The sequence below is a fragment of the Gossypium hirsutum genome, chromosome A05 (genome assembly GCF_007990345.1).
Source record: "Gossypium hirsutum isolate 1008001.06 chromosome A05, Gossypium_hirsutum_v2.1, whole genome shotgun sequence".
In the NCBI taxonomy this organism is placed as follows: Eukaryota; Viridiplantae; Streptophyta; class Magnoliopsida; order Malvales; family Malvaceae; genus Gossypium; species Gossypium hirsutum.
This window is the reverse complement of record NC_053428.1, coordinates 464,549-608,727: the sequence shown is the minus strand read 5'-3', so window position 1 is coordinate 608,727 and position 144,179 is coordinate 464,549. Positions and strand designations below refer to the sequence as shown.

Sequence of the window (144,179 nt, the reverse complement as noted above, 5' to 3'; positions counted from 1 at the left end):
CAACATTAGGATGATTTGAAGCACTGAAAGTCTAATGCAACCAAGATGAAGTAAAAAAACAGCACATATACAAATCAACAAGCAGCATGCCCACTTGATATAAGCTTCCAATCCCTAATCTCAATATTAATATCACAGTGATAGGCCATCAAAAAAATATATCACGCTTCTAAAGGTATAAACTAGTTAAATACCAAAAATGATACATGGGTTGAACTGTTGAAGGTTCTCCTTCTAGTGTAAATCCTGTTCTACTGGAACCACAGAACATCTCAGAACATTCAATCTCAAAGTTCACACCAAATCTCCCCCAGATCAGTTACTTCCTAGTTAATGTATACTTTGTAATACATTCTGACCAAACATTTTATTTAAGGAAATCAATACCATCAGTGCTAATTTTAAGTTGGTTCCAGACAGATAATATGAGGCACTGCCACACACCTGATATGATGTGCATGTTACACTGCCTGAACAATCAATGAGGGTAGCATCTTTAAAAAAAAAAACCCTTACATAGAAACTTCAAAAGGGCACTTCCCAGATCTATATTCATTAAACTGCAAACGAATTTTGGGTTTCTCAGTAGAATAGATAACATGTCACAAGCTAAGTAATATTACATATCTTGGAATATTTTCAACAATCTTTAGCCATAAACACAATAACCCCCACCAAGTGCCAAATAACCATTAGGGAAAAAAAGGTGGATAAAAAAAACCCAATAGGGGTTTTAATTAATCAATAAATTCTACCGCAGAGAACTAAAACAATAGTATATTTTATATTATATCTGCACCCATTTCATACACTACAGAAAAGCAACCTAAGAATCTAAAAAAAGAGCTCCACCCAAGTGATATACGGAAAACAGAAACAAAAAATATAAGAGATAAATTAATAACAATTCTCAAACAACATAAAGGAAGCAGAAAACGTAAAAGGGACTAACCAATTGCGGCCAAGAACTTCCTCGGCGCGATAACCGGTAACCATCTCAAAGACGGTATTGACATAAATGATGGGATGGTCGGACTCGAGAGCATCGGTGACGACAAAGCCACAAGGAGCTGTTTGCAGAGAGGTGGGAATAGGGAAAGGAACAGGGGCGCCATCGTTGAGCAAGAAGCCCTCGTCTTCATCTCCACTCAGATCAGAATTACTATCCCACTCCATATATTTCTAGAAAAAAAGGGGAAAAAGAGGCAATCGAGGCGGCGGGGTGTTGTTCTTCAACCCATGGAGAAGAAGAGGGAGATAGCAGAAGAAGAAGGGGATGGAGCTGGGATTCAGTGCGAGAGAAGGGAAGGGGGAGAGATAATGATGAGTGGTGTGCAATGTTTCGGCAAATTAAGCTAAGGCCTATGGTGAAGGAAAGGGAGAGATAGACAGTTGTACACATTACATTTCAATTGTGCCTTTCTCCTTGTTCGGTCCAACTATCTTCGCTTTTGGGCTTTTCTCATTAAATTTTGGGTCAACTAAATGTGACTAAACTATTAATAAATTTGTGACTAAACTATTAATAAATTTACGTTTCAGTCATTCAACTTTAAAAAGTTATAAAAATGGTCATTAAACTATTTTAAAGTTTTCATTTTAAGTCACTAGACTGTTAAAATCGTTGTTGTATAGCCTTCTTTGTTCACACCGCCTGCACCAACCGAAGGCTCTCATTCCCTTTCTTTTTTACAATTTTTTTATGAAACAATTTTGAACATCATAAATCTACAAATTAAAATCCAAACAGTTTTCTTCTCCAATCTTCGACATTGACTGCCAAATTGACTTGTATCTAATATATGTTATTCTACTCGTTGATGAGTACTAATCCACCATACTGATCATTGAATCCACACTTGCAACTCGCTAGCCGGATTTTTAAGAAAAAATAGAACAACTCAATTACTTGAATAAAAACTTTTTACTAGTTTAGTGACTTAAATAAAAATTATAGAATAATTCAATAATTATTTTGTAACTTTTTAAAGTTAAATGACCAAAACAGAAATTAATAATTTAATGACCTTAACTATAATTTTCAACATAATTTAGGCCAACAATAATGTAAAATAATTTAGATTATTAGGGAAAGAACTAATAAAATATTTAACATCATTTATGGTTTTTTATTTTATTTTAATAAGCAACAGGATAATTATCCAAATAATTTAATATGTGATTTCCAACATGCGATTAGGCAAGGATAGCTTTAGCTTTCTAATGTGAGGTAGAAATTATTTCATAATAACTTATTTCAATCTTTAACTTAAAAAAAATTATTTTAACTTTTTATTCAATTTTTGCTTTTATTAACCTTTTAATTTATTATGTTTGTCAAATTATTCAAACTTTGATAGATTAGTAATTTTATTAACATGACATTAAAAAATTAATAATATTTCAAAATTTATATTTTTTATTTTTAAAAATTTAATTAATCGTTGGCATGACAATCTACGTATATGCCATATTAATAATGTTAATAAACTCTATCTTTTTGATCAATTTTGAATTGATTTGACAAATAGCATAAGTTTACTAACTAAAAATGGCAAAAATTAAAATGGAAGATTGAAATACTTTTTTTATAAAATTAAATGATCAAATAAGTCATTATACCTAAACTATTCTCAGTGTAATTATTTTTAGGGAGATTAAAAGATAATTTATGTGGGTTGTGTTGGTTTAACTTGGAAAATAAATTCTCAAATTTCTTGTATCTAATTTAACTTCTACGTATATTTAATATGTCATATATATTATAGCAATTTAAAGAAGTATTTTGGGAAACTAATATGATGGGTCACAATTACATATTTACCATTTCTCAGCTTAAAAATCAAATACGTGTAAATATGTAATAATATAAAATATTAAAAATTATGAAATCAATATTCACCAAAATTCTTATTTAATAAAAATAAAGTTTAAAATTTTCAAATAAGATTAGTAGAAAGTAACAAATTTTAAAAGTAACTTTTGGAATCTTATCTACCATATTAATTTCTTCAAACCTAATTAAAAATTTTCAAGCAAGAATCAAATATTTATAATAAAAAATGGTAAAATATCAAAATAGTCACTTCTGTTTATCTCATATTACATTTTAGTCACTTATATTTGAAATGTTACGCTTCAATCACTTATGTTAATGTGTTATAACATTTTAGTCATTGAGCTGTTAATTGCCATTAACGGTGTGACGATAAGTTGACGTGGCACGTTAAATCATCATTTCAAACAAAAATTTTAGGTTAAATTATACAATTGGTCTCCATATTTTCTCGTTTTGAGCAATTTAATTTTTTTCTTTCTTTCATGTTCTTTTAGCTCCTTTTTTTTCCATTCTCTTATGCTTCTTCTTTTGTTTTCATCCATTTTCCATCTCTTTTAACGTAGTTTTTCTATATTATCTATTTGTTAAAATTAGTCCCTATACTTTTTTTTTGAACAATTTATTTTTTTATTTTTTTATTTTCTTTATTTTCCTCCCCTTTGGTTTTAACAAATGGAAAATATAAAAAAACTACATTAAAAGAGATAGAGTGTAACACCCCCTACCCGTATTCGTCACCGAAACAGGGTACGAGGCATTATCGGAGTTACAAATTTATTTATCAGACATTTTATTTCATCTAGCATTCATATTTGGGACCAATCAAAATCAAATATATTGCCCCCTAAACAAACTTATTTTCCTTGTATCAATGTATCAAAGATAATCACATATTTACATGTCATGATAAATATCATTCTTTTACCGTTTCTTCATAAACATAAATCTGTTAATTTATTATATCAATATTTCATGTACCATCAATTCATATTTCCTTATATCACATAATTAAGTTTCACGAACTTATCTGGATAAATTGCAAAAATACCAAGATTCAGGGGTATTTCGGTAATTTTCTATTCTCCTTGATTTTTCAACCAATCTTGATCTAAATTAATAATTTCATTCAATTTATTAATTTAGGCAATAAAATAATACATTTAACTCAATTTGGTATTTTTTATATTTTTACAAAATTACCCCTAAAGTTTTACTTTTATTCAATTTAGTCTCCGAGCCTAAAACATGCAAATTAACCACTTTAATGTAACCCATGCTAACTAAATATTCATATATCATAGTCTCATGTCTCCATATATCAAATATATAACCATCATTTTCTTGTGTTTCAGATAAATATATATAACCATACATAAGCATGCCATTCTCTATTTCTTCTTGTCTATCACAATTTCAAATGACAGATTCATGTGAATGAGCTCAATAATAACTGTAATACCCTTAACCCCTAACCCATATCATAGTCTCGTGTCTCCATCTATCAAATATATAACCATCATTTTCTTGTGTTTTAGATAAATACATATAACCATGCATAAGCATGCCATTCACTATTTCTTATTGTCTATCACAATTTCAAATGACAGATTCATGTGAATGAGCTCAATAATAATTGTAACACCCCTAACCCATATCTGTCACCAGAATAGGGTTACGAGGCATTACTAGACTTATACATTAGCATTTATACAAAACCGGGTAATAAATTTGCATTCGAAATAAAAAAAAATTCAAAATTTTCCAAAGTTATTGGTTTAGTTCCAAATCACTTCTAAAGCATGTAATGGACCCCATAGGCCCATATTAGAGACTTTCAACCCTAATTTCAATCTCTTTTACGATTAGGTCCCAAAATATTCACTTTCTATATAATTCTTTCAATAAAATCAACATATAAACAAATTAAAGCTTTAATTCCATGCTAAATCATCATAAACTTCCAGCACTTATTCATGGCAACTTTCAAAATCAACCATGAAATCAAAAACTAATGAATTAGATGATAGGACCTAGTTGTAAAATCCCCAAAAACATAAAAATTCTAAATTTCAATGGTTTTGAAGTAACTTAAAATGTCTAAGGAAAGTGTTAATTGAGAATAAAAGTTTCTATTGATAATTTAATTAGTTAGGGACCAAATTGTAAAAATTGTGAAATTTGGGGTAAAAGTGTAATTTCGAGAATTAAATGGTATAAATTGTGAGATAAAATAAAATTGAAATAAATCTAATTAATGAATGATTTTGCAATTATAGATCAAGAAATTGAAGTGAATCGTGGAAAGGAGAAAATAGTCGAATAATTTTCTCGAACTTCTACAACTATTGCAAATTAGTCCAAGTAAGTTCACATGGCTAAATTTTAGTGATCATTGTTATTCTTATGAATTTTATAATGAGTTATACTATATGATTATGATAAAACCATGAACAATGTAAAAATATAAAATTGAAGAAATAATCAAATTGAATGAAACGTCGGATTGAGTACTTCTGTCTAGTGACAAACGATGAATTGACGGAAAAAGACCATGGTTGGACCATGGCAACAGGTGATAAGCAATATCCGTATAAGACCATAGTTGGGCTATGACATCAGAAAACAAGTGATAAGTGATTCCCGTATAAGACCATAGCTGGGCTATGGCTTCGGATTAAAGTGATACAAGTGATTCGTATAAGACCATAGCTGGGCTATGGCATCGGAGAAAAGTGATAAGTGCTCCCGTGTAAGACTGTAACGGCCCAAATTTCAGTGATATCGGAATAGTGATTTGAGATCACTAAATTTGACATGTGAGTTTAGATATTAGTAAGTAAAAGTTAAATGTGGTTTTAGAAATATTTTTTGAGTTTGTGATATTATGAATTAAAGGAAATTTATAGATTAAATGAGATAAAAACGAGGTATTGAGACCTCAAATTTATAAACCGAGCCATAAATATTTCTAAAAATATTTATGGAGTGTTAATAAGTTAGTATTAAAGTTTTGTTAAGAAATTTTACCATTTTGATAGTTAATTGAAGAAAAAGGACTAAATTGAATAAAGTACAAAATTATAAAATATGATTAAATAGCTTAAGAGATTATCAAAAAAGGATTTAAAAGGTAAATAGACTCAAATTAGATGGGTTGACAGCATGAGTGTGCAGGAAAAATAAAAATCAAGTGTGAACAAGGGGCAAAATTGGAAATAGGGTAAAAATTTAATTGTAAAATATGATATATTAGGTAAATCTAGAGTTTTCTTCATTTTTCTTCATCCTCTCATGAAAAAACACCATTGAAGGGTTCTTTTAAGCTGGTCTCTCATATTTTTACTACATGTAAGCTCAATTCTTGATTATTTCTTGTAATTTTTATGTTTTTGAGACTTTTACAACTAGGTCCATTTGTTTAATTCATTAGTTTTTGATTTCATGGGTAATTTTGAAAGTTTCCATGAATAAGTGTTGAAAGTTTATGATTATTTATCATGGAATAGAGGTTTTAATTTTATTATATGATGATTTTATGAAGAGATTTTTATAGAAATCAATTTTTAGGATCTAATTTGAAAGTTGTTGGAATTAGGGTTTTGTGATGAAATTTTGAGTGTTAAAGGCTTTGAAGTAGTTTATAATGTCTTGATAAAGTGTTATTTGAGATGAATTAGCTCAATCAATGAATAAATTAAGCAGTGACTAAATTGTAAAAATTGAAAAGTTTGGGATATGTAATTTTGAAAATTTAGGGGCATAAATTGTGAAGTAGAATAGAATTGAAATAGATGCTAATGAAGGAATGATTTTATAATTATAGATTAAGAAAACGAATTGAATCGTAAAAGGAAAATTTACAAGAATAGTCCCTAAATTTCTACGACTTTTGTAAATTAGCCCAAGTAAGTTCATATGGTAAAGTTCAATGTTTTATTGTTGAAAATCTTATGATTGCTAAGGCACCTTATTGTATATGAATACTATCAAATTGTATTAATTACTAAATAATGTTTAACTAAAAGTACAAATTAGTTGGAACAATGGTTTTGAGTGCTTTCATTTTATGACCATGATGAATTGACGGAAATGATATGATATGTTCTTTCGTATAAGACCGTAGCTGGGCTATGGTGTAACACCCCCTAACCCCAAACCGTAGCCGGAACGAGGTTATGAGGCATTACCGGACATATCAGACAACTTACGAATAATTTACAATTAATATAACTTTCATGGTATAATATAATAATTAAGTCCCTATATTAGACTCTCGAAGTTCAAACACGTATTAAAAGTAAAACGGGACTTGTTCGAGTGTTCCAGAATTTTTTTTTATAAAAATTTCAGCAGCATCTCTGCTTATTTTTACCTAAAACCCCCTGCAAATTCAAACCAAAACAACCAACACCAATATTTCACATTCATATAACTAATATTTATATCATTAACATGATTTTTTTAACTTAATGTATACATATAATTTATATGTAACTACCTAGTACATGCCACTTAACCAAAGAAAGAAATACATCACCAAAATCTTTTTGTTGGAGTCGGGTTTGTTTTGGATGCTAGACCGGATCCGAAACTCTAATAACCTGCGCACGGAAACAACCGTACGCTGAGTATTTCATACTCAGTGGTATTACTATAAATCAAGACTATTTAGCATTAATAAATTACAAACATCAACCATAAATTTATAATTATTTAAACTAATTTATATATAATTATTTTACTTCATAAATCTTAAATTCATAATTCATTTTTCTCATACCAACTCAATTCATATTTTAGTTCATACATTCTTTCTCATACTTTTCATTAGTGCCAAAACAAATAATCTTATTTTCAAAATTTCATTTCAATTATTTACCTTATTAACAAGGCTCGGACTCTGACAGATACGCGGATTCCACCCAAACACACCAGAATGTCCAACCCAAACACACCCAGAATATTATAAATCCTTCATAACACACCAGTAAGGCATTAAGTGCCTCTTCGGATAAACCGAAGTATATAATAACAGAAACATCTTCTCGGCCGAACTACAATCTCCTCATCACATTACAAATCCAATGGCATGCCATTTGTATCAAATCTAATCCGACAAGTTAATAGGGTATTATTTTACTTTTTCTAATTTCAATTTCATTTACACAAAAATTTTCAATACTCAATCAATCCAAATATCTATTATCTTAATTCATATACAAATTAATTTTCACACATACTTATATTTAAATTTAAATATAATACTTACTTTATATTAATTATTCCATAACTATAAATTCAATATACATTTAATAAATAGTTTGAGTTATAGTAATACAAACCCGAAACACGAGTTTACTCCTCAACGATCTTTTCTTTTCTTTTGGATGCCGATGCCTTGTTTTCCTTGTTAGCTACGAAAAAAATAATAATAATTTACATTATTAATTACAATATTAATTTAATAATTAATTGAATTTTTATTCAATTTATTCCCTAATTCTCATTTAATCCTAATTAACTCTTTTATTTGTTTAACTTAATTTATACTTCATTTCTACTCAATTTCCTTCCATGTTCACCCTAACAATCTAATGTTCATAATAAAACCCCAATTTAAATTTTATTTCAATTTAATTTCCTAAAACACAAAACATATAGCTTCTTTTACAATTTAATCCCTTTTTCAATTTCTAACTTAAAATTCATTAAATCCCTAATTCTTCTTTTTCTTCAACATGAACTTTGTTTAAAAGCTTTTAAACTTTCAAACTATCAAATTAATTTCATCAAAACCTTGTTTTAAGACTTCTAAAACATCAAATTTAAGAGAAAATGACTAAATTTAGCTTACCAAACAAGTTTGAAGCTTCAAACTCCCAATTTTCCCCTTTTCTTTTCTTTCCCTTTTCTTCCCCTGTTTTTCAAATGGTCTCTGTTTCTTATTCTTTTTGTTTTTTTTTTATTTCTTTCTTTTTTATTCTTTTATTTACTTTATTTTTTTAATTAACATATATTATAATATATTTATTTTAAATATCTATTAAGCATTTAATTATATACACACAAGTGTACACCATCAATACCATACATTTGTCACCATTTATTTTATTTTATTTTATTTTCACACAATTATTTAATAATTTAATAATTTAATTAACAAATATTTTTTACTTTAATATTAAGTAACTTAATTATTTTATTACAAGTGTACATGTATCTATTTATTACAAATGTACCAATATTTTTATTACAATTGTCATTATTCAATTTGTTTGTCAAACAAAAATTTCATAAATTAATAAATTAATTATTTAATTAACAAATATTTTTTACTTAAATTATAAGTAATTTAGTATTTAAATTACAAATGTACCAATATAATTTTTTTTACACATGTATATTTTACTACCATATTTTTATCAGCTATTTAATTTATTTAAAATATAATATTCATTAAATAATCATAATAATTATTAAATCATAATAATAATTTTAATATATATAATACATACATTCAATAAAAATCTTAATTTTTCTTCCATTTGCCGCCTCAATTTATGTAAATGGCTTAATTGCCATTTTGATCCTTTTTATTTTCTATTACTTTAGAATTAAACTTTTACCCCTTTTTCAATTTAGTTCTTTTTGCTAATTATTCTAAATTAAGATAATTTCACCTAATTAAATCCTAATTAGACACACCACTAGGCTCATAAATATTTTTAATAATTATTTTCGAACTTATTTCACTAAGACGGAGGCCCTATAACTCACTTTTCCGGTGCTCGTGAATTTTGGGTCATTACATTTCTCCCCCCTTAATAAATTTCGTCCTCGAAATTTACCTGAGAAAAGATGAGGATATTGTACTCTCATAGTTTCCTCTAGTTCCCAAGTCGCTTCTTCAACATTATGACTTCTCCATAGGACTTTCACCAAAGGAACCTTTTTATTTCGTAATTCTTTCACTTCCCGTGCTAAAATTTGAACCGGCTCTTCTTCATATGATAAATCAGGTCGAACTTCAATATCTTCTGTGGAAATTATATGAGAAGGATCTGATCTATATTTCCGTAGCATCGAAACATGAAAAACATCATGAATCCTTTGTAATTCAGAAGGTAAAGTCAATCGATATGCAACTGGTCCAATTCTTTCCACTATTTCATATGGCCCAACAAAACGTGAGGTCAATTTACCTTTCCGACCAAATCTCAAAACTTTTTTCCAAGGAGAAACCTTAAGAAATACTTTGTCTCCAACTGAATACTCAATGTCTCGACGTTTCAAGTCGGCATAAGACTTTTGTCTGTCAAAAGTTACCTTTAATCTACTTTGATCTTTTTGACTGTTTCTTCTGTTTCTTGAATTAATTCCAGCCCAATTACTTTTCTTTCATTCAACTCCGTCCAACATACTGGTGATCTACATTTTCGACCATATAACGCTTCATGCGGAGCCATCTGAATACTAGATTGAAAACTATAATTATAGACAAACTCAGCTAGTGGCAAATATCGCTCCCAACCTGCTTCAAAATCAATAATACAAGCTCGAAGCATATCTTCTAGTACCTGAATTTCCCGTTCGGACTGTCCGTCAGTTTGGGGATGAAAAGCTGTACTGAAACTAAGTCTAGTACCTAACGACTCATGTAACTGTCTCCAAAATCTCGATGTGAACCGAGGATCTCGATCTGAAATTATTGATATCGGAATGCCATGTAATCTAACAATTTCTCGAATATAGACGTCTGCAAGCTTCTGCAACGACTAATCAGTCCTGACTGCTATAAAATGTGCTAACTTGGTAAGTCTATCAACTATCACCCAAATAGCATTCTTTTTGCTTGCTGACAATGGTAATCCCGTAATAAAATCCATCGTGATGCGATCCCATTTCCATTCAGGAATATTAATAGGCTGAAACAATCCAGTAGGAACCTGATGTTCTGCTTTTACCCGCTGACAAGTCAAACATTTACTTACAAATTCTACTATGTCTCTTTTCATCCCTGGCCACCAGTATAATTCTCTTAAATCTCGATACATTTTCGTGCCTCCGGGGTGCATAGCAAATGAACTATCATGAGCTTCCCGTAGAATCAACTTTTTAAGCTCAAAAGTATTTGAATACAATTCCGATTTCAAAACCTCAAGCATCCACAATCATCAATACTAAAATTTTATGCTGTGCCATTCTGTACCATCTCTCTTTTCTTCAATAATTTGTCATCTTCCAACTGAGCTGATCTAATCTGATCAAACATTACCGGTTTTACTCTTAATTCAGCCAAAATACTCCCATAATCACTGATACTAAGCTGTGCAAACATTGCTCTTAATTCAATTACAGCTTTTCTACTTAATGCATCAGCTACAAGATTAGCTCTTCCCGGATGATAGTCTATAACACAATCATAATCTTTCAGAAGCTCGATCCAACGCCTTTGTCTCAAATTTAATTCTTTCTGAGAAAGAAGATACTTCAAACTCTTATGATCAGTATAGATGTAGCATTTTTCACCATAAAGATAATGTCTCCAAATCTTCAATGCGAAAATCACAGCTGTTAACTCAAGATCATGAGTCGGATAATTCCTTTCATGTGGTTTCAATTGACGAGATGCATAGGCTATTACCTTCCTATCCTGCATCAATACACAACCCAAACCACTCAAAGAAGCATCATTATACACTACAAACTCTTTACCCGATTCTGGCAATGTCAGAACTGGTGCCTCGGTTAACATTTGCTTCAATGTTTCAAAACTTTTCTGACACTGATAATCCCAAATAAAATGAACATTCTTCTGCAGCAACTTGGTCATCGGCAAAGCTATATTCGAAAATCCATTTACAAATCTTCTGTAATACCTAGCTAAACCAAGAAAACTACGTACCTCAGATACATTCCTCGGTGCATTCCATTGAATAATTGCTTCAATCTTTTTCGGATCAACTCGGATTCCATCTGCAGATACTACATGTCCCAGAAATACCACTTCTGATAACCAGAACTTGCATTTACTGAGCTTTCCATATAGCTGTTTCTCTTGTAAAGTCTGTAGCACAATCCTCAGATGCCGATCATGTTCTGACTCTGACTTTGAATAAACCAATATATCATCAATAAAAACCACCACAAACTGATCTAAATACGGCTGAAAGATACGATTCAGGAGATCCATAAAAGTAGTTGGGGCATTTGTTAACCCAAATGGCATTACCAAGAACTCATAATGGCCATACCTCATACGAAAAGCTATTTTCGGTACATCACTTTCTTTTACCTTCAACTGATAGTAACCCCACCTTAAGTCAATCTTCGAAAACACAGAAGCTCCTCTCAACTGATCAAATAAATCATCAATGCGAGGCAACGGGTACTTATTTTTAATTGTCACATTGTTCAACTGTCGGTAATCAATGCATAACCGCATAAAACCATCTTTCTTTTTAACAAGCAACACGGGAGCTCCCCAGGGTGAAATGCTTGGTCTAATAAATCCACGATATAGTAAATCTTGTAACTGCACCTTCAATTCTTTCAACTCAGTGGGTGACATTCGGTACGGAGGTATAGAAATTGGTGTTGTACCTAGATACACTTCAATAGCAAATTCAACCTCTCTATCAGGTGGTAAGCCCGGTAATTCTGCTGGGAATACATCTAGAAACTTGCATACAGTCCTAATCTGACTGCACTGACTCCCAACTGAATCAGAATTAATAACGTATGCCAAGTATGCTGGACAACGCTGCTGCAGTAATTTATTAGCCTTCATTGCTAAAATAATGCGTGTCAAACCACTGGTACAGATGCCATTCACTTCAATTCTATCCCCATTTTCTGTCTGAATACTAAACCTCTTTTTATAGCAATCCAAAACTACCCCATGTTCATATAGCCAGTCCATACCCAAAATGATATCAAAATCACCAAAAGGCATGATTAACAAGTCCACAAGAAACATTTTATAATGTATTATTAACGGGCACCTTCGACATACTCTATCTACTGACACCGTTTGTCCCAAAGGGCTAGACACTTCTATAGAAACTCTAGACATTTCAGATTCTAACTTCCCCGATTCAACTAGTTTTGAATTTATATATGAGTGTGACGAACCCGGATCAATTAAAGCATAAATAGGCTCAGAATACAATAGAAATATACCTATAACAACATCATATGCATCGCCCTCCTCACGGATCCGGACTACGTACGCTCTGGCCGGCGCTCTGGCCTCTGACTGTTGTGTAACTATATCACTGTTTCTTCTGACACCTCCACTTCTAGACACAGAACCCGAACCACCCCTACTAGATCCTCTGCCACGAACAGTAGGTACTGATCTTTGAGATGCTGCAGGTGTGGCACTTTCACCTTTCGGACAATCTCGGATGAAATGATCTGTGGACCTACATCGAAAACATCGTCGAGTTATCCTCCAACATTCACCTAAATGTTTCTTTCCGTAGTGCTCACAGTCTGGAATTTCTATACTTTGGGATGGACCTCTCACACTACCAGTAGATATTGTCATCTGTTTACCTCTGCTTCTACCACCTCTGTCTGAATTAAAACTGAATCTCCAGTCACTTTTTGATTCTTTGAATCTCTTCGGTAATGGATTAGAACTAGTAGTTCCCATACGTTTCCCAGCTGATTTACCAATTTCTGATTTTTTATCCAGGCCTAGTACTTGTTCTATCATTTTTGCTCGTTCAACCAGATCAACAAGTTCAGTAATTCTGAGACTTACCAATTGAATCTTGATTTCATCTCGCAGTCCCCGTAGAAATTGTTTACAACTATCAGCCTCTGTTGGAATATATTCTAAAGAATACCTGCTCAATCTAGAGAACTCTCGCTCATAATCTAGTACTGACATATTCCCCTGTTTCAACACTAAAAACTTTTGCTTTTTCTCTTCGATGTACAATTCCCCAATATACTTCTTTTGAAATTCTTTTTGAAAAAGTCCTAATTTACCTGATCATCCGGAAAATGTCTAACCACAGATTCCCACCAGAGATACGCTTTTCCTTGTAACAGTGATACAACACATATCAGACTCTCTCGGGGGTGTAGTCTAATTATTGTAAAACTCTTTTTGTTATTTCCATCCAATTTTCAGCAACGGACGGATCATCTCTTTTTAATCCTTGAAATTCTGTGGCACCATATTTTCGTAACTCTTTAATCGAGGCCTGTTTGATAGTAGGTACAGATGTAGTAGCATGTATAGTTCTCACTATATGCTGTAATGCATCAGCTATATCTCTTAACAGTTGTGAGGCATTTCTTTCTCTCTCTACGTTAGGAGATTGATTATCTAACGGATTCACACTAGGTGTAGCAGATTCAGTTTCTTCTAATTCTCGACTTCCAGTATACATTTCCTGTTCAAGATTATCCATTCTTTCATCTGACATTTTATCTATAAAACAAAATCAAATAAATATATTAGCATCTAAAAATCCCGACTCAATTTTGACTCGACAGTGGCATGTACTTCTAAACTCACTTCTGAGCCCAATTTAGCCCAAGAATCGACTAAACCTGATAGCTCTGATACTAACAACTTTAATACCCCCTAACCCCAAATCGTCGCCGGAACGAGGTTATGAGGCATTACCGGACATATCAGACAACTTACGAATAATTTACAATTAATATAACTTTCATGGTATAATATAATAATTAAGTCCCTATATTAGACTCTCAAAGTTCAAACACGTATTAAAAGTAAAACGGGACTTGTTCGAGTGTTCCAGAATTTTTTTTATAAAAATTTCGGCAGCATTTCTGCTTATTTTTACCTAAAACCCCCTGCAAATTCAAACCAAAACAACCAACACCAATATTTCACATTCATATAACTAATATTTATATCATTAACATGATTTTTTAACTTAATGTATACATATAATTTATATGTAACTACCTAGTACATGCCACTTAACCAAAGGAAGAAATACATCACCAAAATCTTTTTGTTGGAGTCGGGTTTGTTTTGGATGCTAGACCGGATCCGAAACTCTAATAACCTGTGCACGGAAACAACCGTACGCTGAGTATTTCATACTCAGTGGTATTACTATAAATCAAGACTATTTAACATTAATAAATTACAAACATCAACCATAAATTTTATAATTATTTAAACTAATTTATATATAATTATTTTACTTCATAAATCTTAAATTCATAATTTATTTTTCTCATACCAACTCAATTCATATTTTAGTTCATACATTCTTTCTCATACTTTTCAATAGTGCCAAAACAAATAATCTTATTTTCAAAATTTCTTTTCAATTATTTACCCTATTAACAAGGCTCGGACTCTGACAGATACGCGGATTCCACCCAAACACACCAGAATGTCCAACCCAAACACACCAGAATGTCCAACCCAAACACACCCAGAATATTATAAATCCTTCATAACACACCAGTAAGGCATTAAGTGCCTTTTCGGATAAACCGAAGTATATAATAACAGAAACATCTTCTCGGCCGAACTACAATCTCCTCATCACATTACAAATCCAATGGCATGCCATTTGTATCAAATCTAGTCCGACAAGTTAATAGGGTATTATTTTACTTTTTCTAATTTCAATTTCATTTACACAAAATTTTCAATACCCAATCAATCCAAATATCTATTATCTTAATTCATATACAAATTAATTTTCACACATACTTATATTTAAATTTAAATATAATACTTACTTTATCTTAATTATTCCATAACTATAAATTCAATATACATTGAATAAATAGTTTGAGTTATAGTAATACAAACCCGAAACACGAGTTTACTCCTCAACGATCTTTTCTTTTCTTTTGGATGCTGATGCCTCGTTTTCCTTGTTAGCTACGAAAAAAATAATAATAATAATTTACATTATTAATTACAACATTAATTTAATAATTAATTGAATTTTTATTCAATTTATTCCCTAATTCTCATTTAATCCTAATTAACTCTTTTATTTGTTTAACTTAATTTATACTTCATTTCTACTCAATTTCCTTCCATGTTCACCCTAACAATCTAATGTTCATAATAAAACCCCAATTTAAATTTTATTTCAATTTAATTTCCTAAAACACAAAACTTATAGCTTCTTTTACAATTTAATCCCTTTTTCAATTTCTAACTTAAAATTCATTAAATCCCTAATTCTTCTTTTTCTTCAACATGAACTTTGTTTAAAAGCTTTTAAACTTCCAAACTATCAAATTAATTTCATCAAAACCTTGTTTTAAGACTTCTAAAACATCAAATTTAAGAGAAAATGACTAAATTTAGCTTACCAAACAAGTTTGAAGCTTCAAACTCCCAATTTTCCCCTTTTCTTTTCTTTCCCTTTTCTTCCCCTGTTTTTCGAATGCTCTCTGTTTCTTATTCTTTTTGTTTTTTTTATTTCATTCTTTTTATTCTTTTATTTACTTTATTTTTTTAATTAACATATATTATAATATATTTATTTTAAATATCTATTAAGCATTTAATTATATACACACAAGTGTACACCATCAATACCATACATTTGTCACCATTTTTTTTATTTTATTTTTCACACAATTATTTAATAATTTAATTATTTAATTAACAAATATCTTTTACTTTAATATTAAGTAACTTAATTACTTTAAAGAATAAACTGTACTTATTGGCTAAACAAAAAATTCTGAAAATTTTATGGTAATAAGATAAGTAAGTCTAGTTTCAGGGAAAATTAGCGGATCTTAATTTCGAGTTCTGTAGCTTAAGATATAAATAATTTAGTGACTATGACGCAAATGGACAGTTTTGAATATACATAAGTAAATAGTGAAATTATTGATAATGTTACTTGTTGCATGTAATATAAATTAAGGATGTGGAATGGAGAGGAGGAGGAGGAAAATATGTATGAATATTCAGCTAGCATGGCTAATTTGTATGTTTTAGGCTCATTGACTAAATTGAATAAAAGTAAAATTTTATGGGCAATTTTGTAAAAAAATGTTAGAAATGACCAATTTGCATGAAATGGATTATTTTATTATTTAAATTACAGAATTGAATCAAATTATTAATTTAGCTCAAGATCAGGGAAAAACATGTTTTAAGGATTAAATTGAAAAGTGTTGAAATTATAGAAAATTCTGACATTTTATAGAATTCATAGGTTGTTATCAATTTGTGTGAGAATAACGGTTGGAAATAAGGATTAAATTACAATAATTTTATTTTATTTTAACCTAATGATGAAATCGTCATTAATTAAAAGTTTAGGGGTAAAATGATAATTTTGTTTAGAGCATTAGTTGAATGTATTATAACATGAAATAAATGAAAACGACGATCAAATTTCTTTATAAAGATTCGAATGACTTGAATACGAGACTTGAACGTGGAAAAGAAAAAATATCGGATTAATGAAATATCTGATAAATGAATTGGTAACTCCGGTAATGCTCCGTAACTCTATTCCGGTGACGGATTCGAGTTAGGGGCGTTACATTTATTGGTATCAGAGCTAAGGTTTAGTCGGTTCTCGGGCCGAACGTAGCATATGTGAAGTCTAGAAATACATGCCATTATATAACTTGTGATAAGATAATTTAATATTTTCCAGCTCTGATGAGATTTATTTTACTTAAAGATAGAGATACTTTCCCAACCGAGCTTGTAATGACCCAAAATTCACGGGCATCGAAAAAGTATAATATCGGGCCTCAGTCTTAGTAAATTGAGTCCGAAAATAATTATTAGAAATATTTACGAGACTAGTTGTGTGTTTAATTAAGTTTTAGATAGATGAATTTAATCTAATTAAGAATAATTAGGAAAAAGGATTAAATTGAATAAAGGGTAAATGTTTAATTATAGATCAAAAGAAAATAAGAGGGACCAAATGGGCAATTAAGCCACATTTGGAAGTTGAGGCGGCATAACATTGTAAAAATCTTAGATTTTTATATTATTTATTTATATAAATATATAAATTAATTATAAAGGATATTATTAAATTAATTATATTATAAATATTATATTAAGAAATAAATTAAATAAAGACAAATGTATGGTGATATTTAATACAAGTGTATTAATAAAATACATACATTTGTAATACTTATATTTAATTACTAAATAGATATTTGTTTTAATTATTATATTAAAGTAATTAAATAAAAGAAAACAAAAGAAATAAAATAAAGGAAATAAAGTAAAGTAAGTTAAAATAAAAGAATAAAAGAAACAAAAGAAGAAAGAAACAGAATAGCCAAAGACGAAACAGAGAAGAAACAGGGGAGAAAGAAGAAAAAAGAAAGAAAAAGGAAAAATTGAAGGTTTAAGGTTTAAAGCTTTGATTGGTAAGTCAAATTAGCCCTTTCTCTTAATTCTAATGTTTTAAAAGCTTTAAAACAAAGTTTTGATGGAATTAAGTTGATATTTTGTAAGTTCATAGGTTTTCAAGTATAGTTTATGTTGAACAAAAGAGATGAATTAGGGATTAACTTGAAGGAATTTTAAGTTAGAATTGAAAAAGGGATTAAATTGTAAAAGAAACTATAAGTTTTATGTTTTAGGGACTAAATTGAGGGAAATTCGAAATTAGCAAAATATGCTGAAATTTTGATAGTTAAATTTTAGTTTGGATGAAATTTGAATAGAAATAGAGTGTGAATTGAATTAGGAAAGTAAGTGAATTTAGTTAGGATTAAATTGAGAATTAGGAAGAAATTGAATAGAAATTCAATTATTTATTATAATTAGTGCTGTAATTAATATTACAAATTATTATTTTCGTAGCTAACAAAGAACCCGAGGCATCGGCGTCAAAAGGAAAGGAGAAAGTTATCGAGGACTAAAACGGGAGAATAACGGTTTGTATTACTATAATTCAAGTTATTTATTATTAAATGCTAAATTTTAATTTATGTGTCTAGTAAATGAAATGTGAGGTAAGTATAATATTAGTATTAATTTATTATTAGTATTATTATTATTATTATGAGTGGGAATTAAATTGAATAGTTTATATGAATTAATATTTGAATTGTTTGTTGATTGAAAGCGGGAAATGAATTTGAATCGAATTGTGAATGGTATTAAATTGTATGGAAATGTATTGAGTTGTGAAAATGTGTGAATTTGTGAAATAATTATTGATTGAAGGTGGAAAAATGATTGAATTGAAAGTGTGAGAAATTGTGATTGAATTGAGAATATATGTGATTTAAATACCCTATTAACTAGTCGGGCTGAGTCGGATATAGTTGGCATGCCATAGGATTGGAAGAGTTCAGGGATACTTCGACCTCGAGTCGATGAGACACTGGGTGTCACTATATTTCTTCGGATAGATTCGATGAGGTACTGGGTACCAACTTTCTTCGGCTTTGCCGATGAGACACTGGGTGTCAACTATTGCTTCGAACTATCCGATGAGGCACTAGGTGCCATTCTGGTGTGTTTGGTTGGATCCGTGTATCCGCCAAAGTCCGAGTTTTGTTAATAGGGTAAATGATGAAATGATAAACCGAACGAGTTGGTCAAACGAGCTATTGAAATGATATGAAAAAGTTGAATTGTGAATTGAAATGTGAAATGAGATTGAGAAATGAACCTAAGGTTCGTGATTTATTCAAACTCAAATTGTGGATATACGATATTGGTTGATGAATTGCTATTGTTGAAATATTGAATTTAAATTGTATATACGATTTATGCATTACATGTACAATATTGTTATAATTTGAATTATGGTAATACCACTGAGTATGAATTACTCAGCGTACGGTTGTTTCCGTGCGCAGGTCGATAGAAGTCAAAGGTCCCGGTTCAGCATCCAGATTAATCCCGGCTTCGGCAAAACTTGGTAATGTATTTTTCCTTTGGTAAAGGTGGCATGTACATAGATTGTGTATAAAGGTTATTATGTTTTAATATATAATGGTTAAAAATGTTAGTATTAAAAGTTTATGGATTTTAATGAAAGAAGTCTATCTATTTTATCTAATTAGTACATTGTTAAATTTTAAATTGATATTGTGTAGATTGAGTTTGATTAGAAGTATTTAGAATAGAAAATGTGAATGTGAAATGAATTGGTTGAATTGGTGATATTTGGGAACTATATGGTTTTAATTTGCAGGGGGTTTTATGTAAAAATAAGCAGAAATGCTGCCGAAATTTTTATAAAAAAAATGAAGTCATTTGGTAAACAAACTAATAAATTTTATGAATTATTTTAATATATTGGTTATTTATTTAAGAATTGTTGTAAATCGTTCGATACGTCCGGTAATGCCTCGTAATTCTGTTCCGGCGACGGTTCGGGGTTAAGGGGTGTTACAGAGCTAATTACGATAATGTTGAAAGCGATAGTCAAATATGTGAGAAAAAGTAGATTATGATGAGTCGGAACTCATAAAGGCATGAATAAATGTTATATTTAAATTTATGTGTATAGTAAGTAAAAATTTAAGGTAAGTATCAATATTGAATTAAATTTGTATGGATATATGTGATTGATGTGGAAATAGAATTTTGGATATATGTTATATTTGAAAATTTTATTGATTGGGAATATGATGAAATTGATATGAATATGTGATTAATTGAAATGTGTATTGATTGGAAACTGGAAAGTGAATTGAATACCCTATTAACTGTACCGGACTGAGTCGGGTATAGTTGGCATGCCATAGGATTTTGAGAAGGGATTTGGAGATGAGATTTGGATATGCTGATGTTTATATCCTTCGGATTTATCCGAATAGGCACTTTGTGCTATTCTGGTGTGTTTTGGATGGATTATATTATTCTGGTGTGTTTGGGAGGATTATATGATACTGGTGTGTTTTGGAGGATTATACTGGTGTGTTTTGGTTGGACATTTTGGTGTGTTTGGATGGAATCCGTGTATCCGCCAAAGTTCAAGTCTTGTTAATAGGGGTAAATATGAATATTAAGTGAAATTGAAATGAGAATTGAATTCCCTATTAACTTGTCGGACTAGTCGGATATAATTGGCATGCCATAGGAATTGGAAGTGTACGGGATTTGTCGGCTTTACTGATCAGGCACTTTATGTGTAGTATTTCAAGCACTTATGTGTCATATTCTGTAACACCCCTAACCCGTCTCCGTCGCCGAATCAGGGTTACGAGGCATTACGAAACCAAGCTCACATAAACATAACTTTAATATCTAATTCCAAATGCAAGTCAAATTCATGAACATATATAATCAAATTCAAGCATGGAAGTTAAACTCTTTTCGCATTGCTATTTACACAATAGGATTCAAAATTATCCAAAACATTATCAAGCCTATACATGCCATAAGATCGAGTTCAAATATTTAACAAAATACCAAAAGAAGTCGATAGTGTGATGGGCGGTGCTGATGATCCCCGAGCTCGTAACGCGTCTCCAAAAAAAATCTATAAAAACAAATGAACGAAAGCAAACAAAGTAAGCTTTTATAGCTTAGTAAGTCTACAGCATATCTATAATACATATAAAAGAATCATATAATTCTTTAAGTAAATTTATTGAAATTACAATCATCAAATATGATTACTAATCAAACACTACTTTATTGAGTCATTTTGTTTAAGTCTAAAAGGATGTATATTTATCTAATACACATAAACGGACAAATGTATATACATTATATGCATATAATCAAGTTACTAGCATAATCCTTAACAGCATATACTGATTTCTAGAGTACTTATTGTTCGCACTTCATCGAATCCATTTAAATACAACTATTCAACTACATATATCAAAAGCCAAATTTTTATGCTTATCATCCATAAATGCCGAATGCACATATGCACCTATACCCATCTATGCCGAATGCATAGATACATACACTTATTTTCACCTATGCCGAATGCATACACATAAATATATCCACCTATGCCGAATGCAACATATATATATATACATATCTATCAATTGCTTAGACCAAATATATGTATATATATATGCTCATCAAGTTAATATGACTAAAATCATGTGATTGAACATTTATGTATACATCGATTTCATATAATCAAAATCATAGAGGTATCAATTGTATATTATCACATGCTTTAAACGGATTCACCGGCATTTAGCCTGCTAGGTTTTAAAACCTGATTCAATACACCGGCTCTTAGCCTGCTAGACTTATAGTCTGAAATGTGTCACCGGCATTAAGCCTGCTAGACTTATAGTCTGAAATGTGTCACCGGCATTAAGCCTGCTAGACTTATAGTCTGAAATGTGTCACCGGCATTAAGCCTGCTAGACTTATAGTCTGAATAATTTCACCGGCATTAAGCCTGCTAGACGTAAAGTCTGAATTATGTCACTAACGATAAACCGAATGATACTGAGCTTTAACAAAAGAATCTCAATTCATAGGAGTTGTATATCATAATGGTATATAGAATTCACATAAAAATTCAGCTCAATAATTTATAAACTATATCCTTAACCCACATCGGTATAAAAAGTTCAGTCATCAAATTCAACTCAATATCTAAATTATACATCCGAATATATATATATATATAACTTAACACATTGAAGCATACTATTAATATCGTACTTTCGAACACATTAAGATAATCCAAGCTAATAATTTCATCTCTTCAACCCCGTTCAAGAACCTTTACAAGAACATACATACCTAATCGAATCTCCCTTTTTCATATATAAGTTTCATACTTAAATTTATCACAAGAACATATACATGCATAGTTGCATAGTCGAACCCCTTATAAACTTGTATAAATGGCATACCTAAGTTCAATACGAGAACATATAGATGTAGATTTGCATAATATATATATAATTCACTCATACTTTTAATTATTTCAACTATCATATTTTTAATTATAATTCATCCAAAAACAGCTCATATACTTATTTATATACTGATTTTATGACATTAAATAGCTAATAGACTTACCTCGGATATCAGCAAACACGATCGACTATTCGATTATCTTCGACTTTCCCCGATCCAAATTCGTTTTCTTCGTTCCTTGATCTAAACATAGTCAAATTTAACCTTTTTATTCATCAAAACATTCATTTGAGTCCAACAATACATAAATGGGAAAATTACCATTTTGCCCCTAACATTTTGCACTTTTTGCAATTTAGTCCTTTTTGCACAAAACACAAAATACACAAAATTTGCCCATAACACACAAGGGCCGAATATTCATGGTTCTCATACAAGTCCACACATTGCATTTATTTCACATTTTAGTCCCTCAAAAATTTATTTTCACAATTTAGCCCTAAATACTCAAATTCATCAAAAATACCAATACAAAACATGTTAATCTAAGACATATCTTCCATTATTCATCATCAAACATCCCAAAACACAAATATTCATCAATGGCATAATTCAAAATATTCATCAATTCACAAAATTAAGACATGGGTTTTGAAGTATTCAAAGCAACGATCTCAAAAACGTAAAAATCATCAAAAACCGAACAAAAACTAACCTTGAATTAAGCTTCAAAAGATGGCCGAACCTAGCTTAGGTTTCTTTCTTTTTCTTTTCTCTAGTTTCGGTCAAAATAAGATGAAAAATGTGGCTTTTAATTTGTTTGTCTTTTAATATATTAACTTTATAATATAATATATTATTATAACCTTTATACATAATATAAAAACTATAATTTATAAGCATAATGCGATCCACTATCTTGAATAATGGCCTAATTTCCTATTAAGGACTTCACATTATAAAGACATTAGCAAGTTAGCACTTTACACATTAATTAGTCAATTTCACATTTTATGCGATTAAGTCCTTTTATTAAATTAAGCACACAAACAATAAAATTAATTCACGAAATTTTCACACATGTAAATTAACATATAATAAACACATGAAATAATATTAAAATATTTTTTTAACTCGGACTTGTGGTCCCGAAACCACTATGTCCAATTAGAGTCAAAATCGGGCTGTTACAACTCTCCCCCCTTTAGGGATTTTCGTCCCCGAAAATCTTACCGGTGAATAGGTTTGGATAACGCTCCTTCATTGTATCCTCTGACTCCCAAGTTGCTTCTTCAACTCCGTGTTTATGCCACAATACTTTAACTAACGGAATTTTCTTATTTCGTAATTCCTTGATCTCACGAGCCAGAATGCTAATCGGTTCTTCTTCATATGACATATCAGGGTTAATTTCAATCTCCGTCGATTTTCTGTTCATCCGGGTGAACAGCAATTCGATCTGAGGCCCGTGCACCTGCCAGAGCTTATGCCATCCGTGCTCGAGAGGAGGCTTCTTCTCCAGATGTTATTACTGGTACTTTCACTCTTTATGATACTAATGTTATTGCATTGATTGATTCTGGTTCGACTCATTCTTATGTGTGTGAGACTTTAGTATTCAGTAAGACTTTGCCTGTTGAGTCTACTGAGTTTGTAATTAAAGTATCGAACCCCCTGGGCCGGTGTGTTTTGGTTGACAAAGTGTGCAAGAATTGTCCGTTGATGATTCGAGATTTATGTTTTCCAGCTGATTTGATGTTGTTACCATTCGACGAGTTCGATATAATTCTGGGTATGGATTGGTTAACTCTGCATGATGCTATTGTAAACTGCAAACGGAAAACTATTGATCTACGGTGTCAGAATGATGAGATTATTCGGATCGAATCTAATGATCTGAATGGTTTATCAGCAATAATATCCTCGATGTCGGCTCAGAAGTATATGAGAAGGGGTTGTGAAGCTTACCTTGCATTTGTTCTTGATAGTAAAGTGACCGAAAAGAAGATTGAATCTGTACCAGTAGTGTGTGAGTATTCAGACGTGTTTCCCGAAGAATTACCGGGTTTGCCACCTATTCGAGAGGTAGAGTTTGGTATTGAGTTAGTACCAGGGACGACTCCCATATCGATAGCTCCGTACCGTATGGCACCGACCGAATTAAAAGAATTGAAAGTACAGTTGCAAGAGCTGTCTGATAAAGGTTTTGCACGACCGAGTTTCTCTCATTGGGGTGCACCAGTTCTATTTGTGAGAAAGAAAGACGGAACGATGAGAATGTGCATTGATTACCGGTAACTCAATAAAGTGACTATAAAGAATAAGTATCCGTTACCACGGATTGATGATTTGTTCGATCAGTTGAAAGGGGCTACTGTGTTTTCAAAGATAGATCTGAGATCAGGCTACTATCAGTTGCGAGTTAAAGACTCTGATGTGCCAAAGACTGCTTTCCGAACGAGGTACGGACATTATGAGTTTCTTGTTATGCCTTTCGGACTTACTAATGCACCTGCTATTTTCATGGATTTGATGAATCGGATCTTTAGGAAGTATCTGGATCGGTTTGTGGTAGTATTTATTGATGACATTTTGATCTACTCTCGAGACGAAAATGAGCATGCTGAACATCTGAGACTTGTGTTACAAACTTTGCGAGATAAGCAGTTGTATGCAAAGTTTAGTAAATGTGAGTTCTGGTTACGTGAAGTCAGTTTTCTGGGCCATGTTGTATCAGCATCGGGTATTTGGGTTGATCCGAGTAAAATTTCAGCTATACTTGATTGGAAACCTCCGAGGAATGTTTCGGAAGTTCGAAGCTTTCTGGGGCTCGCTGGCTATTATAGACGTTTTGTGAAAGGGTTCTCTATGATTGCGACCCCGATGACAAGGCTACTACAAAAAGACGTTAAGTTTGAGTGGTCAGAAAAGTGCCAGAAAAGTTTCGATCAGTTGAAAGCTCTTTTAACCAAAGCTCCAGTCCTAGTTCAACCCGAATCGGGTAAAGAGTTTGTTATCTATAGTGATGCATCTTTAAATGGTTTGGGCTGTGTATTGATGCAGGAAGGCAAAGTTGTAGCCTATGCCTCGAGACAGTTAAAGCCGCATGAAAAGAACTATCCAACGCATGATCTGGAATTGGCCGCTATTGTATTTGCGTTAAAAATATGGCGTCACTATCTGTTTGGCGAAAGATGCCATGTTTATTCCGATCATAAAAGCTTGAAATATTTGATGACTCAGAAAGATCTGAATTTGAGACAGCGTCGATGGTTGGAATTGTTGAAAGATTACGAGCTTGTGATTGACTATCATCCGGGAAAGGCTAATGTTGTTGCTGATGCCCTAAGTCGAAAATCATTGTTTGCTTTGCGTGCAATGAACGCGCATATGGCTATGTCTGACGATGGTGTGATAGTAGCTGAGTTGAAAGTAAAATCGTTATTTATTCAATAGATTTGTGAAGCCCAGAAAGTCGATGATGATTTAATTGCAAAACGAGCTCAGTGTGACTTAAATGTTGATTCAGAGTTTCTAGTTGATGCTGAGAATTGTTTGAGATTTAGAAACCGATTATGTGTTCTGAAAAATCCAGAGTTAATTCAGATGATTTTGAATGAAGCCCACAATAGTCGATTTTCTGTTCATCCGGGTAGCACAAAAATGTATAATGATCTGAAACAACACTATTGGTGGCATGGGATGAAACGGGACATTTCTGACTTTGTTTCGAAATGTTTAATATGTCAGCAAGTAAAGGCCGAACATCAGGTACCTTCTGGATTGCTGCAGCCGATCATGATACCTGAATGGAAATGGGACAGAGTTACGATGGATTTTGTATCCGGTTTACCGTTGACACCGAGCAAGAAAGATGCAATCTGGGTTATTGTTGATAGGTGGACAAAATCGGCGCACTTTATTCCGATTCGCACGGATTTCCCACTCGATAAACTTGCTGAATTGTATGTTTTTCAAATTGTGAGATTGCATGGTGTGCCTATTTCTATCGTTTCAGATAGAGACCCGAGATTCACATCGCGATTTTGGAAGAAATTACAAGATGCTTTAGGTACGAAGCTACATTTTAGCACAGCTTTCCATCCGCAAACAGATGGTCAATCCGAGCGAATCATTCAGATACTTGAGGATATGTTGAGATGTTGCATTCTTGAGTTTGAAGGTACGTGGGAACGATATTTACCTTTGATTGAATTTGCTTATAATAACAGCTTTCAATCTAGTATCAAAATGGCACCTTATGAGGCTTTGTACGGTCGTAAATGTCGTACACCACTGTATTGGACCGAGCTCAGTGAAAATAAGATACACGGGGTTGATTTGATTAAAGAGACCGAACAGAAAGTGAAAGTGATTCGGGACAGTCTGAAATCAGCATCGGATCGTCAGAAATCTTATGCGGATTTGAAAAGAAAAGATATAGAATTTCAGACCGGCGATAAAGTGTTTTTGAAAGTCTCACCATGGAAGAAAGTACTCAGATTCGGTCGTAAAGGCAAATTGAGTCCAAGATTCATTGGACCGTATGAGATTATAGAGCGTGTCGGACCGGTTGCTTATAGATTGATGTTACCACCTGAGCTAGAAAAGATTCACAATGTATTTCATGTTTCGATGCTCCGTAGATACCGATCTGATCCTTCACATGTGATTTGTCCGACGGAGATTGAAATTAACCCTGATATGTCATATGAAGAAGAACCGATTAGCATTCTGGCTCGTGAGATCAAAGAATTACGAAATAAGAAAATTCCGTTAGTTAAAGTGTTGTGGCATAAACATGGAGTTGAAGAAGCAACTTGGGAGTCAGAAGATACAATGAAAGAGCGTTATCCAAACCTATTCACCGGTAAGATTTTCGGGGACGAAAATTCCAAAGGGGGGGAGAGTTGTAACAACCCGGTTTTGACTCTAATCGGACATAGTGGTTTCGGGACCACAAGTCCGAGTCAAAAAAATATTTTAATATTATTTTGTGTGTTTATTATGTGTGAATTTAATTGTGTGAAATTTTCGTGTTTTAATTTTGTCATTTGAGTGTCCGATTAAATAAAAGGATTAAATCGCTTAAAATAAAAATTTAGGGGTTAAATCTAAAAGTACCTAATTGTTGTTGTCTTTTTAAAATGGGGGATTAATGATGCAATTAGACTAAAACATAGATAGTGGGTGGCAAAGGACTAATATGACCTTATTATATATGTTTTGTTTATTAATTATTAAAGGTTAAATAAGTAAATTAATAAATAATGTATAGTATAATAAAACAAAACATAAAACAAGCCATTATCATCTCTTTTGTTGGCCGAATGTTGCAAAGAAAGAAAACATCCATGGCATTTAGGGTTTCGGCACTTTACTAGCTTGATTAAGGTATGAAATTGTTTCGGTTTTTGATGATTTTTACGTTTTTGAGATCGTTGCTTTGAATACTTCAAAACCCATGTCTTAATTTTGTGAATTGATGAATATTTTGAATTATGCCATTGATGAATATTTGTGTTTTGGGATGTTTGATGATGAATAATGGAAGATATGTCTTAGATTAACATGTTTTGTCTTGGGATTTTTGATGAATTTGAGTATTTAGGGCTAGATTGTGAAAATAAATTTTTGAGGGACTAAAATGTGAAATAAATGAAATGTATGGACTTGTATGAATACAAGGAAGATTCGGCCTAACTATAGTGTTGTGAGATTTTGTGTATTTTGTGTTTTATGCAATAGGGACTAAATTGCAAAAAGTGTAAAATGTCTGGGGCAAAATGGTAATTTGCCCATTTAAGTGTTTTTGGATAAAATTGAATGATTTGATGAATAAAAGGGTTAAATTTGACTATGTTTAGATCAAGGAACGAAGAAAACGAATTTGGATCGGGGGAAATCGAAGGTAATCGAATAGTCGATCGTGTTTACTGATATCCGAGGTAAGTCTATTAGCAACTAAAAGTTATTAAGTTAATATTTATACATGCATACTAATTTTATCTTATGATTGAGCTATAATTTAAAGTATAATAGTTGAATAAACTTTGGACTATAGATATTGTATATAACATGTTCGAATATACAAGTATGATCTTGTATAAATTATTGGATTAATCAAAGGTATGTATAAGATATAGGTATATATATATATGGTTTGAATGATTATATAAGTATGCATATATATATATAAAGTCGAATAAGCATGCAAATATACATGTATGCGTTGTGTATTGAATTTAGTTATGTCATTATATAAGTATGCGAGGATTGATTGTGCATTTATATATGTACAAGTTTTTGTTTTGAAATTGAGTATGAAATTATACATTCATATGGTAGATTCGAATATGTATAAATGCACATGTATAAATTCTTGAATCGAAATTTGGTATGGAATTATATATGTATGTGAAAGTTTCGATTTTGTATGTATATTCACGTAAAAGTTTTTGAATGGTAGTGAAGATATGAAATTGTTAGTTTGAATTATTATAAAGTGATTGAATATAATACAGACGTTACGTCTAGCAGGCTTAATGCCGGTGAAGTAATTCAGACTTTAAGTCTAGCAGGCTAAATGCCGGTGATACATTTCAGACTTTAAGTCTAGCAGGCTTAATGCCGGTGATACATTTCAGACTATATGTCTAGCAGGCTTAATGCCGGTGATACATTTCAGACTATATGTCTAGCAGGCTAAGTGCCGGTGTACTGAATCAGGCTTTAAGCCTAGCAGGCAAAATGCCGGTGAATCTGTTTAAATTGTGTTAGAATATGCAATGGATATATCTATGATTTGTGATTATATGAAATCGATGAATACATATGTACATTAGATATATGTGATTGCTGAATTTATAAATGCATATGGTGATATGTGGTAGTTAAACATATATATGTTGAGCCTATGTGTTTGATAATTAATCATGTATGCATTTGAGATATATATATATGTGTGTGTATTTCGAATGTATGTGTTACCTAGGTATTCAGGTATAAATTCATAATGAGTATATTTATATACAAACAAATATAAGATGTGATTGATGTATATATATTTGTGTTAGATTTGAATTGATTTAGAACATACCATGAGTGTACATATACAATCGGTTTGATATGTATATAATATGTATATATATGCTCGGTGGTATACATTCAATTGTAATGTTGTTTTGTATAATATATATATTAAACTGAATTCATCCGACAGGTATACATATCTGACTATAAATGAAATGGTTTGAGTAGAATAATGTATGAATGTTAGTTGGTTGTGTTAGTTGAAATTTCAGTAGAATAGATTAAAAAGGTTATAATAATTATGTGTTTATAATTATACATTTAGTTATGCTGGAGACTTACTAAGCTATAAAAGCTTACTTCGTTTGCTTTCGTTCATTCGTTTTTATAGATTTGGAGACGCGTTACGAGCTAGGGGATCATCAGCACAGTCCATCACACTATCGACTTCTTTTGGTATTTTGTTAAATATTTGAACTCGATCTTATGGCATGTATAGGCTTGATAATGTTTTGGTTAGTTTTGAATCCTATATTATAAATAGCAATGGGAAAAGAGTTTAGTTTCCATGCTTGAATTTGATTATATATGTTCATGAATTAGACTTGCATTTGGAATTAGATATTAAAGTTATGTTTATGTGAGCTTGGTTTCGTAATGCCTCGTAACCCTGATTCGGCGACGGAGACGGGTTAGGGGTGTTACAAAATTAATTCACGAAATTTTCACACATGTAAATTAACATATAATAAACACATGAAATAATATTAAAATATTTTTTTAACTCGGACTTGTGGTCCCGAAACCACTATGTCCAATTAGAGTCAAAATCGGGCTGTTACATATTCTGATCAGGTACTATGTACCGTTTTAGGCACAATGTGCCTTACTGGTGTGTTTGGTTGGATTCGTGTATCCGTCTGAGTCCGAGTTATGTTAATAGGGTTGAGTAAATGAAATGAGAAAATCGAATGAATTTGATCGATTAAACTATAGAAAGTGTGAAAAAGTGAATTATGAAAAGAAATGTGAATTGTGAATTGAAATAGAGATATGATATTGAAAGCTTGAACCAAAGGTTCATGAATTGATTAAAGATAATATAGATAATATATAATGCCGTTTGATGAAAGACTGTTGCCGAGATATGAAATTAAAGCATAATTAACACATATGACTTATATTGTTACATGTTTGATGTCTATTATTTATTATAGTATTTATAATTTGAATTATGGTAATACCACTGAGTACAAACATACTCAACGTATGATTATATTACTATAATTCAAATTATTTATTATTAAATGTTAAATTTAAATTGTGTATATGGTAAAAGAAGTATGAGTTAGTGATATTGAGATATCTGAAATGTGCTTATGATGAGAAGAAACTTAGAAATGTAAGAATAGAAGTTCATGATATGCATGTGACAATGTACGAAATGAGATAATCAAAAGTTGAGAAATGATGAAACGTGAATGAAATGAAAGTTTATATTGTGATAAACTTATCTATGTTTGTGTGGCATTCATATGATATTATGTGTCTGACTTGTTTGGTTAAGTAAATGCTATGAGTAAATTTACTCAAAATTCATGGAATGTATGTTTAAGTACACTAGTTTGAAATGGATAATTGAAAAGTTAGTGTAACATAATCATGTATGTTAATTTGTTTGAAGTGAATTATGTAATTGTGATGATATAATGTTGATGATAAACGCTAAGTTATATGAGTGTATTTATGAGAACTCAGTTAGAGGCTTTACGACCTCACCCTCTTACCAATGTAGTATTTTATAATGAAAATTAAAAAAAATGTTGAATAAGTTCACAAATGTGAAACTAATGAGTACAGTAATGGAATAATTAATAATGCAGACGAAGTTGAAAATAGTTTGACAAGTGAATACAGTTAAAAAAAAAAGATATCAGATTATTCTAAAGATCATTCAGATTACGTAATGTCACGGTTAAAGAAAAAGTTAACCTCGGCTAGTCGACTTATTCAGATACAATGTCTGAAGTATGTGTTTGCTGAAATTTTTCCCGAATTGGTTTTCGTTAGTGAATGGAATGATGCGGGGTTCATGATGACAGAATTAGTAAAAAAAATGATAATTGAGTAGTAAAGATGTCTATGTGTGATAGTTACAGTTGAAACGAATATGATCATCTTTTCTGGGTATTCTATATATTCTTTTATCCTCAGAGATATGTGTGTGTGGTTGTTCAGTCTTTGGTGGAGTTCTAATGTTTTGAGAATGCTAGTTAATTATGATGTTAGATGAAAGCCCTATTGGTCTGGTCGGTTTATGATCGTCATTTCTTCATCTTCTTGGAATTCTATTTTAATATGTTGGAAATGAAGTTAATGGTAAAAATTTATGTGAGACTATTCTTATGTTTCTACTGATTATGATTTTTTTTATACATGCGGGAAACATATTATCTCTGTTATGATGGAAGTCTAGAGTCGGTAAGCAGTGTTTTTCTTCTGGCTTTCTTTAAGAAATTATCAAGATCTTTATTATCTTCTTGTGAGTTAGATGTACTAGTGATTGCACGAGCGTTACATAATATCTTTGAGTTCATGTTCAGATGTCTATTTGTTAGCAAGTAAGTCGAACATTAAGAACATTTAGGATTATTGCAGTCAATGATAATACTAGTGTGTTATGATTTAGAATGACTATAGATTTCGAATTGGGATAGTCATTAACATCGGAAAGGAAAATGTTATTTAGTTTATGGTTGTTCATTTGACAAAGAAAGATCTGTATGATCATTTCAGTAGGTACAGACTTTTCATTTGACAGATCAGCTGAGTATATGTATCCCTGAGAGGGTAATTTAGAATTTTGACAGTATGTTCCAACATTGTGTTCTAGAGTTCAAAGGTGAATGGAAAAAGATATTCGAGGTTAAATCAAATTGTGATTCTGAGAAGTTAGTAAAGGTGTTTTACGAGTGTTGAAAGCAACTTCTTCTGGTAAGATTTTCGGGGACGAAAATCCCTAAAGGGGGGAAGAGTTGTAACAGCCTAATTTTCAGTGGTGTCGGAACAGTGATTCGAGATCACTAAATCTGACAAATGAGTAGGAAATATTATTAATTTAGTGAGTATAAGTTAAATGTGAAGTTAGGAAAAATTTTGAAATAGTGAAATGTACAATATATATATTAAAATAATTAGAATTGAAAACGAGGTATCGAGACCTCAGGAATTTTAAATCAACCCATAAATATTTTTATAAATATTTATGGAGTGTTAATAAGTTAGTATTAAAGTTTCGTCAAGAAATTTTAAAGTACTGATAGCTAATTGAACAAAAAGGACTAAATTGTATCAAATGTAAAATTGTGGGAAATGATTAAATAGTTTAAATGATAAAAGAAAGAGGGTTTAAAAGGAAAATAGACCCAAGGTCTATTTGTGCTGGACGGCAAAAGAATGAAATCACCAAGAAAATAAGGGAAAAATTGGAAAATTGCAAAATTTACTTAATAAAGCTAGGACTAAAGTAGAATTATCTAGATTTCTCTTTATTTTTCTGCATTATCATCAGCAAAAACACCATGGAAGAGTTCCCTTAAGCTGGTTTTTCATATTTTTATTGCAAGTAAGTTCAATTCTTGATTATTTCTTGAAATTTTTGTGTTTTTGTGACTTTTACAACTAGGTCCATTTGTTGAATTCATTAGTTCTTGATTCTATGAAAGAAATTGAAAGTTTCTATGAATATGTGCTGGAAGTATATGATTATTTGATATATAATTAGAGCTTTAAATTGTTTATATGCTGATTTTATTGAAAGAATTGAATAGAAAGTGAATGTTTGGGACCTAAATTGTAAAAGAGTTTGAAGTTAGAGTTTTATGTGGAAATTCTGAATTTCAATAGTTATGAAATAACTTATAATGTCTAGGAAAAGTATTAATTGAGAAAATTAGTTTAATTGAAGGGTTAATTAAGTAAGGACTGAATTGTATGAACTGTGAAATTTGAGGCAAAATGAAAATCAACATTTTGCACTAAAACAGTTTTGGACAGCAGCAATAGTCTAACTTTGAAAAATCTCCAAAAAAATTGTATATATATATAAGTAGAGGATGAATAAAATATGAAATTAAAGCTTATTGAGTCTAGTTTCTTATAGAAGAAACGGTGTAAGCAATGGAATTGTAAATCATGAGATATAATAAGTTTTGTGAGACAATGTCAGAATGATTTTGGGTTCCCCTGTTCTGAGTTTGGAAAATCATAAAAAATTGGATAAAAATAATTAAGGGATTAAATTTATATGTTTAAAATCCTTAAAGAGTCTATTTTCAATAGAAATAAGCGGGAACATCATCCGAATCTCGTACGATGAGATAATTAATTCTTAATGAAGAAGGGTCAGAACTCTCGGACAGCAGAACAGGGGCAATTTTAAAGAATAAACTGTACTTATTAGCTAAACCAAAAATTTTGAAAATTTTATGGTAATAAGATAAGTAAGTCTAGTTTCAGGGAAAATTAGTGGATCTTAATTTCGAGTTCTGTAGCTTAAGATATAAATAATTTAGTGACTATGACGCAAATGGACAATTTTGAATATACATAAGTAAATAGTGAAATTATTGATAATGTTACTTGTTGCATGTAATATAAATTAAGGATGTGGAATGGAGAGGAGGAGGAGGAAAATATGTATGAATATTCAGCTAGCATGGCTAATTTGTATGTTTTAGGCTCATGGACTAAATTGAATAAAAGTAAAAATTTTATGGGCAATTTTGTAAAAAAAATGTTAGAAATGACCAATTTGCATGAAATGGATTATTTTATAATTTAAATTACAAAATTGAATCAAATTATTAATTTAGCTCAAGATTAGGGAAAAACATGTTTTAAGGATTAAATTGAAAAGTGTTGAAATTATGGAAAATTCTGACATTTTATAGAATTCATAGGTTGTTATCAATTTGTGTTAGAATAACGGCTGGAAATAAGGATTAAATAGCAATAATTTTATTTTATTTTAACCTAAGGATAAAATCGTCATTAATTAAAAGTTTAGGGGTAAAATGATAATTTTGTTTAGAGCATTAGTTGAATGTATTATAACATGAAATAAATGAAAACGACGATCAAATTTCTTTATAAAGATCCGGATGACTTGAATACGAGACTTGAACGTGGAAAAGAAAAGATATCGAATTAATGAAATATCTGATAAATGAATCGGTAACTCCGGTAATGCTCCGTAACTCTATTCCGGTGACGGATTCGGGTTAGGGGCGTTACAATTTTACTACCATATTTTTATCAGCTATTTAATTTATTTAAAATATAATATTCATTAAATAATCATAATAATTATAAAACCATAATAATAAATTTAATATATATAATCTGTAATACCCCATACCCATACCTGAGACCGGGATAGGATACGAGGCATTACCGAAATTTTCAGAATAATTTCAATTAATTTATATTATTTAGTATTCATTTTCATGTTTCATGTAACATCCTTTTCATATATTCAATTCAAAATATCATATAAAATACGATACAATACTTAAATTTTCATATTTACATGCTCATTCAGGGTATCCGAACCTACCTGACTAAATTGTAGAAATACCAAGATTTAGGGGCATACTGGTAATTTACCATTTTCCCAAATTTCACCCAATCTTAAATTGATAATTTCATTCAATTTATCAATTTAGATAATAAAACAATTTATTCCCTTCAATTTAGTCATTTTGACATTTTTACAAAATTACCCCCTAAAATTTTACTTTTATTCAATTCAGTCCATGAGCTTAAAACATGCAAATTAGCCATGCTAACTGAATATTCATATATATTTTTCCTCCTCCTCCTCTCCATTCCATATCCTTAATGTATATAACATTATATAACATTCTTGTAAGTACGATTTCACAATTTACTTATTAATGCTCACATCAATCTGTTCACACGAGTCATAGTCACTCAATTATTTATAATTCGAGCTACAGAGCTCAAAATTAAGATCCATGAATTTTTCCTAAAACTAGACTCACATATCATTCAACCATAAAATTTTAAGAATTTTTGGTTTAGCCAATTAGTACAGTTTATTCATTTAAGGTTCCCCTGTTTCACTATCCAACAGTTCTGACCTCTCTTCACTAAAAATTAATTATATCATAGTACAAAACTCGGATAATGTTCCCATTGATTTCTATTGAAAATAGACTCATTAAGGATTCTAAGCATATAAATTTTAGACTTTAATTAATTTTCTCCAAGTTTTGGTTATTTTCCAAAGTCAAAACAGGGGAACCCGAATTCATTCTAGTCTTGTCTCACAAACTTCATTATATCTCATAATTTACAAATCCATTGCTTACACTGTTTCTTCTATGAAAAACTAGACTCAATAAGCTTTAATTTTATATTTTATTCATCTTCTAATTCGATTTCTACAATTTATGGTGATTTTTCAAAGTTAGTCTACTTCTGCTGTCCAATATTGTTTTAGTTCAAGATTTTTATTACCATTTTTCCTCTAAATTTCAAAGGTCATATAATTCAGTCCTTGCTCAATTAGCCCATCTATTAAGCTAATTTTTCTCAATTAACATTTTATTCCATCATTATAAACTATTACACAACCTTTGAAAATCATCATTTTAACACTAAACCTTAAGTCACAACTTTTTCACAATTAGGTCCTAAAATCAATTTCTATTGAAATTACTTGATAAAATCATCAAACAACAAAATCAAAGCTTCAAATTCATTTTATTTCATCATAAACAGCCAGAACTTATCATTGATATCTTTTAATTTTGTTCATAAAATAAAAAACCAATGAATTAAACACTTGGACCTAATTGTAAAAGTCACAAAAACATAAAAATCTCAAAGAAAAGGGTAAGAATTGAACTCACATATGTCAAAGTATGAAAAACCAGCAGCTTTCAGACCTCCCATGGCGTTTTTGCTGAAGAAAAATGATGATATCTCTAGATTTTTCAAATTTGTCTTGTTTTATATGTTTAATTTGCAAAATTTCCCATTTTGCCCTCGTTTCTCCTTGTCTTTTTTGCTGATTTTCTTGCCCAACCGTCCAGCCCATACAATTTGGGTCCAATTCCCTTTTAAATCCCTCCTTTTTAATCACTTAAACTATTTAATCACAATTTAATAAATTTTACACTATTTTCAATTTAGTCCTTTTTAATTAATTGACTAACCAAACGTTAAAATTTTCTAACGAAACTTTAATACTAACTTAATAACACTCCATAAATATTTATAAAAAAATTTATGGCTCGGTTTATAAATCCGAGATCTCGATACCTCGTTTTCAACTAAATTTACCTGATTAATTTTTTTAAAATCGCAAAATTCACTAATTAAAAATAATTCTTTTAAGTTCGCGCTTGGCCTATAATTATTATTTGTTAAAATTTCTAAACTTACTCGTCGGATTTAGTGATCTCGAATCACTGTTTCCGACACCACTGAAAAATTTGGCTGTTACATAATCCATTTGCCGCCTCAATTTATGTAAATGGCTTAATTACCATTTTGATCCTTTTTATTTTCTATTACTTTAGAATTAAACTTTTACCCCTTTTTCAATTTAGTTCTTTTTGCTAATTATTCTAAATTAAGATAATTTCACCTAATTAAATCCTAATTAGACACACCACTAGGCTCATAAATGTTTTTAATAATTATTTTCGAACTTATTTCACTAAGACGGAGGCCCTATAACTCACTTTTTCGGTGCCCGTGAATTTTGGGTCATTACATATGGCATCGGTGCAATGTGATACGTGTTCCCGTATAAGACCATAGTTGGCTATGGCATCAGTGTGATGTGATAATGTGATTCCGTATAAGACCGTATCTGGAATAGGCATCGGTATGATATGTGATCCGTGTAAGGCCATGGCAGGGCTATGGATTCGGTGTGTGATATGTGACTATGTGCAAGTCCATGGTTTACCATGGCAATATGATAATGAAGTACTCAATTCCATTAGTGTTCTCTAATTTGACAATGGAAGTAAATGAGAAATGGGCCCAAAGAAGTTAAATCCGTGAATAGCAACATAGAAATTATTCAAATGAGCTTATTAATGAATTTGTTATTTACAGGATAAATGAGTTAAATTAAAAGATATATGATTCTATACAATGTTCGGTAAGATTTATATTTTATGCCTATAAGCTTATTAAGCTTCTATAAGCTTACTTGTGTATGTTATTTGTTTTGTAGATTGACTTATATACGTACGGAGGATCGGATCTAAATCAAGGATCACACTATCCAGATTTATTCTGGTAGATTTTGTTAAACAACTTTTTGATTTATATGGCATGTATAGGGGTTGATTTGATAATGTAATTGTAGGAACGATTAAGTATGCAAAGTAAGTTGAATGTGATGTTTTGTGTTTGAGAATGAAATATACGTGTTTTGGCTTAAAATAATTGATTGGTTGGATTCTACTAGTGTATAATTGTGTTTAAGTGCAGGAAATGGATGAAAGGGTGAGAAAAGTGGCCTAAAACGGCCCATTTTCGTCTACACGGGTAGACACTCAGGCGTGTGTCTAGGCCATGTGTGACACACGGTAAGCCCACGGGCATGTGATATGACCGTATGTCCCCTGCATCCTTAAATATGAAGTCAGGATAGTACACGGGCCAAAGACACGGCCGTGTGTCTTGGTCTTGTGAAGGACACAGGTTTCAAGCATGGTCGTGTGTCAAAATCATGTTAAAAATGGTGAAAAATCACTTTACCACACGGCCTAGCCACATCATTTGGCACCATCAACCAAATACCAAAACTATATGCAACATTTCATTTGCTAGCCATCTCTCATGGCAATATATATACACATATCAAAACTTAATACATAGACTTTCTAGCATATTCATGCCATACTTTAAAATATGTACACTTTCAAAAGTACCAAAACGAGTTCGATAGTGTGGTAACGGTCCCCTTCAGTAGCTACGGTAACTGTAAAACAGACAGTAAACACACAGAGTAAGCTACAAAGAGCTTAGTAAGCCAAATACAATTGGTTTAACTACTAAAGCATATAAATACAATTCACCCTTATAGATTCATAACCATTTCATAGAATAATTCATAAACTTAACGATGCTCCTTTGTAATGACCCGAATTTTATCGATACTGAAAAAGTGTAATTTCGGATCTCTGTTTATGAAAAATGGATTCGTAAATATTTTATTAAAAATATTTACGAAGTAAAATGAGTGGTTAATTAGAGTTTAATTAAGTGAATTTAGCTTAATTAAGAGTGATTAGGAAAAAGGATTAAGTTGAATGAAGTGTAAAAGTTTAATTACAGAATTAAAGAAGATAAGGGGGACTAAATAGGCAATTAAGCCTATTCTAAAGAATGAGGCGGCAAAACATAAAAATCTTTGATTTTTTATGTTGTTTAAATTATAAATATATTATTAATGTTATTATTTTATTATATTACAAATTAAATTAATTATATTATTATATTTTGAAATAAATTAAGCAAAGACAAATGTATGGTGCATATGGATATGGTGGCATGTGTAATATTAATATACATACAATTGTAAAATACATGTATATTTACTTATCATATAAGTATATTATTAAATTATATATTAGTATTAAGTAAAAGATATTTATATAATAAATAGATTAAAGAAAGACAAATGTAAGGATATAAGTGGATACAAATATTAAATAAATATTGGTTATTTAGTAGATTTTTATTGTTATTATATTATATATATAAAACAAATGGAATAAAAAAAAGAAGATAGAAAAGAAACAGAATGAAACGAAACAGAGAGCAGGGGAGAAAAAGAAAGAAAGAAAAGAAAGAAAAGGAGAAAAGGGAAAATTTAAGGTTTGAAGCTTTAAGCTTTAATAGGTAAGTCAATCAAGCCCCTTTTACTTAATTTTGATGTTTTAGAAGTTTCAGAACAAAGTTTTGATGAAATTAAGTTGATATTTTGAAAGTTATTAGATTTCTAGATATTATCCATGATAAATAAAATGATGAATTAAGGGCTAAATTGATAGAAATTCAAATTAGAAATGATATAAGGATTGAATTGTAAAGTGATTCATAAGTTTTATGCTTTAAGGACTAAATTGAAAGAATTTCGAAATTATGGTTTTATGATGAAAAATAGATAATTATGTCTAAGTTTCGTTAAAAATTTAGTGGAAGTAAAGTATGAATTAAGATAAAAAAAAAGTAAGTGAATTTAGTTAGGATTAAATTGAAATTAAAAGTAGAAAATCAACATTTTGCACTAAGACTATTTTGGACAGCAGCAGTAGTCTAAGTTTGAAAAATCACCAAAAATTTTAGAAATTGAATTAGAGGATGAATAAAATATGAAATTAAATCTTATTGAGTCTAGTTTCTTATAGAAGAAACGGTATAAGAAATTGAACTGTAAATTATGAGATATAATAAATTTTGTGAGACAATGTCAAAATGAATTTGGGTTCCCCTGTTCTGACTTTTAAAAATCACCAAAAATTGGAGAAAAATAATTAGAGGCTTAAAGTTATTTAGAATCCCTAATGAGTCTATTTTCAGGAAAAATCAACGGGAATATTATCCGAGTTTTGTACTGTGAGATAATTAATTTTTAGTGAAGAAGGGTCGAAACTGTTAGACAGCAGAACAGGGATAACTTTAAAGAATAAATTGTATTTATTGGCTAAACCAAAAATTCTGAAAATTTTATGGTAAGAAGATATATGAGTCTAGTTTTAGGAAAAATTATCGGATCTTAATTTAGATTTTATAGCTCCAGATATAAATAAGTTAGTGACTATGACACAGATGGACAGCTTAAATATCCATAAAAGTAAATAATAAAAATTATAGATAATGTTACTTACAAGTGTGTTATATACATTAAGGATGTGGAATGGAGAGGAGGAGGAGGAAAATATATATGAATATTCAGTTAGCATGGCTAATTTGCATGTTTTAAGCTCATGGACTAAATTGAATAAAAGTAAAACTTTAGGGGATAATTTTGTAAAAACGTAAAAAATGACTAAATTGAAGGGAATGAATTGTTTTATTATCTAAATTAATAAATTGAATGAAATTATCAATTTAAGATTGGGTGAAATTTGGGAAAATGGTAAATTACCAATATGCCCCTAAATCTTGGTATTTCTGTAATTTAGTCAGGTAGGTTCGTATATCCTGAATGAGCATGTAAATATGACAATTTAAGCATTGTATCGTATTTTATATGATATTTTGAATTGAATATATGAAAAGGATGTTACATGAAACATGAAAATGAATACTAAATAATATAAATTAATTAAAATTATTCTGAAAATCTCGGTAATGCCTCATATCCTATCCCGATCTCAGGAACGGGTATGGGGTATTACATTCTTTGTTTGCATATATGTCATGCTTCATTTCCATACATATTTCAGAGAGACAGAGTTTTTCATATTCAGAAATTTAGTATGACACAAACGTACCTGCATAGGTTATACATTTCATATACTCAATCTCAGATTTCGTACGCTATCATCAGACGGGTTAGAAACGATATAAATGCTCATAAACAACGTGATCTTACATGTAATTCAATATCGATACCTCTGTCCCAGACAGGGTCTTACACGAAATCAGATACGATGCCAATATCCCAGACATGGTCTTATACGTAAATCTCAATCGAGGCCTGTGTCCCAGACACGGTCTTACACGAAATCAGATACGATGCCGATGTCTCAGACATGGTCTTATATGTAAATCTTAATCGAGGCCTATGTCCCGAAACCACCATTCCGACTATGGTCAAAACCAGACTGTTACAGAATGTGAATTTTTGAATTGGTTTTATACGAATGCTAGTATATAAGTCCAATAATGCCTCGTAACCTTATTTCGGTAACGGATGCGGGTTAGGGGTGTTACAAAGACCATATCTGAGATATGGCATTGGTATGATATATGACTCGTGTAAAACCATGGCTGGGTCATGGCTTCGGAAAGTGAAACATGATCATGTGCAAGTCCATAGTTTTATTATGGCAAAGTGAAATGAAGTACTCAATTCTGTATAGTTTATTAATTTGAAACGAGATGGTAAGCGATAAATAGGCCCAAAAGAATGAAGTTTAAGGATGAATAATATTAAGTGAAATTGATTTCGTTTGTGAATGACATGAGAAATTAGTGAATTGTATAATATATGAATGCTTTACCATATTTGGTAAGTTTACGTTCTAAGCCTATGAACTTACTAAGCTTTCACAAGCTTACTTGAATGTGATTGACATGTCTTGTAGATTAAAGTGGAGTCGGAGGATCGGATCATCACCAGTTATCACACTATCCAGACGTTCTCCGGTAGTTTCTGGGTTATTATCTTTTGATTTATATGGCATGTATAAGTATTTGGTTGGATAAAGTTATATATGGTTAAAGTATGTAAAAGGGATGACATATGTGTATGAAACTTAGTTTAATGATTAAGTAGTAGTGTGTTAATATCAAATGCATATTATGGGCATAAATTGGTTGATTGGTTGGTTTTAATTTGTATATAATTGTATTTAAGTGCAGGTAATGGATGAAAGGGTGAGAAAAGTGGCCTAAAACGGCCTATTTTCATCTACATGGTTAGACACACGGGTATGTGTCTAGGCCGTGTGTGACACACGGTAAGTCCACGGGTGTGTGAAATGACCGTGTGTCCCCTACATCCTTAAATGTGAAGTCAAGATAGTACACGGGCAAAAGACACGGCCGTGTGTCTTGTTCGTGTGAAGGACACGGGTTTCAAGCATGGTCGTGTGTCAAAATCGTGTGAAAATGACTTAAAAATGGTGAAAATTCAGTTTACCAGACGGCCTAGCCACATGGATGTGCGCCCAGGCCATGTGCCCCTTTGATGCTTAAGAAATTGCAAGTTAGAATTGCCCACGGGCTGGCCACACAGCCATGGGAGCCACACGAGCTGGCCACAAGGACATGTGTCCCTAACTTCAAGAAATTTTTTTCAAAGTTTTCCAAAGTTACCGGTTTAGTTCTAAATCACTTCTAAAGCATGTAATAGCCCTCGGAGACCCATATTAGAAACTTTATAGTGAAATTTGAAAAGTTTTGATTTGGAATGCAAATTTATGACTCGATTTTGTATAAATGCTAGTGTATAAGTCCGGTAATGCCTCGTAACCCTATTTCAGTGACGGATACGGGTTAGGGGTGTTACTATAACCATGAAAATACTTACCACATTCCTTCACACATATTCCACTTATAACAATTTTTTTTATATTTGGCTTGACATTTACTAAGCAATATCGGATATTCATTTATCAGGCAATATCAAATATTCAAATTATTCTTTAACATATATAACATTTAATTCAAATATGAATTTATAACATTTTTCATTTTAACAAAGTTTAACATTTACCGAATATAATTGAGCATATGATCAATTTATGCATAAGTCACTCACATATTTTCCTCCTCCTCCTCTTCATTCCATATCCTAATGTATATAACACACTTGTAAGTAACATTATCTATAATTTTTACTATTTACTTATATGAATATTCAAACTGTCCATCTGTGTCATAGTCACTAAATTATTTTTATCTTGAGATACAGAACTTCAAATTAAGATCTGATAATTTTCCCTAAAACTAGACTTACATATCTTCTTACCATAAAATTTCAGAATTTTTGGTTAAGGCAATAAGTACAGTTTATTCTTTAAAGTCACCCCTATTTTGTTGTCTAATAGTTCCGACCCTTCTTCACTAAAAATTAATTATCTCATCACACGGGATTTGAATAATATTCTTGTTTGTTTCTCTTGAAAATAGACTCATTCATTATTCTAAAAATATAAATTTAAGCCCCTAAGTATTTTTATTAAATTTTTGATGATTTTCCAAAGTTAGAACAGGGGAACCCGAAATCATTCTAACCTTGTCTCATAAAATTTATTATATCTCATGATTTGCAATTCCATTGCTTACATAGTTTCTTCTATAAGAAACTAGACTCAATAAGCTTTAATTTCATATTTTATTCATCCTCTAATTCAATTTCTAAAATTTTTAGTAATTTTTCAAAGTTAGACTATTGCTGCTATCCAAAACAGTTTTAATGCAAAATGTTGATTTCCATTTTACCCTAAATTTCATAGTTCATACAATTCAGTCCTTACCCAATTAACCCATCAATTGAGCTAAATTTTCTCAATTAATACTTTAGTCTATGATTTTAAACTACTTCATAACCCTTAAAAATCAGAACTTTAGCACTTGACTTTAATTCCAAACTCTTTCATAATTAGGTCTTAAAATTAATTTCCATTAATTTTACTTGATAAAATCATCATACATCAAAATTAAAGCTTCAATTCTATATTTATTCATCATATGCTTTCAGCAATCATCCATAGAAACTTTAAAAATTAGCCATGGAATCAAAAACTAATGACATAGTAAGTTGGACCCAATTGTAAAAGTTCAAAATCTTAGAAATTTCAAGGAGAAAGCAAAAATTAAACTTACATGAAGCTAGAGTATGAAAACCAGCTTGAACCCTCTTCAATGGCTATTTTTCAGCTGATGAAAATGAAGAGAAATGAAGAGAATTCTAGATATCCCATTCTAGTCCCCTTTTTATTTAGTAAATTTTGTTATTTTCTCATTTTTCCCTTATTTCCTCAATTTTCCTTTTTTTTCTGCTTGTGCCACCCAAAATATCTCCTTTAGGCTAATTTTCACTTTAGTCCTTCCTCATTTGAAAATTGAGCTATTTAATCTTTCTAGCAACTTTTACATCTTTTTCAATTTAGTCATTTTTATTTAATCAATCACCCAAACGTCAAAATTTTTTAACGAAATTTTATACCTTATTGACACTCCGTAAATATTTATAAAAATATTTATGGATCGATATATAATACCGAGATCTCGATACTTTTTTTTCTTAATTTCTTGACCAAATAAATCTTTATAAAACACAATTTACTATTTCAAAAATCTTTTAAAAGTTACATTTGGCTCATAAATATTAAATAATATAATCTACGAGTTCATTTTTCGGATTTGGTGGTCTCGAACTACTATTTTCGACATCGTTAAAATTTGGGCTATTACATAGAGAATGGAAGAAAACAGAGGAAGAGATAGAAGAGAATGAAAAAAAGAAGCTAAAAGAACATAAATGGAAAAAAATAAATTGCTCAAAATGAAAAAAATATAGGACCAATTGTATAATTTAAACTAAAATTTTTGTTTGAAATGATGATTTAACGTGCCATGTTATCTTATTATTACACCGTTAATGGCAAATAATGGTTGAGTAACTAAAATATTACAACACGTTAACGTAAGTGGCTAAAATATAATATTTCAAACATAAGTGATTAAAATGTAACATGAAGTAAACAAAAATGACTACTTCATAATTTACCCAAAAAAATCAACCGGGAAGAGTATTGAATGCAAAAGAAAAAAAAACCGAAAAGAATATTTACAAAATTATTTCTTTAGTAGAATGGTTTGCATGTCAGGTTTAGAGTTAAAGAAAAAAATTGAGTTACACTTAAATCAATTTTTAGATAAATTTGAAAGATGATTTTTTTTTGGGTGAAAAATAAATAGAAATACAACTATAAAACCTCCTAAGAGGATCTAAAAGTTTTGTCTTGCTGAATAGCCTTAGCTACCAAATCAGGGGGTACTTCAAAAAGATGAAGAGGCGATTTCCAAGAGAGACTGATCTTTGCCAATTGATCTGCGATTAAATTACACTTCCTGTTGACATACTTAAATTCTCATTGCCCATCAGAGCGCGGAAGTCGTTTGATTCTCCTGAGAACTGTAGTGCCTGAATCCACTGATATCTCCGTGGACAAAGCCTTAACCACTTCAAGGTTATCAGAGTGAACTCGAACTTTTTTATAACCCTTACTCAATAAAATGAGAATTCCATCAAGGATGCCCGAGAATGCAGCTTCCAAACGTGAGCATCTACCCAAATAATGGGTGTATCCCAAAATCCAATTTCTATTCCGGTCTCGAACCACTCCACCTGCTGAGGCGTTTTCAGAATATCTAGCAACTGCTCCTACTGAAAATGTGGACCCAATTATCAGCCAAGTGAAGGGAAGTTTCAAAACAAGTTGCAGTGGATCTAGCTACACCGAGTACCGATTCAAAATGTTGAGCTCAAATGAGGGAGGTTTTGATGGTCTCATAAGCCGTCCAATTGATGTTTTGGAAGATGAAAAGGTTCCTGTTCTTCCAAAGTCTCCAAGCAATTATCCCAAAAAGACAGGATCAAGTAATTCCCTTATCCTGCAATTTATCATGACAACAAAGATTAGAGGAAAACCAAATTTGAAAAGGGTCAGAGAAAAACCTGTTAGATTTCTCAGTAGGAACAACGAGCATCCAAGCTTCCTTAGCTTTTGAGCAGTCATGGATAACATGTAGGATATCCTCGATATCATGCCCACAAAGAGGGCACGCACTCAGAATTAGTGAGAAGCCTCTGCTTAGCTACAAGCCAAAGAAAAAGACGAACTCTCTATGGACCTCGATATTTCCATACGGGCTTCCAAGCAGTATCATGAGGACTCCAGAAACTCTCTTTTAAAGCCCAATAAGCACTTCGAACAGAAAATGACCCTGACCCGAAATCTGGAAATATATTTAAAACAATGGAATTTTAAAATCGGGAAATTGTTGCCGGAATCTAAAAAATTATAAACATTTTGATTAAAATATCAAGTTTGATGAAACAATAACTATTTTGCGAAAAGGAAAAAAATGGAAAGTGTTATTTTAATTTTATATTTAAAAGAAAACTGAGGGGGCAAGCCAACACATGGGTCCGCCCTTCATTCTAACATTGATCCTTCATACTATGTAGGGCATGTGATTTACCTCCTCAATTTGTTCTTTACTGCTATATTTTGTTAATGATTTATAAATTATTCTTCATTTGTCTTAGTTTGGGAATTCCAAAATTATTAATTTCAATATGCCTTATATTGTTTTTAAATATAATCATTATGTTAACACTTTACATTTCTACAATAATATCAATAATTTTTTAAAACCTTAATATTATTTAATATTTTAAAAAATTATAAGATATTTTATTTTAAATATATATATGTAAAGCAATTGAAGTTATAATTTAGACAAATATTTTTATGTGGCATAATTTTATTGTCACCATTTGTTATAATAAAATTTCGACATAAAGCAGAATATTAATCGAAGGCATATGATAAAATGTTTGTAAATAGTTAAATTCAAAAAATTAAAAAATAGAATTGAGACAGTAATTATTATGGAATGTTAATAACCACTTAAATTATAATAATTTTTTTATTAAAACATAACAGTATAAAGAACAATTATCTATTAATTATAGTAATTAAATAATCAAATTACAATCTTTCCATATGAAAAAAAAATTTAATTTACGGTACTTTAGTGTTATAGATATTTCACATAATTAAAAATATAAATTTAATAAAAAAAATTAAGTTTTGATAGAGTGTTAATATATTTATATTTCTATTTAAAGATTAGAGAAGAATTATAAATAAATTTAAATAAAAATAAATGATAGTTTTAAAAAATAAGTACTAAAATCATTTAACCCTATTGTAACACATTTTGTATGGAAAAAAATTTTCTAAACATTGTTAATTGATATAATATCATAAGTCAATTCGATATTAACTTAAGATTGATAGCAACATAATGATATAAATTTGTAGTGTATTTAATATTCTTAATATGATATATTTATGTGTTTAAATTTCGTTTTACTCACAAATTAAAATTATTTTTTATTTTAAAATTGTACATATTTTACTTCTTGTTATCAATTAGTTTCAAACCATAAATTTCATTACTTATTGTATGTTATTCTAAATACATCTATGTGTTTTGCATACATAGTTTCATAGAATTTATAACATTAATAAAAAGAATTATTATTAGCTACACTAAAATTATAATTAAAGAATTGCATAAGTCTTTAACTTTATTTAAAAAAAAAAGGATAATTATTAAGATTATAGGAAATCCCTGGCAGGAAACTATAGCTTGGTCTTCCCCTTTCATAGCTAAAGGGAAATATAGTTGGTGAAGTTATGAATCCAGATTCTCTCGAACACGAAAAGCTAGCCGCTCTATGGACTGGTCTTCAAAAGAATCATCAATCTCCTTGATTTTGGACACAAAGTCCATGGCATCTTTGTACCTCCTTGCTTTACAGTAACCATCCACCACAATCTTGTAGGTCAGTTCATTGGGTTTGCAGTTGTGCTGAATCATATGGCTAATAACATCATCTATTTCGGTGAACATTCCCCGTGCAGCATAGCCTGCCACAAACGTATTGTAAGTGAAAATACATGGTCGAATCCCTTTAGTTGTCATCTCAGACAGAATCCTTATGGCCTCCTGCATTAACCCTTTCCTGCAGAACCCTTTAATCACCGTGTTGTAAGACACGATGTCTGGTTTTCCACCCGATTTTTGTAATCCTTTGAGGATTTCTTCAGCTTTCCAACACTCCCCTGCTCTGGCATACATATCCATCAAGCTGTTGTAGGTCACAAGATCAGGTGTCAACCCACTCTCGCGGATCAAGTGTAGCATCTCATGAGCCCTCTCATACATGCTGTTCTTTGAGAAAATGGAGAGCATCGAATTGAATAAAACCAAATCAAGTTTGTATCCGTTCTTTTGTAATTCCTGAAATGCTCTCTCCATACCCTCTACTGCTCTACATCTGCAGTTTGCCAGAACAAGTGTTCTTAACAGCATCCAGCTAGGATAGATATGACCATCGCTAATTTCTTTCTCAATCGTCTCTATCCCTTTCACATTCCCTCCCTTGGCATAACATTGAAGTATCAAAGAATACGAGGTTTCACTAGGCCTGAAACCCTTCTTCTTCATGTCTTGAATAACAGATTCTGCTGCTTTCCAGTCGCCTCTTCTAGCTAGAGCATTGAGAAGAGCATTGTAAGTTGTAACACATGGTGTGAACCCTACTCTAATCATCTCCTTGTACATTTTCGTAGCATCAATATCTGCCCCACACCGACCATAGGCACTTATCAAAGTGTTGAACGTGTCTCTATCAGGCTCAAAACCACAATTCTTCATTTCCCGAAAGACTAGATTGATATACTTGTGCATCCCCTTATTACCACACATGGCAAGCATTGTGTTCCATGTAATACGGTTAGGGGAACAGCCACTTTCTTTCATGTCACACAGTATCATTATCATCTCCTCAGATCGTGACTTCTTCCCTAACATCCCAAGCACAGCGTTATAAGTACAAACATTAGGGACACAACCTGACTGTTTCATCCTACGGAACAATCTCAAAGCCTTGTCTTCCTTTCCAGCTTTACCGTAGGCATTGATGACAGTTGTGTACGTAATAGCATTTGGCCTTACACCTTTCTTAGTCATTGTTTCAATAACTGCAGCCCCTTCATCATAAAACCCCGCCCTCACATAAGCAGCTACGAGTTCATTGTATGTCACCGAATCGGCTGGGCAGTTGCTATCCTCCATTTCTTTCAAAATGCTTAAAGCCTCCGAGTAGACCCCTGCCTTTCCAAACACTTGTAATAAAGCATTATACGTGACTGTCCCAGGAACATAGCCTTGCGACTTCAATCCAGAAAAGAACTCTTTGGCTTCATTCAACAATCCTTCCCTACCACAAGCTGATATCACAGTACTGCAAGTAAACTCATCGAATTCAAGTCCTTTGCTTCTCATCTCATCTAAAAGTCCTAAAATCTTATTCCAAGACCGACCCATCTTACCATAGACATCAAGCATGACATTATAAGTGACTAACGTAGGAGAAAGGCCTATTTCCTTCATTTTCTCAAACATAGATATTGCCTTTTGGTATTTACCAGACCGTGAATATGCATGAAGAATAGTCGTATAAGCTCGAACATCAAGTGAGTATTCCTCAATGTGAATTAAAGCAAACAGTTTCAATGCAATTGCATACTGCGACTCTCTCCCCAGAATTTTGACCATTAATTCAACAACCTGATTGTCTAGCTTAGCGTTATCGGACCCTAAGTCCGAAACTACCCATTGAAACAACACGAGAGCTCTTTCCCAATCCCCTGAAAGGTCTAAAGCTTTCAATAAACTAAACATATCAATTTGAAGCAACTCAAACTTGACAGAATCAAAGAAATCAGGTAACCCATTCAAAGGTTGTTCCTTTATGGAGTTAACCATAAGCATACCCTTTCTTGTCAAAAATTCAAGCGACCCATTTCCAGATTGACCTTCCTCTTTACTGTTATCCAACTGAAGAACCGAAACAGGAGCAGACTTCTTGGGATGATGAACTTGGTGATGAAGTTTCAGACTAGATTCCGATGAAATGTGAAGAGAAGGGGAATGGGAATTATAGGGTTTATGAGGATTAATACTTTTGGGGTTGTGGGCGGTATTGGGCGGTGAAGAAAGGTGAAGAAGGTGTTGGAGAAGAGAGTCTAAAGGGAGTGAAGGGGGCGAATGAGACGGAGACTGGGGTTGAGGAGGATGAGGAAGTGTTACAGAGCTGAACTTGACAGGCTTGTTTGATTGGGGTGGTCTCTTAGTAGGGGTAGGATAAACTGGTTTATTGGGAAGGAAAGTGCTGCCCTCCATTGATCAGCTAGGAAGCAAAGAAGAGAGAGGGTGTGTTTGAAGGGTTTTACGGTAAAGGAGGAGATGAGAGAGAGGGGGGTTGAAATTGAAGATTAGTAAAAGGAATGGTTGGTTTTTCTTCATTGAAGATGGAATTTGTTGGACTGGGCACTGAGTTTGATTTGTAGGCTCATATGTGTTATCAGTTTATCTTCGTCTGTATTTGTGTCCCTCGATGGCTCAAGCCTCTCAATTTCCTTTCCCGCATACGCTGCGTTTTATCAAGTCCACCCATGATGGTCTTTGAGAGTTTTTCATTATTGAAATTTACTTTTAAATTTTAGAAATTAATCTCTTTATTTTTAAAATTTTAAAAGTCAGGTTAATGATTTAAATTATTTTATTAAACTCAATTACAGTAGAGTATATTTTTTAAGTAAGTGAGAATTTTTTTATTTTTAAATGTCATACCAATAAATTTAATAAAATATTTAACAGTATTATTGATTGAGCCTTAATTTAGTTGACATCAATATTATTATCAGTACAAGAGGATATAAGTTTGAAGCATGTTTATCCTCTTATTTAAAGGCTAATAAGCAATTATGTATAGTTTTAGGTATAATAGTAATAATTAAATCTAAAATTTAAAATATGAAAAATAAAAGGATTAAACTCTTAAATTTTTCAATAGCATATTTTAAATTTTTTTTTTGAATGCACGATAATAATTATAAAGACAATAGATATTATGTAGAGTTAATAATTATAAAATAGTAATAAATTAATATTTAGAATAGATTAAAAATGTAAGACTTTAGTCTTAATAAATGACGGTATAAAATGGAAAACGAATAATATTCATAATTAAACAATCCATTCAAATTTAACCAAGTGAGTTTAATTCATGGATTTCTAAATTAGGGTTTAAAATTTTAGTTCAAAAACTTCGAACTTTTGTTGATCTATTTGCTACTATTAATTCAGTGTACATTAGTTGGGCCTTGTCACATATTGTTTCCCATCTTTTGGGCTTGACCCAACCCTACACAAAGACCTAACCAAAACTAATCCTTAATATGAAGATACTATTCAAATATTAATAAAACTATCCAAGCAACCCAAAGTGGCCCAGTCTAGCGTTCCCCATTATGCATACCTTATTCAGTTATTTCAATTGGATGTAACTAAGGCTTAGTTTAACAATTCTTTTCAAAAGAGAAGAAGTTCAAATTTTCAAGTTGTTAAAAAAATATTTTTGAGCTAATTTTTCATTTGAGAGAAACACTTTTTTCTCTCAGAAAAAATAGTTTGTTTAAGAATAATTTTATCTCAAAAAGTACTTCTTTAAAACAATACTAAACATATGTTAAGTGAGGCCCCTCTTACATTTCATGATTATGTATGGTTATTTTTTTAAACTCCACCTGCTGAAGGATTAGACTGCAAGTCTATAGATTCATAATCTATATCATTTTATATTATAATAAATTGTGTAAAGTTCCAAATTCGGATGTTATTGTGTTAATAGAAATGGAATTAGATTCCTAATTTGCCTGCACTTTTCCAGCTCTGATGAATAATTTCAGACAAGATCATAAACTAAAAACTAAAAAGGTTGATGATATGACATGTTTTAGAATATCTTTTATTTTTTTTACCATAAAGCATTGTCCGAATGAGAACCAAAGTATGATTAGGCCAACATACGTTGTTGTCACTTTCACAACCTGCATATCTCTTCTTCCTACCTAAAATCATGTCATCACTGTTCCTTTTGTAAATTTGCCATCTCCATTTAAAATCCAGGTTTGGTTTCTTAATTGATAAGCAAAATTAAAACCTGAAACATCATTATAATAATATTGTTTTGGGGGTTTAATTAGGTGTTAGATTCGGTTAATGTCTTGCCGTGCAATATCTTCCACAATTTGAACAAAATTAGTTTCTTTTTTCTTTTTAAATATAGAAACAGGTATCCGTACGATGAGAAGCAAATAATTAATTATGCAATCCTTTTCTTGGTCAGGAGCCAAGTTATCTTTTATTAACGTTGGCGTTGTCCCTCTCAAAAAGGGGATGAGTCGTGCTAAGAAGGACGCCCTAGTTTAATTAATTTTTAGTATTGGAATTAATATACAATTTAACCAGCTTCCAAAATGCATGATTCTTACACCTACTGGAGTTGTTAGGGACATGCTCTCACTGTTTTCGCCCGCTTTAAATCATAATTAAAATTCTTTCAATGGTAAATAATTTTGATCATTTTCTTCCCACGCTGTCTTTTTTTTTTTTCTTTTTAGCTGATAGTAGTGATCATCGTTGTTGTTGGACGAAGAAATGAGTTCATAAAAATCAACATGGGATATCATGATTCACTTTATATGTTGAAATTCGAAAATTTGATATGAATATAAAGGGATTGAAATAAAATTATCATTTCAAAAAATAAATTTGGACAAAAAAAAGATTCATTTAAAATATGAGTCAAATTTAAGTTTCAACATTTGAAGCTTAAAATCAGCTCAAATTGGCCCATTTTTTAATTTTGTTATGTATTTTAATTTATTTTTTTATATAATATTAAGAGTGAGAGATGAGAATCACACCACTTGAACCAATGTCAAATAAATTCTAACCCTTACTCATTTTTATTTTTTAAAATTTAAAATTAAATATATAATAATACAATATTATATAAATGTAAGAAAATTTATTAACTTATCTAAATTTAATTTTTTTAGTAAATGAAAAGCCATCTAAAATACTAAATATAAAATTAAAAATGATATATTTTTAAAAAAATATATAATATGAATAGTTTAAATTAATTGTTTAAAAATAAAAAATAAATTTAAACAAAAATTAAAATTTATATTTCGAATCGAATCGAATCGAATTGAACTTAGATAAATATAAATTATATTAACATTATAAATGATAATCCCAATATTAATTAAAAACAATATATATCTTCTATGCGTCTATGTGTATATGATAATGTGAATGAAGTAAGCGATATTAGGTATGGTGTATATATTTTTGAGGCAACGAAAGGGTGAATTAAAGAAGAAAAAGAAGATTTGTATTTTTGGATAGATGATTGTATTTTGTCTGTATGGTGGGCAGCCTTACCCTTATCCTTTGTATTAAATCTCAAAATATTTAAACCAATCCAAAAATAAGAAGATTAAAGGTGGGTAAAAAAGAGCAATACATAGAATCTAGTGGAGCCCTAGCAACGATCTCCTTTACTGGTTGGAGGCCAAAGGAAAATAGTAGAGAAACAAATAGAAGCAACAAAATGCCGAGAATGGGCACTTGAGTAAGTGGAACTTGTGTGCTTTCCATTTTCTTTTCTTTCTTTTTTTTTTAAATAAAACTTTGGATGATTCAAAGTATCCAAACCAAACCCAAGGAGAGATCTAAGGCCATGGCTAAGTCAAGTCAGTGCTAATAATAATAATTGTTAGGTTTGGTGAAGTGGCCAATTGAACACTTAAATAATAGAGGTATTGTGTTTGGGGCGTGCTTATTTTTTTGTTTTAATCTCGAATGTTTATCTTTCAATTTTAGGACAAGTCTAAAAGAATTAATGGAATTTGGCGCAAACATCTAGTCCACTAAAGAAATGTTTTAACAATTGGCCTTGGTAGAGTTCGAATGTATGCCTTTAAATGACATTGATTGATAAAAATGTTACTAATTGACTAGTCTCGTAGTTAGGAGATAAAACTTCAAAGTTAAAATCGAATATAAACACCCCGATCATAATACATTCACTATTTAAAAATGTTCAACCAACTACTCAACAAACAATCCTTCAAAAACTTTGTGTCAAAAAGAGTTTGCCCTCAACAATAATATTAGACTTTACACCCTATTCCCAAACTAAACAACACACATGATGTTTCAAGAATATTATTGTAGCAGGTTTTCAATATTCCCTTCTAAAAATAAAAACCCATGCTTATTTTTTCAAGAATCTTCATAATGAGGAACCAAGAGAATGGATACATATTACCTTTTTCTTCATCTAGGGGAGATGCTACCTTCTTTAGTGCCTCTGCCAATAATTTCTTCATTTTTTTTTTAAGTCCAACCTTGAGATCATTTCATTTCATCCTTTCTTTTTTTTCTTTTAAATTATTATTTTTATTGGTTTAGGGTTCACCACTTCACCTTCTTTTTGAGTCATCGCATTTAGGTGGGACCTTGGGTACAAATTTTCATGGATGGCTGAAACTAAATTTTCAGTACTTGTCCTTAAAAGCTATGGTTGACATATTGATAATTTATATATATGATGGTCCAACATGATATAGGATTGGAAGACAAATTACCATTTGCATAGCTCTTGTCATGTTTCAGTCTTCACACATATGTTTGTAATATAAGCAGGATTCCCCACCACTTCTTGCTTTAATACATAGCCTTATAAATAATGGAAAAAATGGAGGGAGTTTAAATGACATATAACTAAAACATAGACAAAAAAAAATGTTGTATTAACAAGATTTTAGGGGTGGGGAAGGGTTACTGCCGATTGAGATAAAAAGGCATGTTCATCCATGTTATTCTAAAACCCACTTGCATGCTAATGATAAATTTCAAGAAATTAAGATATTATAGTACATAACTGCTGTTTATTATATCTGTTGCTTCGTTTACCCTTTGATATTTGACCTCCCCACGGAATATTGTGATTTAACAGCACAGTTTCAAGGGAAGGAAATTTATTTCACATCAAACTTTTTAGAATCCACACTACGATCAATGTTTCACACAATACATTATTTGTCACATTTTCATTCCTTTTGTGGTGATTAAAAAAATATTTATCACTCTATAAATAATAGTTAATAAATAAATAATAGTTTTTAAGCAGGGGAATTTAGAAAATTATTTAGGATAGACCAGAATTGAATTATAAATTTTTACGACGTCAAAATATTTTTTATTATGCCTTAGTTTATGATTTTATTATTTCTGAAAAAGACTTAACATAATTTTTTTTTTCTATTTTATGAGGGGTTAAAGTGTAATTTTATTATATATAAATTTATAATTTAATAATTTAAATTTGTTTATGTTCTTAAGTAGCTAAATTTGAATCCCACCATATACGATTATCATGCATGGGTTTTCAATCTCATAATGCATCGATTTAAATTTTATATTAATTTAAATTTACTCTATAGTTGCTCAATTTTATTTACTTATAATTTTTAAACTCTAAGGAAAACTATATAATAGCAATATAGCGATTTTGATTATAGAAATATGCCACAGAGGCATGCAGTACAGTTGAAAAATGAATTTACCAGCGTGGAGTGGAAGCATAAAAACATAAAATCGAATAATCGGTAAATGCAGCTACCCATAGCATTAACAGTGGAGTAATTTTTTAATTTTTACCGCATTTTCAATTAGAAAGTGAGTAAAAGGGATCTCAAACACTGCCAGAAGAATTGATCTGGGAAAGTACCCGAAAGCACTAATTATATGGCATCTAGAATAATAATATTATCATATGAACTAATAATAGACTAGTCCTAGCTAATTGGGGGTTTTAGGTTCATGTCGAGGCTCAAATGCTGCAAAATTGTAGACCCACCTCTTCTTTTTCTTCCTCACAGTTGACAAATCATGGACCCCAATAATTTCATCTTCACAACAAAATGGGATTTATATTAATTTTAATAAAAAATTCATTTATTATTTCAATTTTCGAATCCTGACCAAAATTTATATATTTACAATTTTACATTTTTGGCTTGATCCAGACAGAAGAAGAAAGTTTTAATGATAAAAAATTTTCAAGTTAATCTTTCAAATTTTTTTAAAATAATAAGTATATACAAAAAAAAATTATACTTTAACACTATTTAAATTTTATAATTTAATTTTAACCCAATTTCGTAACTCTGTCGATCAAATTGGTTTATAAAAAAATTACCAAAAGGATTAAAATTAATCCTCCCAATTTTTACCTTTTAATTTAAAAAAGAAAAGAAAATTAAAATTAAACTTGTCTGCTACTTATCGATACCAGTCACATGGCGGTAGATACGATCGGTGAACAAAAGGACCAACAAATCAAATTCATTTGATTAGTGCAAATAATTCGTTGGCAGCTAAGTCCTTATCACTTTGTCATGATACGTAGTCGTATTACTTGACATGCCTGCCCTCCCACCGTAATTTAAAGCAAATTGCTGCTTTGAATCTCCAAATATTAAAACATTTAAATTGACTAAAATTGAATGGACAAATAATGAATAATAAACTGAAAACAATATAAGAATAAGGGCGACGGTGATTGTTGCTTGAAATAAAGGGTATATTCTCACGAGAGAGGTGAATGATTAGGTGGTACGTATATATACTAAGCATTAATCATTGTCACATGAAGACATGTTAGCTTGGTTTGGGAGAACTTTAATTGTAGAGTTCCAAAAAACAAAACCCAAAATTCAATAATTCATCTAAGCCAAGTTGTGAAAAAGAAACATTTTAAATTTTAGATTGACTTAATATATGAACAATACAAAATCAATGGGGTGTGAACTCAAGGAAATTTGAGTTATATAATTAAATAAACGAAAAAACATAGCATGTGAATAATCGAAGTACCGATAGAGTGCTCAGGCATCCAATTAATGATGCTGATTCTAGGCATCAATTTAATTATACATTTATATGTTAATGTTTTTGTAAACCTTGCTTTTTGTGGGGGTCATAACGGCTGTTGCGTACAATTTATATTTTGTAATGCGGTCATTCCCAATATCACTAGTTTGTCGTAAACCATTGATATTTTTCTCAAAGGCTCTTAATCCGTGAGTTTGAAATATTGTAGTTGGTGGTGTTGGACTGTGGATGTGTATGTGTGTGTGTAAATGAAAAAAAAAATAGAATTTTTTTTCAGTACACTACATTTATTTACATACTAAGCTAAAGAGTTTAAATTAAATTATTAAATTTTTAAAGGATTAAAGTATGATTTTATATTTGTAAATATTTGTTGCTTTAGAAATTTAAAGCGATTAAAGTTAAATTTTTTCTTCTTTAAGGGCAACAAAGTGTATTTTTACGGTAAAAATACCTAAATAAAGTTGGTGTAAATTAATCCCTATCATTTTCAAAAGTGAACAACTTAGGATAATTAATCACGATGTTAATGTTTTCCATCAATTGTACATGATTTTGATTGGTATAGTTACAAATTTAGCTGTCGATGTTCTAAAAAAAATAACAAAATTAACCTCAACATTGACACAAATGTTGTGAGATAATTTTGTTAAATTAGAACCAAATTGACAAAATATGTAAACTTTGAGGGTTAAATTTATTATTATACCAATCAAAATCATGTACAATTGATGAAAAACATTAATGACGTGATTAATTATACTCAGTTGCTTACTTTGAAATTGTTTTGATTTTTCAATTTTGAAATTGAGATAGATTGGGGAGGTCTCTTTACCAAATTTTACCATTATAATAATTTATGATTTTAAAAAAATTAAGGGACTAAAATAAGAATTTACCACTTTGAGGGGTTAGGGCCCTGCCTGCTCCCTTGACGTCATCCTCTGAAGTTTTAATCTTCTAATTTTATATAATAAACAAAATAGCAATTTGAAAAAATTTGTAAAGTCACCTAAATTTGAATAGTGAACAGTGTTGGATTTTGAAATTGCTTTTGTTATTTTTACCTAAATAAATAAATTTAATTTTGAAATTATGTAAATATTGATACAAATACAATGTAAAACTCTAGGGTAGAAAACTAGAAATCATTGTGAAATAATAAGAAAAAAAAACCAGATCCCAACATATAATTAAATTTATTATATATTATATAGATATGAGTTAATTTTTAAAATTTTAATTAACGGATGAAAATAGAATCAAATTAAATTCAAAAATATTTAAAACCCAAAATAACTTGAAAATATGAAAATCTACATTAATACATAGGCTAAAAAACCTTGAAATTTTTTAAATTTAAAAAAAAAAAATTCAACCCATCAGTTTACCTACTCTCCTTTCTTTGTATATATTATCAGCTTATTCTTATTAATAATGATAAATGGGCGCATCATAATGCGTAAGAGAGGTTGCAAGAGAAGCGTGCTTAATTGATCCCTCCATACGTATATCCATATCATCCTACTTTGAATAGCTTCTTGGATACGTCAGAAAAAAAATACCAAAATAATAATAATAATAACAATATTGAACTTCATTATCAAGTTAGCTATGTAGGGAAGATAATTTAATTTTAGAAAAATACGGTACGAACACAAATAAAGCATAACGAGCATGAGAGTAAATTTTAATTTCTGAAGGCTGACGAAAGCAGTTGTACATTTTAGAATCAATGGCGACCACGTAATTCATTGTATTGGTATGCTGAATTTTGAATTAATGCAAGGTTTTAATATTTTATTTTAAAAAATCGCATAGAAAATAAACAAAGCAGAAATGGCATCGCATCTAATTTGAGTCATGAGTCATGTGAAAGGGGTAAACTAGTGAACTAAGGATACTTATTGTATAAGAAATGTAATTATCAGAAATGTAGTAGAAAACAAGAGAGCAATTGGATTTCTCATTGAAAAAGACAAGAAAGGATGTTGATTCAATTAGCACCATTAACGGCACGCCCTTTCTAATTTCAAACTCCATTATTATTATTTTTTTACTTTTTGCATAAATTTTCATGAGTCAAAATGACAATTCATTAGACATTCAATTATTACTAATAATAAATTAAAAAGCTTCACTTCAAGTTCTTCAAACCACGACAAACTTTCGTTTTTCTTTTTGTTTTTGCTTATGTTGATTACCAATTTCAATCCTTAATCATGTTTCTCTTACAACAAATAAAATCAGTTTATCGGTCTATCTACGGTAAACTTCTTTTTGGCATTCCCCATCTATTATTTATTATAAGTGGAAGAAATGTTTTCTATAAATTTATTGTCTTTTAATTGTTTTTCTATAACATCCACCTATTAAATTTTGAATTAAATTTAAGTAATTGATAGAAAATACCCACGATGAAATTAAAAAATGTTGGGTCTCCATTTACGGGAATGAAGTAAATTTTATGGTTAGTCGTTTTTTCTTTTTTTAAGAACACTTGCAATGAACAAGGACAAAGTCAATAATATTTTTTTTGAGAGGCCGAAATTAAGTTATGATTATACAATAGTAAAAATACTATTTCATCATTTTAATAGTCTATATCTTTATCATTTTTAAATGATTATATCAGATTCTTATCATTTTAAGTGGGCTAATGTGTAATTTTATCTTTACTAATTTAAAATTTTAAATAAACTAAATAAAAAAATTTTCATTTTAGGAGGGTCAAGCTCCTACTAACTTCGTAACTACACCCCTAACAACAAGATAAATAATCATTATCATTGACTATGAATACTTTGATTTCAACAATAAAAAATGCTAATTCATAAGTAATTTATTATTTATTATAATTTCAAAACGTTAGTGGAAGAAATGTTTTCTGTAAAATTATCTATTTTTTAAATTGTTTTTCTAAAACATCTACCTATCAAATTTTGTATTTTCCTTATCCAGCTTCTAAAGGTCAAGCTTATCAATCAGAGAAAAAAAAATTAAGTAATTGATAGAAGATACCCACGATAACATTTAAACTAGATGAAATTAAAAATTTTCATTAATGTGGTTGGGTTAAATCTCCTTTTATGAGAATGAGAATAAGTATATTTTACGGTTAGTCGTTTATTTTTGTTAAGAACATTCGTAATGAGTAAGAATAAAGTCATGAAATTTTGTTAGTGATGTTGAAATTAAATTATAATTTTACGATAGTAAAAAATATTATTTTACTATTTTAATAGTTTATATCTTTATAATATTTAAATAATTAAATTAATTTATTATCATTTTAAGTAGGCCAAAGTGTAATTTTACCTTTACTAATATAAAATTTTAAAAAACTTAAATAAAAAATTCATTTTAAAAGAGTTGGGGCATTGACAGCTCCGTAACTACGCCCCTAACGATGAGATAAATAATCACTATTATCGATTATGAATACATTGATTTCAACAATAAAAATACTAATTTATAAGTTCAAACTTAAAAATCTAAGTGAATTGGTCACATAATTAATAAATTGTTTCAACTTTCTAATTGGTGGCTTTTTTTTCTTTGTTATTGTTAACCTCCGACTAATTTTTAAAAAATGCACCTTAGAGTACTTTCTAAAATTGAATATAAAAACTCATTGTCGAATGAATATATATTTTTCAAATTCACACCCGGCCTTACTTTTAATTAACATATTATTTATAATAATGGCATTATGTTAGAACTTATAAAAGAAGATTGTGATTGCAGTTTATAGCTAAATAGAAAGTCGAAGTGGCGTGTCTGCTTTTAATTTTGCTTTCATTAGTGGTAATTAGACCAGATAGATTTAGATCAACAAAAAAAAAAACTACAATCAAAATAATAATAATAAACACATAAAAATGCATGTGAAAGGATGTATTTTTTATTTTAATTAAAAAATATCTCTTAATACCTGTATTTTTTTGTTTATTATTATTTTTACATATTATTTAAATAAAAAGGTCGCAATGACACCCGTCATAAAATGATTGGGCAGTTTTATAGCCAATAACTGTCGGACACAGAGCTGACGGCACCGAACGCTGCCGTAAAAAGGGTCCTTCGACTATACTAATACTAGAGTTAGGTTAGGTGTACCTCTTGCTAGTTGGTAGGCAGAGTTAACTGTCAACAGTGTTTTAACTGCTCATCGGCACATTCCCCAATAACATTAACCTTTTTTCTTTTTTCATTACGGATTTTATTTTATTAACCAATGGATTAAAAAACAGTTGATCACTGAAATTTGGTATCTCCGTGACCGTGAAAATTGGGATTTCCGTATCCAAAGTGTTATTTAAAGCAACTACTTATTTTTTTATTATTACAAAAAGTTTTTTTTAGCTACAAACGGTGTAAAGAAAAGGTAAAAGCATCTGTTGCTTTTTGAAAATAAAAACAGTAAGTGAACAAATATTTAACTTTTTAAAAAATTTTAAATCACTTTATACATCATCCATTTAGTGAGTTTTAATTTTACTTTTTTTTAATTATTTGAATATGTGTTTGTGAAATGTTTATTTCCAAGGCACTCTTTAAGATGAACATATATGTGTAGAATGACCTTTATTTAATTTGTTGAAGACGAGGAATAAATAATAACAAATGTCACTTTGACACTAAAAAGGAAACTACCATATTATGCTTCTCAATGTATTGTAATGATAAATGTAAAAAATCTTCGATGCTGATCAACTTATACTCACTCAACAATGCATTATTTGCTTTTAAGTTCAATAAAAGTAATATAAATCTAAACTGTAAGTAAATTCATTTATATTAAATGTATTATAAACATTAGAAAGTCTACTATTATTTATTTCTTAAATATATCAAACATAAATTTTTTATTTACTTTCTTTAGCATTACAACAATACTTATAACTCTTCTTCAACTTTTAAATAAAAATAATAATACATTTAATTTTATATTATTTTAGACAGATGATAATTAAATAAATACAAATATAACAATCAATATATAATATAATTACGAATTTCTTGAAATGTGAGCTGCAGTCGTCCTTGGGCATAATTAAATGATTTATTATTAATATTTTTTGAAGATTGGGCGTAATTAATTGAAAGTGAGAAAAACTAAAAAGCAAATAGAAGGAAAGGAAAAGAGCAATTAACTAACATTGAACTAAGGACAAGGCATGTGCGTAACCGCTGTTTGCTGCTATCTTGTCTGTTACTCTTTGTCCTTGGACTTCACAGTAAGTACCATTCGGTACTTGCTTATCATAATATTATTAAAAATTAAAGTACAGTTTCAATAATTTTTTATATGCTGCTCTGAATTATCAAATTGTGTTAATAGATAAGGAATATGGTTTGTTACGGTTTTGTTCTTTCTGTTGTTTTTATTTAATTAAAAGTATATAGGTTCAAACTTTTTCACGTTAGGATGACTTATATTTGCTCAAAATTTTATGCATATCAATCTCAATCTATTTTTCTCCTCCCGTCACAATTTTATTCTAATTTTTAGGAATTTCTTTTATATAAGTAAATATTTTTATAAATATAAGATTTGATTTGTTAATTTTATGCCAATCAACTTTAAACATATATAAATTTATCATTCAACAATTAACTAGAAAAGTTTTTAACTCCCTCAAAGTTTGGTAAAAAAAAAAATTCCTTTCTCTCTTCAACTTTGAAAAATACCCACTTACTCCTAAAGTTTGATAAAAGAAATGCAGTAACATTTTAAGGTTTATTTACTCATTTTATTTGCTTTTTTTTTTGTTTGCAACCTTTTAAATAAGGGTACCTAATTTATTTTTACATAAAACATTTTAAAATTTAATATAAAGATGAGTTAAATACAAAGTTAAAAATTTTAATTGAATAAAAAATATGCTTAAATTTTTATTATTTTGTAATTAAAATTAAAAAAAGTTTAGAAACACATTAATATATAATTATCTTTGCGAGAATATATAAATTTTTTGGTAAAAGTAAAATGAAGGCTTTTATACTAAAAATTAGATTGCATTTTACGTCCTATACTCAATAAGTAAGTAAATTAGTCCATATAATTTAGTTTAAAGAGCAAATTAATTTTTTCTATTAAAAATTTAATATATTTATATATTAAAAATTAATATAATTGATGAAATAATCGATAATAATATGCGACGTACCACTTGTACATTATACATCATATTGATATACGTGAATTGAATTTAACAACAAAAAATAATGAAAATTTTAACAAAATATTAATTTACTCTTGGTAAAAAAAAATCTGTGTAACGCTTTTACCAATTTTTTTTATCACTAATTCAATTAGTTGATGGGCGTGAAAGTAACCCTTGGAATGCTGAAAAAAGCGAATGGCCTAAAGTCTTTCATTTATTGTTTATAGTCAAACACAATTGAGTGCAACAATAACGCCTCCATTTAGTGTGAAAGTAAACATGTTACAAGTTGAGTCAATCTCCTTGTCTGTCACACTTTTTTATTTCTCAATATCAATGGACACGAAAATATATATCATAAAAACATGGAATTTTAATTTGACACTATATGTTTCAATTAGTTGACCTAAATATTCTAGATATATATATATATAAGGAGCATATGTACAGCACGCATTTTACCCATAGTTTTTGAGATGCAATTTTCATGCTCCTTGATTCCCTTTCCTTTACCATGTCTTCTATTCATGCTTCTCTGTTTTGTTCGAATATAAACCAGCTTATATTACGCTGCCTTATTAAATTATTATATATATATATTTAAAAGCTCTGAAATATTAAATATACATTCATTAAAGTATAAAATATATAGAACAATATAAGCTTAATTTATGAGTTTCATTTTAACAAGCTATATGTTACTTTATGTCGTCGACATCATGATGTAAATAATTTACTATATGCACAGTTGATTATGAGGTATCAGATGTATGTGTATATGCCATTTATTATTTATTTCATTTTTCTGATCATCCATTATTATTATTATTATTTGATTGAATGATATTAAAAGCCTTTGAACTTTAAAAAAAATTTAATTAACTTTTATATTTTGTTTGGGCTAAATTGAGCCATTAAACATTAAAATTGTAATCAATCAAGCCTTTTAACCATTTCAAAATAATGATGATTTTTTTTCTAGATGTTTTTACTAGGTCGTACATTAGAATTGTGCAACATGGCAAATTTGATATTTTATATTTAAAATTAATAAAAATCATAGAAAAACATAAACAATATATAAAAATTATAATAATAAAAAAATTGAAGTGCAAAAAAATTCTAAAAATATTGAATATTGTAAAAATTATTCAAAATGGAAAAAATATAACTTTAAAAATACGAAAAATATAAAAAATTATATAAACATTATGAATTTTAAAAAAATATTATAAGAAACATAAAAATGATACATAAATTAAAAATATAAAAAATAGCTTTTTTTATTTGCATACTAATCATCATTAACACTATAACATTATTAAAAATTATAAAATACTTATTTGATCCTTGAAGCTATCTGTTGTGCTCATTTATCACAGGCTTTCCCAAAACATGACGCCCTTTAACCATCATGGATGACATGAGAGTGTTTTGACGGTGGGAAAATGAGTTGAGAAGGTAAATTGATACTCGAGGTTGTATATAAAATTATAACTATAGTTTTATATTTTCTTGTATTTTTTTGCACTTTCTATACAGATTAATATCTTTAAACATTTTTCATAAAATTTAAATTTTTTCATTGTTTTAATAATTTATATAATTTTTAAAATTTTTATCATGTTAATAAATTTTAGTATTTTTCAGAAAATTTTTATAATTTACATAATTTATATTCATTTTTATAATAATTTCACAATTTTCTATTTCTTTCATATATTTTTACACTTTAATATTTTTTAAAATAATTGAATAATTTATATATAGTTTTATGATTTTTTTATATTGTTATGAATTTTTTTAAAATATAAAATATCATTTTTAGCAACGTGGGACAATTCTAATATATTATGTGGTAGAAACATTCAAAAAAATATAACTATTACAAGAATAACGGTTAATTTTATTTGCCAAATAACTTAATTGATTGCAAATTTAATATTCAATGATTTAATTGAATGAAAAATTAAAATATAAAAACTTAATTTAAATTTTCAGAATAATTCAGGAGTTTTGAATCTAAAAATAATAAATCTTTATAAATCTCAGAATAATAGTAAAATACCTTAATACCCAAAAAAAACTATTATCTTCTGTCCAGCTGCCCATGTAATTTTTGTTTTTACTTCACCGTGCCATCACATGTGTTTATACATGCCCACCATTATAGAATCCATCCGGATTAGTTACCAAACTTAAACTCAATCCAATGAAAATTTTTTTAAATCCTAAATATATATTTTTACTATAATAAAAGAATTAACTTAATATGATGTTACTAATGGAGATCAAATTATATTACATTTAAATTATTGATAATTTATGTTTTGATCATTTAATTTAAAAAAATTACTTACTTATTCAAAAAATTTAATTTTAATTTATATATGATCATTTATTTATAAATTATAAAACCTTCTATATAATTGGAGTTCAAATTTCACATCATGAATTTAATATAAAATTTATTTTAAGTTGTCAAATTTGAAAAAAGTATTTCCATCATCCAACTATATGACTTAAAATTTTGAAATGTTTCCCCGGATACAAATTGGACAACTTGTAAATTTAAAAGTGTTTTAAATCAAAAGGGATAATTACGACCTTAACCAAGGCAACTAAATTATAATTAAGATTTTGTTTCCTTCTAAAAATTAAAATCATAATTAGGGCCACCTGACCATTTTTAACATTTTGTTTTTTGGAAATTACCATACAACGGATATGGTATTTAGTCGTAAGGTAGAGGCATGATTCCATGAATGAATGATGATGGTGTGATGATGAATCATACATGCATTCGAACCGACTATTCACCGGTTAGAAAAGAGAGAAAGCCAAGGTGATGAAAGAGAAGTAGTGAAAGCCAAGTCAGGCAAAAGCAGTGTGGGTCCCATCACCTAAAAGCCTCGGCGGTGTTTATTCTATAGACTTGGAAAAAATAGATTAAAATTTTCTATTAGGCCCTATATTTTATTAAAGCTGTAAATTAAGTCCCTATACTTTGATTTCATCATGTATTATACATATAATTGTAGATTCAATTTATATTTTTTAATTAGATCATTTTACATCAATATCATTTTTAAATTTTTAAATTTTAATCTTGATTTAAATGGAAATTGTTAATTTATTAACTAAATTTTTAGTAAGTAATATATAAAAATAACAAAATAATATAATATTACATATATGATAATTTCTGTTATCATTAAATTAAATTTTAAAAATTACATAATTTAAACTTAATGAACTTAATGATTAACTGAAAATTTAAAAATTGAAAAATATAAAACTAAAAATGATCAAATTAAAATAAAGAGATTAAATTCGTAATTTTGCAAAATAAAAAGAATAATAGAAAATTTTAATCGAACATTTACAGACAGGGTTAAACGTTTACAAACATATACCCCTTTCAGAATTGCTGCCTATATATTAATATAAAAGCCCAACCTACAATAATCCTCTTCATAGGAATACAAAACATAAGAGCAAAAAAAAAAGAAAAAAAAAAAAGAAAGAAAGAAACACTCTTTTTTGCCTATTCCCATTCCCCCCACTCTTTTTCTTTTGCCCTTTTTGGGATTCTGGAAATCCCAATCAATGTTCTTCCATTTCATTTGACCTTTTTTCATAAAATTGTTTTAGCTTCTGTTTTTTTCTTTTGTTGTTGTTAAGCTGTTACTGCTGGTGGTTGCTGTCAGAAACAAAACATGGGTGCTATCAGTCTTGAAGAGATCAAGAACGAGACTGTTGATCTGGTAACTATAACTATCCATTTCTTTTTCATTGGTCTTCTTTTATTACAAAAAAAAAATTCTGGGTTTTGTCTTCTGGGTTTAGCCAAGCTGTTTACTTTATTATCCTTAAATGAGATCCACAAGGAATTGTGTTATTAGCTTTATTCCATGTTTAATGTCAATGTTTTTCCCTCTTTCGGGTCTTTGTATTTCCTCCCCACCTATCCTTTTACTATATATAGCTTAGCTGAGTTACATGTTGGAATGTTAATTCACTTCTCACGTCATTTTACCAAGAAAAGTTGTTGATCCTTGATTCTCATAATAAAAGCAGGATTTTCATAAAGGGAAATTATTTTTATTTTTATTTATGGTATAATATTGTATTACATACAGTCAATTGATAATTTTATTTTCATTTCCAAATTAAATCAAAAATACTTTTATATCAAATTATTACCAATTTTCAGGTAATTTCCACCCTTTGATTTAGGTATGCTAATTAAGCAATTCATGCTTACGGATACTAGTTAAATAATCTGGTTAAAAAAAAAAGAGTCAAATATAGCAAGTAGCATGCACCACTACAATGGAGAGAAATCCCGGTTTAGTCATGTGATAAACTATTTATTTTTTATTGTGAATGATAATAAAAAATTAATTATTGAACGAAATGTACGGTGTATGAGATTTGGACATTTGGGTAAATATAAAAAACCAAATTGAGGAAAACAGTGTTGGCATTTTATGTTTTGGGTGTTCTGTCAAGCCGAACAGGCTGTCCGTGTAATCTCCTGAAATGGATCTAAACATGTGAAGGTGGGACATGACAAAGCTGGCTACATTTAGTTAAGTGTTCGGCCTAATCTACTAAAATAAATTTTATTTAATTAATATTCAAAACCTATTTTGATTTTAAATGAAAATAGATAAATCTTTTTGGATAATGAATAAAGTGTTAAAAACAAAGAATCTTTTTTATTATTTTATAATTAAATACTAAAGAGTTGTTTGTTTTTCATTGAAAGTTGTCTGTTTGTTTTGTTGGTGTGTAGTATTTCTAGGCATTTTTTCCGTGGTACTTACTTCTCTCTCTTTCTTTAGAAATAAGTTTTTTCTCTTTAACGTAATATTAGAAAAATACTTAATTCCAACGGCTCTTACACTTCCTTTTTTTCTTTATAAGAATAAAAAATTTTAAAAATTTCTTCATTAAAGATTCTTTTCAGAGTTAGTTTCAGTGTTGTATAATAAGTATAAAATATTATGTATTTAAAAATTAAATAATTAATTTAAAATGTAAATTTTAATTTAAAGTAAGTGTAGAAGATAATTAAATTACTTGATAAGTATAAATGTTAAACTATGATTAGTCTCCTTATAGTAAAGCAGGTAAACAATAAAGAATATTAAAAATTTTAAAAATATTTTATATAAAAAAAACTGAATAATGAAAGAAATACATGGACTAGATGTAGATTAAAAGCAAATCCTTAAAAGATCATATAATCTTAAAAAGAAATAAAATATTGTAAAATGAATTTTTTAAATATATATTGTTAATATTTTTCATGAAAAATATATTTAAAATTTGCACTAGATTGAAAATTTTTAACTGACATATTTATAATTAAATCATGGATATTCTAATTTTTGGTACACTGCATTTAGAGAGAAGCGTGAATTATACGTACCAATCACATGAGGAAAAAGTGGGGAAACTGTCCCCACTCCACCCCCTGACAAGGCACTTTTTGATATTGTCACGGCTTTAGTCAACGCTTTCTTCTTTGCTTTCTCTTTTGGGTAGCATCCCTAGGCTCCGAGTTCTATCCACGGCTCACGAGTTCACTCGCTCCACCTGCCATCCTATATATTTTAATTATGGGACCAATATCATATCTAAAAGGTTCAAAATTAGACTATTTTTGACAATTTTTTCTCTCACCTAAATTAAAAATATATTCCTTACCATCACAGTTGTGTAAATTAATATAAAGTAGTGCAGATTTTAAAGTTTTAAACACAAATATAAAATATATGTTTTCAGTTGTAACTTCTAATCGTACTATTGAAAGGTAAACATGGAACTCGGAAGTTTCTATCATGTATTCAAAAATCATGTTTGGTCTAAAATTTGGAAAACTGATGTAATAATGAGGATAGAAATCAGAAATTTAACGGGAATATTAATAATGTACAGGAAAAAATCCCAATAGAGGAAGTGTTTGAGCAGCTGAAATGTAGCAGAGAAGGATTGAGTTCAGAGGAGGGAGCCAACAGGCTTCAGATTTTTGGACCAAACAAGTTAGAGGAGAAGAAGGTAGTTATAAATTAGCCAGTGGCCAGCAATTTTTGTAATAACATTTAAATTGCTGCTAAGTCATACATTGTGTTTTGAAATGATCAGGAAAGTAAGATTCTAAAATTTTTGGGGTTTATGTGGAATCCACTGTCATGGGTGATGGAAGCTGCTGCAATCATGGCCATTGCTTTGGCTAATGGTGATGGAAAGCCCCCAGATTGGCAAGACTTTGTTGGTATTGTTTGTTTGTTGGTAATTAACTCTACCATCAGTTTCATTGAAGAAAACAATGCTGGCAATGCTGCCGCCGCTCTTATGGCTGGTCTTGCCCCCAAAACCAAGGTAAGTTCTAGAAATGTCTTAATTGTTATTGTAGTAATTTGACTGTTCATTGTCTAACTGTTTATATGGTGGTAAAATAAAGGTGCTTAGGGATGGCAAATGGAGTGAACAAGAAGCAGCGATTCTGGTTCCTGGAGACATCATTAGTATTAAATTGGGAGATATTATCCCTGCCGATGCTCGTCTTCTTGAAGGTGATCCCTTGAAGATTGATCAATCTGCTCTTACTGGTGAATCACTCCCGGTGACCAAGAACCCCGGGGATGAAGTCTTCTCTGGTTCAACTTGCAAACAAGGTGAAATCGAGGCTGTTGTTATTGCTACCGGTGTTCATACCTTCTTTGGTAAGGCTGCACATCTTGTGGATAGCACCAACAACGTAGGACATTTCCAAAAGGTGCTCACTGCTATTGGAAACTTCTGTATTTGTTCCATTGCTATTGGTATGTTGGTTGAGATCATAGTCATGTACCCCATTCAACACCGCAAGTACCGGGATGGAATCGACAATCTCTTGGTTCTTTTGATCGGTGGTATTCCAATTGCTATGCCTACTGTTTTGTCTGTGACCATGGCAATTGGATCTCACAGGCTGTCTCAGCAAGGTGCTATTACCAAGCGTATGACTGCCATTGAAGAAATGGCTGGCATGGATGTCCTTTGTAGTGATAAGACAGGAACATTGACACTTAACAAGCTCAGTGTTGACAGAAACTTGATTGAGGTGTTTGTAAAGGATGTTGATAAGGAACATGTTGTACTGCTTGCTGCAAGGGCCTCTAGAACTGAAAATCAAGATGCTATTGATGCTGCCATTGTTGGAATGCTTGCTGATCCTAAGGAGGCAAGAGCTGGTATTAGAGAGGTGCACTTCTTACCCTTCAATCCTGTGGACAAGAGAACTGCATTGACTTACATCGATTCAAACGGTAACTGGCACCGAGCAAGCAAAGGTGCTCCCGAACAGGTAATTCCGTCATCTGGATTTTGCCTCTTCTGGGGTAGGATAGTTTGTGGGGCATTCTAAGATTTAATTGTTTGATATGTGTTTACAGATCTTGACTCTTTGCAATGCAAAAGAAGATGTTAAGAAGAAGGTTCATGCTATCATCGACAAGTTCGCGGATCGTGGTCTGCGGTCATTAGGTGTTGCAAGACAGGTATTTGTAGAAGATATTCTAATTACTATCCTGTTGTTTTGATGTTGAAAAGTTCCCTTACCCTTTATCATTTGCTGCTATACTTTCAGCTAGTACCAGAAAAATCAAAAGATGGTGCCGGTACTCCATGGCAATTTGTTGGTTTATTGCCTCTGTTTGATCCTCCCAGGCATGACAGTGCAGAAACCATTCGCAGAGCTCTTAACCTCGGTGTTAATGTCAAGATGATAACAGGTAACTTAATTCTTTTATAATTTCATCACTAGTACTTCATTTTTTGAAGCAAGTACCAAAAGTTATACTTTTGCATTATGTTCAGGTGATCAACTTGCCATTGCAAAGGAAACCGGTCGCCGACTAGGAATGGGAACAAACATGTATCCATCTGCTTCTTTGTTAGGTCAAGACAAGGATGCAAGCATAGCTGCCCTTCCTGTTGAAGAGTTGATTGAGAAGGCAGATGGGTTTGCCGGCGTCTTTCCAGAACACAAATACGAAATTGTGAGGAAATTGCAGGAGAGGAAACATATATGTGGAATGACTGGAGATGGTGTTAATGACGCTCCTGCTTTAAAGAAAGCTGATATAGGTATTGCTGTTGCTGATGCTACAGACGCCGCACGAAGCGCTTCAGACATTGTTCTTACAGAACCTGGATTGAGTGTTATTATCAGTGCAGTGTTAACTAGTAGAGCTATTTTCCAGAGGATGAAGAACTATACTGTAAGTCACTCCTTTTAAATGGATTCTAGAAGGTTTAAATTGGTGTGTTATCTTGCATAGCTTGACATTGCTTTGCTTACTTCCACAGATTTATGCAGTTTCCATCACAATCCGTATAGTGGTAAGTAGATAACAAAGGGTTTTATATGATTCAATTATTAATAACTTTAAGCTATGCCTGACCCTTCTGTTTCTGGTTTTGCAGTTTGGATTTATGCTTATTGCTCTCATTTGGAAGTTCGACTTTTCACCGTTCATGGTTTTGATCATTGCCATTCTAAATGATGGTGAGATTTTATGAAGTGGATGATTATACACATAATTCATCTTTCTGGTATTAACAGTTTAAAACCAATTGATTTGATTGTTAATCAGGAACTATTATGACCATCTCAAAGGACAGAGTAAAGCCATCTCCCTTGCCTGATAGCTGGAAACTGAAAGAAATTTTTGCCACTGGTATTGTGCTTGGTGGCTACTTGGCATTGATGACCGTTGTTTTCTTCTGGATTATGCATGATACAGACTTCTTTTCGGTATGTGGTGTCGAAACTTGGCCGTTTATATTTTAGTGGACTCAAAATCAAGGTTTATTTTTGGTCTCTAACAGCTTCTATCCATGAATGCAGGAAAAATTTGGTGTAAGGTCTCTAAGGAAGAGGGATGACCAAATGATGGGTGCTTTATATTTACAAGTGAGCATTGTGAGCCAGGCTTTAATTTTCGTCACTAGATCACGTAGCTGGTCATATTTTGAGCGTCCTGGACTGCTATTGGTCACTGCCTTCATCATTGCACAGCTGGTAAGAAGTTACTTTTCTGTCATATCCGAGTCCAAGTGCTAGGAATTTTTCACTAAGCAAATTGCTGATCTTCATTTCTGGTGTTGCTTAGGTTGCTACTGTGATTGCTGTATATGCTAACTGGGGATTTGCAAGGATTCAAGGAATAGGATGGGGATGGGCCGGTGTCATATGGCTTTACAGTGTTGTTTTCTACATCCCACTTGATCTAATGAAGTTCGCCATTCGTTACATCTTAAGTGGAAAAGCTTGGCTCAACTTGCTAGAAAACAAGGTATTACACATTAACTTTAAGCCACTTTTAAAAACTTCAAACCGGTTACTAAATCTGAACTCAATGACAGACTGCATTCACCACCAAGAAAGACTACGGAAAAGAAGAGAGGGAAGCTCAATGGGCACTTGCTCAGAGGACATTACATGGACTTCAACCACCAGAAGCTTCTAACCTCTTCAATGACAAGAGTAGCTACAGAGAGTTGTCTGAGATTGCCGAGCAGGCCAAGAGGCGAGCTGAGGTGGCAAGGTATACATTCACTTACTCTATCTAACCATGAAAATATGCATGTATTTGTTTGAAAAGAAAAGTAATTTTGGGTTTTCTGCTTAGGCTTCGAGAGCTTCACACTCTGAAAGGGCATGTGGAGTCAGTGGTGAAGCTGAAGGGACTGGACATTGATACAATCCAACAACATTATACAGTTTAGAAAGTTGCTGCTGAATGAGAAATGCAGGTCCAAGCTAGAGCAAGAAGAAGTAATGTTCAAGTTTTAAAATTTTCTACATTAGTCACAACATGTATGCTATAATTTTCCTGCCCTTCCCATTTAGTTTTTTACTTTGCCTGTCTTATGTAATTCAAGGCCGAAAAAGGTGTTTTAGTCACGTCTTGCTCCAATAAGGAGTTAGGCCATGTAATCTTCCACTTCAATCTTTATTCTTAGCTGCAAATCTACTTTTTTTCCTATGCTTTCTTGAAGGTATATTATGAGAAATAGCTGCCTGCCATTCAGCCACTATGTCAACGACTTCTAATTTTAAGTACACCATAACCATATCAAGTTCTGGTAATGAAGAAGTAATCTGAGATATTAAATAATAACTGATTCCAAGTGACATTTGTTGTTTTATACAATAAAAGTCTCATCATAAAAAAAACATAAACAAAACATCTTATAGTACATCAATATTATAGAAACCAACATCTCTTCTCAACTTAAAATGGTATTTAACTTGCATCTAAAATGTAACATCAACCATTAGTCATAACTGCATGCAATATGCATTAACAATAACTGATTGCTCATTTGGAATCAAAAAAAGACAAGGTGCACCGTAGTCCAATAATATGATGACAATTCTCCCAAATCGCATGTATTCAGTAGTTACAAAGGTCTTTTATTCAAAAAATTAGAAGAGTTCCAATTCTCAAATTAAATAAACAATGCATCCCAGAAAGCGAGAAACAATAATATGTCATCTTCTGATGATATTGAAGGTTAATGTGGACGGTGTTAAAAAAATATTGCAATCTTTCAACTATGATCTGGACTTATAAAAAATAAGTCTAAAAATTATTATGGTTTCTACTATGAATACCAAGCAACGTACAAATACAGCAGTAAATGTCAGCTAACGTGAGCAACTTTTTCTAGCAAAGGTTGACTAGTTAAAAAAAATTCAATTTTGTCCTATTTTGGCAAGAGAAAAAAATGGTTCCAGCAAAACTGTAGAGATACTTTACAACAGAGCAGAAGTTGGCAGGATTAATTTGCAAATGCTATGGCACTAATAACTTAATCACAACAATTTTGTCAATTGACAACGAAAAATGATGGTATTTCATATTTTGTGTTCAGTTACCGGGTGCCAAAAGAAATGGAAGCCATAAACTTTAGATTCTCACAAGGCTGAAAACTCAACTTCCTGAGTGCAAGGTCTAAATGCAACAAATGTGCTGTCATCTGAGAAGGAACCTGGATTGAAGCAAGTAATTCCAGTATACTTGAATGCCTTCTGCTCACTTCTATCACCTAAAACGATCTGCACAGAAAGGCAATGGAATAAACAAATATTAGATCTTTGCTATAAACATGAATCATGAAAGCCAAGATGGATCTGATCTTCCAATTGCTCTAAACATGGAACGCTTGCAAACAACATCCTCAACTATTAAAAAGTTATTCAGTTGGATTCAATTGTTCCCTATTTCACCCTTTTCCAATATAACACATGCCTAACAAAAATGTGAGGACAAGAACTTTACCGTATGTGGAGTCGGATATAGATGGAGACAATGGTCATAATTCCAAATGATGGGTTGTACAAAGAGAGGCAGTGGGCAGAGATGACTTTGATGGGTAATGGTTGCAACAAGCTGCAAAAGAAACCCAACCTGTCAATCTCATGTCAACAGAAGAGGGAGTATATATAGTCCCAAATAATTAAAAGAAGCTTTGGGGGTGCAAGGTTACATGTTCAAAAGGATCATCTGTTTCTTCAGTGGAAGGGGGAATCAAACAAGAACGTCGCATTCTATACAGTAGATCTTGACGAAAGAAGACCATTTCCTGCGTGTAGAACTTTACCCTGCATCAAACAAGCAGCAGGATTTGCAAGTTAAAACATTCCATATTTCAAGGTGCAAAAGTGAGCTCTTAAATATCAACAACTTAGCTTCTGCTATTAACTAGCTTTTTAAATCCCGTAACATGAATAAGAAAACAAAGTCTGGACTCAGAAAGAAGTCACAGAACATTAAGCTATCTTATCATGTATAATTGGTCTGAGATCAGATGACTAACCTGCAGGGATTACTAGAAAATATGGCATTTGGAACATGCTTCTGGAGCTCTTCAGTTAGATATTTTGGTAAAGCACACCGAGGTAAAACAGTTGATGGACCTGAAATTATCAAAAGCAAATATATTCTGAACTGGTACGTCTCTCTTAGGGAACAAGCAGTATTCTGCAGTAATACCTTACTATACCTGTATCATTGGGACCTGGAATAAACAGAAACTTGCTCTGTTCTTTCAGTCGGGGATGGGCTTCAATCATTCGGCCTAATTTTCCAAATTGCGATCTGAAGATTGAAGTAGCAAGTTATTCTCCAACCAATTGTTTTCTCCAGAAGTGACAACCATATAGAATAACAAGAATAGCTTAATTTAATTATCCCTCACCTGAGACTTGAGAAAGAATGAAAGGAGAGATTGCATGGGTGAGAACAAAAATCTCCCATGAAAACAAATAAGGAAGGAACGATTTCCACATTCTCAAATCCATTAAGGACAGTCTCCAGCTTTTCCATAACCTTCTCTACGAACAAGACATTATTATATATTACGTCAAGTTCTTCAGAAAAAGGGTCATATCTAAAGAATTTGAGCCCGTCAATTACCTGTTCATTGTCCAGCCAAATGTCAGATAGTATGACAAACATGTCATTTACTGCTCTCTTTTCCAAATCTGCAAGTCTGAGCTATTAAAGAGGGTATAGGAATCTATCATCAGTTTGTAGGACTTTCAGACCAGTACAAGTAACTTCAAAGAATGAATTGCGGCATTTTTCTAAGTAGGGAACAACAAAATGGGAATAATTAGGATACCGTCTCCTCTTTTGTTAGTGTACCACAACCAAAGAAGTCATGTCCAGCAAGTACTTTGAGTGATTTATCTCTGTTCTCTAAGGGAGGAAAGCCACATGTAATTACCTTCAGAACAAAACAAAGTTAGCACAGCCAAAAAAGAAACAAGCAATTTCAATAGAAATCTTCAAACTACATAGGGTACAGTTAATGGATGCCTATAAACACCAATTAAAGAATTCTTGGTCATCATAAACGAAGGTTTGAATATAGCAACCAAAATAAAAGAGAACACCAACCTGAAAAATTCCCTCAGAAAGCATTTCACCTTCTGCTACAATTATAGTGTTCTCGGTGAAAAATCCTGTAGTTATCTTGTATTGGCTGTCAAAGAATGCAATAATCTCATTTTTCTTCAATTTGATTTGAAGTAAACAAAGACATTCTCCGTAATTAGCTTTTATGAAGTAGGAGTAAAATTAATGAAACAGCATTAACTTATGGCCATATGCAATAAGCAATTAAATCAAAGGATATTGCTTTGGAGAAGTCTATTTCAATAGCAGCAGTAAGGTCTTCCAAGTAAAAATGACCATCCTCCAACTGGGAGATGACACCCATCACCCATCTCCTCCCTCTTTGCCCAACCAGAGACTGTATTGTTGATAGCTGTCCAACCATAAACTGTATTGTTGAAATCGAACAGGATCTCATTTCATACGTATATACATAAAGAAAAAGTGAAGGAAAACAGACCTGACAGCTTGGAGAGGTATCAACATCAGTATCAAATGCAGGTTTAATAAAATGCTGATCACGAGAAACCCTTTGGAACAACAACAATAACCTGTCTCTATAAAGAGCTGCTTTTGCAGAAGCTTCCCCATGAATGGGTAGACTACCCGCATGTCTACAAATATCAAACAAAGATTGAGATTGGAATCCAGTAATAATAGTTTCCGATGGAAAAATAAAGCAGAGAGAAAGCACGTTACATACTGAAAGAAATGCTTCTTGATGGGATCGTATCTAAATTTGGGGATAAGAAAGGCATCAACAACGCGGATCGAGGAATGAGAAGAAGAAGGGGATTCCTCCTCAGCTGCTTCAGCTTCCAATAGAAGACTGACTACTTGGTGCACCGCCTCCTTGTCGATTATGGAAGATATCACTGCTTACAATTTAAAATATATATATACTAATAGAATATTAAAAAAAAAGGAAAACCCTAAAAAAGCATAAATAAAGAAAATTACAGGATTGGTGATCGAGCTGGTCGAGGAGGAGGTCGATAGCCTCATCTTCAGCATCTTGGAAGCGATTGACGAAGGAGAGAATCTCATCAAGACCATCCGTCTTCAAGCTGTATCCTCTTATCTTCAATTTCTTTTGAATCTTCTTACGAGTTTGCCCACTCATTTTTCCCTTTTCTGTTTTAACAAATCACTAGCGAATGGCAAAGGGAGTATAGTTTCGCACATTTACCGCTGTCCTTGGGCGGGAAATTTGTTCTTACTTTTTGCGAAATGGCGGGAAACCAATAATTGATACAATTTATAATTATCATCGGCACAACCTCATCCTTGCTCTCAGGCTCGGCGACTGAAGCTAAGTCATGTATTTTAATCAAAACTTGTTTTATGTTGTTTATATTAATTTTTTATTTTTAAAATTTTGTTATTTTAAATTTAATATTTAATAAATTTTAAAAATAGATAAGTAATCCACTGTTGATTTCCATCGTGGAGAACTAAAAAAATTACAAGAAAAATTATAAAACTTAGGTAGAGTTTCAAATTATAGATTTGATGTTTTTAATATTGAAGTTTAAATCCAATTTCAATTTTTTTATTTGGTATCTAAACAAAAATTTAGAACCAAATATTCTTTTCTTCCTTAAAGTCCAAGTTAAAAAAATTCATAAAAAATCAAATATTTAAAATATTGAAACTAATGTTCATTTAATTAAACCAATTTTAGGATAATATTTTACTAATTAGATATTATGCTTTTGTTCTAATTTTTTTTCCATTTATCTTAATATAAAATTTAAAACTAGTGCTTCATAAAAATATGAGAGTTTATTCTGAAAAAAAATAAATACTAATACTATAAATAAAATTTGATCTAATATAAAATGTTATACATGAATTTTAACATTACACATAAAAGTGATTTTAAAAAATTACTAATAATATTATTAAATTATCACAATTTTATTTTAGATATTATATATACAAATAATTATATTAATCTAATATGAAACTAAATTTATGTACTCATATATTTAGATGTGTACAATTAAATTAAAATTAAAATTTAATATATAACAATACAAGTTAGTTGTGTATAAATACACCAAATAAAATTTCATATATTAATTTACATATTTAAGGAAAAGTATTTTTACGGTTAATCTATTTAGATAGCGGAAGCATAACTAGTAGCAGAAATTAGTAGCAGAAATGTACATGTTATTATTCTCGTAACTTCGAGATTGCCATTACAATTTAACCACTTGGTGAAAAGCATGAATAATTCAACGAAATCATTTTCCTTCACTTAACAAACTAATCACGAAACACGGATTTTGCTGTAAGAAACCAAACATGTCCATTGCATCACCATCTTCTTCATCTCAACAAAGTTTATTGACCAGCGCTTTTACATTTACCCGAAAACCCAAAACTAAGCCTCTCACTTTTGTTACTTCCATCGCATGCAGATACCAATCAGACGACCTCAAAGATTCAGCCTGGTAAGGGGTTTCACTTTCTTTCTTTTTTTGTTAATTCATTGATTCTTTGAATCTTACTGAGTTGTGTTATATGGCTGAAGATTGTGTTTGGGTGCTCGATTTTTGTGTAGGATAAATGAGAAGCAGTTAGCAAAGATAGCAATAGTGACAGTGGCGTCTGGGGTGTTGACCCTAGGCTCAGTTGCCGACGCTTCAGCTGCCAAAACAGGTGGCCGAGTCAGTGGTCAATCTTTCAAGTCATCAGCTCCGCTCTTAGCCCCAAGAACCAATAGCAATTCCAGGTAATTCATTCACCAGTAGGATTTCATTTTAGCTTCATATCAATGTTCATGAACCCAAATGTTCTAAATGAAATGTGAAAAGTGTTAATTTCATTTTAGCTTTAGCTTCGTCATCAAACTAGGATCCGAGTTTGCTAATGCTTGAGCTTGAGCTAATGTTTATCCAGGACCAATAAATATATAAATCCACCAGGCGCCCACCTCTAGTTGGAGGTTATGGATTTGATTTCGGTGGCTGGGGATGGAGTTGGTCTCCATTTTCCTTCTTTGTTCCTGGTCCTAGTGTTGCAATTGGTGTTGAAAGTGGATTCAACACATTCGTTATCTTTCTGTTTCTTGGTGCTGTTGCAGCTATAGCAAGGAGATTCCTAGGACCCAGAGAAGACGAAGATGATGATTATTAATAATTAGACAGGCAATAAGTAACATTTTGAGAGAGAATCACTAGGATAAAGTGATAAATTGAGAGGAAACGTTCTATTGGTAGCTACTGTTATACTTAACAACGAGAGTTTAATGCATATTTTTATGAACATTATAATGCAAATAAAAAAACTAGCTGTTTTCATGTAAGGATTTAAAAGTACAATTACAGTTGCCATGAGGATATATATTGGCAGTGAATGGTATTTCAGCTTTACAAAAATGGCGTTCTTCGTTGTTTTCTGTCAATCAAGCAGTTGAACAGCTGCAATAGCAGGTATTTTTTCCCTCAATTTTTGAGTTAAAGCAACACGGACAGTCATAACTCCAGCTGCAGGTCCGCTAAGCCGAACTTTTACAACATAGTCATCTATCTCAACAAGCTCAAGTTCTCCACCTCCAGTACCTACCAAGTATGGTCTAATCTCATCTAGAACCTGCAATTAAAAACCTGGCTTGAGTTCTTCTTTACACTGTTAACTTCATAATGAGCATCTGAAACTCACAGCGATTGTGGCAGCACAATTTAGCAGTCAATTGGAAGGGTTTCAAAGAGAGAATACTCGGTTTTCAGCCAAAAATCCATATTTAACTTCTTGTTTTGCATGTAAAGCTTTCCACTTGTACTGATACATGCAGATAATAAAAGCATTTTGCTACTTAAGTAAATGCATGAAGTATAAATATCAGATGATTAAGCTATGAAGAAATTAGGGGGAAAAAATAGTGCTAAAATACTCTATCATTAGAGCTTTGGTTATCTAACCTTTTCAATGTTCTCTTTGTTTAACTCAAGCCCTGTCTCTGTGTCCATGATCTGCTCTACTTCCATGATTTCAGGAATTTTATCTCGGAGCCGAGTTTCAATTCCCATCTTTAGGGTCATTGTTGAGCTTGGACATGAACCACATGCTCCTTGCAACTTCAAGACCACGACAAGACCATCTATTTCATGCAAAGCCACATTCCCTCCATCGGCCATCAAGCCAGGACGTACCTCATCCAAAACCTTCTCAACATTCTCCTCCGTTAGTGGAAGGACACAACTTGGTGAAACAACGAGACCTTTGGCATTGTAAAAAAGATAAGTTTGATAATATTTTCTAATTCATTTCATCAAGTTCTGTGGCTGAGCATACTCAGAAAAGGAAGAACACAGAGGATCGAAACCTCACATAAGATTCAACTCTATGGTTAAATGGTTAGACACCAGTAAAGTTAAAGTTGTTGAAAGATCTAGAGAATATAGATTTTTCACTTACATGCTCCAATTTAGAAACAAGTGATGGTAAAAGCATGGAGTTTCCTATATTAGGATTAGGAGTAAAATTACATTTTGCCCCCTTATTAAAAAAAAAACAACAAATTTATCCTTACAAGTTAGATCAAAGAGCAAATTGATCTATTAGATCAAATAGCAAATTGATCAATTCTATTAAAAATTTCATTACTATTAAAAATTAACTTAGCACGAAATAATTAAACAATTACAAGTAACTTGTATTAACTTACATGTACTAGTTTTTAATAGTAAATTTTAAACAAAACAAAAAGATTAATTTACTATTTAATTTAACAGAGTAGGTAATCGCCTCCATGATATTTCAGCACAAACAAACAGATAAATAATAACCTATGGTAATACATGGCCATGCACTTCCCTTATAGATGAAGATGAATGATAATCTAATTAACCCAACAAAGCAACCAAGCTGCTTTTATTCAACCAATTTATTTCATATATGAAACTTATCACAATAATTGCACTAAAAATTTCTCCATTTTCAATTCTGAGCTACTTTTCATTATATCTAAAATAGCCAGAAAGAAAGGCTCAAACATTAACAAGAAAAGGAGAGTAATTGCATTATGAATACCTCTTTGCTTTCTGGGAGCACGGCTAGCATAAAAATTCATAAACCGGCTGTTGTTAAATTGGCCCCTGAGGAAAGCGTTGTCCTTTGAGGATAAACCGCGTGAACCTGAAATAGGGTTCTAAAGAAAAAAAAAAGAGAGAGAGAAAGAGTAGCAACAGGGTCAGCCATGACCAGTTACAAAAATGAGGTGAATGAAATAAAGGAGTGAAATTGGGACCTCAAAGATAGATAAACATGGAGGAAGGGGTGGTTTAGATGAAGAGAGAAATGGGTTGAATGCTGCAAGTTGTGTTCCTTTGATTACTGCTGGTGTGTGTGTAGAGATTGTACTCATTTCTGGCCTTTTTGTTATATAACTAGTAGAAATGAAAGGCAAAGGGAGTGAATTAAACCATACTAATGGTTGACGGTTGGGCGTGGTTTTACGATAGATAATATGTATGGAAGTTGATAAAATAAAATCTGGCCACAGTGGTTGTTTTGTGGGTAGGAGAGAAGTACCGTTGTAGTTCATAGTTACACAACCCAACTGATTCGTGGCCATTCCACTCACCGCTAATTATTTAATGAATTACATCTTATCAATTCTATGTTTAGCGCATAAAATAGATAGTCAGACTGTATCTTATTTTTTTACCTAAAAAATACATGATTTAATCTCTAAAAAGTAAATGAATTTTTTTAAAGAATTTTATTTAATTTCAACTCTTTGTCTCTTAGCATAATATATATATATATGTAAAATGTCTCATTAATTTTTAACAATAAAAATGAATAAATTTTTTACTAAAATTAATAAAATTGTTATTTGATGTAATATAGATTAACTAATTTTTTATTTTTTAAATAAAAAGGATAAAATGTAATTTATCTTCTAATATAAAGATTTCTACCATACTTTTATTGCAAATGGTTTAACTCTTTATAAATTAAATTTAAATTATAAAATAATTTATATATAATTATAGCATTATGTGAATAATTTTGTTTACAAAATGAATTTTAGAATAAATAAAATAAAACAAATAATTGAATTGAATTTTAAAAAATGAAAATATAATAACTAATGTAAGCCAAACCCAAGACTCAATCAAACCCACTAAGCCCAAATGGCAAAATCTATTTCAGATCTTTAAAAAAAACAACTCTAGGCTCTCATCTTGCAAATTGAAGTCCAATAAATGAAATTAAAGATTTGGCCCCTTATCGAAATATAAACTAGCTTTTATTTAATAACTAGACTTAGCATTTGGATCAACGCTTCATTTATTTTTTTTTAAAGTGCTCTTGAGTCAGATCGAGTTTGGATCATGTTTAAGTATAATATTAATATTTTATGTTTGTCCAACTTAATATATAGGCCTAAAATTTTTTCGAACTCGTCCATATTTACAAAAGATTAATCCAAATTCATTTTAGGTTTTTCATAGTTAAAAAAAATTAAAAATTATATTATATTAATTTAATATTTAATATTTTTATATATTTTTTTATTTATTGAATTTTTTTATGTAATCACCTTTAGCATTAGTTTAATGTTTACATTATAGTGGTATGATATATTTAGTATAGGTTTGTTTTTTTAATATGTTATAAATTACATAATATATAAAAATAACATCATATAAAGTATTATAAATTTTAAAAAATCAATTTTTTTGCCAAAGCCCATTTTCCGGATTTAATATTTTTATTCAAACCTTCCCAAACTTTGGGCTGGCTTTCGGCCCTGGACAGGTAGCTCGGTCCATGAACAAGTCTAATTTGAGTATACATAAGCAATGGAGTCTAATTTAATATTTTTCTGTATAATCAGAAATTTTTTATTCTTTATTTTTACATATCCAATTTCGAGATATTTGTTTCAGCGGTCCAGAAATATCAAAAGAAAAAAAGAGTGGTTTGTCTACTCTGTCCAAAAAAGTGGGGGAATGTACATTTGCTTGAAACAGCTCCCAAGCAATTGTTTTATGCCTTTGGGCACGCATGGAACCCTTTATTATGTCGCGCCGAAAATCCGATTGTTGCGAATAGCGTATCAAAGCCACTTCGTCTGTTTGATCAGGATCATTAGCATCCTTGGTATTAGTATAAGTATCGGCGTTTGCCTGGTTATTAGTAAAAATCACGACACGCTTGGATTTTCTTGAACGAATTTCATGCTCTGTTGTTACATTTTCCTCGTTTTCTCCCTCCTGTTGTTCTAAATCGTCGATTAATTTGTATGACCATCGAGGAACTTTTTTACTTATTTCTTTTATTCCAATAGATTTTTTTCTAATTATTTGATTGTTGGGATTAGTTATAACTATATTGAATAAAAATTTCAAAATTTTGACTCGATCCTCGGAATCGATATTTCCCTGTTCATCTTCTGTCAATGTCAATAAAGAGGTAAAATTGTGTTGTTGATTTTATGATCCATATTTAAGATTTATGGTTGTCTCTTTTAATAGATATTTAATGTTTAAACTTATGTTTTATTTTTAAAGTACAATATGTCTTACCATCATACTCATAATTGATGATATATTTTGAATATTGATTACAGAATTCAAACTTATTTTAGTGTAAAGATTTTTGTTAAAAAAGAGAGAATAAAAAAAAGTTCAAATTCTACTTCAAGTAGGCTTACAGGATTGTGAGGGCTTAACAAAGAAAGAGACAAAGTGCGTAATGGTTGAAAAAGGATGGGATAGGAGAAAGGAGATGGTTCGTGTGTTGGTGGAAATAAGACTGATGATGACCAAGGTTTGTGGCTGTGTTTGGTTGGACAATTTAAAGAAAAAAAAAGAAGGGAAGGCAATGGTGAGGTCCACAATATTGCGGCTTGCGCCTCTGAATGGCTACAACGCGTGCTCCCATCATCCAAATGCCAATGCACCAACGCCATTCACCCCTCACTTTTAAGCTCAATCAATGAATGATGTGTTTTTCTTTTCCATAGACGCATGCTTTCAGTTTCAACACAGTCTACCTAGCATTTGGAACCAAGATTCCACGTATTATATGTTAATTCGATTCACATTTAAACTTAGATTTAGAGAGTTAAATCATATCAATTATTGATTGACAAAAATTATTAAGCTGTCACGTGGGAAAACTAAGATTTTCATAATCCATTCATTGGTTGTCAACTTAATTAATAAAGAGTACGAAAATCAAACTACATATTATAAGAAATAAGGATACTAAGAGGTTGACCGAACATGTGAGGAGGCCACATGGCTAATGGGCTCTAGCGTTGGATTAATGGCACTTCTGAGATTTTTTTTATTTGACATGATTATTGGTGTGTGGACAAAATTTAAATGAGAACCAATCAATGTAAAGGGGACAGACGTCTGTTTTTAAAATTGCTTCACTCATTTCCTTATATACTATGAAACTCTTTATCATCTGCCTTGAAAGTGACAAATCAAGTATATGTATACTGTTGTTCTTGTTCACCACCATTTATAAAAAAAAAAAAATGAAGAAATTAGAAACACCAGCTTTTGCTTTAGCATATATTCATGCAAATTGCATCATCATCATCATCATCATCTTGCTTTTCCTGTAAAGAATATATATATGTTGTTCTATATTTTGGTTGTCTTTCTTGCAGTGTTTGAGCATTCTATAGCTGCTGTTTTTTTTTTTCCTATGCATAGCGATTATCTCACTTGTTTATAATAATTTGCAGTTGAAACACTGTAGAAGCTTGTGTTGTTCTTCATTGTTCTTCAACTACAGAATGTCTGTATAAAGTTCCTAGGAATATTACTGTCTTGTATGATTTTTGCTATTTCTTACAGTACTGCTTATGTCCATAGGTTTGAATTTAACCCTATTTCAGGCATGGGAACCAAACTTGAATATGCCATAAACACATTACCAAGTTCCCGAAACGCCAACAGCTGCTGTGCCTCTACTCTGCATTTCGTGGATGACTATTTCCGAACAAGAGAGTTGAAAAAGGATTTTGAAACGCCTGAAAGCCAAAACATGGAATCTATCAGAGAGATAATGCAGATTCATGAAGATACCTTCAAACACCAGGTAGGCTTAAAAGTACATTAACTATCAAGCAAGAAATGACTAGGACATGGTAAATTGGTAATGGAAAATAATTTTTAAAAAATGTGAATTGCAGGTACGAGAACTTCACCGGCTGTATAGTGTTCAAAAGAAGATGATGGCTGAGCTGAAATGGGAAATTCAGCAAAAGAGATTCTGGGCTAGTCCTTTCAGTAGTTGTGATATTAAACAATCCCAATACATTATCAACCAGCACCATTTAACAACACAAGCTACTCGTTGCGAGGATAATTTCAATTTTCAAGATGATAGGAGCTCAAGGGAGAGGATTGGCTGTTGCTCTGGTGACACCATGAAAATCGCAAGCCTCGCTAGTACTGTTGATGTAACCCATGGCTCTGATGATGATTGTGAAGTTGAACTAACACTAAGTATTGGAAGCAGCTCAAGGAAGAAGATGGAGAACAACTCCAAGTCAAATAGTCAAATCAGAGAGCTTGATTCACCATCTCCCTTTAAATCGGATTCAGATAAGAAACGACCATATTGGCAATTCCAAGGGTTTAAGCATAGGCAGAACTTGAACAACCATTGAATAATCAAATTTAAGTTCTTAGCGAGTATCCTTTCAACTCCCCATAGACTTGGTTCATGACCTAATAAATAGATAATTATTATTATTATTATTATTATTATTCTCGAGTGTGCATTATTGTAAATAACATTTCTCATTTTCTCATTATATATTGTATATTCAGTAATCTTAATTAATTCCTTTTATCCCTATTTTTACTCCAGATAATCCAGTTTCCTCCATCCAAATACAGAGTAATAGAATATTGTTCAGAAACCTGAGAGCAAAACAAACAATTCACTTTTTTGCATCATGTTATTATTTATTTTTCTCGTACCATATTCATATAATGATATCCTGTCCAAGTCATCAAAATCGTTCACAAGAGTAAGACAGCCCAAAGCTTATCCAGAAAGCTGGAATAATAGTCTTCAACATCAGCAAGATTTCAATAAGAATCAAAGTAGTTTATGAAGTAAATACAAATTATACAATAGCTGCTAAGGAACAACATGGGGGCAGGTGGAGACTCCAATGAAAATACGCAATTTCACAGCATATATCGGCAAATTCTATTATAAGCTTTTGCTGGGTTCACTTTGAAACTCTTCCCAGATATTACCATTCATTTCTACTTTGGTTGAGAAACAGTCACCATTGGAAGCAAACATTATTCAACAATGTCCTAGCTTAGTTATTCACCAATCCATCCTCCAACCATCAAAATCCAGGATCCATCCACATATTTTCATGACAATCCTGCATGTACAATCCATTAGTAATTACTTGCTGCATTGTTGCAAGACATTGACCAAAAACCCAACTTAATTGTCGTAAGAAGTGACCCATCACGACTACATGCAAAAAGAACTAAAAGAAACAAACTGCAAGCAATCGCAAAACCAAAAACTATGACTGCTTAAGTGGAGACTGGAGAGATGTTATGGTCAGAATGAAACATGTTAAGCCATCACCAAAAATGACAGAAAGATAATGGTAATGACAACCATTAGATATTCACCATATGAAGTTTATCAGCTGATGTTTAAAAAAACATTATTAGAATATAAAAAATACCCATACACAATAGTGATCTCAGTAATGCATCTTTTCAGCACACTGGAGGACTTTCCGAGCATCAAGCAGCCCTCCACAGTAACTAGAAGGAACAGCACAAAGTTCTTGCCTCCCTCTCCATTCCTCACCAGGTTTCAATGTGACAGGTTTCTCAATAGCAGCAGTCTCAACACACAGCATATGCTTGTATTCATCATCTCCAAAATCAGCCAAAGCCTTTGCCTTTTTATCCCAGGGATTCCATACCACTACATGCAGAAGAAATAAAAACTTTAGTGCAAGGAACAACTTCGAATATTGAAATGTGAAAGGCATTTCAGGCTACTTTCTGGAATGTTTTTCTGCATTTTTATATATGCAAATATTACCAGAATTTGGTATATCTACAGGGACGGGTAAAAATCCAAGCCGGAGTTCAGAATTCATTTCAAACTTTTTACGTTTCAAATGTCCTTCCTAAGATAATTCAAACCACACATAACTTAAGTAGACTTATACAGAAGTAAATAGACAAAGTAGTTCCTTTACAATAAAATAGCAATGAACAACATGACAAAGCTTTATTTTAAAAAATTCTGTGTAAATAGAGATGTTGGCTTAAACATGATTATCAGGCCCCGTGTACATCAAATCGAGGATAAAAAAAAAGGTGGTCAAAAGAAACCTCACCAGCATCAGGGAGTCCATCTTTGCGTATTGCAAAGGTTCTCTTCTTCTCATGATCCAGAATTGCAGTTTTTGTAGGAGCACTGAGGTATATCCTATCCACCTGTATGACCACAATTAATATTAGTTAAATAGCAAACTAAATGTAAGTGACAGAAAATTGAAAAATAATAAGTGACAGAAAATTGAAAAATAAAATCATCATGTACTCACTTCTGTTTCAAATGTTATTGCATCTCCCTGTTCAGTAAATCGTTCCTTGTTCTGTAAGTTGTCCAGATAATCAAGTGTCCCTAATCCTTCCACACGAACTTCACTGTACCACAAGCAGCTATGTTATTTTAAATCCTGATCATATGAGCCAATGAAATTAGTTGAACATGGGTAACATGTTATTCCACGAACTAATTCCACCCGTTGAGGAGCAAGATGGCTAATCATACCCCCTTCCATTAAAAAAATAATAAATTCAAGATGGACTTAAAAAGGTTTCATTGCAGGAGCTTTATAGCTTTTATTTCAGCGGATTTTACATCCTAGATTTGATGGCTTAGTAGACATGCGGTGTACTTATCTTTTTGTATTTTGATGTTACAATTAATTGCTTAGTTTACTCATTGGGATTGATTTATTTGTCTTTTGGTTGTATCTAAGCTGTATGCCACATCAGCATGTAACCAGCCCTTTGTTTGCAGCACTCTAAAAGGCCTAAAATCTATCCTTTCAATTGATGGTCCTGCTAGAAGCCTTAGATTTAGGAATTAGGACCATATATTGCCTCACACACAAAGACAAAATTTTAAACACACAAAAAGCAACAATTTCCAACTTTCTGCTGTTTACCAAGACTGGGATCAAGCGAATAGGTAATTGGGAGACTCCATTTATTAATGTACGAACAGAAGACTATCAATCCCTAAACCTATTTTGTGTGTTTTTGTTTCTAAAGGAACCAGACAAATAAAAGAATCAATTAAAATGAAAGGCATGCTTGTGCAATACAGGTTTTACAACTTTGGCTTGAGAATACTCTTACCTAGTTGCTAAACACTTTTTGGATGAATGTTTAAAAATAAATTATCAACTTTACAAACTCCATAAAATAAGCTTTAATGAAAGGGGAGAAAAACAACAACAACAAAAAAATAAGATTTTGAAGTCTGCCAGAAAAATAATAGCAATAAACAATTTCTATATTGTGATTTTAACTGCAGCCCACTTTTAGAACTTTAGAAAGTGTGAAGTTAATCTCAGGTAACTAACAAAAAATGAATGTAAGCCCAGGAAATCTCAGCTAGGAATAAATAAACTATTGAAAGTGTAGCAATGCCAGGAAGAGGCTTACAGAAACTTTTATTGAAAGATCAGTGATTTGGAAATGCTACTCATGAACTGGAATGTGACTCAAGGCTAGGGTTTCTATGTGGAGGTTACTTTCAGATAATTTGGTTAGGATTTGAATAGTTGTCTATTCTAGCATTTAAGTATGAAGCAATGTGCGGAATTAATAAGAAGAAGAAGGTCTAGGGCCTCTAGGCTACATACATAGGTTTAGGCGCGATTCGTACAACCCTACAGAAGAAACTAAAATAGTTCTCTAAATTCTCAACTCTCTTTCCACTAACTAGTCAAATCTGGATCAGTTAGCCTTTTCACCAGAGAACTGAGTTCTTTCCTAATGAAAAAATAATCCTCAACTATTCTCTCATCAAACTAGATCCCAACTTTAAAGGTTCTTGCCTACCATAAAACCAGATTTCTTAATTTGCTGCTTCCTGTATTCGTGTCCTATAACAATAGACACTAGCACAGGTTGCAAAATAAAATGAGAATGAGGAAGAAATTTGGAAATGCATGTGCTCATGGGGAGTAAACTATATCAATTTAAGAGCCATACAATATATCAATAGCTAATATCAGCCACTCAGATGCAAGGTTTGCTGAATCCAAATTTATAGACAACTTATTATAGTTTTTCATTTAAGCCAAAGGAAAATTGATAAAAGTAAATGGATATGACAACAAACAAGACTTCAGCCTTGCGTCAAAATATTTTTGCCAACTAAAAACTGAATAAATCAAGAGCACCTCTATACTTCATGGGTTAATTCTCAATCAAAATGAAGAAGGGTTCCTAAAATTAATTACCATTCACAGCAATTTGATTCTAATATTGAAAGACCAACAGACCTCCCATTACAAATAAGATATGAATTTATTTTGGAAAGTACCGGAGAATTGAATACTTGTTTATTATTTAAACCAATATAAAAGAACCTACACACTTGCCACACTCTAACATGTTGAATAGTCACTATAGTTCCCACCCATTCCCTTGTTTTACTTTCATTATTCCAAAACCGTTTTAGAATGGAAAGTATAAAATGCTATTATCATTGATGCTAAGAAAAGACAGGATTGTAATCATGGCGAGGATATTAGACTCAGGTATCAACTAGAGGCTGCTAGCATAAAAAATAGATTTAGCCATTTAGTTAATAAAATTAATGCTAATCCCTAGGATAAACAAATGTGAAATGCAACCGACACATCTTCAAAATTTAGAAATAAAGACGTGCAAATATGAAGCTGCAGGTAGTAATATCACTAAACATCATGACACATACAAGATTAGAAATATCACAAATCCTTAAAGTTACCTGATGTCAGAAACAGAAAATTAAGTGTGATATGCAAACGCGAATGTAAATGGCTTCCCGTCAGTATTCATGTTCCTGATGCGAGAAGTTAACATTAGGTCTCCTCCAAGTCCCAAAGCTACCCTCAGGCGGAATTCATAACTGGAATAAAAGACAAAGCCATGGAGCAAGTCAGTTAGTCAACAGTATGGGTCACAAGGTTCTACTTGGAATAAAAGGCAAATCTTCATATCTTCTTCAGAAGGCTTAAGGATCAAATCAATGTGAGAGTTACTGGATGAATTTTTTTGGAAAAGTAGGTGGATCAGGGTCAATGCTCCAAAATCTGTTCCTAGCAAATCCATGGGACTCAAGAGGACCATGATTTGAAAACTGTGGAAACAAACAGGTTACCTGGATGATCGTGGTTTAAACAAGCAAAAATAATAGAAGAGACGCCCATACTTGAGGGAAGAACATTGGAATTCCTCCTCGAATTGCTTTTGAAGGCTTAAACAATGCCTGCAGAAAACACATGTCTACTACATTGGAAACAAGAAAGCAGATATCCTCTAAACAATATCTTCTTAAAATCTTTCATTTCAATATTTGGTGTTCACTCTTTTTAGGAAACTATAAATTAATGAATTCTTGTTTGGCGCATTCAGTAAAATTGGAGACATTCATACTTTTATCTTTCATAAACCAAAAACTTTCTTCTACTCCCCTACCTTCTATGACCGATGAATGGAGTGAAAATGGAATACAAGCTATGTTTAACACAAGAATTCATTGCCTAAAGAAAACTAACTGAATAACTCCTTTGCCTAAGCACATGTAAACAATTTCAGGCCTCCTTCGGTTCAGCTTTTATTGCGAGTGAGGTGCAGTTGGGGGAGATAAATGCTGCCAATCTCACTGCTATGCTGTTTGGTTCAGCATTTCAGTTCAGTCAAAATGCATTCCAACCACGTTGATATGCTGAAAATTGGCTGGAGGTTTCAGCAGCAATTTGCTCCAGTGGGGCAGTGGGTATTTTTAGCAGACAAAAATGACATTTTCCTTCTTTTCTTCTCTGCTCTCCTCTGCTCTGCTACGCCCAGAACCCATGCCCAAGTCCAAGCCTCATCCCCCAAACTCCTTCATTGTTCCATCTGCTATCGCCGGTGCTGTTTCCGATAACAAGAGGCACTGGAAGGAAGGAGAGTACCCTGGCCTGTTGATTATATAATTTAAATTGATTATATAATTAAAAATTATTATCATTTTATCTAATAAATAATTTAAATTGATTATATAATTCATTAAAATATTTATAATAAAATATTAAAAGATACATTTTAATATTTTATTAAATGAATTTATAAATTCACATATTTTAATAATTTTATATAAGTAAAATAATTTAAAAACTTCTATTATATATCAATTCTAATATGATGTCCTTAATAGTCATTTTTCATTTTCACCTCACCGCTGCAGCTGCGTTTGAATCCAAACACACATTCCACCGCTGTTTCTAATCTCACCGCTACAGTATCTAATCTCACCGCTACAGTAATTAATCTCACCGCCACCGCTGTTTTTAACCTCACCGGAGGTAAACACACCGCCCATTCAAACTAAGCTCAGTCCAAAACAGCATGCATAGTTTCAACCAAATTCAAAAATTTCATTCAATTTCTTCGAATACTCGTTATTTCGAATTTATTTTATGAACAGTGAATCGATTATTGTAAGCAGTTAAAATATGGTCCTTCACGTTCCGAATTATGGGTCAGAGTGCTTTACAACCTAGAAAACAGATAATCCGTCTAACTTTTGAAATTGCTTTCAGACTCAACAGAAGGATCTGAGGTTGAAAAGCGCAAAGTGGAAAGTAAACCAGCTTCCAATAGAAATGATGAAAAGGTTTACATTACAATTACATAAATTAACCCAAGCCTTAGAACCATGTTCATGGAGAATCTTGCATTCACAAGCTCTTCCATAATTCTAACATCTATGAATTCATACAAGACAATTCATTACCAGAAATTTGCTTTTGCAATATCAACAATGAGACGTTAAATAATTAAAAAATTAAAATAAAATTAGATGGATCTACATGAACAGTTAGTACAAAAGATTTGAACTACATATAATGAGTATTATCAGACTCTTCATTTTACATGAGTATTTGAGTTATAATCCTCCAAATTTGTGAAAAAACTTGAACAAAAAATTAAGGGACAGTCACTCCTACCATTATACTCCTAATTCAAATATATAATCCAGAAAACTACTGTCGCCGCATGGCACCTTACTACTGACGAAAAGCAACTCCTCGCCATGCTCATTCTTCCAAGATGTCACATGTCCTCCATATAAATACATCTGATGATAAACATACTAATTTACATAATTCTTGTGTTTAATTTGGTTTATTTTTGAATTAATCCCTGCTTAATTGGTTTTTTATGATTTAATCTTATCAGGGGTGCAATTGGTCAAAAACGAGTAAAAAGGGACCAAATTGAAAGATAAATCGTTGAGTTGAGGCCAAATCATAAAGATGGGAAGGCCAAGGATTTAACATCAATTTTGACCTCGTAAAAATCTAAAAATAAAATATATTACTTTGTTTTATTTAGTTTTATTATTTATTTTTATTTTTATTTTATTAATTTAGAATAGGCTATTTTTAGTAACCCTATGTATATAAACAGGAGCTTTTAGTTTCTAGAAAAATCATCCTTTAATTTGTATTCCTTCTTCTACTTGGAATAGAATTACTCTCTCTCTTATATTTCCTTTTTCAATTTGGAGTTGGAATATCATTTCTTTTCTCTTCAATTTGACGTTGCATTTTGTAGTTTTGTCTCCAATTTTTGTTTCTTTTCCACAATTGGGTCAATTACTCTCTAAGTCCCCTGTCCTTTCCAAGATTCCATCATCCTTCACACCAAGCCAAAGCACAATCCACAACCTTCAAGCATGATTAAATTCATGCCACACTAAACCCCTTTCAGCTTTAAGCCGGTGTTAACCCCATCAAAAACCCGTGAGTTACGAACCCGAGCTGTTTAACTCCCAATTTTTGATATTTATTATTTCTCCAAATTAAGAGTATGACTTCGTCAACTCACAAAGTCAAGTCAATACTAAGTCAAAAATGACGTCGTTTGAGTTAGTGTTGCTAGACGTACAGTTGGAATTCCGAAAGAATCGGTTGTCTAATTGGTTTTCTGTGAACTTATTAGCGTGCCAAGTGGGGATTGCTGTTTGATTCCGTTAAGGGAAATAGTAACCGGATTTAAATGTCCCGAACATTTGAGGGCATTGGTTTGAGCTAGGCTTTTTTAGAACGCAAAGCTGCTGGAGTTCTAAATCACGAATGTTTCGTAGGTTGTTCGATCGGTAAGGGTTAGTGTCTGAGGCGTCTTTGGTAGCTATAACTAGCTTCTTGGAAAAGAGGAGTTCACCTAATTTCGAGGATCGGGTCAAAGACGGAAGAATCCATGCTTAATGTTGAGCTAAGTTTAATTAATTTTTCTTTAGATTACTTCTTTTTTTTTATTTCATCTTTTACTTTTTACGTTTTTTTTTGTGTTTGTTTCAGGTTTCATATTTTATTCCCCCCCAAACATCGCGGGCACGACAACTGCCCAGACATAAATCTGGTCGAGAGATAAACAATTTTCAATAAACCCAGTCTCTGTGGGATCGACCCTACTCCTTATACTACTTTAATTTGCAAATTATATGTAGGTTTATATTGGTGGAATCGACATCCATCAGTCTTGGCGTCGTTGCCGGGGACTGGCAACACTTACAATTGTTTAAATCATCTTCATGACCAGATCTTCATCAGGAGATCTCGAATACGACCCAGAGATCGAGAAATCGACGCGGGCACGACGAAAAAAGACAGAAGCTCTTAAATGTGCAAGTAAAGTAGGAGTTGAGCTAGGATAAGCGATCCTAGAATCCGACATTGAAAAGTTGAGCGAAGTAATTCCTGTAGAGGCAATTCGACTTAGGAAACTAGTCGAAGAGGTTGAACCTGAGACCGAACCACTCTTTGAAACAAAAGGCAACCTCGGTGAACCAGAAAGGATGGCAAACCGAACCATTCATCAACTAGCCACTGCTCCCAATGAGTAAACACCGTTATGCATCAACTATCCAACTAGAGAAACTCCTTTCGAATTAAAGTCGGGCTTGATTCACCTTTTGCCCACTTTTCGAGGCTTGAAGAACAAAAATCCACACACTCACTTGAGAGAATTCCACATGGTCTACTCAAGCATGAAACCCCAGGGAGTACCCGAAGATGAAATCAAACTTCGGCCTTTTCCTTTTTCTTTAGTTGATACAACAAAAGAATGGTTATTTTACTTACCCTCCGGTTTTATCACAACGTGCGATGACTTATCTCGTATATTTCTTGACAGATTCTTCCCAGCGTCACGAGCAGCTGAGCTTAGGAGGGACATAGTGGGAATTCACCAAATGGAAAGTGAATCGCTCTATGACTATTGGGAGCAGTACAAAAAAACTGTGTGCAAGTTGTCCTCAACATGGGTTGACCGAACAATCACTTCTTCAATATTTCTACGAGAATTTGTTCCCTATGGAAATGAATATTATTGACGCTGCTAGTGGAGGGGCGCTTGTCAATATGACCCCTTAAAGGGCAAGAGAACTAGTATCCACCATGGCGGCAAATTCTCAACAGTATCGGTCGAATTCGGAACTAACAAGACGGGTTAATGGGGTAAACGTTTTATCTTTAGAAGATAAATTGGATAAGCTTACGAATGTTGTTCAATCTTTGCTTACAGAAAAGAAGAGTCTGACCCAACTATGTGGAATTTGTACTACATCTGAACACCCGACGGATTTGTGCCCAACGACAATTCAACGGCACATGTTGATGCTATCAGAGGTTTTTCGGGACCTCCGCAAAGACGCTATAATCCTTTCTCCAACACCTACAATCCTGGGTGGAAGGATCATCCCAACCTGAATTACGGAGCTAATACCCGATATAATCCATCATACCAATTGAGACCTCTGCAACCACCCCAACAACAACACAAGCCGAGCACATCTCTAGAAGCTATTATGGAAAGACTTGCCGCTGATGCTTTAAAATATCAACAGAGGATAGACACATCAATATAAGAGTTAACTAATCAAGTTAGTAAACTCTCGATGGCAGTTAATTGCTTAGAGTCTCAAGGTAAATTACCTTCCCAGACAGAGCCGAATCCTCGGTAGAATGCTAGTGCAATAACTCTTCATAGCGGAAAGGTTCTACAAACAGTTCCAGCCAAAAGTTATGGGCAAGACGAGGAACGGGAAAAGCAGATCTCTGATCCAACAGCCAGGCTAGAATCAGAAATTCAAAGACCAGTTGTGATGCCACCTCCTTTTCCAGGGAGGCTTGCAAGGGATAAGAAAGAGAAGGAGGAAAAAGAAATCCTCGAGACATTCAAGAAGGTGTAGGTAAATATCCCTTTACTTGACGCTATTAAACAAATCCCTCGCTATGTAAAATTCCTCAAGGAATTGTGTACTAGCAAGAGGAGGTTAATAGGTAACGAAAGAGTAAATGTAGGAGAAAATGTCTCTGTAGTACTGCAAAAGAAAGTTTCGCCTAAATACAATGACCAAGGTATGTTTCCTATTTCCTGTGAGATAGGTAATGTAGGCATTAAGAAAGCCATGTGTGGTTTAGGGGCTTCCTTTAATGTTATACTTTATTCTATTTATAAGTTGATTAACTCAGGTCCTTTAAAAGAGACAGGAGTAATAATCCAGTTGGCAGACAGATCAGTCGTCTATCCCGAAGGGCTGCTTGAAGACGTCTTTGTTAAAGTTAACGAATTAGTTTTCCCTGCAGATTTCTACATTATTAATATGGAAGATGATAATTCAACTAATTCGTCTGACATTTTGCTTGGAATGTCGTTCTTAAGTACCGCAAGCGCAAAAATAGATGTTCGAAGCGGGACGTTGACCATGGAGTTTGATGGCGAAATCGTGAAATTCAATGTCTACGAGGCCATGGGTCATATTAACTCACTATTAAATATTTCTAGCATCGATAATTTAGATTGTTTAACTCAATCTTATTCTGAATATCATGACTTTGATGAGTTGGAAAATGTCCTTTACAGAAACATTGACATGGATGTTTTACATCATCTCGAGGAATTAGTAGTCATTGAAGATCCGTTGCAAGAAATTGTCAATCACTTGGAAACGCAACTTTCGTTGACAAACCGAGGTAACCAATTTGAACTATTACCTTCCTAAACTAAAATATTGCCTTTGGTTTTGCAGCTACCGACCTTGGAGCTTAAAGCATTACCGGACCACCTTAACTACGTCTTTTTGGAAGAGAAATACACCTTACCGGTGATAGTGTCAAACAAGTTAACCAAAGACGAGGAGGAAAGTCTAGTTCGAGCTCTGAGAGATTATAATGAAGCTATTGGTTGGACGATTGCCGACATAAAAAGGGCTAAGTCTATCCACTTGTATGCATAAAATTTCCATCGGAGACAACACGAAACCAAAGATAAATGCTCAAAGGCGCCTTAATCCACCCATGATATAGGTAATAAAGAATGAGGTCCAGAAACTGTTAGATACTGGAATGATATACCCGATTTCCGACAGTGATTGGGTTAGCCTGGTTCATGTCGTGCCCAAGAAAACTGGCGTGACAGTGGTAAAAAACTCGTTAGGTGAACTGGTCCCTACACGAGTCCAGAATGGATTAAGGGTTTGTATCGATTACAAAAAGTTGAATGCAGCTACCCGAAAAGACCATTTTCCACTCCCCTTCATCGATCAAATGCTCGAGCGATTAGCCGGTAAGTCCCATTATTGTTGTCTCGATGGGTACTCAGGATTTTTCCAAATTCCAATGGCTCTGGAGGATTAAGACAAAAATGACTTTCACGTGTCCCTTTGGAATATTTATATATAAACGGATGTCGTTTGGACTCTACAATACTTCGGTCACCTTCCAAAGATGCATGGTGAGCATATTCTCCGATTACATCAAGAAAATCATCAAAGCCTTTATGGATGACTTTACGGTATACGGTAACTCTTTTAATGAATGTCTCAATAATCTTGCTAAGATATTACAAAGATGCCTAGAATTTAATCTTGTTTTAAATTATGAGAAATACCATTTCATGGTTAACAATAGATTAATTTTGGGTTATATAGTTTCCTCGAAAGGAATCGAGGTTGATAAGGCAAAAACGAATATTATTAATTCATTACTTTACCCCTCATCAGTGAGGGAAGTTCGTTCGTTTCTTGGCCATGCAGGATTTTACAAACGATTCATGAAAGATTTCTCGAAAATCGCGCGACCACTTTGCAGTCTGTTACAAAAAGATAAAGAATTTGAATTTGACTAGACTTGTAATGATGCATTTGATGTGCTGAAGCAGAAATTGTTCTCTGCTCCCATAGTGTGTAATACCCCTACCCGTATTCATTGCCGGAATAGGGTACGAGGCATTACCGGAGTTTACGAATTAATTTTTTTTATATTCAATATAACCCCTTTATAAATATCTAACCTTCCCTGAAATATTAAATCGAGACCAATCCACATCAACCAAACCAATTCAACATATTTTCAAGATAAATTCATGCATATTTATAATATAATGTCATCACATGCCCAAAACCAGGTTTGTTAACCATACTAATGGCTAACTTTACATTAATTTCATGTTAACATTTACTTTATTAGCTTATACATGCCATTGATTTCCAAAATAAAGTTTCTTTATATACCGAAATTCTGAGGTTGATAGTGTGATGTGTCTCCGACCAAATCCGACCTCCGAGCTCTTAACACTACAAAACATGGGAAAATGAAATAGGGTAAGCACTTTGTGCTTAGTAAGCTCATGTAACAAGAATTATACTTACCTAATATTTTCAATACAATACAATAAACACTCATATATCCATTCAATGTATTATTACCCTAACATGCACAAACTCAACATTCAAGTTAGTATAATAATTTCCATGTACCAATAAGTATCATAATTGATGAGCTCATTAATACCATGATTTCCATTCCCTTATTATTTTTCCATATTTATCCCGTTGAATTTTTCGGAATTTCGATTGATTTTTCAGATTTACACTTTTAGTGTACAATTTTCGGGTCCGTCAATTCGTATGCATGTGCACACATTTCCATTTCAGAGAGCACACTCCCGCGAACCTTAACCTTGCAGCGGGATTACTAGTCCAGGCTAAATCCTTTGCAATATAAACTCATAGAGTATTGTCGAGATTACCAGTCCAAGCTAAATCCCCTGCAACGACAATTACTCTAATGAGTTTGGATCTGAATTACCAGTCCAGGCTAAATTCAGACCCTAATTCGGATTACCCGTCCGGGCTAAATCTATTTTCCACATATTCTTCGGGAGGGCTATATCAGGATAGGATCACCCGTCCGAGCTAAATCCTTTTTACCGCTAATTCATTTTTTCAGAGATCCATCGAAATTTCCTTTCATTCAACTGGGATTTCTTTCCCTTTTTATCAAATATATCAATGTTTTATCAATTTTCATACAATAAACATTCAAATCATATTTACATTAATAACATATATTTCAAGCATTTAAGAATATAATTCAAGTTAGATGAACTTACCTTGATACTTGTTTGTGTACAAAAATCTACTAATCCTGAACTTTTTCCTTTCCTCGATCTAGCTTCGTATTTGAATCCTCTGGATCCAAATAAATAAATTTAATTATAAATTTAATACATTTCATGTTCATATGCAACAATTTCTATAATTTCATTATTATTATTTATAGTTTATTCGAAGTTGTCTCTTTGAGTCATAGTCACTAGATTATTTATAAATCGAGTTAAGAAACTCCAAATTAAGATCTGTTAATTTTTCCTAAAACTAGACTCATATATCTTCTTACCATAAAATTTTCTGAATTTTTGGCTTAGCCAACAAGTACAGTTTATTCTTTAAAGTCACCCTTGTTCTGCTGTCTGATAGTTCTAACCATTTTTCACTAAAAATTAATTATCTCTTCATACAGAATTCAGATGATGTTCCCGTTTGTTTCTCTTGAAAATAGACTCATTCAGGATTCTATACATATAAATTTAAGCCCCTAATTGTTTTTATTCAAATTTTTATGATTTTTCAAATTCAGAACAGGGGAACTCGAATTCATTCTGACCTTATCTCACAAAATTCATTATATCTCATGATTTACAGATCCATTGCTTACATTGTTTCTTCTCTGAGAAACTAGACTCAATAAGCTTTAATTTCATTCTATTTCATCATAAACTTACATCACTCAACCATGGTGACTTTCAATTTCATCCATGAAATCAAAAACTAATGAATTTAATAGTAGGACCTAGTTGTAAAAGTCTTAGAAACACAAAAATTACAAGAAAAAGGCAAGGATTAACTCACTTGATGCAAAAATTATGAAATACCAGCTTAGAGAACCCTCCTATGGCGTTTTTAACTGTTGGAATTGAAGAGAAATGAAGAGAAATCTAGATATTTCCTATTTAGTCCTAGCTTTATTTAGTTAATTTTGTAATATTCCAATTTTGCCCTTAATTTATCAATTTTCTTGCTGATTTTGTAACAGCCTAATTTTCAGTGGTGTTGGAACAGTGATTCGAGATCACTAAATCTGACAAATGAGTAGGAAATATTATTAATTTAGTAAGTATAAGTTAAATGTGAAGTTAGGAAAAATTTTGAAATAGTGAAATGTACTAAATATATATATATATTAAAATAATTAGAATTGAAAACGAGGTATCGAGACCTCGAAAATTTTAAATCGAGCCATAAATATTTTTATAAATATTTATGGAGTGTTAATAAGTTAGTATTAAAGTTTCGTCAAGAAATTTTAAAGTACTGATAGCTAATTAAACAAAAAGGACTAAATTGTATCAAATGCAAAATTGAGGGAAATGATTAAATAGCTTAAATGATAAAAGAAAGAGGGTTTAAAAGGCAAATAGACCCAAGGTCTATTTGGGCTGGACGGCAAGAGCATGAAATCACCAAGAAAATAAGGGGAATTAAGGGTAAAATTGGAAAATTGCAAAATTTACTTAATAAAGGTAGGACTAAAGTAAAATTATCTAGATTTCTCGTTATTTTTATTCATTCTCATCAGCAAAAAACACCATGGAAGAGTTCCCTTAAGCTGTTTTTTCATATTTTTACTGCAAGTAAGTTCAATTCTTGATTATTTCTTGAAATTTGTGTTTTTGTGACTTTTACAACTAGGTCCATTTGTTGAATTCATTAGTTCTTGATTCTATGAAAGAAATTGAAAGTTTATATGAATATGTGCTGGAAGTATATGATGATTTGATATAGAATTAGAGCTTTAAATTGTTTATATGCTGATTTTATTGAAAGAATTAAATAGAAAGTGAATGTTTGGGACCTAAATTGTAAAAGAGTTTAAAGTTAGAGTTTTATGTGGAAATTCTGAATTTCAATAGTTATGAAATAACTTATAATGTCTAGGAAAAGTATTAATTGAGAAAATTAGTTTAATTGAGGGGTTAATTAAGTAAGGACTGAATTGTATGAACTGTGAAATTTTGGGCAAAATGAAAATCAACATTTTGCACTAAAACAGTTTTGGACAGCAGCAATAGTCTAACTTTGAAAAATCTCCAAAAAATTGTATATATATAATTAGAGGATGAATAAAATATGAAATTAAAGCTTATTGAGTCTAGTTTCTTATAGAAGAAACGGTGTAAGCAATGGAATTGTAAATCATGAGATGTAATAAGTTTTGTGAGACAATGTCAGAATGATTTTGGGTTCCCCTATTCTGAGTTTGGAAAATCATAAAAAAATTGGATAAAAATAATTAAGGGATTAAATTTATATGTTTAAAATCCTTAAAGAGTCTATTTTCAATAGAAATAAGCGGAAACATCATCCGAATCTCGTACGATGAGATAATTAATTCTTAATGAAGAAGGGTCAGAACTCTCGGACAGCAGAACAGGGGCAACTTTAAAGAATAAACTGTACTTATTGGCTAAACCAAAAATTCTGAAAATTTTATGGTAATAAGATAAGTAAGTCTAGTTTCAGGGAAAATTAGTGGATCTTAATTTCGAGTTCTGTAGCTTAACATATAAATAATTAAGTAACTATGACGCAAATGGATAGTTTTGAATATACATAAGTAAATAGTGAAATTATTGATAATGTTACTTGTTGCATGTAATATAAATTAAGGATGTGGAATGGAGAGGAGGAGGAGGAAATATGTATGAATATTCAGCTAGCATGGCTAATTTGTATGTTTTAGGCTCATGGACTAAATTGAATAAAAGTAAAAATTTTATGGGCAATTTTGTAAAAAAATGTTAGAAATGACCAATTTGCATGAAATGGATTATTTTATTATTTAAATTACAAAATTGAATCAAAAGTATTAATTTAGCTCAAGATTAGGGAAAAACTTGTTTTAAGGATTAAATTGAAAAGTGTTGAAATTATGGAAAATTCTGACATTTTATAGAATTCATAGGTTGTTATCAATTTGTGTGAGAATAACGGCTGGAAATAAAGATTAAATTGTAATAATTTTATTTTATTTTAACCTAAGGATGAAATCGTCATTAATTAAAAGTTTACGGGTAAAATGATAATTTTGTTTAGAGCATTAGTTGAATGTATTATAACATGAAATAAATGAAAACGACGATCAAATTTCTTTATAAAGATCTGGATGACTTGAATATGAGACTTGAACGTGATAAAAAAAAGATATCGGATTAATGAAATATCGGATAAATGAATCGGTAACTCCGGTAATGCTCCGTAACTCTATTCCGGTGACAGATTCGGGTTAGGGGCGTTAAATTTATCATGCCCTTGCCGTCCAGCCCAAATAAATTTTGGGTCTAATTTTCTTTTAAATCCTCTCTCATTAGACACTTAAGCTATTTAATCATCCCATCCACTTTTACACATTTTACAATTTAGTCATTTTCATTTAATTAACTATCCAAACATTAAAATTTCCTAACAAAATTTTAATAGCACATTACTAATATTTCATAAATATTTATAAAATTATTTTCGACTCTGTTTTACAAGATAAAGGTCCTGATACCTTATTTTACCCAATTTCTTCAATAATTTCTTTTTCTAACTAACCACTAAATCAGTAAAATTTTTCTATCAATATTTTCATACGATTTTTCTATCATATCTGTAATACCCCAAAAATTTTTACAGTAAAATATTATCCCTGATATAGTAAAATAAGGAAATAAAGTGACAAAAAGGAAAATTCGATGGATCTCTGAAAAGGAATTGACGGTAAAAAGGATCTAGCCCGGACGGGTGATCCTATTCTGATATAGCCCTCCCGAAGAATACGTGTAAAATGGATTTAGCCCGGACGGGTAATCCGAATTAGGGTCTGAATTTAGCCTGGACTGGTAATTCAGATCCAAGCTCATTAGAGTAATTGTCGTTGCAGGGGATTTAACCTGGACTGGTAATCCCGACAATACTCTATGAGTTTATATTACAAGGGATTTAGCCTGGACTGGTAATCCCACTGTAAGGATGAGGTTCGCGGGAGTGTGCTCTCTGATATGAAATGTGTAAGACCATGGTTGAAAGATACCATGGCAGCCTGATATGAAATGTGTAAGACCATGGTTGAAAGATACCATGGCAACCTGATATGAAATGTGTAAGACCATGGTTGAAAGATACCATGGCAACCTGATATGAAATGTGTAAGACCATGGTTGAAAGATACCATGGCAACGTGATATGAAATGAACAAGACCATGGTTGAAAGATACCATGGCAACATGACAGAAAATGAGTAAGACCATAGTTAAAAGACACTATGGCATCATGTCAAAGATAAATAAGACCATGGATGGGAGACACTCTAACATCTGTTGAACAATTGATATTCAGGTAATATGTATCAGATGACGAATGGTTATATGAAATAATTATGAAGATAGATAAACTAAATAAGTATAAGTACATGGAATATAATTTATATTAAGTTTGATATAAGCTATTACCGGAATAAATATACATAAAATATATAGAAATGATGGAGCATGAAATATTGATATAATGAAATGAATGATATATGCTTATGAAGAAACGGTAAGAGCATGATATGTTTCATGACATGTACATATATGATTATCTTTGATATGTTGATACAAGGAAATTATGTAAGTTGAGACTATTATTAAACTCAAGTGCGATATGTCGAGAAAATAGATATATAAATGTTGAATTTATATGAGATATGTGCAAGTATACTAACAATGTTGTTGTTTGATGCTTATACAAGTGTCAAACTGTTGATTGAATGGTAATATATTTATTTATATGATGCATTGAATCGGTAAGTATTTAATTTTTTTTAGTGATCTGTAAATGGTAATAATGCTCTGAAACCCTGTTCTGGCAGCGGATATGGGTTAGGGGTGTTACAATATCAATTTTCATGCAAAAATATTGAAATAAATTTCTATTTAAATCAGATTTGTGGTTACGAAAACACATTCCGATAACCTTGAATTTAGGCCTTTACAATCCCAGTCTGTAAGCAAATTGATTTCACCGCTCTTGATATGTTAGATATTCATGATGCTGTAATTAATTATTTTGATGCTATTGGTTGGAGCTCATTTGCAAATATTTCTTGTCATGCATATTATGAGTTGATCTATGAGTTTTACACTACATTTAGCTTTAATATTAATGCATTACAGACAGTTGAAACACAAAACATTGTCTGTTTTCGTCTGCTTGGGAAGGACTTTCGAATGTCGATATTTGATTTTAATATTGCCATGGGTTTCGTTGACCCTGACAATATTCAATCCGATTCCTATCATACTGCTCTTTTAGACATTCCAAGCAACTTTAATGCTCAAAATGCTTATCGTGTTTTAACCAATTCTAATCAACTTTATAATCCGAAAACCATAAAAGACTTATTGGTGCATGAACCGGCTTTAAGATATATTCACCGATTTTTGGCATTTAGTTTTTCGGGACGAAACGATTCATCCGCTGTTTTAACGAGAACTGAATTATTTTTCTTGTGGTGTATGCACTCCGGTTACAAAGTTAATTTAGGATATTGGTTTGCACGAAATTTTCATGCTGTTTTGCGTTGTAATCGTCCACTAATACTTGGGTCGTATATTACGAACTTAAACCTCTACACTTTTTTCTTTTGAAAACGGTTTCTCGTCCTTGACATGTGCATATCAAATGGATAGCCTAGATAAATATTGTTTAGATTCTATGGGTTTGCTTGCCGGCACCCCTACTGCGTATTATTTTGTTCCTTCAGGTACACGGACTGCTTGTGGGAATATGGTTTTTCGCCAACGCCCACATTTCGCTACTCGAGAGCAAGAGGAACAGACTCCAACTGTGGAGGCCCGTTTAAGCCAAATCGAAGCTTGACTTGGAACGATGGAAATCCAAGTCTCCACAATCCTCGAAATCCTGCAGAGTTGTTACCCCCAACACCAACCACTTCATTAACATATATGGGGAGTATTTTTTACTTTTTCTTTTTATTTTAGGCTGCTTACTTTTATTTCGTATAATATATGCTTGAGGACAAGCATTGATTAAGTAGGGGGGATGGATGGTAAATATGCATAATTTTTGCTGCATGTCTCTCTTTTGCATGTGTTCAATCATACGTTAAATTCATTCGATAGTTTATTTAAACATTAAGCCTTTAATCTCATATTTAGTTAATTTGGACAATTGGGCAAGGTTTGAACTAAAATGTTCAAGTATATAGTTTAGTCAACATTTGTGTCGTAAAATTGATATATGTAGCTAGATTTTTTTTTCATAAATTGATTTTTTGGAAAAGTATATTTGCTTGTGCATTAATAAATAAGTGAATACATTAAGGTTCAAGTTATGAGTGAAGTTTCGAAAATGTGACCGGATTGAGTAACTGGGTTAAGGTGCTTGGGTTGTTATCTTATCTCGCGTAAAAAGGTTCGAGTGACAAGTCGATAACTTATAAACATTCCGCTAATTGAGCTTTCAAAAAAAAAGAAGAAGAAATAATATATAATAAATAAATAAAATTTTAAGACTGTTTGAATTGAGTGACCGAGCTAGGGTGTTTGGGTTGTCATCCTAGTTCGCGTAAAAAGGTTTGACCACGTCAATAATTTTATTTTTCTAATGCGTAGTTAATTAATAATGCCTTGCAAGTTATTAGATTCAAACTCAATTTAATAAAATTATTTAGTTCACATATTTTAATTTTATGACACTTGTTGCTCAAACTTTATATCTTGAGCATTTTGTAACACCCCTCGCCCGTATCCCTCGCCGGAACAGGGTTCGAGGTGTTGCCCGACTTAAACTCAGTCAATCACACAAAAACAGTGCTGAAAAATTTCAATCAATTTAAAACTTTTCTTTTCACATGCAATCTGTCCCATATATGGGCTTACGAGGCCCAAAACATCACTAGCCAACACCTTTGGCTAAATTATAATATCACATACTCAACATTAAAACCCTATACATGCCATAGACTCAAAATACTAGGATTTACTTACACCAATAACGTGAGCTCGACAGTGTGATAATATCTCTGGCGAACTCCAACCCGAGTAGGTAACCGAAGTCAACAATCTATAAAACAGAGGAACGTAACAACGGAGTAAGCTTTCATAAGCTTAGTAAGTCTTAAGCAATGCAAACAAATAAACGCAATTATACTTCGATTATTCAATTTCTTAAGTGGCCATATTCTAGGTATATTGCCATCTGGCTGAATACACACAAACACATAATGCACGTTTAGCATTCTTATCACACTTAATTTGAATTCGTATAACATAATTAAATCGAATACTTTCACATACTTTCACACCCTGACCCGGTGTATCATGATCATAGATATAGTTATAACATTTATTCACGTATGTATCACAATGCACGCTTATGATTCATTGCAGATCAAACTCACATATGAGTACATAATGCGTACTTGGCCCACTAATGTACTGAATGTATTCACTTGTCAACCTAAAACGAGATACCTTAGTCATGGACTTTTCTCAAATCACCGGCATTTAGCCTGTTAGGCTCGAGGCCCGATATCAGTTCACCAGCATTATAGCCTACTAGGCTCGAAGGCCCGAATAGTATCTCACCGGCATTATAGTTTGCTAAGCTCAAAGGCCCGAATAATCAAGTCAACAAGTTCCATATAACTTATTCATATCAATTAAGTACTAACATCATTCGAATGTATATAATTATACATCTCAAACACTTTTCTTTCATCTCATTTTCACACTTAGCATTTGATAGCTTATGCATAACATTTCACTCACGTTCATTTCAAACTTATTATTCAATTATAAAAGCATATTGCATTTTTACCAACATGTTATACTTTCCATTAGGCCATATAAGCATGATACAATACACTATCATTTCATCTTTAACATTCGGCTAAACCCTTATCTTACAAGGAACACTGAATTCACATAACATATCATTTCACCGGCATTACGCCTGCTAGGCACAAAGGCCCGAATACACATCACCGGCACGAAGCCTGCTAGGCAAGAATGCCCGAATACACATCACCAGCACGAAGCCTGTTAGGCACGAATGCCCGAATACACATCACCGGCACGAAGTCTGCTAGGCACGAAGGCCCGAATACACATCATCGGCACTAATCCTGCTAGGCACGAAGGCCAGAATACACATCACCGGCACTAAGCCTGCTAGGCACGAAGGCCCGAATATAATACCAGCACTAGGCCTGCGGGATTTATCCCGGATATAATACCAGCACGAAGCCTGCGGGATTTAACCCGAATACACATAAAATATCATGCATATTTAATCATATATTAATACATCTCATTCAACATATCACATTCGTAGTCATTTGCAACATTCGGGTATAAGCTCCATATGAACACCATCGTTTACATTTCGGTTCAAAAGTCATTCATAAATATCACATATCCATTTCACCATTCAAACTTAACCCATAGTGACCATTCGACTATAAGTCATATACATAAATTATTTATCGCACAACTTAATTCAAGTAGAACCAAAAGGTCACGATTCATCTAATATATACATATTGCTTACTGATTCACACACAACCTTTCAAATTAGCAATTATAAGATGGTTCCGCACATAGCCCATCCTTATCGATAATTTACGATGGTTTTACCCTTACTCACATATATGTCATAGGCATTTTTACCTATGCTTCGCAATTCACATTCATGATTCAATTCCAATCGATTTAACATGCATAAGTACATATCACATACCTTAATAATTTACTTTACGGAACGAATCCACATATCGTATTAGCCCATAGTCTTATAGCACCACACTTTTAATAGTTTACCTCATCGAAGTTCACATTTAATCACTTTAGTGCCAAGCCATATTCGGCTACCACAAAGGACTAATAATAATTTTATACACATCATGGTTTCCTTTAGGTATTTAATAATCACAAATCGTGATATCTCTACCAGCACATATACGGCACAGTTTATTCATTGTAACACTCATTTAGTGCATCAAATTTCCAAATCCAATTCAACTTAAGCATAATAGCCATAATCGGCTTATAGCCTTAAATCATTACATATTCGGCACATTAACTAAATAAAATTTACATTCCCTTTTCCATATTAATTTAACTCTTGGGCATATAAAAAGGAATCAAGCTTAAACACTTAAGAACTTACCTTGAATGTTGCCGAACGATTACAACGGCTATTGGATTACTTTCTCTTTTCCCTTATCCAAATTTTGCCTCTCTATGCTCTTGAGCTTAAATTCAAAGATTTTAAACTAGTCATTATGCGACTATTCGAGCATCACTTTCAAAATATAATATATACATATATATATTCGACTTTCACACCTACTGATCATAGTAAGCTTATAAGAAATCAATAAGCAACTCATTAACAAATTTTTGTCAATGTTTACCACATAATCATAATTTCACTGCAAGCAGTCTTCCTGAGCAACAGTCACTAAATCATTTATAACTGGAGCTACGAAACTCCAAACAAGTGTCATTAATTTTCCCTGAATATAGACTTATATATCTTTCATCCATAAAATTTTCAGAATTTTTGGTTTGACTAATCTGACCACTCCTTACTACAAATCAAATTTCTCATTGTACATAATTCAAAATATGTTCTCGTTTATTTCATTTGAAACTAGACGCATTAAGGAGTCTAAGCATATAAATTTCATCTTATGAACATTTTTGTATAATTTATAATGATTTTATAAAGACAGAACAGAGGATCTAGAAGTCATTCTGACCCTGTTCCACATCACTTCAAATATCTCATTATCGGAAATTCTTTTGCTTACACAGTTTGTTTTATAAGAAACTAGACTCATTAAGCTTTAATTACATAATTTATTCAGCTTCTAACTCATCTCTCACAATTTATGGTGATTTTCCAAAATCACGTTACTGCTGCTGTCCCAAACAGATTTATTACCAAATCACTCTTTCACACATACCTTGCATACATGTTATTTAAACATGCATATCACCAATCAATCATCACATATCTATAATTTTACTTAAGCATAATCTTCATTTCATCATTTTAAAGCACAACATGTTAGCCGATTTTTCCCTTAGCATCTAAGGCACATGCATGCTCATTTGTTTGGCTCAACTTCACCTATCTTCTATTTTTCATCAAAAGGACATGAAACAACAACCATTTCCTTCATTTTAATTCATGACCGAATGTTCACAACACAACCAAAAATCAAAATATGCTTCATGAGTTAGGGTAGAATCAAGAAGAACTCATGAACATCAAGATAGAAGCAAACTACCATGAACTTACCTTAGATTTTTCTTCCCCAAGTGACCGAACATTCAAAGCTCTTTGCCTCTCCTTTCTCTTCTATTTTCAGCTTTCATGAACAAGAATGAACAAAAACCTTCCTTTTCTTCCTTTTTGTTATTCTATTACTAAGCATTTTATGACACAAAATAACATATATTATTTGTGCCGTACTTATGCCATAACTTCAATAAAAAAATTTGCACATGTTGTCTACCATTAACACCATGGCCGGCCACTACACATAAAATGGGGAGTTTGACAAGCAAATCCTCCTATTTTACACTACTATTTATTAGGCCACTACATATTAGCCTATAGCATTTTCAAAAATTTTCACATAGGTCCTATTTCATAATTTCACTCACAAATGGCGGAATCTGTAATATCCTGATTTTGGGCCTAGTCGGAATAGTGGTTTCGTGACCACAAAATCTGAGATAGAAATAATTATTTTATGATTATTTTGAGGTCTATGATATGATTGCATGATTGTGTGAAAATTTTGTGAAGAAATTTTATGCATAAGGTGCTTAAATTGAAATTAGGGACTAAATCGAATAATTTGTAAAACTTGCATTCTAGAAGTTTCTAGTATGAAATTGTTTTGAAATATTAATTAGGAGTCTTAAATAGAAATTTTACCAATTTCTAAGTCTATGGACAAAAATTGGATATGGATGGAATTTTTGAAAAGTTTAGTAGTAAGGGCATTTTGGTCATTTAGGGGTAAAATGAATTAAAATACAAAATTAAAAGCCAATTTTGCTCATCTTCAACCCCATGGCCGAATATAGCAAGGAGAAACCATGGCTAGGGTTTTTCAAGCTTCCAAGCTCGATTGTAAGTCCGTTCTAGCCTCGTTTTTAATGATTTTTACGTTTTTAGAGTCCCGGTAGCTCGATTAAGCTTATGCTAGCAATAATTCAACCTAGGGTTCATATTTGGAAAAATACCCATAGGTAAAATTTGTGTATTTTGATGTTTTATGATAGAATATGAGGTTTTAAATTATGTTAGACAACTTGTGCTACTCGGTTTTAAGCGAAAACTAGCAAAATGGCTTAATTAGTAAAAATACCTAATAGTCATAAGTACATGTTAGAGTGAGAATTTGATGTTGCCATAGAAGGGAAAAATGATCAGCATGTCATAAAACATAAGAAAATAGGCTGGAGTTTAATTTACGAGCTTTGGGGCAAAAGTGTAAATATGCAAAAGTTTAGGGGCAAAACTGTAATTTTTCCAAAATATGATTTTGGGTCAATTTGAATAATGTGAGTCCTAATTATACTATATTTTAAATGATAGAACAAGGAAGACCAAAATTCGGGCTAAAATGGGGAAAATACCAAGTTGTGGACGAAATGGTAAAAGTAGTCGTTTTCGCATACGAGGTAAGTTCATGTGTAAATGTAGTAACATAATTGTCATTTTAAGCAATTTAATGTTGTTTATATGATATGATGCTGATTATTACCATGAAATATTATGCTTTGTGGTTATTGTTGAATAATATGTAATTATGTGAATTACTTGGTGAGTATGAACTATCACCGAAGTATCAATTTCGATACTCCGTGGAAGATGGCAAAGATGTGTGATTGAGGAAAACGCCCGTTTGAACCTTGGGAATAGATTAGGATACAAGTGACATGTCACTAGGATGTTTGGGCATCCGAACTCGTTAAGTTGAGTCCGAGTTCACTTATGGATGCAAATGTCCGAGCTCGTTGAGTTGAGTCCGAGTTCGCTTATGGGTGGGTTACATAGTAGCTTGGCTACATATGTGGCACTTATGTGCAAACTTTCCATGTATCCGAATTATATTCCGATGTGTTCAACGGGTAAAATTCTATTCAAGCGGAGGAATACTCGAGATGAAAGGGACGTATTGGTAAGTGTTGTGAAATGAATACTTTGAACAGGTATGTACTTAACCCTCGGGTTGAAAACTCGATATAACAACAATATGGTAAGATGATAAATGAAAATGTGATATGAATGTCTCGGTGATGATTATGCAAATGATGTTTTATGTTTGCTTATATAGTTGCGTTACTTGCTATTTGCATGTGAGCTTACTAAGCATTTATGTTTACTTCCTCCTTTTCATTCCTTGTAGTGTTGACAAGCCAGCTCGGAAATCAGGAACGATCGGAGGCTTGCTCACACTATCCGTATACCATCTTGGCATAATGGCTTGTATATTTTGAGTATGGCATGTATAGCATTATAATCATTTTGTGTATATGGTCATATGATATGGTTATTGAGTGGTATGGAAATGCTTGGTAATGATTAGCCATTGGAATGGCTAATCATGATCATATTTGGTGTTATGTATGCTAAATTGCTAGCTAATCCATGGAAACCATGAAATAGGTAAAATTTACCATAAAATAGATTCAGACAGCAACAGTGACGTGAGTTTGAAAAATCAATAAAAATAGTAGATATACAATTAGATGATGAATAATATATGGAATTGAAGAATTATGAGTCTATTTTCATATGGATGGAGCAAAACAGGTATATGAGTTATATTTGATGAGATGTTTAAATTTTTGTGAAACAGGGCCAGAGCAATTTCTGGATCCCCTATTCTGACTTTGGAAATTCACCATAAATTGTTCAAAGATAATTAGAAGTCATAACTTATATGTACAGATTTCTTATTGAGTCTAGTTTTATTAGAAGCAAACGGTATAGTCATTTAAACTCTGTACAGGAAGATATTTGATTCAAAATACACAGAGGTCAGAGCAGTCAAACTCTAAAACAGGGGATACTTTAACTAATAAACTGTAATAATTTGCTCGACCAAAAATTCTATAAAAAAAATTAGTAAATAGATATATGAGTCTAGTTTCAGGGAAAATTTACAGAATTGGATTTCGAGTTTCGTAACTCGAGATATGAATTTTTAAGCGACTATGACGCAGATTTTTAGTGTTAGGATCGTCCCGATTAAGCAACGAACAAGTAAAAATAGTAGAAGAAATTGAGAAGATGAACACACAAATTTAACGTGGAAAAACCCCTCAAAAGAGGATAAAAAACCACGGGTAAAGATAAATTTACTATAATGGCAAAAGAATGAAGAGTAAAAAAGATGGAGATAAAAACTAAACCCCGAAAACCCGAAAAACAAAGAACCCTCAAACGTAAACACAAAATTCTCTGAATGTATTATGAGTTCTAATCTAATGGGTGCCTCTTAATTCTAAGATTGTAAAGGAGCCTATTTATAGGCTAAATTAGTAAGTCAAATAAACTATACTAATAAATGCTAAATATATTATACTAATAAATACTAAATCTTCTAGAAAGAAAATATATTTTTGTTTAACTTGACTTGCAAGCAATCTCTTAGAATTTGGGTCACATAATTCTAACAGTTAGCTTGACTGAAAATTTTAAAAATAAATTGTTTGAGCTGTTTAAGTAATGAATTAAGTCTGTTAACACCTCGTGTTCGACTCTGGCGATGGTCTCGGGTACGGGGAATTACATTTGGTGGTATCAGAGCAGGTTTAGTCGGTTCTCAGACTAACCTAGCATGTGTAAAAGTTTAGCTATACATGCCACTGATCTGTGATAGTGTGATGTCTTCCGACGCGTATGAGTACCGTCTTATTTAGACAGGGTACTCTCCAACCGAGCTGCGCCGACCATGTTTAATGTTATGTGAAGGTATTTGAGTAAAATTATGATTATGATAAGTCTCGATTTAGAAAAGTATGAATAAAATTTTATGATACATATGTGATAAATATCCATATTTGCTTCATGCTCATATGATGTAGTGTATATGGCTTACTTGATAAGATGAACGGAATAACTAGAAAGTAGTAGAGGTTTGAATAAAAGTCATAATATTATGATACAAATGAAAATGTCCTTGTCTTGATTTGGACGTCGAATGTTATTGACTGCTAATGATATATAATTTTATGAGATAAATGATTATAATGAAATGAACTTATCTATGTTAAATTGTTGGACTGAATTATATGATTGTAATGATATGTACATGATGATGCACGAAATGAATGTTGTGATTGTGATGCAAATATCTATGTTTGTTTGGCCTTATATGATGTCATGAGCATGACTTAATTTAATTAAATGAATGGATAAGTAAAGCTATCTAGAAAACATAGAATGTATGCATAAGTATATTGTCTAAATGGACAATAGGAAAATTTGTGTAAGCCAACATGAATGTTGCATTGCCTGAATGAATGACATGATTTTGATGATGTTGCTATGATGATGGGAGTTATGTCATATGTGTATGTATAAGAAAGTCGAGTCAGAGATCCTACAACCCCTCCCCCTTACCGAAGTGGTACTTATAATGGAATTTCATGAGATTTGTATTGAATAAGTTTCTAGTTGAGAACCCAAAGAGTTTAGTGATAGAATAATTATAAGTATGATCAGAGATTGAAAATGAGCTGATAAGTAAAGTCAGAGCCAGTAAAGTATCGAATTGACGTAAAGATTATTGGAGTTATGCACTATCCCAATTAGAGAAGGAATTCTCTTTGGTAAATCGAATTACTCTGGTGCAAGGTTGAGAAAAGTGTAAATCAAAATTTATTCAGAACTGACCTTCTTTAGTGAATGGTTTAATATGAAATTTGTGATGGCTGAACTAGTTGGGGAAATGATATTTGAAATGTGAACTATCTGAGTGTGACAGTTATGACTGGACAGATTTAGTAGTCTTTTTGAGATGTTCTATGTGTTTACCCGTTCTCAGAAATATTTCTATGGCTATTGATCTTCTGAAGAAATTCTTGTTATATGGGAATGTCTTCTAATTCTGTTGTTGGATGAAAGCATTGGTAGTCTGACTGGTTTATAATTTATATTGCTCTATTTCATCGGGTATTGTATTTCATTTCGTCTTATAAGAATTGATGAGAGAATACGTATGATATTATGATTCTGTTTCTTCTCCTTGATGCTTCATCTGATATATATGTATGGGAAGATATATTGTTCTTGTTATATTTGATTCCAGTGGGATTAAATGATGTATTCTTTTGGACTTTCTTTCTTTGAAGAATTATCGGGGTATTCTGTATTTTCTCTATGAGTTTGGTTTTCGATTCTTCGACATAGTATCATATCTTGGGTTTCTTTATCCTGGATCTCTTTATTCTGGATTTCTTTATTCGGTTTTCTTGTTATCTTTGTTCCATAATTTGTCAATTATGACTCATGTTCGAAGTACGTTCTTTAGCTCGTGATAATCATGTCAAATATGACTATACTTCTAATTTGATCTTGGTAATGTGGTGATTTTAGTATTGGGATTTTTTTTCTAATTTCTATATAAGGATTTGACATCAGTAAAGGCATAGGTGATAAAAGCGCGAGTTTCAGTCGGTATGGTGAATTATTTATTTGAAAGATTTCATGTGACAATTATGTCAGGACTATTTTTTTTTCAAGTCTGATAATATAATTTCATTTTTGTACGGATAAAAGAGTAAATAGTCTGAACGAGAAGTGTATATTTATTAGAAAGAGTTGGATATTAGTTAAAATCACTACGAATGATAAGGTTTTCGTCTTGTGAAAGCTGAAAAGTTTATTACATGTTGACAAAGTTTGGATAGATGAGAATATTGGTAACCGAAGCGTCTGAACTAGACTAGTCTACATTGAGTAAAGACTTCCTGACTTTCAGTAATGTACTGTTGTATGAATTGTGATGTGTTTCAAGACAGTGAGGTAATGTGATAGTTTAGAGCATTCGATGTTACATAAAATCGGAGTTGTTAAAGGGGTTAAAGCCGAACATTGGGATCTATCAAAATTATCCTTGTTAGTGTTGATATTGGGATGGAAATGAGAAGGATTATTCTTGAGGCCATATCAAAAATATTTCCATGGCGGAAAGAGGAAAATGTGATGTATCCTATTATTAAATGTTTGGCGAGATCTATAAATCATATATGTATTGAATGAATTCCTACTCATCAGATTCATGGAATTTCAGGTCTCTTTGATTGTTGGATTTCTTGGAATTCCGGTCTCCATGAAATCAAGTTGAGATCTCGGTTTTATGTCATGATATCATGGGAAACTGAGAAAGGTTGAAATTTTAAGAACAGTTGAGAGTTGAGACTGTAAGCTTTTAGATCATATGAGAAATTAAAGAGATGTATTGGAGGTACAGCCTAAGTGAAAGTTCTTTGGCACCGAATATGAGATTAAAAGTGAAGACCACTTTTCTAGTAAGATTTTCGGGGACGAAAATCCCTAAGGGGGGAGAGTTGTAATATCCTAATTTTGGACCTAGTCGGAATAGTGGTTTCGTGACCACAAAATCCGAGATAGAAATAATTATTTTATGATTATTTTGAGGTCTATGATATGATTGCATGATTGTGTGAAAATTTCGTGAAGAAATTTTATGCATAAGGTGCTTAAATTGAAATTAGGGACTAAATCGAATAATTTGTAAAACTTGCATTCTAGAAGTTTCTAGTATGAAATTGTTTTAAAATATTAATTAGGAGTCTTAAATAGAAATTTTACCAATTTCTAAGTCTATGGAAAAAATTGGACATGGATGGAATTTTTGGAAAGTTTAGTAGTAAGTCCGTTCTAGCCTCGTTTTTAATGATTTTTACGTTTTTGGAGTCCCGATAGCTCATTAAGCTTATGCTAGCAATAATTCAACATAGGGTTCATATTTGGAAAAATACCCATAGTTGAAATTTGTGTATTTTGGTGTTTTATGATAGAATATGAGGTTTTAAATTATGTTAGACAACTTGTGCTACTCGGTTTTAAGCGAAAACTAGCAAAAGGGCTTAATCGGTAAAAATACCTAATAGTCATAAGTACATGTTAGAGTGAGAATTTGATGTTGCCATAGAAGGGAAAAATGATCAGCATGTAAACATAAGAAAATAGGCTGAAGTTTAATTTACGAGCTTTGGGGCAAAAGTGTAAATATGCAAAAGTTTAGGGGCAAAACTGTAATTTTGCCAAAATATGATTTTGGGTCAATTTGAATAATGTGAGTCCTAATTATACTATATTTTAAATGATAGAGCAAGGAACACCAAAATTCGGGCTAAAATGGGGAAAATACCAAGTTGTGGACGAAATGGTAAAAGTAGCCATTTTCGCATACGAGGTAAGTTCATGTGTAAATGTAGTAACATAATTTTCATTTTAAGCAATTTAATGTTGTTTATATGATATGATGCTGATTATTATCATGAAATATTATGCTTTGTGGTTATTGTTGAATAATATGTGATTATGTGAATTACTTGGTGAGTATGAACTATCACCGAAGTATCAATTTCGATATTCCGTGGAAGATGACAAAGATGTGTGATCGAGGAAAACGCCCGTTTGAACCTTAGGAATAGATTAGGATATAGTGACATGTCACTAGGATGTTTGGGCATCCGAACTCGTTGAGTTGAGTCCGAGTTCACTTATGGATGCAAATGTCTGAACTCGTTGAGTTGAGTCCGAGTTTGAGAGATGTAACTAGGCATTCGAGCTCGTTGAGTTGAGTCCGAGTTCACTCATGGATGCGAACGCCCGAGCTCGTTGAGTTGAGTCCGAGTTCGCTTATGGGCGGGTTACATAGTAGCTTGGCTACATATGTGGCACTTATGTGCAAACTTTCCATGTATCCGAATTATATTCCGATGTGTTCAACGGGTAAAATTCTACTCAAGCGGAGGAATACTCGAGATGAAAGGGACGTATTGGTAAGTGTTGTGAAATGAATACTTTGAACAGGTATGTACTTAACCCTCGGGTTGAAAACTCGATATAACAACAATATGGTAAGATGATAAATGAAAATGTGATATGAATGTCTCGGTGATGATTATGCAAATGATGTTTTATGTTTGCTTATATAGTTGCGTTACTTGCTATTTGCATGTGAGCTTACTAAGCATTTATGTTTACTTCCTCCTTTTCATTCCTTGTAGTGTTGACAAGCCAGATCGGAAATCGGGAACGATCGGAGGCATGCTCACACTATCCGTATACCATCTTGGCATAATGGCTTGTATATTTTGAGTATGGCATGTATAGCATTATAATCATTTTGTGTATATGGTCTTATGATATGGTTATTGAGTGGTATGGAAATGCTTGGTAATGATTAGCCATTGGAATGGCTAATCATGATCATATTTGGTGTTATGTATGCTAAATTGCTAGCTAATCCATGGAAACCATGAAATAGGTAAAATTTACCATAAAATAGATTCAGACAGCAGCAGTGACGTGAGTTTGAAAAATCACTAAAAATAGTAGAGATACAATTAGATGATGAATAATATATGGAATTGAAGAATTATGAGTCTATTTTCATATGGATGGAACAAAACAGGTATATGAATTATATTTTATGAGATGTTTAAATTTTTGTGAAACAGGGCCAGAGCAATTTCTGGATCCCCTGTTCTGACTTTGGAAATTCACCATAAATTGTTCAAAGATAATTAGAAGTCATAACTTATATTTACAGATTTCTTATTGAGTCTAGTTTTATTAGAAGCAAACGGTATAGTCATTTAAACTCTGTACAGGGAGATATTTGATTCGTAATACACAGAGGTCAGAGCAGTCAAACTCTGAAACAGGGGATATTTTAACTAATAAACTGTACTAATTTGCTCGACCAAAAATTCTATAAAAAAATTAGTAAATAGATATATGAGTATAGTTTTAGGGAAAATTTACGGAATTGGATTTCGAGTTTTGTAACTCGAGATATGAATTTTTAAGCGACTATGATGCAGATTGTTAGCTTGACTGAAAATTTTAAAAATAAATTGTTTGAGCTGTTTAAGTAATGAATTAAGTCTATTAACACCTCGTGTTCTACTTCGGCGACGGTCTCGGGTACGGGGCGTTACAGAATCAAAGCATGGGATTTTCACACATGCACTTTCACATGAAATAAACACATAATATAACATTTGATTATTTTTGGGATTCGGTTTTGTGATCCCGAAACCACTTTCCGACTAGGGCCAAATTAGGGCTGTCACACATTTATTTATTTTTGCTTAATTTGTTTACATTGATTATGTATGCGAAAAAGAGGCTCGATTTTTAATAAATTGTAGAACAAAATTTAATGTTTGAAAGAACAAACATGCTTGAGGGCAAGCGTGAGCCAAGTAGGGGGAGTTGATAAACACACTAATTTACATAATTCTTGTGTTTAATTTGGTTTATTTCTGAATTAATCCCTACTTAATTGGTGTTTTTTATGATTTAATATTGTCAGAGATGCAATTGGTCAAAAACGAGCAAAAAGGGACCAAATTGAAAGACAAATCATTGAGTTGGGGCCAAATCATAAAGATGGGAAGGCCAAGGATTTAACATCAATTTTGACTTTGTAAAAATCTAAAAATAGAAGATATTATTTAGTTTTATTGTTTATTGTTTATTTTTATTTTATTAATTTAGAATAGGCTATTTTTAGTAACCCTATATATATAAATAGGGGCTTTTAGTTTCCTAGAAAAATCATCCTTTAATTTGTATTCCTTCTTCTACTTGGAATAGAATTACTCTCTCTCTTGTATTTCCTTTTTCAATTTGGAGTTGGAATATCATTTCTTTTCTCTTCAATTTGACGTTGCATTTTGTAGTTTTGTCTCCAATTTTTGTTTCTTTTCCAGAATTGGGTCAATTGCTCTCCAATTCCCCTGTCCCTTTCAAAATTCCATCATCCTTCACACCAAGCCAAAACACAATCCACAACCTTCAAGCATGATTAAATTCATGCCACACTAAACCCCTTTCAGCTTTAAACCGGTGTTAACCCAGTCAAAAACCCGTGAGTTACGAACCCGAGCTGTTTAACTCCCAATTTTCGATATTTATTATTTCTCCGTATTAAGAGTATGACTTCGTCAACTCACAAATTCAAGTCAATACTAAGTCAAAAAGGATGTCGTTTGAATTAGTGTGGCTAGACGTACAGTTGGAATTCCGAAAGGATCGATTGTCTAATTGGTTTTCCGTGAACACATTAGCGTGCCAAGTGGGGATTGCTGTTTGGTTCCATCAAGGGAAGTAGTAACCGGATTTAAATGTCCCGAATGTTTGAGGGCATTGGTTCGAGCTAGGCTCTTCTAGAACGCAAAGCTGCCGGAGTTCTAAATCACGAACGTTTCGTAGGTTGTTCGATCAGTAAGGGTTAGTTATAGGACGTTCCATAACTAATTTACACAATGAATAGTTGCTGTCCAAGGCGTCCTTGGTAGCTATAACTAGCTTATTGGAAAAGAGGAGTTCACCTAATTTCGAGGATCGGGTCAAAGACAAAAGAACCCGTGCTTAAGGCTGAGCTAAGTTTAGTTGATTTTTCTTCAGATTACTTCGTTGTTTTTTTTATTTCATCTTTTACTTTTTACGTTCTTTTTTGTATTTATTTCAGGTTTCATATTTTATTCCCCCAAACATTGCGGGCACGACAACTGCCCAGACATAAATCTGGTCGAGAGATAAACAAATTTCAGTAAATCCAGTCTCTGTAGGATTGACCCTACTCCCTATACTACTTTAAATTGCAAATTAGGTGTAGGTTTATATTGGTGGAATTGACAGCCATCACCTGAAAAGATCAAAACGAACAGATCCTGAAACAAAAAGGAATTAGAATTTAAAAGCAGAAAGAAAAAAGGAAAAATTAACTCGGTTGAGCTTCCACATGCCTCGCGGAGGATGATTTCCTCAAGACCATTAACACTCTAGGACAACTCAACGAGGAGTTTCTCGCTCGACATCGAATTAAAGTCAACAATGCTTTGAGATTTTTTATTTATTTCACAATATAAGAGCAAAATAAGGAAGTTTCTGATTACAAATTATTTTTTCAATATCATATTATGAACCGAGATTGGATTGAAGAAATTAGGAATTTAAGAAGAGAAAAAGAGAGGTAGAAGAAGAGAAAAATACTGATTCATAAAGGAAATTTGCCCGTTACAATGCAATTTATACATGAAATTGTTCTAACAACCTAGTAACAGCTTAGTACTAATGCAGTTTATTTTAGACAGATGGTGTCAGCCATTGTTAGCTGGCTGTTGAAATCATCATAACGGTCTATTCGTTACTGCTGTAGTGAGCTTCAGCTGATTCAAGCTTGTTGTCTGCAAGTCGGCTGCTTGTTGGGCCTACATTTCTTTTTCCCTGGATCTCTTTAATGTTTGATAGCCCGCTCCCTTAATCCTTCTGGCCTGCTTCTTCTTTGATCCGTTCTATCTCTTTTCCCCAATTTTTCAATTTGGGTTTTCGTTTTCGTTTCCTGTTCTCAATTTCCCGAATTTCACCCAAACTCATAACATATCAAAAATCAAATTAAAATCTCTTGATTTGTGCCTTCGTATACTATTTGAATTAATTAATATGTGTAAGCAATTTTTCAACGTGTCAATCTCTTTCTGTTCCCTTTCCCCCTACTCTTTCACTCTTTTTTTTTTTTCCTTTTTTGGTTTATCTTAATGAATACTGAATTTTTCCGTATAAAGACGAAGCGTTGAATCTACTACGCCACCTTGGACTTATAACGTTATCCTCAAAAGCCCAATATGGACCTAGCGATAAGAAGGCCATTATAATAGAATGGGCCCAGTTTCCAAACCACCTTCAACTTTTGGTTTTTTTGCCATGTGTATACTTTTATTTTAAAAAAATTAGTTACTCCACTATTTAAATTTTAAAATTTAAATCTAAATATTAATGCTGTTAAATTTATTAGTGTGATATTTTGAAATAAAATTTACTTAGTAATCTTATAAATAAAAATAAAAATATTATAATTAACTTAAATTTAACAAAAATAATTTTAATTATGTTAAAGTTGCACTTAAATTTTTTGAAATTTGAAAGTAAAAGATATTAATTTTAATTTACAAATAAAATATTTTAACTTTTTTTTCTTTCTGTTTGATGTATTTCGACTGGAACAGAATGAACGGGAAATCAATGAAGTTTTTTTATTTATTATTTCATATTGTATTTGTAAGCTTCTTTTTTTTTTAAAATATTGTACAAATTGCTTTTCATTTGACCGAATTTTCGAAAACAGCCACCAAAAGATATCTTTAATAAATTTGTATATACATAGCGGGTTCAAATAAAAGGAAAGCAAGTAATTTGATTGTGAACTTGATTTCTCTATTTACTGACTATATTTTAAATGGGGTAATTTTGTTAAACCTTGTCTCAGATGAAATAGATGATCTTTCTGTTACTGGTTCTGCTAAATCCAACTCCATTTTCAGTGCAGTAGAGAGGTTGCATCAACGTGGTATTATTATGTTCTGCATTTTTTTTTTCTCCTTCTGAGTTGAGAAACCGAGAGAACAAATTGCTGATGCTGAGGCACTTTTAGACATCACCAACAAATGGTGATGGAATTGCTCTAACCAATTTCATCATCGACTCTCTTATTGGAGACTTGGCAAAACAGAGCATTAGAGTAGATGGCAGAACCAGAGGCGGACGGTGATTAACACCTAAGGGCTATGCTTTACTTGGATTTGGGGTAACATATTCGAAAGACTTGACAGGGCAGTGGGCAATGTCCATTGAGAAAGGAAGTTTTCGGAAACAATGGTTCAAGTTCAACCATTTTATTCATTCTAAAAAAAAAAAAACCTTTAACCAATCAAATCAAATTATAACACCTAACTATAATTTATTTTCCTCCATTTCTCTTATCACCCCACGTTTTTTCCAAAGCAAGAGCTTAAAATTAAAGTTTTTAACACAAATGATGGCTGCATGTGTAGGGGTGATCAAGCATCCATAGTTGATGGTGCCGTAAAGTTTGTAAAAGAGCTTGAGCATCTTTTGTAGACGCTTGAAGGTGAAAAGCTTCGGATACTGCAACGAGTAACATCAGCTTGTATGAATGGCCAATGCAACTTTCTTTAGAAGCATACAACACGAGAAACTCATCTGCTACTTATCCTAACAAATTCATATAATTCAGACAAATTACCAACCATACCTACTCTTTATTGGGTAATTGTCGTTGTTTCAAATTTTAAGCTCATCGACAACACTAGAACTACTTCAGTTAGTTTCATAAAAGCTTGAGTGGGTTATGTTCATGAAAACAAGAAGAGTTTAATGGAGAGAGATGAGAAGGAAGAAGAAAGAAAGAAAGAGAGAGAGAGAGAGAGAGAAGAAGAAAACTATTATTATTATTTTCATGTATTATAAATTGATTGGTTAAGTAAAATATTTAAGAGAGAAAACAGTCTGATAAAATATGCGCAATAATAATTTAATAAATTTTTCAAAAAAATATTTAAATGAAAAAAAACTATAATTTAATAGCTAATTTTTTACTTAAGCCAACCTTTAATTTTATGGGAAAATTTTATTAGTAGCAACTTAACTATTAGTATTTTTTCGTAATTTAAAATTTAAAAGTTATAAAATAGTCACTCAATTCTTCAATTTTTTCTTTTTTGGTCACTCAATTATTTGAATTTTTCTTTTTTAGTCACCCGCCATTAAATTATTAATGGGCAGCTTCTAAAATTGGTATAATAGTAACTTTAATAATCAACATTTAAATTATTAATTTAGGGTTAGTTTAGTAATGCTTTTGAAAAGTACTGTAGAAAAATATTTTTAAGACGTAATTTTGAAAAGTTTAGTTTAAAATTTGTGTATTTAACATTGCTGCCAAAAAGTGCTTTTGAGAATTAAAATGTCCATTTTAAATATGTTATCATCAAGTAACAAATATGTATTTAAATAATATTTAAATTAGTTAATATTATTATATTTTAGTAAGAATATAAAAAAAATTATTATAACTTGTTGTTAATATTTTAATATATAAAATATAAATTTTAAATATTTTTAAGTGATAAATATTAATTATATATAAATTTTAATTTGAATATATAAACTATATTTTAAATATTTAAATATAACCATTAAATATTTGTAATTAGATATCAAGACATTTTTATTATTTTAATTTTTTAATTTTTAATTAATGATTTTAATACATTTGTAATTAAACACCAAGAAAAAAGAAGGGGAAAGTATTGTGTTATTAGAGGGATGAAAAAGTAATTAAGGTGTGGAAGAGAAAAAGTTAAAAATTTTAGCTTCTCATTTTTAAAAGCTAAAAATTTCATCAAAAAATAACTTGTTTAACATAGTTTTTCTTCCAACAAAAGTGCTTTTGAAGTCAGAAGTATTTTTTTAAGCACTACTAAACAAGCACTTAGTCTTTATTCAAAAAAATAACCCTCAACATTTATATATTATGTAATTTAGTCTCTTTTTTGCAATTTTACTTTTATTTGGTTTTTTTTTAATTTTAAAAGAAAGAAAAAAGATAAAAAAAATATTATCTTAGATCTTTTGGTGTTTCCATTTTGGCATATTTTAAATAAAAAAATAATTGATAGATTTGCTTCTTCTTCTTTTAGCTTTTTAGGAAAAATGATAAAAAAAAATCAAAATTGAAAAAATAGAGAATGAGACCAAATTACACTCTGTTAATCTTTTTGAAGTCAAGGTTAAATTAATACACTTACAATATATAAATATTGAGAGGTTAAAATTATTATTATGTCAATTTTATAAAATAATAACGTAATCTTTCTAATTCATTTAATGGCCAATGATATAATTATTTAATAATTTTTCAGAATTAAATGATAAAAAGATTTAGTAATTAAGTGATTAGAAAGAAAAATTACCTTAAAATTATTTCTATGACAGCACGCAAAAGTAATGCTAAAAAAAAGAACTCACCGACAAATAATAGTTGACGTTTTGAATTGTGGTACCCGCTTCAAACAAAAACTGATCTGAAACTACTTTACGGTGGTACATGATCACGAGAGGCAGGAACTCAATTATTTTTGCGTTGGTATGTTTTGTCACCTACAGTGGTATCTTTTATGTTTCATCATCATTATTTTATAATATTAATTGTGGAAACTCTGATTTCGACTAAAAAGGAAAACAGAGAGCTAGTTTGCAAAACAATTTAATTAACATTTTGGAAGCATTTTTAAAAATTATAATGACATATATTACCTTTTAACTTTGGGAAAAAAGTTATTGTAATTTTTTATTTGATATTCTCTTAAATTAACATTTTTTTTCAAAGTAATTTGAGATGGATGGAAAAATTTATTTTTGATACAAAATGGATTAAAAAATTACTGATACACATTTACGTGAGGTATGCTACGTCAACAATTTAATTAAATATTTTTAAAAGTTTTAAAAGTTAAAAGAATGTTTTTAAAATTATCATAGAATAAATTTATATTTTTTTATATTTTCTAAAATTTTAAAATAATTATTAATTATTTTTGAATTTTTAAAATAAATTAAATGTTTTTATATTTTTTGAAATACTTTAAATAAATTATATGTTTTTATGAATATTTTTAATGAAAATTTGAAATTTTACAAAATTTTTAAAATATTCTATAAATTTTGGAATTTTTAATTAAATGTTGATATGGTTTACACGTGGATATTTTTTCTTATTTTTTAGCTCTTGAAGTAGCATTTTTTTGTCAAAACAACCCGATATAGATTGAAAAGTTTATTTTTTATACAAAATGGATAGAAAAGTTACTCCACGTTAACCTTACTAACATGGCCTCTACGTGGCAATATACATTTATGCCATGTTAGCAATGTTAATTTTTCTGTCCATTTTAAGTTGTTTTGATAAAAAAACGTCAGTTTGAAGGTTAAAAAATAAAAAGAATTAAATAAAGAATTAAAATGACTATTTCTACGTAGTTGAAGGGTCAAATTAATTATTATGCATTCTTAAAATACAAAATTAATCTCCTCCCATTTGTTATCCACTTTATTTAGACGGGTAAACTATAATAGTAGTCATCCAATTATTGGAAGTTTATTTTTTGATTACTCAATTATGAAAAGTTACAATATCTCTAATTATTAAATTTTATCTTTTTGGTCATCAACTTTTAAATGACTTATGGAAAAATGACATCGACAACTTTCAAATTTGGCATAATAATAACTTTAATCATCAATATTTACATATTATTATTTCAATTTAATATTAATTCTAAAATAATTAATTCTCAATACTTACACATGGTGTAATTTAATTTAATTTATTTTTATGATTTTACTTTTTTATGTTAGATATATCCAGGAAATATTGAAAACCACTCGTTTATCAGATTTATAAAGTACGTCGTCATCATATAGGAGAACACCAAACTAGTTAGAACCAAGAAAAAGATATGTCATCATGTGTTAAAATATCAATACTTGTTGGATCAGCAGCTCAATATTTTTTCGTTATGTCTTTATTTTCAGTTTTGTAAATAAATAAAAAAACTCTAAAATAAAATTTCTTACTTAAAATAATCAAAACTCAATATAACTAATAGATATTTAAAACAATAGGGAGAAAACCATGTATTAAGTGAAGATAAAAAAAAAACTGATTTTATCTTTGGGTAAGGATTGTGTTTGGGGAGAGTTTTTGAGTTAACTCAAGTGGTAACATTTTTATATATTAATGCAATGTAAGAGTATGGGCTCGAACCCCGTCAAAGTTAAATGTTCATATTTTTTTTAGTAGATGTAACACTCCCATTTTATGAACTTGTTGAGAGTTTTCCATAAAGTTTAGAGACAAAATCTAGAGATAAAATCAAGCATAGACATTCTATACACAATAACTCCATCGTTGAAGGATTTGTTGACTCCCCAAATAATATTTCAAAGACTTCTCTAATAACGAATCTGACTTCCACCCACTATTTTTTAAACATAAATAACACACTCTCATAGAGTTAAAAATTTTCACATAATCATAATTTTAAATATAGAAAATATTCATACCGATTATTATTTATTATATCACTTAATACCCGTTAAAATAAAATAATATTAATCATGATAAATTTAATTTGCTTAAATTTAAAAATGATAACTTTTACCTGTTTTCTCTCTCTCTCGCATCTCTTTATATTTCCTTAAATTTGTGCTTCATTTCATTGTCGATTCCAACATTCAGGCTTCTTCTCATACTGTCATTCTCCTCAATGGCTAACCTTGCGTCTAAGCTTCAGCCATGGTGGCTGTTGCTTGTAATTCCCTTCTTGTTTGTCTCCAACACTTATCATTGTGTCAATGCAGAACCACAAGTGCCTTGCTACTTCATCTTCGGAGACTCATTGTCGGATAATGGAAACAATAACAACCTTGCGACGGAGGCCAAAGTAAATTATTGGCCTTACGGTATCGATTTCCCTAAAGGACCCACTGGAAGGTTTACTAATGGTCGAACCATGCAGGATATCATTGGTTTGCATTTTCCTCCCTCTCTCTTTATACAAAAAATGTATAACAAATTGTTTGCTGCTTATTAAGATGCACTGCGTCTAAATATTAATATGTACAATTACAGTTCAACTACTGGGTTTCCAAGAATTTATTCCTCCTTTTGCCACTTCAAGAGGCCAAGAGATTCTCAAAGGTGTTAATTATGCATCTGGTTCTGCTGGAATTCTCAATGATAGTGGCCAACATCTGGTAATTATGTTAGGTTTGGTAGGTATATTCACCATGTTTTAATATATGAGTTAGCAATAAGTCAATAGTTAAACTGTGCAGGGTGTTCGAATAAGCATGAACATGCAGTTAAGCAACCACCAAAGTGTTATCTCAACAATAGTTGAGATGTTGGGAAATTGTGCAGCATCAAAGCTTTTAGGCAAATGCATGTATGCGGTTCAAATAGGCAGCAATGACTACATTAACAACTATTTCAAGCCAGAGATGTACAACAGCAGCCACCTATTCACTCCAGAGCAATATGCTGCTTATCTCATCGAACAATATTCACGGCAAATAAAGGTTGGAAAACATAATGGGGCGTAGATTGTTAAACTAAAACTTCATTAATCTTAGAAGGGGTTTGTTTTCTTTATTATCACCAGACTCTGTACAATAACGGCGCAAGGATGTTTGCACTGTTCGGACTTGGTGCCATAGGGTGTACTCCAAATGCAATCGCGGTGCATGGAACAAATGGTTCTGCCTGCGTAGAAAAAATGAACACTGCAGCTCAACTTTTCAATGAGAGGCTTGTACCGCTTGTTGATGAACTGAATAGCAACTTCACCGACGCTAAATTTACGTATCTAAATCCTACGGGAGCAAGCGCAGCAAATTCCCTTGGTTTTACAGTGGCAAATGCTAGCTGCTGTGAGATAGGGAGTGGTGGAGATCTTTGTATCCCAGGTTCGGAGCCATGCGGTGACCGAAGTCAGTACGTGTTTTGGGATGCGGTTCATACTTCGGATGCATGGAATGAGGTCATTGCAGTTGAGGCTTACGATTCTGAATCCAAGGCCATAGCTTATCCCTTTAATGTTCAAAAAATGGCACAACTGCCAAACAACAACGATGCCGATGGTGATATTTGTGAAATGGGTGAAAATTCTGGTGTCACTGTGTAATCCGATTCACTCGAAGCTGTTAGTTTGAATCGTTGTAATATGTTTACTCCCTCGTTTTAAAAATAATAAAGGAGCTGTTTAGTTCAGGCATGGTAGAGAATCTGACTGAGTTTCCACTTTTCTTTTGCTTGCATCTTTAAGTTATGCTAGGTAACAAGTTTGTGTTGATGATCGAGTTTAAATACGACATTAACATTTGTTTCAAGTTTAACCTGATCTAAAATTTTACTTCAGCTCATCTATATTTATAAAGAGTTAATTCAAACTCATTTTAATTCCCCTCATATTATTTTTTTAAATTTTTAGAAAATATATAGTATTTTTAATTTAATATTTAATAGTTTTATAATTTTCATTTATTAAAAAATTATATATAGACATGTTAATATTTTTAATGGTTATATTATAGTATTATGTATTATTATTATTATATATATTTAGTTTGAATAAATTACATTAGTAGTCACACTACAATGATTTTTTTCTTTTTTGATCATACAATTATGAAAAGTTAAAAATTAGTCACTCAACTATTGGTAAAGCTATAAAATGATCACTTAATTATTTAATTTTATTTTTTAGTTATTTAATTATTTTAGATTTTTAGATATTTTTATATTTATGTTAGTTAATAAATGATCGAAAAAAATAATTTAAATAATTAAATAATTATTTTGTAATTTTTTATAATTATTGGATAAAAAATCCACAATAGAATAACTTCTATTATCCCAAATTCGTAAAAAACGTGCTGGTTTGTTTTTCTTTTTTTAATAGAAAACAAGGTGTGGTAGATGATGATGATTAGACAAAAGGTAGGAAGAAAACTATTTTGGATTGTATGATCTCGTTGTCTTTACCACAAATTTTGAGTTGGAGAAATAAATCAATAATAGAGGACTAGTGTGGGTGTCCTGCCGAGCAAATTAATGGACATATTGGAAGCATTCTTCAAATACAAAACCAAGGGCCCTCACCCTCCCTGATGTCATCCACTTCATTTTGATTTATTCTGATTAATATTAATATAATTATTTTTAAAACACATGTTTTGATTTTTTTATTTATAATTTTTTATGTTTTTTTTAAATTTTAAAATAAATTTTATCATTTTTAATTAAAATGAACTTTTTAAATAATTTTTTTAAAATTAAATTGACAAGTTTTGTAAATATTGAATGTTAAATTTATTGAATCTTTAGATTTAGTATTAAAATAATAAAATATGTAAATATTGGATAACTAGATTTGTTATTAGATTAATAAAAAATACCTACTCAACTTTCCCTTTTAAGTATTTAAAATTTGAGACCGTTGGGGATTAAATTGAAAATTTTTAAGTTGAAGGATCAAAATAGAATCTACCCAAAAGTTAGATGACTACCCAAGTAGTTTTCCCTAAAATAATTAGAAAGGGGTTTAGTTAGGGCTTTGTGGAGCAGCAAGCAGAGAAGAGCAGACCTAAGACTAACAACAAATAGTTTGTGAAACAAGAAAATGTCCCTCGCGAAAATCATGAAGAGAGGTGGTCGAAGCTTAGTGTCTTCACCTCCTGCCTTCTCTAACGACGCCAAGAAACTCCGCGCCTCTACCGTCAGCAACGCCACCGGCCTCCAGGTTCTTTTCTTCTTCTTCTTTGGTCTGCCCTTCATCTTCTGAAATTTCAATATCAAAGTGAGCCATAAAAAGACCAGAGCATGATGACTGGGCCAAACCCGGCACTTATTTGGTTATTTTCTTATTAATAGTTTTAACAGCACAACTAAGAAAGAACAGAACCATCAGCAGCAGTCATTGGTTTTCTTTTTTCTGCAACAAGGGAGAAGATAATAGATTAGGATAACAGAGATTTAGTTCTTTTAGTCCCCATGATTCCTTTTAGTACAACTTAATTTATGCCTTCGACACGTAATACCGGCCTCTATGGAGCAAGAACTGAATGTAAATTTACAAGTCATACTTATAAGAACCAACAGCATGGCAAGTCCAGCTAAAATTCTGACCTATCTGATCATTCTGTATAATGTTAATGTTGGTACTGAAAAACAGACTGAAGATGCTGAAACTGAAGATGACTTGGAGACCTCTGGCACAGATGAAGATGATGATTTGACTGTCCGTGGTCCATCTACTGTTGCCACCAGGTCTAATTAAATTCTGTGTCATTTTTTGTAATTTTAACTAGTTTCAATATTAAATTTTTGGCTGTTTGAGTAAGATTCACGGTTTAATTTAATTTCTAGAGGACTTAAAAAGAAGTTGTTGAACGTGTAGACTTTTTGCTTTGGTTTTATCGCTGCTTTTACAATTTGCCTAGTGACTTGCTATCAAGTAAATTCTTCAAGTCTATTACAAAAATTTTAACTTGGATGTCTGAAGTCATTCATCATGCACTCTTGCATATTGTACTGGGATAGTTTAAATACATGAAGCACATACTTAGTGTGACTTTTTAAAATATGAAAAGCTTGTGTTCTAGATTGTACAAGGATTTTATTTATTTTAAGACCATTACTCTACTTTTATGGCAACTAATGCTTAGAGAGTTTTGAACTTTTATATGAACTTTATAATGTTATTGTCATGCTGTCTTTTGGGATCCTTTATGAGTTGTCATTTTAAGTATTGCATATAATTATTTTTGTGCAGTACATTTACTAAACATATTGAGTACAAGTTGTCAAAAATAGAGGCTGATGATTTGCCAAAGAAGAAATGGAAGTATACGTGGGAGGTGCCTGCTGCTGACATATCAAATTGCAAGTGGGTTGGAACAGGAGAGTGTTTTCTAAAGGTATATCTGCATTTTAATCTACATTTTGATCCACCTTTTATCCAGGTTTTGAATTGGCTTTGCTCTTATTTCAGTTCAAACATAGCATTAATTGTGTCATCCTATGTTTGAAAGGAATTTAATATTACTTCTAATTGACTGATATAAATTTGATTCCTACAGATATTTAGAATTTGTATGATGATAATTAGGTTTGTCTGTTTTGGGGATACTTTGGGTGCATGTGAGTGATAAGGCATTGCAGTGATCCCTGAATCTAATATACAGAATGTCATTCTTTGAACTGATTAAAGAAGCCTCCTGCTAGGCTGGCTTGTGCTGAAGGTTTATTCCAGTAGCTCATGGGGGGAGAAGCAAAATGTTGTTTTATTTGTCTGCTTATAGTTAGGATGTTTTATCTACCTGAAGCAATGTTCTGGGTCAAAGTTGACCCCTAACAGAATATATATATATTTCCTTTTTCAAGTGCATCTTAAAGCATGCTGTATCAATAAAGAATTTGATTACCCTATTTTTTAATTATTTCAATTCTAATTTTTGCAGGATGATGACTTGAGTTCCAATTATGGTCTCAAGCAAAAGTTGTATAAACACTGGTTGGATGTCTACAAGACATCTGGAGGCAATGACTTCCATTCATCTAAGCAGAGATGGTTCTTCTCTCTTTGTGAGTGTGTGCTTCATTTGTCAGTCAATTGCCAATTGATTTCTTAGCTGAGAGAATTTGCAGTTTTCTTGTTAATGCTATTCTTTGGATTTTTTTTTATCAGCTCTTTTTGATAGCCCTCACTCTTGAACATGTATTTGCGATGAATGAGATCTGTTCTTGACTGCGAATGTCTTATTTCAAAATTGGTGTTGCAATAATGACTCTGCTTTGGAGTTTGAGTTTTCTGTAATCCTTGACAGATATCATTGTAGCATCTAGACATTTAAATCATATAGCTCCTACCGCTTTCTTGCATTCATTATTTTAAATTTTCTGCCTGTTAATGCTATATTTTTTGAGTTGTGAAGCTTGCAATATTAGATGTTAGGCCCATCTAATTTGATTCAAATAGTAAACTGTAAACTATCACCTAATAGCAGTGGTTATCACATTATTAAAGATGTTTAGAGAAAGCAAATGTCCAGAAAAGCTCACATTTTTTTACAAGATGTAACTGATCCATGTACCATTCTCAAAGTTAAAAGAATAAGAATTACATGTTTGGAGATAGTTGCTTGATTTTATTCTAAAATATCCTTACTGTCTTGTTCCATTTTGGGGTTAATCTCATGCACTCATACTTTCACATTAGCTCATTAAATTTTAAATCTGAAAAAGGGTTTTTGTTTTGGTTGAGTTAAACCATTACTTGTTTTTGCTAGGCAATAGTTATCGGGATATATTGCACGGTGAGAAGAAACCTTTCTATCACAAAGGCCTTGAAGAAGACTCAAAAATTATGGATGCCTATCTTATGCATTCTGTGCGTACTTTTCTTGCCCTTTTGTGCTTTATTATTATTGCTTGCAAATTTGATTTTTGAGTAAGTTGTTCTTTTTGGTGATTAAACAATATATCATGCAGCTCAATCACATATTTAGAACAAGAGATCTTGTGAGAAAGAATAATGCAAAAATTGACAAGCACCAGATGAGTGGGAAGGAGGAGATACTTCCAGGTGATAATTTTCTTGATCAAGGGTTCACTCGCCCCAAGGTATATTTGCTAGCATCTAATTGATGGAAGTATAATTTATTTAAGGGCTAACTGCACATTTGGCACCCTGTCTATGGTCAAACTCTCTATTTGATACCTAATTTTTTAAAAAAAAAATCTCAATTAGGTGAAATGTCGAAAACATACAATACAATTGTAAATCATGGCATTAGAATGTGCCATTTTTTAAACACTTGATTTGTTTTGTTAATTCTGAAAATTTGAACTTTAACCAAATTGAGAGTTGACTATAGGTTGTACCAAATGTGTAATTAACCCTTTTTTTTTTTGAAGAGAACATTGGTTAATTTGTCAGCATTTGATTGTTAAGGTTTGGGAATATGCTTATCTATTTTTAAACTGGTCTATATGTATAATAGAACAGAAGTTCTGGAAAAAGTCAAACTCATTCCAAAGTTATCCCCTGTGAGGCTGACTATCATTCATCTTAAACTTTCGCAGTTTTGTTTTAATTATTATACCAGAAGAGATACTGTGGAAAAAGTTAAGTCATTTCGAATTTTTCCCATGTGAAGCTGTAGTGTTTATATGCAAACCTTAATAACTGGTTAGTAATTATTGTGACAGAAAAAAAGGGCCTAAAAAAGAAGTGGCTGAACCTAATTCTGTTCATTTGGGCCATTCTAAACCATTAATCTTAGTCAATTGCTAACATGAATATTTAGTTCCATGTGTGGCTGACTAGCCTTCTTTTATAATCTAGTCAACTGTTTATTAATTAATTTACACCAATTGCATATGCAGTTATTCCCAAATTTTGGCATAAAAAGTAACCTCCAAAATTCCAGTGACCCTTCTATTGATTTGTACCATTTTCCTCAATAATTGATCTTAAACTATGGCTAACCGGCATATTTCCTAATATAAAAATGTAATTTATTCTTCTGCCAAATAGTTCCCATGTTCCTTTTTATCTTTGCGCACTGGTTTCTGCAACTATTTCTGCTTTACTTGATTAGTATGGGGAATTGTGGAACTATTTTCATGTTCAATATCCTCAAACCCATTTATGCCCTGAAACCACTCAATTGTGCTTTAACCAATCACATTGGTTTATTCGAATGTGCAGATTTTGATCTTATTACCTCTGAGGAGCATTGCACTTCGTGTCATCGAGAGGTTAATACAACTAACTCCTGCAAATTCAAAGGTATTTGTTCTTTGATTGGCTCTTTGCAAGTTATTTTTATTGACAGTTCAGAATTCTTCTCAATCTCAATGTAATATGAATTGTTCGTACCATAACTAGGTGGACTATGCTTTGTTTCAACACAAAACTTATTTACTTGCATTGGTATGGCTGATTTATCTCTTGAATATGTCCCCTAGATATGAAGATCTTACTCCTGTGATAAGTTTTATAGTCAATAAATACTAGGTGCTTTGTCTTGGTATGTCTAGACGTGTATCTGGTATGGAGTGAAGTGAATTGCTTTTGAACATCAACTTTGAAAGAATTATTTTAGATGTAATCATTCCAAAATGCAATTGTCTGAAAAAGGAAAATCCAAAGTGCATAATTAAGCTCATCACTTTCTTGTGTTCTCTATTATTGTAACTTGTCATGCAATGAAAATGTTTGTTTTATAGGGAGCTTCAATCTTTTGAGTTTTTGAATAGTTTGCTCGAGAGGTACTTTATGTATGATTTCTTTTATTTATATATGCTTCACATAGCCTTGAATACATTTACATTTTATTAAAGCAGGAACTAAACTTATTTCCGTCAAATGAAAATCACAGATCACTAGACTATCTTTCGAACTAGATTATTGTGCTTCAGCACCGAAGCAGGCACTAATTAATTATCCTTGGTCTTACAAGCTTATTGTTCGTAAATATCTCTGAGTTTGATATAAAAGCATATGTTAATATGCTGTTCATTGAATAGAATGTTTTTGTTGGTTTTATTGTCCATGTTTATAATGTTTATTCTTTCCAGGTTAATGTGGAACAGATTGACCGTTTCTATAAAGACTTTGGATCTGAAGAGGTTTCAAGTGATGAGGAAGAGGAGCAATCAAAGAATGCTAAAACTAAGAAGCCTTCGAAACCTTCTGATCATCAATCACTTTTTAAGGGTGATACGAGGGATGACTTCATGATAGGCATTAAATTTACTAGGTAAAGTACTATGAATGACCAGTTGTTCACTAGAATCTAACAAGTTGTTTTCTTTATGTTTTTATTTCTGATAAATTTTTTATCAAGTTAACTTACTTTTCCCTTGTCCCAATCTAAGCATAACTTCTACTCTCACTTTTTCCCTCTCTTCAGGAAGACCATCAAGCTATATGGTGATTTCTATTCTTCAGACATCATTGTTGCTTCTCCTCTAGAATTAATGACAGTAAGCATTATGCTTTATTTTTTAATTTGGTTGTCTTTGTTTCTGATTGGACTGTGTAAAATATGGACAACAATTCTCTTCACTCCTAGGGTTATTGTACAAAGGAAATAAAAGAGTGTGGAATTTAGAGGAAATTGCAGTTTTTCATGTTAACTTATATTTATTGGATCATCTCTTTGCAGATATTGTAATCTTATATTTATAGCGATAAATGCCTTGATATGCTTTCACAATATTGTTTGTCTTTTAAAATCTGAAGCATGTTCATGCATTGCATGCTTGTATGTGTAACTTTTTAAGCAGTCAGTTGATAACATTTAATTTTTGCTAGAAATTTGGGAAGGCAGAAAAGAATAAGGAATTGGACACTGACTATCTATCTTCTATAGAGGTATTCTCATTCTCAGCAACCTACTTTTTGGAGTATGCATTTCTTCTTTGCATCCCCTATATTTATTGAACTTAAGTGATTTGGTTCTTACATAATAGAGAGAGAATGAGCTTGTTTTATTGTATGATCAGGTTGTCATTATTGATCATGCAGATGTAATATCATTGCAGGTATTTTGTGTGATCAAACTTATTTTTTTGGTCTTTTTTTCTCCTCTTTATTATGTTGAGTGAAATGCCTAACTCCCCCAGCGCCTCTCCATCTTTTTCTTTTTTTGATGACTGGATATAGAATTGGAGTTTCCTGACTTCTGTTGTTGAGCGTCTGAACCATATACCATCAAAGCAGCATGGAACTAATGTTATGCGCATCAGACAGTGGTATGTTCTAATAAAATTCTCAGATGATACTCTATGACTTCTGCTTTTTCCACTTTTTTATGGAGATAATTTGATTCCAAGGAGTGGCTTTCTTCTATAGGTACTTGGATGGATTTGCTCGATTTTATCGGCAGACAATTATTTTAGGTTATTATCTAAACCCAGGTAATGCAGTTTCTGATTTTGATGAACTATGCCTATGTTTGCAATCACTTTGTACAGTGCAAAGCTTGCACTTTTCAGTTCCACTGCATTTACCTCCTTCCGTTTTCTTTTCACAATATCTGCCGAGTTATTAAAGCAGTAACCAAATAGTTAGCTTGACCCAAAGAAATTTATTGTCATCTGTGCAAGTATAATAGTTTTTTCTATCTTTTAATTGGGGTTATTGGGATTTCAGAAGACATTTTTTATAATACTGATCTTTCACAAAGAATTGGTGCATCATGTATAATACAGGATTTTAGTTAACTTCAAATCTTACACCTCCATGTCTATACCTGTGCTTTTATATGTGGTTCTAGTGTGGTTCAAACATCGGTTTTGTGTGCACAAATGTAAAATGAAATAGAAGCCCTACAAGTGTATCTTTATGACTATAACTTCCTGTGAAGAAATATTTCTAATCTCTTTTTACCCATTTGTACTGCAGACATGAATGCTCTTTTCAATCACCATTGTGTTAACTATCAAGGAAAGGTATGTTAATCATGTAACATTTTTTTCCCTTTCTATATTTTTCAAATTACATAGCGAAATACTTTCTGTTCTTTTCACGTATTTAATACTTGGTTCAAACCTTAAGAAATAAGAATAATTGATTGTATTTGAAAGGGTTATGTAGCGAAGAGGAAGTCAAAGCAGACATTTGTTACATTTGATAAGGAGAATGAAAATCTATGGGATAATTAGAGTGTAGAAGTTCATTTGTTGGTTTAGCTAGCTATTCTGCATACCCTCCTTTCAAAATGTTCATTTACCCTTTAGTTGACCTACTGATTAGATCGTGAGTGCAGTGCCTGAGGTGTGCCTGTGTTGTATGAGCTTCTTCCCCCCCCCCCGCGCGGGTTTGCTAGAATCTTTAAAAGGGGGAAAAATGATAAAGAACTTGGAAGGAATTGCAGATTTTAAACTCTGTTAGAAATAGAATTCTCGTTCCTTTGTTTCTTTTGGTGGGTGGAAGATTAAGGTGTGGGGGCAACAGTTGGGTTTCTGTTTTCCTGTCTACATTGAGAAGTACAAACATTCAGGAAATAAAAGAGAAAAATGCCTTGAAGTATAAGTTAACTAGTTCTCTCTACAGGTGAAGTCAGTGCGCGAGCATAGAGGTGTTCTCCCTAAAGTTTTATCCCAAGTGCGGCAGGTAAGCCCCTCTAGATTTGCTTCTTTACTAGATTGCACAATGCTAGATGCTCTGCTTTCTTAAGATGCCCTTAACACCCTTCTTGAGGGATTTCCTGGATGAATGGTGAGCTTCTAAGTGAAAAGTAAATTGAGAATTTAATATGCTAGACATTTATTTTCCCCATCTGATGCATGGAGTTTGATATGGTGCTGGCAGCAGCTTAATACCATATTCTAGATGCCAAATCGATAACAGAATTTTCTGTATATGTTATATTGGTTGAAAATAGAAGAAATTGTATTTTTCTAGTATATTTATATTCATTTGGTATATATTTGTGTCTGATTTTACCTCCGATGAGCATATTTTGTTTGTAATTGCTATCTCTAAATCTCCTGATTTTGGATTCGTCTCATCCATGTTGCTTATGATCTCTCTAAGAGTTGGGAATGATATTTTTACATTGTACTGATTCAGTTTGTGCTCTTCAATTTTGACAGATCTATGAAAGATTTGATGCAAATTCAATAGCTGATGTTGATGATGCTCGTCTTGAATATTTTGAGAAGAAGGTTTATTTTTTTAAAACCCATTTTTTTGCTTCAATTTGTTTTCTTTTTTGAATCTTGCTAATTTTAGATTACACTCATTAATGGTGCCTAGTCATATGGGGTTCTTGCAGTTCCTTTAGGTGAAGTAGCACTTAACAACATAGAGGTCAAATTAGAGTTCTGTAAAGGTTGTTTTGATGATCAAAATTAAACAACTAAATCTTATTTTTCTCCTTTATTCTTCGCAACGCATTGATGCCAACATCCCAAGTAAAAGACATCCAAAATTCGGAGTAAAAATCTTAACTATGTTGGCAGGTTATGGCAGTTTATACTAATATGGTTCTATAATATGCTTTTGGTTCTATCCTACGGATAAGCTTAATACTGGGCTGTGGCATCCATTATGTTGTGAAATTTGCATGGATGTATCAATTATATTGTATACCCCCTATAGGATAAGACCCTGCGAGCTTGTTATGGTTTTCTCTTCCTGTTTGGAGGTGCCTAAATACTTACGACAATGTACCTCAATGAGAAGGCAACAAAATGGTCGGGCTTGATGTCAACTAATACAACTTGCTTTTATCTGATCTTTTCATATATCAACTCATGTATTGATGATTTTCCTGATCCAGGTGTTTCCTAAGATAAAAGATTCTGACCAGGTAAGTATGCTTAAGCATTCTTTGAAAATTGCTTTAGGAGTAATATTACCTTTAAAGTCTTATTAAAATTTTCTTCAATTGATCTCCATTTCAGGGTGGGGTTATGCTATTTGCCAGCTCTTACTTTGAATTTGTTCGACTTCGAAATTTTTTGAAGTCTCAGAATGCATCTTTCTGTTTAGTTGGCGAGTAAGATGCCCTTCTTTCATTGGGTTTTTTTTTTTGTTCAGTTCATTTTTTGCTTTACGCTGGTAACCTTCTGTCTTGGTTCCACGACTGATTAGGTAATATTTTCTTTAACCTATAGTTACACCAATCAGAAAGATATATCCCGTGCACGAGTTTGGTTTTTTGAAGGGAAGAGAAAGATCATGCTCTACACTGAAAGAATTCATTTTTATCGCAGATACAAGGTTCTTTAAACTTCTTTATTGGAATTCATTTACTTATTTCAGACATTCTGATTGCCTTTTCCTTTGTTAATGTTTTGTAAATTGTAATTTCAATTCATGCTTTTAATGCCTCTCAATTTCCTGGTGCCTAGATTCGTGGTATTCGAAATTTGATCATCTATTCTCTCCCAGAGAGGAAGGAGTTCTACTATGAGGTGAGTGTGGTTACCATAAAATTTGATAACCCTGTCATTTTTGGCCCAGCTTTCATTCTGAACCAAAATTACTTCATGCTTCTTTTGTTCCAGACTGTCAACATGCTTGAAGGGTCTGATGACTTGGCATGCACCGTCTTGTTTTCTCAGTATGACAAGCTACAGGTAATGTTCTATGACCTTACATAGGTCAGTTTTTGTAGTATTGTGGATGATTATATCAGAGGGTGACAGTTTAATTGCGTAGGGGGTTTCTGGCATTCACTCGAAAAACAGACGTATTTGCTGTGATAGTATTATTATTTATTATTATTATTTTTTTTTTGTGTGTGTGCGTGTGTGTTTGCTTAGTGGTGGTAGAAACAGCAAACCTCTCAAGATCCTTAAAAAAAGTTAAATGTTGAAGCAGTAATCAATAAGAAGGATTAGGCAAAAGGATGAATAGATGCATATTTATTTAGTTTTGTTCTTTCATTTTCTTTATTCTAATCTATGAACTTCTCTGAACCACAGTATTCCAAGTTTCTTTTTCTTTAGTGATCAATTTTGCCGACTCTAAAATTTACTTTCTGGCTTCTGTCATGATAGCTCGAGAGAATTGTTGGAACTGCTCCGGCAAAACGATTGATAAAATCTGAGAAGGGAGTCTTCGTATTTTGCTGAAATGTTTAGGAGCTCATTCATAGCTGGCCATTGAAGACTGATCGGAAGCAAACTTCCTAGTGGGAGGCAATGACCGACTGTCATGAGGCTTTTACGATTGAGGATTGCTAAAAAGAATAGAAATTACCTCTTTTTAAGCTTGTTAGAATCCCTTGCCTCGGTTACTATTTTTGGCAGGAAAATCCTTCATAATCATAGATTTTTTTATTTTTTTTTTGTGTGGGGGGGGGGGTCATGTTCATAAAATATACATTATGTCATACAACTTGACCATTTCTGCATCACAGATATTCATTTTCGCACTCTTGTTTAATTATAATAAAATACTATGTTGTTAATGCATTTCAACTACAAATTTGCCAGCATTCAACATAATTTATGTATTATTCGATATTCTAGTAGTCATAGAATTGTACAATTAAGATATCTTTAAAACCTTTTAAATTTGGATGGGGAATAGACTTGATTGTTATTTGTGTAGACCGAGTTTATTTCCAACCATTAAAAAATGATTGAATGTATTTTTAGAATATATTAATCGGATTTGTTATATTTGTGTCCTATCAATAAGAAACAAATTATTAACATCAAATTTTTTTTAAGGATTAATTAATGTAAGTTTGGGCATTCGTTTGGAGTCAATTTTATTAAATATACGACCTAATCGATTTGGTTAACAAAACAAAATTGATTACCTTTAAAATTAAACAAATTAAAATATAAATATAAAATCACTATAAATTATTGTGTAATGAAACTTGAATTTCGAATATTTTCACTTAAACTTTCATTTAATTTTTATATAAATATATCCTTACATTTTCTACTCATGTTTCGAATATCAAAATCTAGTTTAGTTTAAAACTTCTTATATTTCATACTTAACCACACCAAATTATTTATTTACTAAATAAATAGGAAGGTAATTGCATTTAAACTACAACAATGATTGTTATAATTTCTCTGTAAACTGAAAAATTTTCATATTAATCATCTAAAATCAAATACTTGTACGTTAAAAAACAATTTTATTCACTTAACCTTAAATCCTTAACAACGTCAGTTAGTTAAATCCCATTATAAAATTCTTCCTTGACCGAGGTCAAACTTTTCGACCAATCGAATTCATTCATTCTTCTTCTTATTCTCTACCCCTCCACGCCACCCTTCCACCACCATCAGCTTCCTTACCAAGGCCACACTCCATGGCTACACCATTGCCAACTCCACCTAAATTCCCCTGCAGCTGAAAGCTCTCTACCGACATCACCCTTTACTACTTTGCTTGCCATGTTTACTTCTTTTCTCATCTTTCATTTTCATTTTCCTATCTCTAGCTTTTTCTTTAGATTTGTGCTTCCTACTGTCTCAAGATGCTAAACTCGGTTTTCAAAAAATAGAAGGCTTAAGTATTATATTTGCTCAATCTATTTTGTGCTGCTGATTTAAGGTTTTGACTATCTATGGATGCTAGTTGAGTCTGTTTGAAATTGAATGCAAGCAAAATGGAAATCGATTTCGTTTTGTTTCGTTTGGGGTATGAAATGTTAACTTTGTTCATTTTCTGATTCTTTGTTTTTCACGTGTTGTTTGATTGTTTTCGGGTTACAGAATTCTCGCAGTAAATAATTGCAAAAGTCGGTGTATGTTGTGTATATATATATCTATATTATATGGTTTCTTATTTATTAAGAAGCCACGTTCATGGGGCTGCTTTGTTCCCATCGTTTTCAGAGCTGTAAATTCCACCGCAGCATCTGTTCATCCCGATGAAGTTTTCGCAGCAGACTTCCTCGCCGATCGCTTTTTTCTTGTAGTCGTCGGTTCGGTTGTGCCTTGATTTTGGATTCCGATATTTCTAATAGAGTCTGTAAGTAAGAAGACTTATCTTTCTTTGCTGTAAATTTAGTTTGAAAATGCTAAATAATTTGAGAAAAATAAAGTGAGAAAAGAAGAAACAATCGAAGATTTTAATGGGTTTGATGAGCAGTGACTAGCAGAAAGGATTTGAAAGCTATAATCTGGTGTGGAGGGAAAAAGAATAAGAAGACTGGCCAACCATGAAAACTTTTTTAGGAGTAAATTTTAGTTTATGTATTTATAATTTTTAAAGTATTAAATTAATTTTTTATTATTTTTAATGAAATTAAAATATAATTTTATTTTTATCAATTTAAAATTTTTAAAAGATTTAAATAGAAATTTTTTTTAAGAGTCGGAAAATGATGAATAGTAAAAAGGGTAAAATAAAAAAATATAATTTTATTTTTATTAATTTAAAATTTTTAAAAGATTTAAATAGAAAATTAGGTTCAGAAAATGATGAATAGTAGAAAGGGTAAAATAAAATGATAAAAAATGATGATGTGATGTGTGAGTGAAACACTGGAAACTAAAATGAATTTTTTTTCTATTTGAGTGATGAAAATAAAACGGTTTACTAACTAAATTGTTTAACCTTACATTTATTAAATTAATTGTTTGGTAAATTCATTGGGTGAGAGGAGGATACAACAGGTATTAAGAAAATAAGGAAGGGAGAAAGTAGACATTTAGCAAATTTAGAAGTCTTAGGGTTTTTCAGGGTATGATGATACTATAAATAAGTGATTCTATACGAAACCTGGCCGTCTCTCTTCATCTCTGGGCTGAGCGAATTCGCGTTTTGTTAGTTCGTGAGTGAAACAGGTAATAAAAGGAAAAAAAACGATGGGTGTTTTCACATTTGTTTGCAGGAGCAAAGGCGGTGAGTGGTCTGCCAAGCAGTTGGAGGGAGAGATTGAGAGCTCTGCTGCTTCCACTTACGAGCTCCAGCGGAAACTTGTCCAGGCCGCCACCGCCTGCGACTCCTCTGGTGGTGTCACCTCCTCTTTCTCTGTCGTTACCCCTAATTCTGCCGTTTTCCAGGTTTTCTCCTTTTTTGTGCTTGCCTTTGTCGTTATTTACATCATCTTATTATTTCGTCATTAGATCTATTGGGCAAAAAACGAAATACTGAAATCGTAATCAAAAGAACAAGTTTGATTTGATTGGATTCTTGTTTTTGCGATGATTCGATGGTGAATATCATTTACTTCTGATTCGGTTTCATATTTCTGATATTTTATGGCAACAGGTGGTTATTGGAGGTGCTGTAGGCGGAGCCTTCATCGGGGGTGGAGGAGCTGCTGCCGCTCCGGCTGGAGGCGCTGCCGCTGCCGCTGAAGCTCCTGCAGCTGAGGAGAAAAAGGAAGAGAAAGAGGAGAGTGATGACGATATGGGATTCTCTCTCTTTGATTAAGCTCCTTTACTGCCTTACTGCCTGTTTAGATCTTAGCAAGTTGTTACATTTTCATTTTTCATTTATGCGTGAATTAGACTATCTTGGGTGACATTGGGCTCTTTTCCTAGTTAGGAGAAGCCATTTTTCAGGATAAAATTGACAATATTATGAGTATGTTTTTTGACATCGTTGGTTTTGTTTCAAGTCATTTACTCTCTGTGATGTGTCGTTGATTTAGGGGTTACTTACCTTCTGTTTGGGCACAAGGAAAGCCATTGAGAGGAAAAGATACAAAATATGCTTTTGATTTTAGTTCATGATTATGCAATTTGCTCATAAATCATGGAACTAAACTAAGATCTAATTTAGGTTCTTAGCTAGAACTTTGAGTGGATTGATTAGATAGAGAAAACGTTTAAGAAATGTAGAATCATAAGCTTCTTTGATATTGGTATGTTTTTGAGGTTACCTTGCCCGATAGTGAGGTTTTCCATTAATGTAGGGCTATGGAGTTCACATCAACATTTTTGTGATAGTCAGGGATGATAATGTGAATACAGTTATGACTAGAATTTAAACCGCTTTTTTTTGAAGAGGCAACTTACATATGATGGTTTTCATCCTATTTATTTGAGATGCAAGAAATTTTCAAAATTGAAAAAATCATTGATAATAAATGCCTCCCTGCTTGGAGGTTGAAACGCGATCTTTTTACTCTGATCTAACAACAGGTTTGTCCGCGTCAACTCGGAATGTATGGTTAGCAGTATTATTACGCATTGACTATTGCGAACAACGTTAAAACTAATTCCACAAACTGAATGTGCGAAAGAATATTTTATGTCTGTGAATCAATATTTCCATTCTGGGAATAAATCACTCGTTTGTACTTTAATGGCACAACTTACTACCATGAAGTATAATAGTTCAACAACATATTGTCGAGATGACTACTATTGTAGCAAGGTTAAACACTCTAAACTATTAAACAATCTATCATTGTTATCATCTACGATTAAAGCAAGTTTTATGGCATGTTTTGAGGATTCTATTTCGTAATAGTATTTTTTTCAAAAAACTACAAATATTTTAAAGGTACAAACATATGGAATTAAGATATTATGTTGTCTATTAAGCAAGAATTGGTTGGTAAGTACATGTTATTCATATTTTAAAGTTGCAGATCATATGACTAAGTGTGTGAATTTTGATTTTATAAGCTCATTTGTATTTGATGAATCATTATTATCTATTCAGAAGTTGTTAGCTAATGCCTGATTGGAACAATACTTCATAGGTTTAAGTGCTCTTTGATGTAATCGTAATTTGTTGTTGTCTTCTACCAAGAAAATTTATTTTAATAATATTTAAAGAAAAACAAATATTCCAAAGGTGCAAAGATATGGAATTATAATATTTTTTTTAAATAGTACTATAGATTTAATCCAAAGGTGCTAAGCTAGTGTCTTGAATGTTTAAGACTGAGCCTAACATATATTTTTAAATGGTTTAATTATTTTTTGTCCAATCCACTTTGGGGCATAATATTTTTATTTAAATCTTTTCAAATTTTAATCGAGACTTCAAGCTTGGATGAGTAGCCTATTCCATGAACATGTCTATTGTATGCAGTACATATTTTAC

The 144,179-nt window shown here is 31.7% G+C and overlaps 9 protein-coding genes and 2 pseudogenes across 12 annotated transcripts in view; 6 read left to right on the top strand and 5 right to left on the bottom strand.

Annotated features, from left to right (window-relative positions):
• Positions 1–1,427, bottom strand: part of LOC107907349 (adagio protein 1) — a 4,476-nt gene extending 3,049 nt beyond the window's left edge. The window contains exon 1 of the mRNA XM_016834697.2: positions 953–1,427. Coding sequence (XP_016690186.1) covers positions 953–1,176 — 224 coding nt within the window. The 5' untranslated portion in view covers positions 1,177–1,427. The remainder of the gene's footprint in view (positions 1–952) is intronic.
• A 46,366-nt stretch (positions 1,428–47,793) lies between these two features.
• Positions 47,794–50,667, bottom strand: LOC107907350 (pentatricopeptide repeat-containing protein At2g18940, chloroplastic). Its single transcript, XM_016834698.2, has one exon. It carries the CDS (start codon positions 50,472–50,474, stop codon positions 47,919–47,921), a length of 2,556 nt encoding a protein of 851 aa, XP_016690187.1. The 5' UTR covers positions 50,475–50,667; the 3' UTR covers positions 47,794–47,918.
• A 16,051-nt stretch (positions 50,668–66,718) lies between these two features.
• Positions 66,719–73,321, top strand: LOC107907497 (plasma membrane ATPase 4). Its single transcript, XM_016834896.2, has 14 exons — positions 66,719–67,044; positions 69,227–69,346; positions 69,434–69,670; positions 69,753–70,637; positions 70,726–70,830; positions 70,920–71,064; positions 71,150–71,553; positions 71,642–71,674; positions 71,759–71,840; positions 71,929–72,089; positions 72,183–72,356; positions 72,448–72,630; positions 72,701–72,882; positions 72,967–73,321. The coding sequence occupies exons 1-14, from the start codon at positions 66,997–66,999 to the stop codon at positions 73,061–73,063; spliced, it is 2,856 nt and encodes a 951-aa protein (XP_016690385.2). The 5' UTR covers positions 66,719–66,996; the 3' UTR covers positions 73,064–73,321.
• Positions 73,322–73,918: 597 nt separating this feature from the next.
• On the bottom strand, positions 73,919–77,553 carry LOC107907498 (DNA polymerase epsilon subunit B). The gene is made up of 13 exons (XM_016834897.2): positions 77,203–77,553; positions 76,946–77,117; positions 76,703–76,856; positions 76,484–76,615; positions 76,246–76,323; positions 75,968–76,072; positions 75,760–75,840; positions 75,542–75,672; positions 75,347–75,441; positions 75,161–75,260; positions 74,831–74,945; positions 74,623–74,733; positions 73,919–74,399 (listed from the first exon to the last, which is right to left on the bottom strand). The coding sequence occupies exons 1-13, from the start codon at positions 77,363–77,365 to the stop codon at positions 74,259–74,261; spliced, it is 1,578 nt and encodes a 525-aa protein (XP_016690386.2). The 5' UTR covers positions 77,366–77,553; the 3' UTR covers positions 73,919–74,258.
• A 782-nt stretch (positions 77,554–78,335) lies between these two features.
• Positions 78,336–79,626, top strand: LOC107902879 (uncharacterized; annotated as a pseudogene).
• On the bottom strand, positions 79,448–81,883 carry LOC107907499 (nifU-like protein 3, chloroplastic). Its single transcript, XM_016834898.2, has 4 exons — positions 81,503–81,883; positions 81,286–81,403; positions 80,175–80,473; positions 79,448–79,845 (listed from the first exon to the last, which is right to left on the bottom strand). Exons 1-4 carry the CDS (start codon positions 81,827–81,829, stop codon positions 79,654–79,656), a joined length of 936 nt encoding a protein of 311 aa, XP_016690387.2. The 5' UTR covers positions 81,830–81,883; the 3' UTR covers positions 79,448–79,653.
• Positions 81,884–84,672: 2,789 nt separating this feature from the next.
• Positions 84,673–86,072, top strand: LOC107907356 (uncharacterized). 4 transcript variants are annotated; one of them, XM_016834705.2, is made up of 4 exons: positions 84,697–84,843; positions 84,971–85,023; positions 85,124–85,326; positions 85,421–86,072. In XM_016834705.2, the coding sequence occupies exons 3-4, from the start codon at positions 85,126–85,128 to the stop codon at positions 85,898–85,900; spliced, it is 681 nt and encodes a 226-aa protein (XP_016690194.1). In that variant the 5' UTR covers positions 84,697–84,843; positions 84,971–85,023; positions 85,124–85,125; the 3' UTR covers positions 85,901–86,072. The 4 variants fall into 4 exon arrangements, with proteins under 4 accessions (XP_040968615.1, XP_016690192.1, XP_016690194.1 ...); XM_041112681.1 differs by having other exon boundaries at positions 84,673–85,023; XM_016834704.2 differs by having other exon boundaries at positions 84,971–85,326.
• A 92-nt stretch (positions 86,073–86,164) lies between these two features.
• LOC107903305 (putative glucose-6-phosphate 1-epimerase) lies at positions 86,165–120,071 on the bottom strand (annotated as a pseudogene).
• A 6,165-nt stretch (positions 120,072–126,236) lies between these two features.
• On the top strand, positions 126,237–127,885 carry LOC107907357 (GDSL esterase/lipase At1g29660). The gene is made up of 4 exons (XM_016834706.2): positions 126,237–126,642; positions 126,746–126,870; positions 126,952–127,194; positions 127,278–127,885. The coding sequence occupies exons 1-4, from the start codon at positions 126,381–126,383 to the stop codon at positions 127,797–127,799; spliced, it is 1,152 nt and encodes a 383-aa protein (XP_016690195.1). The 5' UTR covers positions 126,237–126,380; the 3' UTR covers positions 127,800–127,885.
• Positions 127,886–129,232: 1,347 nt separating this feature from the next.
• On the top strand, positions 129,233–139,615 carry LOC107907358 (digestive organ expansion factor homolog). Its single transcript, XM_016834707.2, has 22 exons — positions 129,233–129,416; positions 129,849–129,943; positions 130,449–130,593; positions 131,137–131,260; positions 131,965–132,065; positions 132,167–132,298; positions 133,389–133,469; positions 134,261–134,442; positions 134,596–134,668; positions 135,000–135,059; positions 135,191–135,229; positions 135,351–135,439; positions 135,540–135,604; positions 136,092–136,138; positions 136,743–136,802; positions 137,285–137,356; positions 137,974–138,003; positions 138,098–138,192; positions 138,311–138,416; positions 138,548–138,610; positions 138,704–138,775; positions 139,199–139,615. The coding sequence occupies exons 1-22, from the start codon at positions 129,297–129,299 to the stop codon at positions 139,271–139,273; spliced, it is 1,926 nt and encodes a 641-aa protein (XP_016690196.2). The 5' UTR covers positions 129,233–129,296; the 3' UTR covers positions 139,274–139,615.
• An 835-nt stretch (positions 139,616–140,450) lies between these two features.
• LOC107907359 (60S acidic ribosomal protein P3) lies at positions 140,451–142,719 on the top strand. Its single transcript, XM_016834708.2, has 2 exons — positions 140,451–142,180; positions 142,389–142,719. The coding sequence occupies exons 1-2, from the start codon at positions 141,983–141,985 to the stop codon at positions 142,551–142,553; spliced, it is 363 nt and encodes a 120-aa protein (XP_016690197.2). The 5' UTR covers positions 140,451–141,982; the 3' UTR covers positions 142,554–142,719.
• The last annotated feature ends 1,460 nt before the right edge of the window (positions 142,720–144,179 follow it).

Coding starts and splice junctions, on each gene's coding strand:
- LOC107907350 (XM_016834698.2), bottom strand. CDS start 50,474: ATGGAGGGCAGCACTTTCCTTCCCAATAAACCAGTTTATCCTACCCCT.
- LOC107907497 (XM_016834896.2), top strand. CDS start 66,997: ATGGGTGCTATCAGTCTTGAAGAGATCAAGAACGAGACTGTTGATCTG. Junction 71,675..71,758: donor CCATCACAATCCGTATAGTG/GTAAGTAGATAA, acceptor CTGGTTTTGCAG/TTTGGATTTATGCTTATTGC. Junction 72,090..72,182: donor ATGATACAGACTTCTTTTCG/GTATGTGGTGTC, acceptor CCATGAATGCAG/GAAAAATTTGGTGTAAGGTC.
- LOC107907498 (XM_016834897.2), bottom strand. CDS start 77,365: ATGAGTGGGCAAACTCGTAAGAAGATTCAAAAGAAATTGAAGATAAGA. Junction 74,946..75,160: donor TTTTCTAGTAATCCCTGCAG/GTTAGTCATCTG, acceptor TGTTTGATGCAG/GGTAAAGTTCTACACGCAGG. Junction 74,400..74,622: donor TATATCCGACTCCACATACG/GTAAAGTTCTTG, acceptor CTTTCTGTGCAG/ATCGTTTTAGGTGATAGAAG.
- LOC107907499 (XM_016834898.2), bottom strand. CDS start 81,829: ATGGCCACGAATCAGTTGGGTTGTGTAACTATGAACTACAACGGTACT. Junction 81,404..81,502: donor CATGTTTATCTATCTTTGAG/GTCCCAATTTCA, acceptor TTTTTTCTTTAG/AACCCTATTTCAGGTTCACG. Junction 79,846..80,174: donor ACAAAGAGAACATTGAAAAG/GTTAGATAACCA, acceptor TTTTAATTGCAG/GTTCTAGATGAGATTAGACC.
- LOC107907356 (XM_016834703.2), top strand. CDS start 85,060: ATGATTTTTGCTATTTCTTACAGTACTGCTTATGTCCATAGGTTTGAA. Junction 85,327..85,420: donor AAGATACCTTCAAACACCAG/GTAGGCTTAAAA, acceptor TGTGAATTGCAG/GTACGAGAACTTCACCGGCT.
- LOC107907357 (XM_016834706.2), top strand. CDS start 126,381: ATGGCTAACCTTGCGTCTAAGCTTCAGCCATGGTGGCTGTTGCTTGTA. Junction 126,643..126,745: donor AACCATGCAGGATATCATTG/GTTTGCATTTTC, acceptor GTACAATTACAG/TTCAACTACTGGGTTTCCAA. Junction 127,195..127,277: donor AATATTCACGGCAAATAAAG/GTTGGAAAACAT, acceptor TATTATCACCAG/ACTCTGTACAATAACGGCGC.
- LOC107907358 (XM_016834707.2), top strand. CDS start 129,297: ATGTCCCTCGCGAAAATCATGAAGAGAGGTGGTCGAAGCTTAGTGTCT. Junction 138,004..138,097: donor AGATAAAAGATTCTGACCAG/GTAAGTATGCTT, acceptor TCTCCATTTCAG/GGTGGGGTTATGCTATTTGC. Junction 138,611..138,703: donor GGAAGGAGTTCTACTATGAG/GTGAGTGTGGTT, acceptor CTTTTGTTCCAG/ACTGTCAACATGCTTGAAGG.
- LOC107907359 (XM_016834708.2), top strand. CDS start 141,983: ATGGGTGTTTTCACATTTGTTTGCAGGAGCAAAGGCGGTGAGTGGTCT. Junction 142,181..142,388: donor CTAATTCTGCCGTTTTCCAG/GTTTTCTCCTTT, acceptor TTATGGCAACAG/GTGGTTATTGGAGGTGCTGT.